Genomic DNA, 143,376 nt, shown 5'->3' on the forward strand with positions numbered 1-143,376 from the left:
GATGTACAGTTGGTGAATTCTGTAGCCGAATTCGCCTGAGTACAGTTTGCTCCCAGCTTTCTGTACCTACTGCTCTGGCTCAGGGCCTCATGCTTTCTGTTGCAGCATCCTCTTAATGGGTCCCCTTTCTCCTCCATCCTTCCTTCCTTCACAAGAGCTAAACCTCAAGTCTGAGCCTGATTCCTTTCCTTGCTGGACCCATCACCCTCTCTGGCCTCCGCACCTTTGCATGTGTGTTTTCTGTGCTTCCCCTCTCACCAGGGACTCGTGTTCCAGGCATAGGGAAAGCAAGTGCAAAGTCAGGCAGCAAAACACAGGGTGTGGAGTCTGTAGCCTCTGTCCTCCTTACCGGACTGTCCCTGGCCTTATCCTCAGCAAACTCAGCTTTGGTTGTCTTCTCCTGTCCTCCTTTGTGCCCTGTCAACCTAGGGTAAAGGTCTGTCATCATCTCCAATGACAGTGGGCAGCTGACTTGTCCATCTTCCCTATGGGCTTGGGGGTTCCTTGAGGACAGATCCAGTTTTGCTTCCCAGACTCCCCATCAGGGTCCAGGGCATAGAAGCTTAATGCCTTGAGGAAACAAATGACTCCATGTTCCAAGTTTCACACCAGCAACCTACCCCACCTGACACACATCCCCAACCTAGTGTATTCTTCCTCGACTCACATCCCTGCTCTCCTCATCTCTTATAAGAACTCCAAGGGGATGAGGTGATGAACCTCAAATAAGGTGGTAGAGTGAGCAAATTCCTCAATACGGGATAATGTGAAAACCATTTAGAGTTTGCATTTGGACTTAATTTGGTAGGCAATCTTTTGTCGAGCACTTGCTGATTCCAGGCACCAGGTTAAGCACAAGGGGGTTAAAAAATGACTGAGACCCCCATACCTCTCCAGGAGCATGTAGTCAGGGCAATGTTTGAATGGCAGATATCTGTTGTTCTGGGAACTCAAGGAGAGCCCCCCTGCCAGGCTCCCCTGTGGTTCTGCTTTAGGCTCAGCTGTTAGCTCCTTACTTGCTGCTGAGCTGCACTCTTTCTTTGTTGCCAAACGTATCTTGGGCACAGCTGGTCAGTCTCTAGTCTTCCTTTCATACCTATGCCTTGCCTGAAAATTAAGACCTGGTTGTGGCAAAGTCCATTCATTGATACCCTCTATGCGCAGCTGTCTGTACTAGGCATGCTGTCTGCGGGAGCTGTGCAGAGTGCTCTCCATACATGATCCAATTTAATCCTCATGACCACCCTGGGCTGAGCCATCAGCTGAGCAGATGATTGTGGGAGGCCAGGCTTCCTTCCATAGTGAGCAACAGCATGTCTGGGCAGGTGCCAGTGTAGCCCCAGTTCTGCTGCTGGCTGCTTCTGGGACACATGCTGGTTACTGTTCCTTTCCTTTCCAAAAGTGACTGCCAGAGCCACCTGTCTATGGGCACTGGATGCTAGCCAGGTAGCCTTGGCTGAGCTCCTGCCCCACTCACGCCTGAGCTCCTGTGCCCCCTAGGTTGCTGCCTGTGCTGGGGTGTGGGCTCCCAGGGCCTCATGAGAGGCTGCATGCACACTCACAGGTCAAGTGTGGCATGAGATGCAGCTAGCCCATGGCCCACTGGTGGGGAGGGGCACCCCAACACGCATGTGCTCTCTCCTGTTTGGTTTCTAACGTGTAGATCCCCAGGCTTTTTCCATCAACCCCAAGGGGGAGAGAAGGGAGGAGAGGTGGTTACAGGGAGGGCCACCTCAGAGGGGGGCAGTGAAGGAAGCTGGAGTAACTCAGGTGGGCACACCAACCCTCTCACCTCACTCCTTATTTTTCTGTGCCCCCCAGAAGATCTTTCTCTGTAGTTCTGAGGCCTGCCCTTCCGTCCTCTGAGCCAATCAGGACAGAGCCTTAGAGGAGGCACCTCTTTATAAGGGCACATTTGTGGGTCAGCGGATTCTTCATCCCTTGACCTGGGCATCCCAAAACACCAGAGGGTCTTAAGGGACCTGCATGTCGGGGGAGGAAGAGCAGGACCACAGCCTGGTCTAGCCGAGTTTTGGTCTCATGTCATATAGTGTGCCCAGTGCGTGAGTGTGTGCGCGCGCATGTGTGGACTTCTTTGTGTGTGTGTGTGTGTGTTTGCCCATGCACACAAGGAAGATACAGAGCCAGCCACCATGTACTGTTTGTTCATGGGAGCTGCTGCCCCCACCTCCAGTCTGACCACTTCCATTTATTTAAGAAAAATCTGACACAGTGGTGGGTAGAACCCGAGAGAAAAATAGCTGTGGGATGGGGTAGGGGCGACACTGGCTCCCTTCTGCGTTTGCCCACCCTAAAGTCCCTCACAGCATTCCCCGGTGCCCTCTACTCCCCTCCTGGGTTCCGTCTTGTGGGGGATAGGTGGCTGCCTGCCCTATGCTGCAGAGGGAAGGCGCGGTCAGCAGGGTGAGGGGTGGCTAAGGCGTAGTAGTGTTGACCTTGCTGTGGGGGAAGGGGAAGGCAAGGAGGTCCCCAGGCCTCTGGCTCTGGGGTGTGATTTGGCTAGAGATGGATCCAGGATTCTTTCCCCTTTAGGTCCCTGCCCAAAGCCTTGGGGCAGGGGTGGAAGTCCTGAGAACTCAGGAAGGTGCCTGGCTTGGCACCAGACCTCTCTGTAGAGTCAGCTCCCAGGTCCTGGGAGGCACGCGAATGCCAGCAGATGCTACAGCTGTTCCCCTAGCCCCCAGATATGTCATCCACAGCAAGATCCTTGGCAGGGCAGGCAGCCGCCACCTCCCCACCCTGCAGGACAGAAATCCCTGAATATTAGTTTGAGGAAAGTCTTTGTGCAGCCTGTGACACAAGACCCCCACAGAACCCCCAGCACAGGGGGACGACAGGGGGGACGGGAGGCGGGGCCAGGACACAGCGTGGGCCCACCTGACCCCAAGCTGGACCTCCTTGCCTCACTCTTGGGGCAGGGAGTTGCTTAAGATGGGAGGAGATTTGGAAAGGGTAGAACAGAGGCTGGGGTTGCTTTCCTCCTTGCGAGCCACTGGAGGAAGAGCCCTCCACCTGCAGGGGGCAGAAGAGGGTAAGGGTGTGAGGCGAGGGAAGGCCCAGACACCGAGGCGGCCCGACCCGCACCGAGCCAAGCTGCAGGGGCAGGGAGTACAAAATCAATTCAGCCGCCCAGAGTCCGTGTGAACCGGGGGTCCCGGCTGTGTCCTACCCCGAGCTGACCCCGATGAGGGAGTCCCTGCTACTCCGGTTGGCGCCTCTATGCAATCTCTTTGATTCTGCGCATGTAATTGTGCAGGTCCGGGGCTGCAGTGGGCCGCGTGGTGCCCGCCACATCGGGGCAGCCCCAACCCAGGTCCTCTTCCTCCTCCTCGTCCTCTTCGCCGGCGGGCACCGAGTCATAGGCCAGCTCCTCTGACGGCAGCGTGGTGAAGGTGGTGAACTTGACCCTCTTGCGCTTGGAGGTGGGCGAGCTGGCTGGGTCCTCGGCTTGGTCCCGGGCTGAGCCGCCCGAGGAGCCGTCGCCCCGGCCGTGCACCTGGCTCTGGACGCTGGTCTGAGAGCTGCCGCTGCTGTGGTGGTCGCCGTGGCAGCAGGCGGGCACGGTTTCCAGCGGGTTGCCTGCCGGCGGCGAGAGCTCCCCTTGCACTCGCAGCGGCTGCCCGTTGCCCAGGAACACCCAGTGGTGAGAGTGGTCCATGCTGGTCTGGCCCTCGGGCGGGATGCGCTTGTGCCGGTAGCGCAGCACGAAAACGATGCAGTTGATGAGGAAGACGAGGATGGCGAGGCAGAAGACGCCCAGCAGCGCGTACATGCCAATCTCTAGGTCGGTCAGACCCCGTGGCATCTGCAGGAAGCCGGTGGGCAGCGGCAGGAAGTCTTCTGTGGGTGGCACGACGGGGCTGGCGGTGCCCGGGCCTGGGGCCTCCGGTGCAGGTAGCGCAGAGCCTGGCGGGCCAGCTCCCCGGGCCTCGTCCTCGCCCCCGCCAGGCCCTGGTTGGCTGGGGCCCGGGTAGTCATAAGTGGGGTCCTCCTCGTCCCTCCCAAAGTGCACCCGCAGGCCCACAGGGGTCGTGGCCAGCACACTCTTGCGTCTGGTTTTCTGGCAGCTCTCAGCGATGGTTAGCTCTGCGCGGAGCAGCTCCCCTGCCCCCTCGGCCTCAGCCACTACCAGAGGGAAGGCCCGATCCTGGGTCACAGTGGCCACACGCTCATCCAGGCTGCTCACTAGCAGTCCGTAGTCTCGGGGACTGTAGAGGGAGAGTGGGGCTGTGGTGCCATCACTGTAGGAGAGCCAGAGGCTCAGTAGGGCTTCCTGGAGGAGGAGGAGAAGGAGGGGTCAGGAGTCAAAGAGCTTGTTTAGCTGGCTTCCTGCTAGATCCTGGGCTATGTAGGGGCGGGGACCACAGGTCTCTGGCTCCCTGCTGTATTCTCAGCACTGGAACTGTGCCTGGCCTGTGGCGGGCACTAAGAACTATTGCTCAAGTGAGAGTCCCCCTTACAGGGTGTGGGGAGGGTAAATCCCAGACCATGGCATCCAGGCCTCATACTGCTCTGAGGATGCCCTTGTCCACTTCACCCCTCTGCCCGGGATGAGCCGAAGGTAAGTTTTGCCTTGGGTCTAATTCAAGTCCCTTCTGCTGCTGGAATAGCTCCGTATCTCCATGCCTGACCTTGGGCTTACCCCCATCAGACAACAAGCTGTTGAGAATACACACCCACTCCCCACTTCTGCCTGTTGGCTAAAACCTTCTGAGAATTGCCCTCGCTCCAGATGAGGAAGCAGGGTTCAGAGAGAAGTGATTGGCTTGGGGTGATGGAGTGAGTTAGGGACAGAGGACCCCTGTGTCCTGATTCTGGGCTCAGCACTTGATGCTCACCGCCTCACTCCCCAGGACTCACACCTGTCACCTCCTCACTCCCCAGGACTCCCACCTGTCACCTTTCCACTTTTGTCCTGTGGCTATGCCTATGGTGTATACTTGGGGCTCCAGAGATAAGTGAGGGTACTTCCTGGGGGTGATGTGGAGGTGACAGCCCTCTGTGAATCCAGGAGGGAGACCCTCAGAGGGAACATCTCAGGTAGCAAGAGCAGCAAGCGAGAACTTGCTCTGACCTCCCACGTAGATGTTGTGGCCATGGGGTAGGCAGGTGTGCAGGGCATGGAGGGCAGAGATCCTCCGTTTCCTAAAGCCCTAATTTGGGGACTCTTGGTGCTAGGGCAAAGCAGAGCCCCCAGGTCCTCCTTCCATACCATCAAATCCCTGGCTGGTGGGCCAAGCAACCAGTTACCTGCTTGAGGAAGCTCAGGGTCTGCTGGGCAGCTGTGGTGGCTAGGATGGTGTGGCTGCTCCCAGGGCTGGGCCGCAGGGAGAGGGCCAGGCTGGCCACCACCTGGGCCTGAAGCTGTGTGATGCTGACCTTCTCCTCCGTCACTGTCAGCAGTGTCTCCCCGAGCACAGCCTCCGTCAGCGGAGACACCACCTGAGGCAGAGCGGGACCGGGATGGGAGAGAGCTAGGAAAGCGCAACCCCCCTGCCCAAGATCCCCAGCTAGGGGGAAATCCCAGCACTGCTGCAAGAGGGGCCTGAAGGGTGAGGCAGGCTGGAAGGCAGGACTTCGCAGCTCTGGCTCAGGTCTGCAACCAGGAACCAGTGTCCAGAGGTCTTGAGAGGGTTGGGGGCTCATAGGAGTCAGGCAAGAACACAAATGAGAGAGGTGGGCCAATTCTAAGGAAAACAACAACCCCCACACAGTGATAAGTAGCAATTGATGTGCAACCTCAATGTCAGGGAAACAAAAGGGAGTGGTGAGGACCATGGAAAATGAGGGAACTCATTCTCATGTGTAGGAGGCACCAATACTGGCTTCAGCTGATTGTTGCCAGATTCATTTTTTGTGAAACCAGAAATCTATATGTATTTTTTAAATGAGAAATCTCCCAATTGAAAACACGTTGGATCAATTGTTTTACGAAGAAGATATGTCTGCAGGCAGATTCTAGCCTACAGGTCACAATAGTTTCTTAGGTAGATGATTTCTATCCAGTAACCCAATTGTCAGGGTAGAAACAAGTCAGGAAAGGTCAAAGTTGAGTTCCTAGATCACTAAACGCACCTTCCTGGACTCTAGGCTGGCTGACTCTCACCTGCTCCCCCTCTGCTCTCAGGGAGGGGTCTGCTTGAGTCACCCACACTGAGGATTGATAAAGGTTGATAGAGCTTGGAGTGAGAACTTTTACCAGGATGAAGCTAAGAGAGCTTGACCTTGGAATTTCAGACAAGGGGCAGGCAGGGAAGAGTGTTCTGGGGGCCAGTTGGGCTTGGGAAAATCTGAGTTCTGCACCCACAGGTAAATAAGGCTCCCAACACTGCCCGTTTGTGCTGGGACAGAGCCCATACCTACCTTAAAGGGGGTGGTGCCTGGCTCCAGCCCTGCCAGTGTGCTGCTGTCCACCATGTGTGCCACTCGGGGGTCACCCACCCGCATGAAGTCACTGACTAGGTCAGTGACCTCCACCAGCCAGTCCGGGCCTAGCATGGTGACCACCTGGTCGGTGCCCTCGGATGATGTCGTGTGGAACTGGGTGAAGACCTGCAGGGTGGCATGCTGGTACTGCAGGGTGCAGCCCCGGCTTGCACTCTGCCGCCGCTCCTCCTCTTCCTCGTCCTCATCCTCACTTTCCCGGACTGACCTGGGGTGGGGACATGCCATGCTGAAGGCTTCTCACCTGGACTCTGACCTGCACAGTCCACACCCCTCACCCTTGTCCTGTTGGGTCCTCCCAGCTTCCCAGAAGCTCTGCAAAAGCAGGCCTCCTCTCTGGCTCATGCCTTTCATCTCTTAAGTTTGGAGCCAGGAGTCCTAGTCTTTTCTCTCCTAGAAAAGTACCTTCTTGACCCTACCTCCTATTCCTATATGCCTCCTCTTGGCTTAAGCCAAGCCTGAGAATAGCTCGTGTCAAATCCTAACAGCAACTGCTGCCTCTTCTTCAGTACTAAGTTTGTGCCTGGCACTGTTTTAAGCTCTAACCTGGAGCAAATGTGATCCTTTTTATAGAATGCCAGAAATCTTAGCTGAATTGTGTTCTGCGGTTATGAGGACACTAAGCAGAACCTGTAGGTGATGAACTCGGACATCTAACTGAGATTTCCAAGCAAGGTGTGGAAATTGTGGCCTGGTTTCCTTTTGCTGCTTTTAGTCAAATGTGAGAGGAGAGAGACACATTGATAAACTGTTAAGCAAAAGGGAACCTGGACTTGATGATTTGGGAAATTCTCAGCCTGTGCACATTGCAAAAAAAAAAAAAAATGCTAAAATTGAGAGGTTTACTGTCAGGAAGGTGTGCTTTGGTGATAAAGTCAAGTGTTTCTCTCTGTAGCTAGTGCTTTGTTGGTGTACTGGGGGATCAAGCAACTAGAATATTCATTTACACAGAGAGTTCTTTCACCTGGGTTAATTAATTTATTCCTCACAAAAATCGTATGAGGCAGGTGTTATTGTGCCCATTTTACAGATATGGAGATGGAGGCACAGAGCGGTTACATAAGTAGCCCAAGTTTACACAGCTAGTAAATAGCAGAGACAGGACTTAAATCAGGCTGTCTGGCTTCAGAGTCCACTGCTACTCAAAGCAGTATCGCTATCACCCAGGAGCTGGTGAGAAATGCAGAATTACAGGCTTTACCCCAGACCTGCCCAGTCAGAATCTGCATTTTACTCCGATCCCCAGGTGATTCATATACACATTAAAGTTTGAGAGGCACTGGTCTATGCCACATTGCTCTTCCAAATCTCTCTGAGTTGAACTCAGCCCAGTTCTAACTTGGCTGCCTGTTTCTCTCACCACCTGCTTCTCTCTCCAGCCCCGTCCACCTCCTGCTCTTAGCTGCCTGTCACTTTCCTCTTTTCTCTTCCCTGCTGGGCTTTTCTCTCCAGCAGCTCTGAGTGGGTGCTTGGAATGCGGTGAGTATACACATATATGCCCCACATATGGGCATCCAGGTGCCTGAGCTTACAAGCCCACAAGGGAGCCTGGGTATGAGTCACAGTGTGCCTGCACTCATGCACTCACTAGTGTGTCCTTGGTGTGCCCAGGCTGGGGCACATGCGTACAGGTGTGTCTGCTCCATTTTGTCTGCCTGACTGCAGGCAGTCTCTTAACCTGTCTCCCCAGCCAACTCCTTTCAGTTCATTCTTTAAGACTTAGCTCAAGAGTTGTCTCTTCCAGGAAGCCTGCCTTGACTTCTCCTGGAGGAAGAAGCAGTCCTCTCCTTGTGCCACTTGATTCCCTGCACACAGGGCTTCCCACGCATCACCATGTTCTGTGGCATGCACATGCCTTCCTCCCTTGCTGGACTGAGAGACTGGCAGGGTCAGGCACTGGCCACACTCATCCCATCTCTCAAACACTTGTCAGTGCCTAGCTCACAGTAGCTGGTCAATGAAAGTTTGTTCACTGCACAACCAACCGATAGACTACGTATACCAAGGGCCTTATACCCATATGCAGGTCAGACTGTTGGCCGAGGTTGTATCCACCCATGAGTATCCCAAGTATCTGCCATAGGAGAGGGGCTGTACCTCCGATCGGGGAGGATGGGTACCCTCCAGCCCTTCACTTGGCTGAGGCGGGCATCTGAGAGCTCAATGTGCAAGGGCAGCTTGGGGACCCAGACTGTCATTTCCAGGGGGGCATTGAGAACGTCGTAGCGGAAGGTGACCCTGGCGTTCATGGACCCTCGAGACTCTTTTCCACTCACAAACACATAGTCGCAGCTGCTGGATACCTGGGGGAAGGGAGGAACAGTTGGCACGTCTTGCCGTACAGGTCTTCCTGTGAGGCAATGCAGGGAACTTCAGTCTGACAAGCAGGGCTGGAGGGAAAGTCCTAGGAGGCTGAAGGAGAGGGGGCCAGTGGAAGGAGGCATTGATTCCTCTGGGAGTCCCGGCTGCCATCACTGCTTTTGCTCTTTCTCGAGATCACCTCTTGGTGCCCACTGGGGAAGGCTTTTGTTCCTTAGTAAGGAGCCAACATGCAAATGCTTTTCAGCGGCTGTTCCCGATCTGTCAGAGCCACACTTTGGAGGAGGCTCCAGGGTGAGGGCCTCTCAGGGCTGGCTCCCCTCCCCCAGCAGGACTGGCGGGGCTCTGGAGCCAGGGGTCTGGCAGGTAGAGTCATCTATGGTGCAGAAAAGGACATGGGCACTTAACTGGGCAGGGAGGACATTGAGGTGGAGGGGATGGAGATGAGGGGCAGGCCCATGTCCTCCACAGCCTCTCTGGCATGGCTGCCCCAGGAGAATGGGCAGGTAGTTAATTTCCGGTGAGGGGGAATTAACCAGGTGTGGAGATGAGGGAATGGGAGAGGAAAACTCAGGACCGGAGAACCCCAAGCATAGATGGGTGGATGGCTACCACCAACGGATGTGGCTGTGGTAAATGCCTGCCCACCTGGATACCGACTTGCATTCCTAGAGGTTCCCTGGATGGAAACCACAGGCCTGCTGAGTACATCTTGGTGGATACCTGTGCCCACTCACAGAGGTGTCACTGCCAGTACTTTAGGGCAAACGCAGATGGCTCTGTGTGTTAAATATGCCCACGCACACACCTGGCAGCCCAGAACGGATGCTGTGTGTACATGCATCTAGGTGCTCATGCTGGCGCACGTCCATGGGTACATGGTCTTGAGTTTGGGAACAGGTCTATCATTCAGCTGGTGGGTGGATGATGCCCTGAAGGCTCTGGAAGGACCCAGGGGCATTGGGACTATGGATTATCCATGGAGATGAGCCCCTGCGGCATCCCAAACTCTGTCACCTCCCATCATCATCTCAGAGGGGTGGGTGGAGGGATGGGACAGCAGCCCTGCCAGAAATGCTCATTTCCCACATCGGAAGGCAAAGAATTCCAACTGCAGACCTGTAAATTCCACTTACAATGTGGCAGACTCCATAAGACCTGAGTATATTTCATCGAGATTTGTAACCAATTTCATTTAACATCTTCTCTAATTCCCCTTGGTTCTGCTCTGGAGCTGGGGTGGGGGAGTCTGGGTGGCAGAGAAGGTGCTGGGTGAGGGCCCTTGGGAGCAGACCTGTTTCTTCCCATCCCAGTCTGCCAGCAGTGGACAGCCCCACAGGCTTCTGGTGAGGCTTCTCTGAAGGGGGTGATGCAGTGGAGTAGGGGGCACCAGACCATCTGCTCTGGCTCCCTTGGAAGGCATCCTTCCTGGATCATGGATAGAAGAGGTAAGCCCCATGCTCCCTAGACTTGGAGGGACCCAAAGGCAAAGCATAGAGAGAGAGAGCAGGAGGGAGCCCAAGCGACCAGGAGGAGGGCATCTACATTCCAATGGTCCTGCTCTCCTTCAAGCTGAATTATTTACAGGAGCAAGAACGAATTCAGTTGTCTAATCATCTGATTTTGATGCCTGCTGGAGGGTGGCATAGTGAGCGGCTGGCCCACCCCACAGGTACCAGGGCTGGACATCTGCTCACACCACTGCCCACTCTACTGCCTCCTCTTCCCAACTCACTTCTGACCACCGTTCAAAGCCAGGGGAAGAAGCGAATCTGGAGCCCTCTTGGGGAGGTGGCAAACTGGGTCATTGAGTCAGATGAGTGTCGTGTGGGCTGGGCTGTGGAGGACCTGGAGCCAGAGCAGGTCCCTGGGGAGGAGCTCAGGGGTGGAGTGGGAGCTCACGGCTGAGTGGAGCCTTTAGGAGCTGGAGGAGCTGGAGTGTGTGTGCCGGGAGTGGAGCCCTCAGTACACAACCTTCACGCTTGGCCCTACTCACATAATTCTTGAGGCTTCTTCCTGAGCTGCATTGCCTTCATGCGATCACTGGCACTCTGGGTTCAGAGCAGGTCTTTGAGGGGTTGTCTCCCTCACCTACCCCCTGTTGCCTTGCCAAGTGTCTGCCACACACCAAGGTTCAATAATGTCTCGCTAGATTGATTTCAAGTTGTTGACACTGCCTTCTCCCCTCTGGCCTGACAGTCTGTTTCGTATTCCTATAGGAAGCCCTCCAGGACTGGCCAAAGCAGTATCCAGGGGCAGGAAGACGGAGTACCATGGGTGTCAGTAGACTTGGGAATGAACCCTTTCAGAATGGTGTGGTGAAGCTTGGGATGAAGTCAGGCCAGTGCTGTAGCAGGAAAAGGGTGGGGCAGCTGCTGCAACAGAAGGGGTCCCAGCACAGGGAGGCATGAGTTCAGTCTTAGTGGATGAATAAGAGTCAGCCACCTGGACTCTGGTCTGAGGTTCTGCTCTCCTGAAGGCCTAGGGCTTCTTCCCCAGGGCCCCCACCTCCAGGATGCCCACCTTGATGATGTCTTCATTGTCTGACTCGCATTCCACCAGGGCAGAGACGTCTAGGACAAGGCCATTCACCTCAATGGCAATGACCTTGACAGGGATGGCCACTGTCCTGCCAGTCAGAATGGCCGTGTTGATGATCTCTGTGTCCTGCAGGGAGAAGAAGCGGGGAGGGGGGCTCTGCTTGTGGTCCTCTTCTGTCCTGGGGCACACTAGCCAAGGCCCCGGCTCCTGGACTCCCCCCCCCCCCACTCCTCAGATGCACATCCTTCCAGTGGGGACACTGGCACACGTGTGCAGAGATAGGCAGCCACCCCGCCTCGCGCTCCTTGACAGATGGTCTGCTCACTTGGGCTTTTGCAGGAACCTCAGGATCCACCTCACTGTGCTGCCAGGAACCAATCCTTCCCCAGGCCCCTGCCATCTCCTCTTAAACAGCTTCCAGGCTCCTCAGGACTCACATAGTAACATCCAACACATGTCCCTGGCCATTCAAGCTGCCCTGGGCTGGCCCCAGACAATCATTCCAGCCCTACCACTCCATGACGCTCTTTCTAAATCTATAGTTCTTTTGAACAAACTACTCATATTCTCACTACTGTACCTTTGCCCAAGTAATGCCCTGCCTAGGACACACTGTGCATCTCTGGGAGCCCTCCCTCCCAGGTGACCTCCAAGACTCAACTGCATTGTTACCTCCTCCTGCAAACTTCCCATCAGTGGTCCCTCCATAGTGACATCTCCCACCTCTGCCCCCTGAGCATCTGCTGTCCTCATGGCCCCACAAATATAACACACATGCACACACCTTCTCACACAGGCATACCTGGGCATGGCAGGAAGTCTCGCATATACACACATGTCAATCTGTACATATACTCAGTGGTTCACATTCTTGTCACACAAATGTACATGCATGCATAGACCCAGGCATGTTCTGGGCCGGTCACCTGCCTGCTCACCATGGCCAGGGGCAGAATGGCTTGCACATCCCGCTGAATGACCGTCAGCTCAGTGACTGCCCGCTCCAGGTCAGGCAGGGCGCTGTGGCCACGGTAGTCAATGTGCCACATGATCCTCCGCTTGACCGACTGGCTGGTGAAGTTCTCCATTTCAAAGTCCAGCTGCAGGATCTCCAAGGGGCCCTGGCCCTCCCTGCCAGGGGAGGGGAGGGAAGGAGAGCAGAGGATGAAGGGCTGGGAGTGGCCCAGGAGCTCAGAAACTCTCAATGGGGACCCCATCCCTCCCCGGGAGCTACCTGATGGGGCCCTGTGAGCCTTCTCCAACCCATCTGAGGTGCTCCAGCTCCAGGATGCCACTGAGGGGCCTGGACCTCAGAGACCCCAATGGCCAAGCCCCAGCCCTCCCCAAGACCAGCCTCTTCCTTCAAAGATTCCCCACCCCTCTCAGATGGCTGCTCTGCAAAGAGGTGGGTAGATGCACCAACTCCGGCTCACCAGGGGGGCAGGGGTGTGCCCTGAGTCCAGGTCACATCCACGGTGGCTGTTGAGTGCTTTGCCCCAGTCAGCAGCTCCGAGGTCACATGCCACTGGCCACTGCGTGACTTGGTACCTAAAAGGGTCACACCCTTCTTGGCCTTTACCCTGGGACAAAGTGGGAGGAAGAAGAGGGAGAGGGTCAGGCTACAGCCCAAAGCTGCCCAACTGGCCACCATCACTAGACTGTACTGGGGGAAAGGAGAACAGATAAGCTAAGTTACCCTGAGTCCTGGATGTTTCAGATGAATGTTTCAGATGAATTTGGGGAATCTGGTATCACACAGCTGAAAACTCTGACCCTCGGTGAAAGCTGCAATCCCTTCTACCATGTCCCTGCCAAGTCTTTGCCTCATCTCTACTGGCATACCTTAGTGACAGGACTCACTACTTCTGCACACATCTCATTCCTTTTTCGGAAAGCCCATGAAAACTAGAAAGATCTTCCCTGGATGTAGTTGAGCTAAAACAGCCACAGGTTCTGCTGGGCAACAGAGAACAATTCCCCTCCATCTTTACTGTAGTAGTTCTTCAAAAAGCTGGCAAAGTGAGTAGGTGTTCTCTGAATCTTCTTTCCTTCAGTTCCTCCAATTGTTTGTTGCCATAGCTCTGAATCACCTCACAGCCGGTCACACTCCTCTGGACACTAAATGTGATACTAAATACGACACTTCAGCTGCACCCCAATGAACACCAGCTAAAGTGAGGTGATTGCCACCTCTCTAATTCTGCAAGCTCTACTCCTATTAATGCAGCCCAAGATCTCTGATGACTGATTTAACTTATGTTCACATTCAGGTATCAATCACTGAATCAGGCATGACTCTTTCCAACAATATTTAAACTTGAAGGTAGGACACTGAGGAGACAGGGAAATACTAGAAGTTGCAGGCTAACAGTGATGTTTCAGGTCCCATGCATAATGTCTGGGGGTGGGGAAGCATTTTGGTGGGTGTCCTCAGAGTTACACAACATAGGTCAAACCATAGATTCCTAGTGTGAAATATTATCATGTTTTGGGGGGATGTGATACAATCGAAGGCATTTTTGAGTTTGCAAACTGTGTCCTTTTCAAGGTGTAAAAGAGCTGGGAATCCTGAAAATTTTTCTCCCAACTCTAGGACTGGAGCAAATGCCCCTAAACACACACACACACACACACACACACACACACACACACGCTTCTGTTGGCTCCCAGCCAAGAGGCTGCTCTCTGGTGTCCATTTCTCTTTCTTGGCCTCAGTCTCCTTGTCTGTAAAATGTCTAAGGGCCCTTCTAGTCCCAGTTCTATTTTTCTGGACATCTATGATTGTGAAACTGATATTTCCTCTTTATCATGATGCCATTTCTATGAGATCCAGAAATAGGGGTAGGAATGTTTGTTGCCATTAGACAGATAAGAGCACTGTGGCTCCAATAAGCGAGGTATCTTCCTGAGGTTGCTCAAGTGCTAAATGACAGACTCAGGGTTAGGATGCTGGACAGGGATACAGCTGGGAGGTCCCCCCTCCCGCCCACCCACAAGGAGTCAGGTATGCATTTGATCTTGGAAGGGAAACCAGATCCCCACCCATCTTCCCTACTACCTGAGTGTAAAGTGCTCCACGCTGGGGCTGGAGGGCGAGGAGGAGTTGGGGGCCAGATAGAGGAGGATGCTGAGCACTTCCCCGGGCTTGAGGGGCCGGTCTGGCAAGCGGATCATCAGGTTGCTGTCCAGCCTGTGCTCCTGCAGGGTCCTCCTGGGGGGCGGGCGGAACAGGCTGATGCTTCCGATGCGCAGGAGGGGGTGCTGGGTAGGGCTCTCCGCTCGGGCCCCCACCCCGGGCCCGGGCCCACGGCGGGAGCCCCCGCAGCCCCCCGACGCATCAGGGGCGTGGAGCGTGTAGTAGAGCTCGGCCTGCTGGCTCTCCCCCGTCGCCTCCGGCTCCAGCCCGTCCGGGGACTTCCGGCGGGCCGTGGGCGGCGCAGCCGGGGCTGGGGGCCCGAACCAGGCCAGGGGCAGCTCGGCCCGCACAAGACAAGTGGCCAGGCCCCCGCTGAGGCGGCAGGAGCTCTTGACTTCCCGGGCATCCCGGAAGGCGTGCAGGCGGACACAGGGCAGCCGCTCGGTGACGCCGAAGTCGTCCCAGTCCCGGCCGGCCACGTAGAACAGCACCTGGGCCACGGGCTGCGAGGCAGGCACGCGCGAGCGGACAATGAAGGCCCGCACCTTCCAGTTCACTGTCAGGCGCTCGGGGATGTCCAGGGTGCTGGAAGGCTGCAGGAGCTCCCGCGCCACCACCTGGCTGGTGCTGAAGGGCCCCAGCGAGACGTTGAGGACCGGCAGCTCCTTGGTCTGGAACACCACGAAGGGCTCGGAGCGCTGCAGGGAGCTGTTGGCGACCGCGGGTGATGGGGGCCGCGCCTCCCGCAGGAAGAAGGCCAGCCGCGTGTGCGACAGGCGGTAGCTGACCGGCAGCACCGGGCTGGCCTGCGGCCCCGGCGGGCTGGGGCTGGCCGGGTGGGAGCGGCCAGAGGCTGGGGACAGACAGAGGAAAGAAGCCCAGGGTGGTCAGGAGAGGGCACGCTGGGACCCCCGGGTGCTCCCAGAGTCGTCTCGCCCACCCCACAGAGGGCTGCCCACTCTTCTAACTGGGCAAGTTCAGCCTGGCTGTCCATCCTCTGGTGGGCCCTTAGCCTGGCTCAGACCTGACTCCCCGAGCTCCAAGCCTGGCACCCCCTTTGCTCGTATGTGAATTACCCTCTCAGTCGCCGCTTCATTTATTTACCTGCGACATAGCGGTAAAGCTAATACCATCGCAAAACCTTGTGAACCTTCAGGAGGTTCTATCCCCAGCGTCCTCACTTGTAAAACAAGTATAAAAATTGTTTCTGCCTCAAAGTGCCATTGTGAGGACTTTCAAAGTCGTGCAAATAAAGGACTGAGTGGACTCAGGTGCTGAAAAGAGTCCCTGTGATCCCTGTGTAACCTGCACTGCGCTCCGTGTGGGACAGGCGTTAGTGTTTTTCATCCTCAGATCAATCCTTTGAGGTACGTATTATTATGATCTCCCTCCACGCAACCAGTTTTCTATCAGTAACTTCCTTTTTGAGTGCCAATTCTAACATCTTACAGATAAATGAACTAAGGTGCAAGACACTTAAATAATTCAACCAAGTTACCTGGGTAAAGGGGCCAGCAGCGGGACTCGAACCTGGGGTCCCCTGACTCTCAAACCCAAGCTCCTTAGTATTGCACCTGCTGTCTCAGCTGGTGTAGGGTCCCCAGGGATCCAGCTGTCTCCCTTCTCCCTTTGGCCACAGACTATATAAACAGGAAATTTTATTCTCAGTCTCGCATACCTAAACACGGGCCTCCTCCCTCCTCTTAACTCCCTCTCCCCACCTACCAAGGAGGCTGCCAACTTCTGGCAATTCCACCTTGGGCTGCCCCTTATCCTTCCTCCCTGCTCCCATTCTGGCCTTACTCCTGTCGCTATGACGACATACCACTGGCCAACAGGGTCTCCCCTCCTCCCTGGCATTCTCCTCCCCTACACAGCAGCCAGAGTGTTTTTTCTCCTGGACACAAATCAGACATTGTTGCCCCCCTCCCAGCTCAAAAGTTGTTGGACACTGTCAAGGAACAGGAAGGACCCAAGTAGAGGCTTGAGGTTTGAAATCTTATTTTGGATCTCCCCAAGAACCTCCCGAGTCACATTCCTCAACTGTAAAATCAGGACAATGATAACAGTAATGCTGGTCTCACAGGAGGCTGTGTTGTCATTTGTTTTGTTTCTGAGAATCAAATAAGGAAGCACTCTATAAATTGTGCAACACAATGCAAATGTGTATATATCAAAGAAGCTCTCCCATCTGCTTACAAAATAAAACCCAAACTCACTTTTGTACCTGAGCGTGACATTCAGGGCCCCCTACACAAAGCATCAGGATCCTTTTTCTCCTAGGACTCCTCCCCCCAGTCCCCTGCTGGTGGCTTAACTGGACAACTCACTGACCTTCACACTCACAGATGCTGCTTTATCTCCCCTCCTTTGCTCATGCTGCACCCTTCGCATTAGATTCTCTCCTTTCTTATTTGTGCACATCCAAATCTGAATCTTCCTCCAGGGTCCAGCTTCAATGCCACCTCCTCCGTGAAGCCCTCCAAGATGTACCCTCAACTCCTGGGAGTTTCCTCAGAGCTTTGTCCTTCTCTGAGGGGACCTCCCATCCTGCCTTGTGTAGGAATTGTTACCTACCTGGCCTTGCACCAAGAAAGCCTTCAACAAATCATGGCTGATCAACACTGAGTGATCTGCAGAGACCTACGTCCCAAAGAGGAGACTCCTAGTCAGTACTAGACATTACTTGCAGTTTATGCATATTTATCATTTTACCACTGTCAATTAAACCTTGGCAGTTTCACAAACTTTCACATCCAGTTCCTCGCAAAAGCAGTGAACTAAAAATTCCCTGCTCTTGGGGCTCTGGTCTCAATATCCTTTAAAACAAAATCTGCAGTAATCTTCCTCATTCAAAAAATAAGGCAACAGGCTTGGGGTATGACAAAGGCCGTTGGGGTCAGTTGTTTTAAGAGGCGTGGCATGTGCTCTCACCAGTTCTCCTGTGGCATGCTCGGGAGGACCTGAGCAGCCCTTAGGACCAAGTGGGGAAATGATTGGCAAGAAATGCTGGGAACTGATGGTGGGGTGGGGGTGTGCAGCAGAGTCCAAATGAGGACAGGAAGTTGTTTGCAGAGACGGTGAGAGCCTTTCTGCCTGGTGCCTGAGGTCTCATAATGTGTCCCTGCAGCCTGGGGAATACTGGCCCCGAAGCTGACTGTGGAAATGCAGGATCCACATTTGGACCCTGCTTTGGAAGCAGCAGCAAGCAGGCGAACCAACCAGCTTTGGGACTCAAGTGCAAGGCCTCTCTCTGCCCCAGACTCACTGTGCAAGTTGCTCTCCATTTTGAGCCTCAGTTTCCACCTCTAAAGTTGCGCTGGTGACATCAGTCCCTCCCCCTCGCAGGGACATTGAGAGTAGCTGAAAGACCAAGAACAGGACATCCTCTGGGACCTGCAGAGCCGCTCAGGGCAGGAGCACTGCTGCATGTATGCGGAGGTACAGGGCCTTTGAGTGCTGGGGTCAAGGTGGGGCCCCACGCTCCTCCCTCTAGGCTGGGAGAAGTGCAGCTGCGGTCAGTGAGCTCTCAGTGCTCACTATCCAGGCTGCAGAGGTACAAGGTGGTGGGGGGGACTAGCCCTGCCTTTGTTATCCATCCCCTGGAGACCCCAGAGCTGCTAAGTGGCACTTAGTCCCCTTTGCCCTCTCTTACTGTTCCAACTTCACGACTGACCATCTGGATTCCTTGGAGGCACAGCAGAGGCAGAGACCACCAGATGGGCACCGGACTCAGAGGGGCATGAAGGAAGGGATTGGGGAAGTGTGACTGCATCCACCACCTGAATCCCCTCACCCCACTGGGGGAGGGGCTGGTCTAGCAAAACCAAGATCCTGGATCATCCAAACCATCTGCTGTTCTTGGAATATGCTGAGAAAATATTTCTACCCCAGGGCCTTTGCATTGCCATTCCTCCTGCCTTGAATTTTCTCCCCTTGATATTCACATGTTTCTCTCCCCCTCTCTTTTTTTTCTCTCTCTCTCATCAATCTTTGTTTAGGGACATCTTCCTGATCATTTATCTAAAGTAGCGCTGTCTTTCCCCCATCCCTGCCGCTGATCTCTCTCTATCCATTTTCCTGTTTCATTTTCTTCATAGCACTTACCACCACTTAACTCTATATTATATGCATGTGTCTCTTTCTGCCAACTAGAAATTAAGTTCCATGGGGGCACAGACAGGGCTTTGCTTCCTGCTCTATTTTAGTGCTTACAACATGGCCTGGCACATAGCAGGCCCTCAATACATTTTTGTTGAAAGAATGAAATTCTCTGAATGAACAGCGCAGCACTGACTGGGATGCTGTGGAGGTAATGAGTTTCTTGTCAATGGGGCATCCAAGAGGAGACTGGGTGGCCACTGAGGGGAGGGCTCCTGGCACCAGGCCTGGGGGCTCTGGACCCTGTTAGCAACCTTGCAGATAAGAAAGCTGAGTTCCTGGAAGGGGAAGTAACCTGTATCAAGAAAACAGCTGGCATTCAGAAGAGGGAGCCAAAAAGCTGACATTAGGGCATTGCAATGTTTATATTTATGTCACTGTGGCCCACAGCAGCCTCTCCCATCACCACCATGAACCACTCCATCCTGCTGGGGCCTATAGTCTCCTCAGCGGTGGAGCAGGGTGGGTCTCTGAGACGCTAGCACTAATCTATGCTCTCCCACTCACCTATTCTGGAGCTTAAAGGATCCTGCTTGATCTCTCTGGACCTCAGTTTTCCCTGGCAGGTGGGGAAGGCCCTTGAAGCCTTCTGGTGTGGCTGGAGAGGGAGGAGGTAAGACTGGTGGAATGAATAGATACACGATCCGTCAAGTTTTCAGAGACACTAAGTGTGTGCTTGAGTGTACACATATATGTGTGCTAACCCGCACTCTGGCCTGCCTCTCGGCACAGAGCTCTGACCGCCAGACATCATGGAGAATGGCATGGGAGGAAAAGCTACTGGAAGGTTCCTTGAAGGAAGACAGATGTGGCGTGGGGAGAAGGGAGGCTGATTAACTTAGAGACTGAGGTCAGGCCAGGACTGGAGGTGGAAGAGGGGAGAGATCGGGGTGGAAGGCACTGCGTGGACCCACCTTGGACGCACAGCACTAAGGAGTGCCCATGCCCTCCAGACTGACCTGGGAGGACACACACACACACACACACACACACACACACACACACCCGCTGGCACCTGTCTGTTCCTCACCTCCACAGCAGGCTGCCCATAACAGTTCCGTGGGCCTGGTTCCGAACCCTGGCCCCACTGTGCCCCCAGGCTGCACTGCAGCTCTGTTTTGACCCCAGTTTGCCCTGCAGACCAGTTTGTCTGCTGCCTTCCTGTTGATGGCCTGGGCTCTGACTTGGTCTTCAGGCATTTGGGTCTGGCCCTGGGACCCTCTCCCTTGCTGCCATCTCCTGAGAAAAGGGGCTTCTCCATGTCTTCTCTGACTTATGGTGGGGTGTTACAGGCTGAACTGTGCCCTGCCCTTGAAATCTTAACCCTCAGTATCTCAAAATATGACAGTATTTGGAGACAGGATCCTTAAAGAGGCTACTAGGGTTTAAATTAAGCTGTGAGGGTGGGTCCTCATCCAATATGACCAGTGTCCTTATAAGAAGAGGTGAGGATGCAGACACACACAGAGCGATGTTGTGAAGACACAGGGAGAAGGTGGCCGTCTATGAGCCAGGAAGACAGCCCTCACCAGAAACCAATCCTGCTGACACCTTGACCCCAGACTTCCAGCCTCCAGAACTGTGAGAAAATAAATTTCTGTTAAGCCACCCAGGCTGTGGAACTTTGTCATGGCAGCCCTAGCAAACTGATACATGAGGATTGACTATTTCTGCCCCTCCTAGCCTCAGATTCCCCCAGTAAGATGTAGAGACACCATACGGCGGGGGGCGGCGGGGGGTGGGTGGGGAAGACAGGCTGGGATCATCCAGCTTTTGCACATGGGGATAACGATGATGCCTGAGGTATTCCGAGTTCTCTCCAGCATCCCCGACCTCTGCCAGACTATGCCTAGTGAGAGACCCTTTCCATGTGAGCTGGACCAGCCCTGTTCTTCTCATAACCCAAAGAGACAAATATATGAATAGTGATTTCACCATCCCGGCAGGAGGGTATCTGACCCAACAAGACCCAAGAGAAGACTTGCACATGGGAGGATGTGGGGGTTCCCTCATCCTTCCATGCCCAGCTCAAGCATCATCTCCTCCCTGAAGCCTTCTCTGATACCTCTCACAGCCACCATCCTAGGCAGACAGCCCCTCCTCCTCTCTGCTACTGCTCTGCTCTGGCCAGCTCTGACTCTGATAAATCAGGAGGAGCCTGGCCTTGGTATGAATGAAACGCACGTGATGTGGGAACTCTCATTAGTCACTTCTGTGATTGCTCCCCTAGGGCCATGAGACACTGGCTCCTGCGTCCCTGTGCCTGCACAGAGGTCTCTCAAGCCGTCTCCACCATTAGATGGCACATAGTTATTTTTCATACCTCTGCCTATCCAACTGAACTGGGATATGGGTGGACATTGGGGCTGGACCAGCTTTGCATAGTACAAGGTCAGCCGGCTGAAGGAGAGGTGATGACTTGGGCCCAGTGGGCCCTGAACACTGCCCTCCCTAACCACCAGGACAGGGCCTCTATGTATAATACTACTGAACAGTTGGTGTCTTGGACAAAGATGCCCAGCTCAAGTGGCCCACAGTGGGTGCTTAACAAATGTCAATTCCATACCTTTCTGAGGCTGGGGGTACCTGCTCAGGCTTGCCCTAGGTGTCTAGGAGCACAGCAGGGGCCCTCTGCCTCTCCCAGACAACCTTCTCCCCAGGTGCAGAGGCAAGCCACTACCTTACTGGGTGCATAAATGAATCTCTGTGAAAGCTAGGGCTAGGCAGCTTGGGGGTGGGGGCCCCCCGACCATCTCCCTGCTTCTAATCAAGATCAGATGCCTCCTACTTCTACCTCTAATTGTCTCCAAATTAAAACTAATCTCTTGCAAATCAGAAAAAAAATTGTCATTAGCTTTGGTGAGTTTGTGGTTCAGGGGCACAGCAGGTATGCCAGCAGGGCTGGAGGGTGCTGGGCTGTGCTGGGAGGGAGCTTGGCCTGCTCACCTGTGTGTGTGTGCACACGCACATGCATCCACACCAGATGTCAGTGTTTAGGGATCCGTTAGCACTTGCTCCTGGGTTTGCCTGAATATAGAAATCAACCAGAGCAAACAAAACAACAGCAGACAACGCCTAAGGAAGGGCCCAGGCTTATACAGTCAGAATTTCCAGGGGACAGGCCTGGTATCCATATGTTTATGAAGCATCCCAGGCATTGTTATCATGGCAGATGCTTGGATCACAGCGCTAAGTAGGAAGGGTTGGTGAAGACACTGAAGAGGCTGTGCTGCATAGCGTAACGTTGGCACTGTTGATAGTTAATGATGACAAGTACCCAGAGCTTAGAACAATGCCTGGCCCATATAGATGTGAAACACATCTTTTTATCAAATCTATGAATGAATGAATGAATGAATGAGAGGGGGCATGAGCCATGATTAGTGCCAGTGGTGAGAATTCCAGGTCCCATGTGGTCCATGATGAAGAGGCCAGAAATAGCCTCTGCCCAGTGACCCCACCCCAACCCAGACTTGGAGGACCACAGGAGTGGTATAACCTAAGGAAGTGGGAGGGACTGGCCCTGGGGAAACACCCCCAACCCAGGAGAGCTGCAGCGGAGGAATCTGAGGCCCAGGGTACAAAGAAGAGGGCTCTGAACTGGGAGGAAGGATGCCTGGGTTTCAGGCCTGCTCTTCCTTGGCTGATTGGCAAGTCTGACCTAGCAGGTCATTTCTGCTCTCCAGGGCCGTATTTCCCCATAGGCAAATGGGGAATTATTAGCCCGTGATACCAAATCGTTCCTGTGGAGCAGAGTGTCGCAGTAGCAAAAACCTAGGTCTTGAGAAAGCTGTTTCATTTTTAAAATAATCAGTGATACCCGGTGTTAGCAAGGGGCTAAAGAACTGGTGCATTCCTCTGTCCTCCTGGTGGAGGGTGAACTAGGCAAGCTTTCTAGAAACCAATTACAAGATAGGTTTTAAAGGTCTTAAAACTGTCCATGCTCTTTGACCCAAGAAATTCCACTTTGGGAATCTAATAAACAAAAATCTGCTCAAAGATTTACAAATGTTGGCTGGGCATGGTGGCTTACTCCTATAATTTCAGCACTTTGGGAGGCTCAGGAGGGAGTATGGCTTGAGACCAGGAGTTTGAGACCGGCTTGGACAACAAAGAGAGATCCCATCTCTCAAAAAAAAAAAAAAAAAAAAAATCACCGGGCATGGACCTGTGGTCCCAACTACTTGGGAGACTGAGGCAGGAGGATCACTTGAGCCTAGAAGTTCAAGGCTGCAGTGAGCTATGATCATGTCACTGCATTCCAGCCTGGCCAACAGAGTGAGACCCTATCTCTAAAACAAACAAATAGAAAACAAAAAAATTTACATAGATGTTCACTGTAATGTCAGGTTTACCAGTAAAAAATTAGTAACGACCTAAATGTCAAAAGCAGAGTTACATTAAATAAATGCAAATGCATGAAAATGGATATATGCAGCCATTGTAGATCAAGTTTTCAAGACAAATATTTACTTGAATGGGAAAATGTTCACAAAACAGTGCGAATTAACAAAGCAGGGCATTAAACTGACTATATAGCATAATACCAATTTTCTACACAAAGATGTAAACACTGGGAAGAAATGTATCAAAATGCTAATGGTGATTATCTATAGGGAGTGGGGATTATGGATGATTGCTATTTTTTACTTTATGTTTTTATGTATTTTCCAGTTGTCTGCAATGAACACACATTGCTTGTAAAATTAGGAAGGAAACAATAAATGCCATTAAAAATAAACGAAAGTGTTTGAAGTTGTTCCAAGAATTTCTTTTTTTTTTAAGAGGAAATTCTAAAAAAAAAAAAAAGAAGAAAGAACCTGTTTGGCTTTGGAGTCACATAAACTCTCACTCAAATCCCAGCTCTAACATAGCTGTGTGTCCTTGGGCAAGTTACTTAACCTCTCAGAGCCTTGATTTCCATACCTGTGAAATGAAGATCTTAGAACTTATTTCATAGAGTTGTGATTAAATAAGCAAATTGTTTGATGTAATTTCTGGTACAAAGTTGGTGCTCAGTGTTCATTCGTTCGTTCGTTCATTCATTCATTCATCCAACATTTATTGGTTATTTAGTTCTCAGAGGTGGGAAGTGCTGACCTGTTTTTCTCCTGCACTTGATGCACTGTCTGGCTTATGCAGGTCTTCTGCCGAGGTTGGTTAAGTCAAAATAAGACAAGTACAGAGATGACAGGTACATGGAGCAGTGTCCCAAAGGCCTCCAAAGAAGCACCGAGGCTGGAAGGAGTGCCAGCTGTTGAGGGGCCCTAGTATTTGGCCCAGAAAGCTTTGTCACTGATCTGCTGTGTAACCTTGGGCAGTTTCTTTCCTCTCTCCGGGCCTCAGCTTCTTTCTTTGGGAGAAGAGGATAGTCCCTGCTCTGCATGCCACATGGGTGACCTAGAAGTGGGTAGGGGTTATATCTGCAGGGAGTTCTGGACTAGGTAGCAGTCAGCTGGCTGAAGAAGAGGTGATGACTTGGGCCAGGTGGGCCCTGAACACTGCCCTCCCTAACCACCAGGACAGGGCCTCTATGTATAATACTATTGAACAGTTGGTGTCTTGGACAAAGATGCACAGCTCAAGGAGCAAGCAGAGGTTAAAACCCAGCCCCAGCTCTGCTCACCAAGCCCAGTGCCTCGCAAGGGGCTGCTTCTGTATCTTTCTAAGATACACAAAGATACCATCTAAGCTGGTCCCCACAGGCATGTCCCCACACCAGGCTGGAGGTGCAGGAAACCACATTGGGCCAGCGGGGTGAAGAGGGGCCCAGCCCAGAGACAGAGGAATGAGTGCCTTCCTGAGGCCTGAGGTCTGAGGGAGATGTCCACCCCATCCCCAGCCCTGTAGCACCTCCCTCCTCCAAAGCAGCTCAAACCATCCCCACCACAAAGTTGCAAACCCCATCTCTAGGATCAGCCTGGGTGCTCCTCTGGCACAGGCTAGTGGCTCTTTCGTCAACCTGGAGGCTCCACTTTTCTCTCCCCGCTGTACTCCCAACACTGAGTGCCTCTGGGTGACTGCATCCTGGGCTGGTCTGGGAGCAGCAGGAGCCCCAGAGCAAGGACATGCAGCCTGGGAATACGTAATCGCTGACTCCATGCTGTGGCCACTCCCCCAGTGGGTGGCTGGGAGGAAGAGCCACTGAAGTCACCAGCAGCCAGCATCCCCCAGATGGCTCTTGCCCACTCCCTGGCAGGTTGTAAATCCTGGAGAGGCAGCTTCCCAGTACTGTCATCCACCCCACCCCCATGCCTGACTGGAACCCAATGTTGGAATAAAAGTCAGCTGTGGGGAGGGGCCAGCAGGAGGGACGCCCCTCCTCCACTTTGCCCTAAATCCCCTCCCAGGAGACCTCCTGCCTGCTGACTCCCAGCAGCTCTGGTTTCCTGCCATCTGCCTGGGAACTCCCCATCTCTTAGCTGAAGGGATGTCAGGTTCCCTCCCCTACGCCTCACAGATGAGGAAGAAGGGTCACAAAGGTTTGGGTCGGGCTGGCTCTGTCATTTATTAGCTGTGCGATCATGGGCAAGTGGCTTCACATCTCCCACCTCAGTTTCCTAAATCGTACAATGGAGTGAGAATAGCCCCTTTTTCACTGACTTGCTTTGCTGACAAAATGCCTATGTTACGAGATTACCTGGGAAATATTTCAGCAGTGCCTGGCACACAGATGGCCCCCTTTAAATATTAGCTATTCTCTGAGCGTTATTATCATCATCATTAAATGGATCCCCACATGGCCTCCTGAGTCAGGAGGCAGAGATCCTCCAAGACCCAGCGACCGACTCCCCTCTATTCTGTGTGTGAACCCAGTGCCAATCCTCCTGTGCTCTGACTGGGGCTCCACTTGCCTGCTGCTAAGGGTGGAAATCCTGCTGTTTTTTTCAATCCCTGGCACCTAGCACAGAGCCTCGCACATGGTCTGTGCTGAACAGAGGACTGTCGAGTGAATGAATGAGTGAAGGAATGACTGGGATGGCCCTGGGAGGTGGTTGTGGTTGTGCCTGCTAACACACACACACACAAACACACAAACACACACACACACACACACACATGATCTGTGCCAGTCGTCCCCTTGCAGGCACCCCTGCTGTACCCCATCCTGGGACATCTATCTTAAACTGGCCATTCCTTTTGCTCCCTCAGCCTAAAACAGGACCAAGGCTGCTGCTCAGTGTAACTTCCTCATTTTTGAGAGGAAGGAAAGAAAGAAATCAGAGAGACCTAGGTAGAGAAATTGGGGAGGGGAGTACTAAACCACAGACTGGTGAGTGAAAGAATGAGTCAAGCTCAGCTAACTTGGGGGCTAGGTCTGCTTCCCAAAAGCCTGAAGGAGGACCAGGGTACCAGAAGGACAGGTGGCCATGAGACCCCAAGAAGCTGCCACCAGGACAGCCCCTGAACTGGCCTCCTAGTCTTGCTCCTGGGGAAACCTAGGCCCAGGGAGGGAAGACTTGCTCAAAACATACAGCAAGGTAGTAGGAGAGACTTACTGAAAACCAGGGCCCTTGTTTCCCAGTTCCCTGCTAGTCTCAGGGGTACCTTCCTCTGGCCCCTGGAGCCTTGTCACCTATGAGGAAGCAATCCCAAGAGGAGGCCAAGGAAAAGTTTCCTGGTTTTGGGAGATCAGCTGGGCCAGGGTCCCTCCCTTCCTCTCCAGCCTCTGCTCCCATGGGATCCTGTAAACTGCACATGGCGCTGAGGGGCAGGGCCTCGGGGCACATGATAGAGAAGGAGGGTGAGAAGGAGCAGCGCAGGAGAGGGTGATGTGGATCTCTGGGGACAGGGACTACAATATATACAACTCAGGCTGGTGTCCCTGGGCTGGAGGGGTCCCAAGGCAGGAGGGGCTTGGAGTTTGGAGGCCCAGTTGTTGCACAGAGAGTCCAGGCAGAGGAGGGATATCAGATGTAGGGACAGAAGCTCTGGCCCTTCCAAGTGCACAATGACCCCACGCCCTCTGTGGTACCTGCTCTGTGAGCCTGCCCTGCAGGTTGTGAGCCTGTGTCTGTTAGTCTGTCTGCATCTGTGATTTCAGGATCAGGACCAGAGACATCAACAGGCTTATGAAGACAAGAAAGGCCTTGTACTTCCATTCAAGTATCGCTTACCCCTGGGAACAGTTCCTTTACTCCTGAAACACTGGAGGGACTCCATCCTCATCCTTACCCCAGCAGCGACCTGCAGGGCAAACCCTTGGCCCTAGACCTCAGTCTGCTCAGCTGTAATGGGCTCTGATGTGAGGTCCCTTTTGTGATAGAAAGGGCTGGGTGGGGGTCTCAGGGATGTAGGAATAGGGGTCAGGAGGTTTATTTGTCACCAGGTCTGGAGTTGGCCAGTGGCTGTGCAGCTAGAGATAAAAGGACACTGCTGAAGAGCCTCTTGCTCTTAGTGGAAAAGATACTGCCCCATGCTCGATCCAGGCCACATGAAACAGAGGGCTGCCTGCTCCAGTCAGCACGCTGAGAGCCCTCACCTTCACCCCCAAGCACCCTAGCCTCCTGTGGGGCCCAATCTCTTGGATCTCAGGATGACCACGAGGGAATGGGGGAACGAGGAAATGAGGGCACACTGATGTGCTCATGGGAAGCGTCTTTTGGAGACAACAGCCTGCCTTTGCCAGCCTAGTCTTCAGCCAAAGAGTGGGTTGTGGTTGGGGGCGGGGGTGTCAGGGAAGGCAGCAGCAAGGAGACAACCTCCAGAGGATCAGGCCTCAGGGAGAGGGTCTGAAATACCCCCTACAGTCACGCCAGACTGGAGAACTGCCACCAACCCCCCAGGGCCTGGAGCGCAGGCCTGACCTGCTCTGCTGGGCTATCCATGGAGGGCTGGGGAAGCAGAGAGACCCCCAAAATAAGGCAAGGGTGCAGAAGCTGGAGAGAAGGGCTGAGAATGGAGAGAGGGAGAGAAAGCTAGGGTTCAAAGGAAAGAGACGGGGGAGGCAGAGAAAGAGGGGACACAGAGAGGAAGGAACTAGGAGGTAAGGCTGGAGAGAGAAAGTAGAGAAAAGCCTATCCTGGAGTAGGGGAAGGCGGTGGGGGTCTCGGGAACAGCTGGATGGAGTAGTGGTGAGGTAGGGCCAGGGCCAACCAAGGAGGCCCAGGAAGGAATCTGAACAAACCTGCACAGCCCTGGCCTGGGATCCCAGCCAGCTGAGCAGGAGCGGCGGGGGAGGGGAGTGCGGGGGAGGGGGCTGCTCTCCGAGTTACACTAAATGGCTAATGTGCATTATCCTAATTATAGCGGAGCAAGCTGAGCCTTCCCACTGGCGCAGCCGCCTGCATCTCCTAATAAACAATTAGCTGCAAACAACGGAAAAAGAATGCAAGAACGTGTGTGTGCGTGTGTGTGTATGTGTGTGTGGAGAGAAACAAATAATGTGTGAGTGCCACCATAGGCCTGCAGTGGGTAGAGAAGGGTTTCGAGCTGGGCCTTGGGAGGGGAGGCTCTGGGGTGAGCTGGGGAACCACATCACCCCTCCAGCCCAATCAGCCCTGGGCAAGGTAAGAGCTGCAACAAACAGCAGCCTTAGAGGTGTAAGGTGGGAGACATGGGGTCCCCCTAACATTTACAGGCTACCTCTGGAGCGCTAGGTACTGGCTGAGTGTCACCCCAACCTCACAATAACTCCAGGGAAACAGCATCTCTTTTTTCCCCCCAATGATGGAACCAAAGCTGAGAGGCTAAGAGCCTTGCCCAAAACACACAGCTGGGGATAGGCCCCACCGGCCCTCCTGATTTCCCTGGCCCTGGGCTCATTTCATGGGAGCAGTGAGCTTGGAAGTCGGGCACCAGGCGTGGAGATCCCCTGAGCTATGTTCCTAGACCTGAGCTGGAGGTGGGCTTGGTCATGAAGGTGGGACTTTCTCACTGCTCTGCTATGCACTTATGTGTGAATGATCTCTGATGTTTTGACAACATTCCTGAGACCTGGACCACCTTCTGATCCCTGTTTTAACTAAGGCCTAGAAAAGGGAAGATACTTGTTTGAGATCCCAGAGGTTTAGTGGCAGAGAGTGGGCTTTGGAACTAACACTCCTGCCCCTGGGTGGGGGCTCTGCCAGGGCTCCACAATTGGGTCCCGTAAGCCAAGGCGCCTGCTGGAAAAGCCAGGGCATTTCCAAATGGGGAGGAGAGTGAAGCAACAGCAGAGCACATTCCAAGCCCCTCTGGGCACCTGCCCCTTGAGGAGGAGCCTGCTTTCCTCAGCCCTGAATTGACCCCTTCCTTTCTGTGCTTAGTCTTTGAGTCTTAGCTTGGTTTCCCTGACTCAGTTACACACTCTTTACTTTCCTAGTGTCTTCAGTGGCCTCCAACTCAGGACCAGCTCACATGAAGCCTAGAGAATTGGGTGGCTGGGAAGGAAAGCCCCCCTCCTGACCTGGTCTCCAGGCAGCAGGTGTGTGTGCGTTGAGAGTGGGGCAGACTCTGGGGGCCTAGAGTACTGCCACCTGCCAGAGGTGACTTGGGCCTCAGTTCGCCACCTGTGGAATGAGTAGGCTGACCAACTTGTCCTGGTTTGCCTGAGACTATTACAGGTTTAATAATAGACTCTAGATCCCAGGCCAACTGGGACAGTTAGTCGCCCTCAGAACAAGGCTAACCTCCCTCCTCTGCCCCCATAGAGTGGTGAGAAGGCCCAGAAAGAGACCCGCAAAGTGTGCAGAGGTGACTGGGGACTGGGCCAGTTTCTTATGTTGGGGGTGGAGGATGGAAGCCCCTGGAATCATCACCTTGAATTCAAGACACTTGGTCTTTGAACCTCAGCTTCCCTATCTACAAAATGGGGCCAACAAAACCTACTAATACACAATTGTTGTGGAGTGAATATGGGAATCCAGGCAGAGTGCTTCTCCTGGACCCTGGCTCACATGTGACATCCCCACTCTCCAGCTGCCTGGTCTTCCCCACAGAGTCCTCCCTGATGGGCTCTTCCCTGTTCTAACCACACTCCAAGCCTACACCTTATTATACTTGGTTTATCTTGGCACCATATTGATTGATTGACAGTTGTCTGACTGCTGCTTCATCAGCACTTCTAACTCAGTGCTGGAAAGGAGCTTTCAAGACTCTGGTTCAAAACACTCAGTTTCCAGAAAAGACCAAGGTCCAGAGAGGAAAAAAACCCTGCCCAAGATCTCACAGCTCTCTCCTCTCCCATCCGCCACTCTGTCTCATTGTAGCTCATTTCTCATCTCTGAGGGCTGCTTATCTTCCTATTTCCCAATCCAACTTTTCCACAAGTGTTTCCTTTGTCCCACAGTACTTGGCATCATCTACTCCTGCCTGCTCTTGAATTCTCTTCTCCTACTCCCCAACCCACACCCCAGGTCTGGGCATTTCCAGCCATGCTCTTTCTGCCTCTGTGCCTTTGCACATGCTGTTCCCTCTGTCTGCTGTGTTGTTCCTCACACATTCCACCTGGTAGGTGTTGAGACAAGAATAAAAAATTCCAGGCAGCAGTTTCACATGACTAGAGGCTATGGGCTGATAAGACCCTGAAAAACAGGGTGTGAATCAAGTTGGCTAAGACCGACTGGACCCAATATGGCACTGGATTTGATCTAGGTTTCACCTAGGACCTCATTATCTGCTCATTAACACACTAAATCACATACCCACCAGTGCCATGACAGTTCTGAGAACTTCCATATTTGGTATAAAAATGAGTAGCACCGCAGTTCCAAGAAATCTCCACTTTTTCAGGAGTTTTCATGAATATTTCACCTCTCAGTTATAGAAATCCATAAAGGTAGCAGCCCCAGCCCACTTGTATGACTCTCTTTAGTATGCTCCCGCTCCCTGTTCTTGAGTGTGCACTTCTCCCTTTGCAATAAATCTTCGTGATTTCACTATTATTTGACTCATCCTTGAATTCATTCTCACAACAGTGTCAAGAGCCTGGACACCAGCTGGTTTCCACCGGCATCTGAGGACCTCCCTCAGCCCACCAGTATCAGTGTCACATGTCCTTTAACTTCTCCCAGCATCACCTCCTCTTTGAAGCCTTCCTTGACCACTCCACAAGGCTGGGTTAGGCAGGATTCTGGGCTGCTCACATCTATCATTCTGTATTTTTTTCTCTACATTGCAACTGTCAGTTTGCATGTTTTGCTTTCTCTTAGATGGAGGCCCTGCTGCGGGCAGAGACCAGGCCTTTCACCATGCAGCCTGACTACCTAATACAATACAGTGTAACTGACACTCAGTAAAGATATATAACAAATAAATATTTATTCAGCCCCTTCTCTGCACCAGACCCTGCTGGGAACTGCCAGGGAGACAGAGATAAAGACGATAGCTTCTGCCCTTAAGGAATTTGCTGGCTAACAGGGAGACCAGACAAGTACATAAATAACCATGCTAAAAGGTAGGAAGTGCTGCTAGGCTTCGGAGGAGCGCAGAGCTCCCTGAGCATTCTAAGAGCCAGATGCCTACATAAGAAACGCTTTCAACGGGAGGAGTCATTTGAGTAGTAAGATCTTGAAGAATGGGTAGAAACTCGAGAACTGATTGGGTGTGGTGGGACCTGGGTGGGGGACAGGGATGGAGGGAACAGAGTGGCAACTGGGGTCCAGGAATTAAAGGCAGGTTTGGATTGAGTGGCATGGAAGAGGGAAAGCACAGAGATGGGGCTGGACCGGCAGGTTAATTAACACCAAGAGAACAAAAGGCTTTGAATGCTAGGCTAAGGAGTCTGTGGATTTTATCCCAGGGGTTTTGAAACTGTACTCCTTAGAGCCCTGGGACTCTGCAGAGGAGTCCCAGGTCCCAGGGTCAGCTTTTGTTGTTATAATTTTTCACATAGACTGTCGGAAAAATAATAGATCCTATGCCTTTAAAAGTTTCCCCATTGGGAGCCTTTAGGGTTCTTGAGCAGGGGAATGAGACCATGAGGTGGTGCTTGTCTTTGTCTCCTCCACATCCACACATACTACACACACTTGGACAGCATGGCCAAGACAGGGGAGGCAGATAGAGCTGCCGTTCCATGGGGCTGGTGCACAGAGCGAGAGGCAAGTGCTGTAATTAAGTTCTCCAGCTCAAGTTATCTCAGCAATCTGTCAGGTCCTGGGGAGGAAAGACCTCCCCTGCCCTGGCTCTGCTCAGGGGCAGCCACCACTCCCCTCACTTGATGACCTCATAGCTGTGTTCCTCTTCCTCCCCACCCGTCCCCATCTCACTTCACTTCCATCCATCTCATCCTCTTTCTCACATTCCTCGCCCTTCCTGGGGCCTTACCCAAGCTCTGCAAGGAAGGTTCAGGAAAGGCAGGGCAGCCGGAGGTTTCTCTCTTCCAGGCCACATACAGAACTGAACACAGACATTCTTCAGAAACCCCTGAAACTCCATACTCAAAACATGCTTTCCTCACATCTGCTTAATGTGATTCACACCATTCTACAAGATTCTGAAATCCCACCTCCTCCAGGAAGACTGTCCTGACTGCTGTAGAGCCAGGCTGGTTAAAGGTTTTTCTCTCTCATGCCAAGGAGTCTGAGATGAGGAATGATTCAGGATCTGAGTCCAAACTCAGAGGAAGAAGACAGCCATGACTGATTAAGGCTGCCTGCTGCAAGTACTGGGTGGGAAACAGGGGCCTCCGTGTCATAGCTTTACTGTCCTTACCCTTCTGACTACAATAATCAGATGGGGTATTGGGATAGACATTTTTAAGGTTCCCTATGAGGCCACACAAGAGCAGATGATATTGACATCTTCTTCAATGCTAAGGCCACCTGCTCCCCTGTCTCTGCTAAAAAGATGCCTTACGTGGTTTGAACAGTCCACAGCTGGGTCTTGCTGCCAAACCCCTCCATCCTGATTTCTGAGAGGAAGAGACAAGAAGGCAAATAACAGAGTCATATTCCCAACAGTTCGTTGCCCACTCCAACATGGTGTAAGTGTACAGTCCCACTTGGAAGGACAAGGTTTTAATTTCACGAGTGCAGATGTGCTGAGTGCTAATTCCATCCTGGGTTGCATAATGAACAATAGTAACAATGGCCACAGCACCATTCGCTGAGTTCTTGCATGTGCTGAGTGGTTTATGTATTCTACCTTCCATTCCCCCATGAGAATATGCGTCCATCTTCTCAACTGTATACAGAAAGACACTGCAGCTTAGCTATGTGCATGATCATCGCTAATAGATGTTGGATCTGGAACTCAAACACAGGTGTGACTAGCACCAAGGCATCTGCAGAGCGTCCTGGGGAAGGGTGACATTGTGACGTAATAAGAAATACATATTTGGTTTTCACCCCTGTTCCTGACACAGAGCTCCTAAAACCCTTGGAATTTCTGAGTGATAGAGGTGAGAACAGCATCTTTTGTTATTCGTGATAAGCCCCTTTCAACCAAACCTGAGTTTATGCTAATGGGGTGACTCCAGGAGGCTGTAGCTGGTTTCCAGGGAAACCAGCTTGTGATTAGAAGGTTGAAACCTTCAGCCCCACTCCCTGACCTCCAAGGAGGGGACAGGGGCTGGAGACTGAGCCAATCAACAATGGCCAGTGATTGAATCAATCACGCCTACATAATGGAACCTTTATTGAAATCCTACCTAAACTACGGGGTTTGGAGGTCTCCCAGGTTGGTGAACAATATATCCATCTGCTGGTGAGGTGGTACACCCCAGCTTCAGGGGGACAGAAGCTCCTGCACTCCGGACCTTTTCAGACCTCACCCTATGTATCTCTTCATTTGATGGTTCATTGTATCCTTTATAATAAACTGGTAAATAGTGTTTTTTTTTTTTTTTTTTTTTTTTTAAAAAAGGTTTTCATGAGTTCTTTGAGCCATAGCAGTAAATTATTGAACTTGAGGAAGGGGTCCTGGGAATCCCCGACGTAGCTGAGTCAGACAGAAGTGTGGTACCTGGGCACTCAATACTTGCAACTGGCATCTGAAATGGGCGGCGGTCTTGTGGGACTGAGCCTTTAACCTGTGGAGTCTGTGCTAACTCCAGGCAGTTAATATCGAAAACTGAATTGTGGACACCCATTTCGTGCCCACAGAGAACTGGAGAATTGCTTGGTGTGAGGAATAAAATCCTGCACATTTGGTGTCTGAAATGTTGTGAAAAGAGGAGCGGGATTTTCCTTTGGGAAGAGATTTGTTTGTTGCTGCAGGAAGAATAGGGGTCCTCCCCAAGTCAACCCTGGTTCTCCCGTCCTTCTCTGCCCGAGCACATGTCACCTCGCACCATGTTGCCATGTCTGTCTCCCCTGTGGTCTCTGGGCCCCTTGAGGAGGTGCACAGTGGCCCTATCTCTGTATCCCCGGTCCACAGCTTTTACATAGTAAGTTATCCTTAAATATTGTTGGAGCTAAGATCAGTAAAGAAAAATTTGGGGAAGGCTGTCTTGGAACTAAAAATGGGTTAGTAATTTCTCAGGGTCAGAGCTGCCCGGTAACGGAAGGAGCTGCCTTGTAGCGTACTGAGCTCCCTGTCCCAGGAAGGATCCCAGCCACCTGAAGCTGATTGATTCCCATCAGGGATGCCGTACAGCAGCTGATTGGCCTGGATGATTTTCCAGCTGTGAGATTCTGGGAGGCTGCCATTCTTCAGAGCTGCTGCCTGCTGTGTGGAAGGCGGAGGAGGAAAGGAAGGAGGCCAGGAAAGGAGGAGAGAGAGAGCCAGTGAGTGGGGAGAGGAGGGCCTCTATACTGTTTTATGGGCAGAGGAAGTGCAACCAGGCAGGGCACACAGGGTCGGAGCTGGGAAAACTGAAACAGCCATGTCTCTCTGCTCATTAATGGAGGTTCTGGGTTCAGGACTGGCACAGCACTGCCCCAGCCCCAGGTGGCCCAGCTTCTCTAACTTGCCAGGGGACCTACATAAGAATCATGGTCTGAGAATGAGACTGGGCTCATGTCTCCCTAAGGACCCCTCGTCCAGGGACTGGGCTTCCCAGAAGTCCGTGAGGGCGAAGGAGAGGTAGAGCTGTGGGGCAGAACAAATCTGGAACTCGGAGCATGTGTGCTTCTCCTGGTTCTGCCCAGCTCTTGCTTTGTGGTTTGGACAAGTCTCTTCCCCTCCCTGGGCCTCAGTTTCTATGCTTGTGACTTCTCAGGCCCTTTCCAGTTCTGACTTCTGGACTACTCCCTTCCTGTGTGGTAGACTGAATATCAGTCTCAATCTTTTATTTTTATTTTTATTTATTTATTTTTTGAGATGGAGTTTCGCTCTTGTTGCCAAGGCTGGAGTGCAATGGTGTGATCTCAGCTCACTGCAACCTCTGCCTCCTAGGTTCAAGTGATTCTCCTGCCTCAGCCTCTCGAGTAGCTGGGATTACAGGCGCTCACCACCATGCCCAGCTAATTTTTTGTATTTTTAGTAGAGACGGAGTTTCACCATGTTGACCAGGCTGGTCTAGAACTCCTGACCTCAGGTGATCCACACGCCTCAGCCTCCCAAAATGCTAGGATTACAGGCGTGAGCCACTGCGCCCAACCCGGTCTCAATTCTTCACATTGCTCTGGAATAGTATGACATAGCCACACTCTTGCCATGGCCCTGTGGTGGGTGGAATCTACTTCTCCACCTCCTGAATTGAGACTCAGTCATGTGACTTGCTTTAGTGGGTGAGATTTTAGCAAATGGGATGCATGTAGAGGTTGGAAACGTGCTCGCACAACTGGGCCTTTTCGCCACGAGAAGAATACACCTCAAGTAGTGTCGGTTCTAAAGAGGAGGAGAGAAGCATGAACAGACCAAGACCAAATCAGCAGCTGGGAGTCCAGCCGGCCGAACCCAGCCTAAAGCAGCCAAACCCCAGACATCTGTTCGACTCACGAGAAATAAATGCTCACTGTTTCAGGCCATGGGATTTGGGAGTGGTTTGTTATGTGGCATTATTGTAGTGATAGCGAATAAATCTTCTTTCCTAGATGCTTGGAATCCTGGTGCTGATGGTGGAGGCTTTGAAGGAAAACCTCAGCCCTTCCCCTGTCTGCAGGCAAGGCTATCGCTTAGGAGAGCCACAGGGCTGTTCCCTGTCTGTGTTCAGCCCAAGCGGGACAGCAGGGTGGGGTCAGGATGCTGTGATGCTGCGGATACTTGGGGGAGGCTGGCTCAGTGGGGCCTGTTCTGGATAGCGAGGGAAGGTCTTCCACAGAAGCTAGCCTGGAAGGGGCCACCCCTCCTGGCTGACGCCACCCACAGAGATGGGTGCTGAGTACGCCTGACCCCTTTATTTCAAAAGGAAATACCTTTCCTGGGCCCAGCCTTGAAGCACCACATGGTTCCGAAGCTGGGCTGAGCCTCACTCATTACACGGTTCATGCTCTGAGGGCCCCAACAGCCCGTGCAACAGTTGGTGACAAGGGACCTGAATCCACTCACTTAGGACTTCATGGCCGATTATATAAGCAAATACAGGCAGCTCTTTCGGAAGTGGAGGACAGGCACATCCCTCTCAGTGCGGGCTACGAATCCACAGGCCCCATCCAGGATCACCCAGTTATTCTGGCCAGCTTCAGCAGGTGGGTTACAAAAAGCAAAGGTCTCCAGCTTAAGTGTTGGTCTCAGATAAACCCAGCTTTGAATCCCAGTCCTGCCTCTTTCCAGCTGTGTGACCTTGAGAAAGTTGCTTAACCTTGCTGAGCCTCAGCCGCCTGTCCTTTAAAGTGCTGACAACAGTAACATCCAGCTCATGGGGCTGCCGTGAGCAGGAAATGCAAGTGCCTGGCACAGAAGTGCTCAGAAATAAACGTTAGCTGTTGCTATTAATAATAAATCATTCTCATTAGACTTTGGACTTCATCTTCCTCAAAATACATTCCTTCCCTTTCTTCAGTCCCTCAAGGACTTACTGTGTGCCAGGAAGGGCACAGAGAGGTTAAAGTTGGTCTCTGAGTGGGAGAGACCCACAAGCGGCTAGTGGAGATGCTCCGGGTACAGAGCTGGAAGCCTGCAGCTCCTTAGCTGGGAAAGTGGCAGGAGTTAGCCAGGCAGAGCAAGGGGCTGGCAGAGGATGAGAGGCTCAGTGAGCTCAGGCACTGATGGGCCTCTGAGTCAGGGGAGGGGCAGAGGGTGTGCATATGTTTGGAGGGGAGGGATGAGCTGCAGGTGATGACACAGGAAAATAGGCAAAGTCAGGTCACAGGGGTCTTGGATGCTGCCATGAGGAGCTGGGAGGATCTCATCCTTCACACAGGCAATGGGAGATGGAAGCTATCAAATGTGGATGGATGCTGGTGACATGGTCAGATTTTCATTTTGGAAAGGGCTCTCTTGGCGGATGGTGCGCTGGGGAGACTAAGACTAGGGAGAGCACTCAGAATGCAGCTGTCATGGTCCAGGGGAGAGATGTGGAGGCCCCAACAGGCAGTAGCAGCAAAGAAGGACTGAACCTTTCCTAAGAAGCCATTCTGAAGAGCTCAGACTCTGCCTCCACTTCGTCCCAGCCCCACTGTTACCAGTGCTGTGTGACCTTGGACATGTTACTGCCCTCTCTGAGCCTGTGAAGTGAAGACAGTACAAATACTGTTGTGAGGATTAAACAAAGACCTTAGAACAATGCCCAGCACTCAGGAAGAGGTTTACTGTTGCTGTTACTCCAAAGCAGCACAGTCCAGGGGGTTCCAGGGCAGGAGGGAGAAGAAGGAGGGGTGCAGTTGTCTGGCTTTGGCTTCTGGGTGGAGGGAGGGTGGCTCCATTGAGTGAGGGAGGGGGATGAAAGAAGGGACCAGGCCTGGCAGTGGAGGGGGCTGACACCCACAGTGAGGAACTTGTGGAATAGCCACAGGAGGCGGTGGACGGGTGGTCAGCTGGAGCTCAGACAGTGAGTATGGCTGAGATGGCCAGGGATGGAGGCCCACAAGGGCATATCACTGAGGGTGGCAGGCACTGCAGAGGAGCCACCATGAGGCTGAGAAAGCAGGGCTCAGGGAAGGGAGGACAGGAACACCCAGGGGGAAGACCTGGCCAGAGGAGGACCCTGCCACAGGGAAGGAATAGCCTCTGAGGGTGCCCTCCAGGGTCCAGACCCAGGTCCACTCAGCATCGCTGCCTGACACCTCTGTGTCCTTTGTCTGCTGGATCCCTGTGCAGGAGCAGGCATGGCACATAGCCCCTCTTCCTGCAGTCCCTGCCATGGCATGGAGGTTTCTAAAGTATGACTAGGAAAACAGTGCTCAGCTGAGCCTGGGAGTCATACTCTAGTCTCTGTGGAGCACATCTGCACAGTGTGCTAGCTGGGGAAAGCCATCTGGCCTCAGTTTCCCCACAGTAATAACAAGAGGGAGTTGAGCCAGCCCCTCCCTCAGGTTCCTTCTAGGGGTCTGAGGGTCTGAGTCTGTTACCCTCCAGGATCCTGCCCTAGAGGCCCTAACATTGCAGTGGAGGACTCTGAGTTTACAAACATCTGATACAGACACTGGCTTAACCCCCCGGGAAGATGGCTAGGAGGTCAGAGTCTCCTCCATGCATCACTATCTCGCAACTTGACCCCTGCCCATCCCACTTTCTGCCAGCCTAGATGCAGCCACGAAGAGGAGTTAATGCAAGTGACTTAACACCAGGAGATGACCCCCTTCTTGTGTAAGACAGGCCTAGGCTGGGATGACACAGTTTCTGTGCCTCCCAGGGAGGCAATGCCACCTCCCAGCCCCACGTAGCTGGCTCTGGTGTTTGTCACCAGCACCTCCAGGAAGATCTGGGAGAGGCAACTGGCATCTCTCTTTACAATGACAGTCCACTTACTTTCATCCCACATGGATCTGCTTCCCCAGCTTCTGCCCTTGGCGCCAATGATCCTGGCCACAGATGGGTTAAGGAAGCCATCTCGTGGAGTTTGAAAGGGAAACTCAGCTGATTCTGTCCTTAGTGGACACTAATCCTGCTGTGTACAGCTCCTGGGTTCTCTTCCCCAGAAACCACAGGTCCTTCCCTTTTGACCCCACTGCCCTGGGCGAAGCCCTCCCTTGGCCAGATTGGCTCCATGGGGAATGAAATCTGAGCTGCAGTCTTCTGAAGGGGATGCTGAAGCTCTGGGTTTTCCTGTCCTTGCCAGTCTCCAGTGTGACAACATGTCCCACTTGCTTTCACCTGTCAAGAGTGGAGACAGAGAGGAAGCACTCCATCTCCTAGGCTAGAAGGGAGAAAAGGCTCCTCCTCCACCTTGGCCCGTGTCAGGCCAACTCTCCAAATGTGAGAGCTGCAGGGGCCTACTGCAGCCTTCCTCTTCAGCCCCTGTGATGCCAGAGATGGGTAAACTGAGGCCCAGAGAAGTGAAGGGGCCTCAGCATGGATGGAGCCTTGTGTCAGCCTCGTCTCTGACCTGTTCCCAATACCTCAATCTCTTTTGCGGGCTGGGTCAGCCCTGGGGGCAGTGGGACATGAGAGCCAGCCTCAAGGCAGCACAATTGCTCGTTTCAGACTCTGTCCTCTCCTAGACTGGGAGGCCACCCACAGGCAGCTGTCTCTCTCGGGAGAAACCATTTTTTGGTCCCTGCCTCCCCCATTTTGGGGTGCCAGATGGAGCCTAATGGGCTGAGGAACTGGTTTTTAAATGGTGTTCCTTGGAACCCCTCAGGGGGCCATGGTAGCAGGACTCCCAAGGTGCCAGACCATGAACCCAGTGCCTTGTGGAGACTGGAGAGGAGCACGGGACTGTGAGTCCAAATGCTGGGTTCCCCCATCTCCCACCGACTTGGAGTAGCACCCTCTCTAGAGAAGCCCTAATTGCTCATCTGTGGAGTGAGATTAACCTTGAGGCATCTGCAGGGATGACAGCTGTGGAGGCCCTTGGGTAGGACAATGAGGGGGTCACAAGGTTGAGGAAGGTACTTGGGCCTGGGGTTTTGAGGTGGGGAAGGGAGAGGCAGTCATGTAGCCAGGGGACTGCTTCTTCCCTCTTCTCTTCCTTCTGAAGCCCCAGAGGAGCTGGAGCCATTACAGAGAAGAGACTTCAAGTCAACAAAGACAAATTGGCTTAATTGACCCAAATTAGCAGCAGGGAGGGCCCTGATGGCCCAGCTGCTGGTGCATTTAATCACTGTCACCCTGTGTGGTCAGGGACAGCCCCCTCCCACAAGGCCATCAGGGTCATCTCCCTTTTGAATGGCCCCCTCTCTGGAGTCCTCCATCAGTAAGGAGTAGGGCTGGGACTCTGGGGACAAAGACAGCCTCCAGCCAGAGGCCGGAGTTGCCTGAAGAGCTGACAGCCAGGCTTCAGCAGAGACAACCCAGCCTGGGACAGGGCAGTCAGGGACTGGGGGATCTCCTCTAAGACCCTCACTCTGAGTTCAATGGCTGCCCCAGGGAGAGGGAGGGATTCACTGGGAAAGACTGACTGTAGTGCCTCTGGGAGGTGCTGTCTGCCTCCTGGGCTTTCCAGAGGCTCACAGAAGGGTAGGCTCTTCCCAGGCCTCCGGACTCGCTCTGCTTCTCTCTCTTCCAGCTTTTTACCTATTTCCTTACTAATGCTGGCATAGGGAGTGTTGGGGATGTGGCAAGAATCAAACTGAGATTTCCTGAAATCCTCTTGAAAATTGCACCCCCTAGGATCCCTGTTGGCTGTTGCTGCCCACATTTCACACTGTGAGAAGGTAGGAAGGCCGTTTGTCCAGCCCAATGGCCTCCTGGATTCTGTTTGCTCCCCAGTGGAGACCAGCCCTTCTTCTCTCCCACAGCAAACATGGAGAGAGAGCGTCTGCTGTGAGCTGGCGAGGGCCTAGGGGCTCCAGGCTGCCAGCGACCTCCTGGTTCCATGACCTCATGGCCTCTGTCTCACAGCTCCGCCTCTGCAGCTGCATCCATCACTTTCCTGCTTGGAGCCTTTGACCTGCTGGGGTTGCTCTCACACACTTCAGCAAGGCCATGTCAAGGCATCCTGCGGCTCTGGGTACTTCACAGCTCCATCCTGGACCCCCAGCTGTGCCAGGGCCGCACTCCAACTGCTGGCCCTCCTGCCCTAGACCCATCAGCTTTCTTTGGCTTCTCCTGGCTGCTTCTTTCCTCAGCAGTCACTCAGGCCCTCCTACCCCGACCTTGTTCTACTTTGCCATCTCCATAAATGCCCCACTGGGAATATCAATCCGGGTGCCCCATGGCAAACCTCAGGGCAGACTCCCAAGGGTGGATCCCCTGCTGGGTTCACTGAGAGCAGAACTCTCTCTCACCTACCCTGCCACACGCGCACACACACACACACTCATATACACTCAAACTTAACAAATGGGTTGCTTATCAAAAGTTCATTGGACCTGTAATCCCAGCACTTTGGGAGGCCGAGACGAGCGGATCACGAGGTCAGGAGATCGAGACCATCCTGGCTAACATGGTGAAACCCCGTCTCTACTAAAAATACAAAAAACTAGCCGGGTGAGGTGGCGGGCGCCTGTAGTCCCAGCTACTTGGGAGGCTGAGGCAGGAGAATGGCGGGAACCCGGGAGGCGGAGCTTGCAGTGAGCCGAGATTGCGCCACTGCACTCCAGTCTGGGCGACAGAGCGAGACTCCGCCTCAAAAAAAAAAAAAAAAGAAAAGAAAAGGTCATTGGAAATTAGCTATTAGAGCTCGGAAACACATTTCAATACTTCCCCACACAGGGACAATATTATCAGTAGTAGTAGCAGTTATCAGTAGCTACATTTCCGGGTTAGCCCACCAAACAGAGTTTACCCATAATTCCTTCAGTCAATATTTATTGAGCATCTACTATGTGTCTAATGAGACTAAAGAGTGGTTCTAAGAGCATTGTCTTGGATTCTGGGTCCTGGAACAGGGGAGTAAGTGAGCGAGAGGAAGAAAAGAAGACAGGAAGTGAATAGTTTCCCTTTCAAATCATTTTAAAATAAGACATGCCTCTCCTCCACACTTTTTCTATGTTCTTCTTCCTTCCTGGGGTCCTATCCTCTGGCCGCAAGGCCTCCAAGCTCCCCTCCCCACCAGGGCCCCCAGCATCAGGAGATCTCCTCTAGGCCTGTCACAATGCTGGGGGGCCTTATAAAATGCAGTTCCCTGGGCCTCTCCCAGCCATCCTAATTCAGAAGGTCTGGTGTGGGTGCTGAGAAGGTGATTCTGGCCCCCTCCCCACTCGCTCCACCACACTTGGGAAGCCTTGCTCTGACAGTGAGGCTCAGTCTTGATTTCCCACTAGAAGACCTGGGATCCCTGGCTATGCCCAGATTAGTGACTTCAGAATCTCTAGGGCTAGGACCCAGATACTGGCATAAAAAACATTAAAAATATAAAAAATAAAAATAAAAAATAAAATTCTTGAATGTGCAGCCGAGATTGAGAAGCACTACCTGAGTTCTAGTTTTCACAAAAGTGTTGTCTTTCCCTGCATCTGAATCCACCAAATTCATTACCAAATTCATACCTGCCCTGTCCTCCTACTCTCCTCTCCACCCACCGCTGGCAGAAGCAGTGGCATCAGCCATTCACTTTGCAAGTGTCATCAATGGAGGTTGGTATACTCTAGAAGCCCCAATACAAAGGCCACCATCAGATAAACCAGCCCTGAAGGTGAGGACTGGATGTGCCCCATGATGGTGCAACTGCGCTTACGGCTAGACGGTGGGGGTTGACCAGCATTAGCTGGCGCCCCATGGTGGAGTGCTCCTTATGCAGGTTTCTAGAATGCGTCCTAATCTGAGTCATTCTTCTTCCATGCTCTGATTCTCCAAACACCCTCTTGCTGTGGAGAACCCCCACCTCAGTTTCTTCTGAAGACACCCACACTGGACAGAACCAGGAACCTCACTCCCACCCATCTTGCAAGGTTTTGCCTAAGGTTTGCAGTGTTCCAGTTGGGGCCCTACCTCTCTGTTTCTCCTTGGGACTCCTGTCTATGCCTCGACCATGCTACTTATTTTCATGCGACTGGACTCAGGTCAGCTCCTACGAGCAAGTGTCTGTGAGCTCTGGAAGTGTAAATAAAGGTTAGCTGAATGAATATCTGAGGCTGGGGGCCAGGGTCTGCAGCAGCCAGGGGCTGGACTGGATCGCCCGGCATCTCTTCTGGCAGGACAATCAAGAGTGCTGTAGTTCAACACCTCCCCATCCAAGGGAAACCAAAACTGCTAGGCCAGGGCCAGGTCCCAGCCTGGGTCTCAAAGGCTCCTGCTGAGAGCAGGCTCACATCTCCAAGTTGGTGGAAGGTGGAAGGTAATTTCAACATTTGTAACAATTATTCACTTAATTGGGTTCCAATTACATCAGAGAGGAAGCAGAGGGCTGTGTCTATGTTTGTTCTCCTCCTTCCACCTTCTGCACATGGAAGGGAGTGCAGGGAGGATGACAAAGGGGCTTTATCTCATCTGGAACAATCCTGCCTTCTGTTAGGGGCGGGCAGGGCTGTCCTGGGGAGGTTCCGCCTCTGCCTGCTAAGCTTTCCTGGGGCCTGCATTTCTAATGAGGGGCTGGACTCATTCCAGTCCTAGAGGGTGCTGGATACCCAGCAAGAGCCAATCCTTCTCCTGGGCTACACGCCCGCTAGAAAGCAGAGTGGGGCCCCAGGGAATCAGGGGGCAGACAGGTGATGGGACTCTCTGACGGGACTGTCTCCCTCACTGTGCCATGTCTCCCTCACTGTCCCATCACCAGATGGGCTCAATAACACCACCCAGAGCCCTCTCACCATGGCACAGTGGAAGTGGCCTTAGGAAGGGATCAAGTTCACCAACGACTTGCCAGCGGGGCTCTCTGGGGGTGTCTCAAGGCCTTCCATGGGGTGACAGGGGAAGGTGGGACAGATGAGACCTTAGGGAGGTACCTCCACTCTCCCTTCAACCAGTAGTTCTGCTTTTACAGGTATCATATATGCATTATATATAATTCATGTATTATATGTAATGTATATTATATATTATAATGCATTATCTATCACATAGATACTTTACTGGCTAGAAACGTTTTAGAAAATCACTGATTTAGTCCAATTCTGTCACGTCTCAGACAGGGAAACTGAGACCCAGTGGGAGGGAAGGGACTTGCTCAAGGCCACACCATCACTTTAGGGGCTGAGCTGCTAGGACTGAGGTCTCTGGGCAGGATCTGAGCCCCCAGTGGCCAGGAGATGGCAGAGCTGCATGGGCAGGAAGTGTGGAGGAGAGCGTGAGTGGAGATTATGGATGGAAAGGTGGGCCAGGCCAGAGGCTCATGGGAGGCACCTGGCCTGGAGGGCCAGGCCAGAACTGGTAGGGACCTCCTACCTCTGGGCTCTGCTCCCTGGCCCACACTGAAAAAAGGCTGGGTTCACCTCCACAGGGGCGGCTACCACAGTGCCTGCCTCGGGCTGGATGCCCTACCCCAAGAAGAACCATGCCTGGGGTATCTGGCCACAGGATCTCCTCAAAGGAACCATATCTGCAGAAGGACACATATCCAGTCAGTGTCAGGCACACAGTAGGTGTTCAGGAAACCTTGTAGAATGGAATGAATCAATGAATAGTTGACTGAATCAATGAAAAAGATCCTAGGATCTGTTTTCCTAGGAATCAGGACCTAGATTTCTAACCTGGGGTAAAAAAAAATGAGGCTCTATAAAGGAGCTAGATGCAGAAAGTTAGACTCAGAGGGGCTTCTGAGTGCCTCTGGAGCCCTGCCCCGAGGGAATCCCCTGTCTGACAGGGCAGGCACAGCCTCTCCTGGGGAAGCCCCTAGTCTGAGAAGGAGGTAGTTGGAGGAGTCCCCAGACTGATGAGGGAGGTGCAGGTCTCCCCTGGAAGAGTCCCCAGTCTGGTGGTGGTAGGGGAAGGGAAGGGGAGGATACTGCTGTCCTGAGGAGCTCCCTGTCTGATATGGTGGCTGCAGCTCTGATTTGGGCAGCCTCCTGCCTGAGGGAGGAGGCAGGGCTCAGGCTGAGGCATAGCTCCCCCTTCCTAGCTTTGGAGCAGAGGGGCTGAGTGTCTGGATGCTCAGTGGGAAGGAGCTGGGAGGTGCAGCCAGGCAGGAGGAGAGCCATCGACATTCCGGTCAGGCAGTCAGTCGCTGAGTTATTATTATTTCTTTCTTCCTTTTTTTTTTTTTTTTTGAGCTACTTAGAGCAATTTACAGAAATCATTTAGGGGCCATTTAGGGAGAAGAGAAAAGATGAAGACTTTTAAAGGCAAAGCCCAGGGATGGTTTTATGCTGATCGACTTTGCAGAGATGTGGAGGAGAATCTGGATTCTGAGAAGGAGCTGCAGAGTTCTGTCCCACACATCAGGGCTGGGAGACCCCTTGGGAATAGCCAGGGACCAAGAGAAAGGAAGCAAATTATGGACCAAGAGCTGAGACACGTGAGGAGAAAAGCAACTGCCAGGAATGAGTCAGCCATTCCATGCCTCAGTGTCCCTTTTTTGTGACTGGGGCACCTGCACGGGTAAATTTGATGACACTGGGACTAAGCTGAATGGGTGTGACACATCCTCTATGATACCAGGGGCTGGAGGAATGGTCTTGAGGCCTAGAGGATTCGGGCCCAGGGGGAGTAGAGGACTGTCTCCTGAGCTAGAGTCCTGCTCTGCTAATTCTGTCTCTGTGACCTGGTGGTCCCTTCCATACTCTAAGCCTCAGTTTCCTCATCCATATAATGGGAATCATGATTGCCAATTTCATGGATGAGGCTTACATGGTATAAGATGTTTAGCCATTTTTAAACTGCCAAGGGCTCCACATTCCTTGGTCATGGTGGGGAACAGTGGTGAACTTCAAGGAGCAAGAACCTGATCTTCAAATACCAATTCCCCTTGCCCACACCCCAGACAGGGGAAATCTCTCTTCTAAAGATGGCCTTCACTGGGCTGGAATCAAAGGCCTGCACCGGTTGCCTGGGCAATGCAGGTCGTGTGTGTGTGTGTGTGTGTGTGTGTTGTGTGTGTGTGTGTGTGACAGAGAGACATGAGAGGGAGGGAGGGGTTGGGATCCTAGGGAGGGGAATGGAGGGAAAAATAAGAAAACCAGTCTCATATTTAGCAAAGCCTTCCCCATAGTTCACATTTCATGCTGTTTGTGATGTGATTATTGGAGATGGAATCTGGTTACTCAATGTAAACACCAGGCCTGCTGGGGCGCCTCCCCAGATACAGTCCCTAGGGAAGCCAGAGGTGAGGGTACCCACAGCTGTGACCAACCAACTTCCTTCAGCAATTGTTGGCCTTGCTGCCCCTGTCAATACCCTCATGTGAAACCAAAGAAGACACAAGAAGGAGCCCACTGGCCTGGGAGTCAGGCACATGGGTCTTAACCCTGGCTTTGTAACTCTCCCCTCTCTGGACTTTGGTTTTCCCATCTTTAAAACAGAAATGGTTCCAGGTGAGAGGGGCCCGAATCTCCCTGCCAGCCCCCATCCCATGTTTCTTTGACTTTAAGGATCACACCTCATTGTGCAGCCCTCTGTGCCACAGTCCAGAGAGAAATTCAGAGTACACACAGGCTCTCAGTGTAGGTCCACACACACAGATCTAGCGCTAGCAGTATGCAGGGCACCCTATAAGGAGGTCTTCCCATTGGCTGGTACCAATAATGAGGATAATCAGAGTATCTCTCCTGTTTATTGAGCGTCCAGGCACATGCTGGTACTTTACATCCATCAGCTCACTGACTTCTCATGATCTAAGAGGTGGGCACTGTTCATTATAGACCACCTTACAGGTGAGAAGACTGAAGTTTGGGGAAGAAAAGTGACTCCCATCAGGTTGCTGTCAGAGCTGAGGTTCCCTAATTCCTAGGCTGTGCTCTGTTCAGCACACTGCAGTGACTGAACGGGAAAAGCCCTGGATGAAATGTTACGCCATGGTGCTGCTGGAGCTCAACTCACCAGTTCACATAGATTTTGGCAGTGGTTTCTACAGAATGCCAGGAAGCCACACCTGGCCCTCTCCAAAGTCCAGGTAGGCCAGTCCCTGCTCTTCCCGCACCCTAGCATCAATCACACTGCACTGAAATTATTTGCATCCTTGTCTCATATCAGCCAGCCACTGTATCTTCGTCTCTGCCTACCTGGTGTTTGCCACAGTGCTTGGTGTGCAGTAGGTGTTCAAAAACATGCTTACACCTGTAACCCCAGCATTTTGGGAAACTGAGGCAAGCAGACCACTTGAAGCCAGAAGCTCGAGACCAGCTCAGATAACATCATTAGAATTCCATCTCCAAAAATAAAACTCCAAGAAACCAATTAGCTGGGCATGGTGGCATGCATCTGTAGTCCCAGCTACTACGCGGGAGGCTGAGGCAGAAGGATCGCTTGAGCCCAAGAGTTCGAGGCTGCAGTGAGCTATAATCATGCCAGAGCAAGACCTTGTCTCTAAAATACAAAACAAACAAAGAAACAAACAAAAAAACGCGTGCTGAATGAAACAATAGCGAGTGTCTATTTAAGCACTTCCTACAAGCCAGGCGCTGCTCCAAGCACTTTACATGCATTAACTCATTTATTCATTACAGCAACTCTATGAGAAAGGCACTCTTATTATCCCATTTTATAAATGTGGAAATGGAGCCACAGAGAATTTAAGCAATATTTCCAAGACCACACAGCTGGGATATGGCAGATGAATGTGTTAATGAGTGAATGAAGGAATATATTTTCTCTCTGGTTACTGCCAGTCATGCCACCCAATCTGTCTTCCTAGTGACTCCTTGGTTCGAAAGAGTGAGCGGGTGGGAAGGAGCAGGCTCCCAGGTTCATTCATTCATCCCACAGATCATTATTGAGCATCTCCTCTGTGCCAGACCTCAGCAGTTGGGGATACAGCACTGAACAAAACAGAGATGGCCTCTGCTCTCAGGGGTTTATGGGACACATAACCATGTCATATGTCAGGTAAAGGGAAACAGAGCAGGGTCAGGGGACAGAGTGAAAGTGAACAGGGCTGCTTTAGATACAGGGTGACCAGGGAGGGACCCAGAAGAGGTAGGAGGTAAGAGTGGGGAATCGTCCTTGAGGCTCTGTGCCTGGCATGTCAGGGCCAGAAAAGAAGCCAGCGTGACCGGAGCTGAGCAGGTGAAGGGGAAGACTGGGTTAGAGAGGCAGTGTCGGGAAAAGGGACAGATCATGCTGGTGGTGTGAGCTGCTGTGAGGACTTTGGCTGTCACTCTCAGTGAGGTGATTCTGAGCAGAAGGGTGATGATTTGACTTGTAGTTTACAGGATCTCCTGGCAGAGGGGAAGGGAAGGTGGCCTTGGGAGGCAGCTGGGAGCTGCCTACCCCGGCCCTGGGAGCTGCTGCCTCTGAATGGATGGGAGTCATCATCGCCAGCACAAATCATGCCAGAGCTGAGGAAGGGCTGAGCAGGCACTGAGCTAGGCAGGGGATTTCCAAGGACAGCAGGAGGTAAGTGGGCTCAGTTCATCAGTCCCAGAGCACTGACTCCGGGGCCCTGAAAATACCTCCAATAGGAGAACTGGGTATGGATAAGCCCGTGGACAGCATACAGCCCTGTACTGTCCTGTTGGGTGGCCACTCACCACATGTGGCTGTGGAGTAACTGAAATGTGGCTAATTGGCATGAAGATGTGCTGCCGGCAAGGGCAGAATGCACAAGGGATTTTGAAGATGTAATACAAGAGACAAGAACAAAATATCTGATTCATAATCTTTTATACAGATTACATGTTTTTATTTTTGATTGTTTTAATATAATGTTTTTTTTTTTTTTTTTTTAAATGTAGAGATGGGGTTTTATTTTGTTGCTCAGGGTGATCTCAAACTCCTGGTCTCAAGGGACCCTCTGGCCTCAGCTTCCCAAAGTGCTAGGATTACAGACATAAGCCACCACACCTGGTCCTGATTACATGTTGAAATGACAATTGTTTGGCCATATTGGTTAAAACATACTATTAAAATTAATTCCACCTGCTTCTTTTAGCTTTTTCTCATGTGATAGCTAGACAAGATTAAGTGAGACACGTGGCTGGTGTTATATTTCTACTGGACAGTGCCGATGCTGCTCAGCAACCTCTATTTCAAAGACAAGAAAACAAAATTCCACTGAGAGGAAGGGTTTGTCACAGGGTATGCAGTTGGCTGAGAGAACAGCAGTGGAAAGAGCAACACCAGAGGTGGGAATGTGGGGAGGTGGGGGACCCTCTGGGTGGATCAGGTTTGTCTGAGGTGACGCCTAAGGGTTCCTTGATGCCAATGATACCATTATGAAATAATGATTATGGCAACCATTTACTATGCGAGCACTGACAGGGCATAACTGCAGTGGCCCCATCCTCAACAACCCTGCAAGATGGGTAGGTTTTTCTTCTTATTGTTTGCACATAAAGAAGCTGAAGCTAAAGAGTAATATGCCTGTGGTCACCTGGCCATCCTGCTAGGAGTGGACGAGGAGGCTTCTGCTCCAGGATCTTCAAGGTTCAAGCCTGTATCTCTCCCCACACACCTTCAGGCTGCAGATTAGGGAGGCCTGTATTCCTTGCCAGAAACTCCCTATAACCCTAGACCTGCTATCTGGCAATGGCAGTGCTGTCCTGGCAGTGTGTAGACAGACTTTATACCCACCTTAGGGGCCACTATGGGGAGGATGCAAATTTCAGGAAGCAGTGGCCTTGCCAGCTGGGTATAACTTTGATATTGTGATGGGGGCCGGCTGCTGGACCCAGGAATGCCTCCTCCACCCCGGCTGGGCTACAGAAGCACTGGGAACATGGGACGATGCCTGTGACTGCTTTCCTGGGAAGGAAAGTCGGGAGGGAGGAAGGGAGGGGCCAGCAGCTGGTCACTGCTGTTTTTAAGACAAGCAGCATGTTGCTAAGAGGCATCAAGTGTTAAAAAAAAAAAGATCCCAAACAAAACAAAAAAACCCCACCACCAGAACACAGCTCTCCAGGAAGTCTCTGGCACTGTCTTAAACATGCTTCCCAGCAGTAAGGTCTGGCTCTAGGCAAGAAAGGATGGAAAGACCCCAGTTTACCGAGCCCCTCCAGCAGGCACGTAGCGTTTGTTCTGGATACTTCCAAACACACCACGGGATCTCATTCATGTGGCAGCCCAGCCTGAGAGAGGGTATTACTCCCAGTTTGCAGATGGGGAAGGAGAGCCTCAGGGAGATGTCAGTCAGTGCTCCTGGGTCACTCAGCTACACCGCAGCAGGGCAGGCAGCCCACACCATTTCAACCTACATTTGTGTGACTTGAAGACCCACCACAATTCTCTGACATAACTGGTTCCTAAGGCCTTCCTGGGGCCCAAATGCTGAGAGTGATACCTGTGTGAATCCGCTCCTTCAGCTGCTGGCTGACCGTTGGGTGAGGAATGAGGAGGGAGGCTTCCTCTCCATTAAAAATAGTGAGGAAGCCTGGATGTGGTGGCTCATGCCTATACTCCCAACACTTTGGGAGGCCAAGGCCAGAGTATCACTTGAGGCTAGGAATTCGAGGCCAGACTGGGCAACGATGGCAAGACCCCAGGGAAAGAAAAAAATTAAAAATTAGCCAGGTATGATGGCATGTGCCTGTAGTCCCAACTGCTTGGGAATGTGGAGGTGGGAGGATTGCTTGAGCCCAGGAAGTTGAGTCTGCAGCCAGCTGTGATCATACTACTACACTCCAGCCTGGGTGACAGAGCAAGACCTTGTCTTCCAAAAATAATAATAATAATAATAGTGTGGGAGATCCCATCTCTCTCTAGGTTCTCTTACTTGGTCATATTCTTCAGAACTCCTGACTGGACCATAAAGATGCTCCTTGTAACCCAAGTAGTCAGAACCGGCTGTGAAGTCACAGGCATGTCCCTTCTGCTCTCCTGGCCTTGGCTGCTAAAATAATGAAGACACTTCCAAGTACTGAGCCTTCGTGCTGTGGGCTCCTCACCTTCAATCTGTCATCCAGTCTTACAGAGGTGGAAACCAAGGAGTAGACACCTAAGTCAGGCTGCTGGTAAGCGGCAGAGTCAGCACTCACACTCAGATGCATCACTCTGGTTCTAATGATGAGCTCTTTGCCATGTGGTGGCGCCTCGGATGACTTCTAGTGCTAATTTCCCATCCCAAGACCCCCACTCCCAGATCAGATGCTGCCAACACTTCCTTCAGCATTGCTCCAATCTGCCCATTGTTCCCTGACCAAGTAATTATTGAGAACCTTGCTTTGATGATGTCACTCCCTCACTCCATAACTCTCTACAGCTCCCCAGCACTCCATGGAACATTGGGCCAAAGTTCCGAGGGGTCTTTAAAGATCACCCAGGTAAACAGTTACCAATTACATACCATGAACTCATCACCATATCTTGCTATTTCTTCACAGGCAGCTTGGCTCTCTCCCACCAACACTCTGAGTGCTAGCTGGCCAGTGACCATTTTTGCCTTGTGTTTTTATCTTACCAACGGTATCAGACAAACAGTAGATGCCGACTGATTAGTCTTCAGAAGCAGAATTCTTGAACTTAATCAAGGGCTCCTAAAGTGGCACTTCTTCCATGAAGCCTCCCCGGGTCCCTCTAACAGTTATGAGATTTCTCCCTCTTCCTCTGCAATGCTCTGTATCCTTTGCAACATCTCTATGACTCTGCATTTTATTACAATCTGTGCAGATGTGGAAGTGAGGACAGCAGACAGGTTGGTTTCAGAGCTGAGTATAGGGAAAGGTTGAAAGTGGAGGAGGAAAGCTATGAGTGTCGGGACCAAGCTGAGAGAACAGAGTCCACAGCCAGCTCCGGGGGGGACAATTCCTGGTGTCCAGCACAGGGTGTGGCTCATAACGGGTGACCATTGAAATAACTAGATAGTGCAATAACTGCTCAGACACAGGTGCGTGGCCAGTGGTGGCTGGAGGTGGGGGCGAACTTCCCAGGCAGGAGGGCTAGCAATGCCCCAGGAGGGAGCCCAGTCGTCTGCACCATGCCAGTCCCCTTGCCTCTCGCCCCACAACCTCCCACAGCATTTCAGACCTCTCATGCACGGGGCTGACTGATGGCAGTTTTTCTCCTGCCGAATACAGCCACAGAAAATTGAGATCATTTCTCTGATGTGTTGGCAGCTGAGAAAATGGCCATTTTTCCTATTCCAATTCAATAGTTACTTGTTTTTGGACAAAGACCCCATAAGCCAGCCTCTCCCCAGGAGGGACAGGGCAGGGGACAATGTGGTCATCCTGGGGCAGGTCACCTCCTTGGCTAGGAGTCGTGGGCCACAGCGGTCATGAGGTGGCAGGGCTCCAGTGGTGGGTGGAGGGACCACCAATTAAGGCATTTGCAAACATAGACTGGCAACAGGCAGTGAGGTCAGAGCAACAGGTAACCCAGGGCCATTGCAGGGTGCTCAGGGACTCAGAAGAAGTTGACTTTGCAGTCCCTAAACACAAGGACCTCCACACCTGCCACTGTCACACTCCCCAAATCAGTGGTGTAAGATCAGACAGGCCAAACAAGTGCATGTAATCCCTGCCCCTGAACTGATTTTTTGTAAAGGTAGGTAATTAGGAAGAAAATCCAAACCTGCGAAATAAATTGAAGGTTGCTTAGGATCCCAAATGCCCTGGGCAGATAAGAACAGCCGGCATGTGGCCTCCATCATGACAGCTCCCTATTTCCTTCAGCCTGCCAGTCACTGTTCCTATAAGGGTGCCCCCAGCCCCATCATCCCCTCCCTCCTGGTCCATCCAGGTGCTCTACCCCACTGATCTCCTTGCTGTTCTTTGAATGGTCAAGCCCACTCCCCCTAGAGCTCTTATCCTGGCTGGTCCCTCCACCCCAAAGGCTCTCAGATATTCACTTAGTTTCTCTCTCACCTTAATGTCTTTGCTGAAGGACGTACTATCAAATGATCATTGGTATCAACGCTGGGCATCCCTCCCCTGACACACACACCCACCTCAGAATTTCCAGTTCTCCTTTCCCGTTCCCCTGTCTTTTAAAAAAAAATCGCACTTGCCTGTAATCCGAGCACTTTGGGAGGCCAAGGTGGGTGGATCACCAGAGGTCAGGAGCTCGAGACCAGCCTGGCCAACATGGTGAAACCCCGTCTCTACTAAAAATACAAAAATTAGCCAGGTGTGGTGGTGCATGTCTGCAGTCTCAGCTACTCGGGAGGCTGAGGCAGGTGAATCACTTGAACCCAGGAGGCAGTGGCTGTAGTGAGCCGAGATGGCGCCACTGTACTCCAGCCTGGGTGACAGAGCGAGATTCTGTCTCAGAAAAACAACAACAACAAAACAACAATAAAAAGCACTTGTTGCCTTTGAACATATATAATTCACTTATTCAATGTATTTATTATTTACTGTCTGCCTTCTCCACCCCCAATATACATAAGAATGTATATTGTGCATCCTTCCTCTGACAAACATACCCATCATGAGTGCAGGGATTTTTGTTGTGTGCACTGACTACAACCAAGTGCCTAGAACAGTGCTTGGCACATAGTAAGCACTAACTGAATACTTGTTGAGTGACAATGTCTCTATGTGCATGTATGTGCACAATGGTTTGTTCACTGGTTCATTTGACAAGTCATCGGCTGCCTATTTTATTTCAGACATCCCCTCCCAGACAGACTCTGGGAATAGGGAGGCAGGGAAAAGATCACACACGGTCCAGATCCATTTGAGCTTTCAGCCAGCAGGAAGCCGGGCAATGCAGACTTAAAACCACGGCAAATCTGTCATGAGTTGCAGTGGGTCCTTGTTCTTCTTAGATTGGGGATGGGCTTTCAGGAAGACGTGGTGGATATGCTCTGCCCTGAAAGCTGAGTAGGCAAGGGAGTGGAAGAGTGTTCTGGTCAGAGGGAACAGCATGTACAAAGACCGTGACATGCAAAAGAGCATGACTTATTCAAGGGACTGAAAGAAGCATAGAGGGCAAGGGGAGATAAAGGCTCAGAGGAAACTGGAGGGTCAGTGGGCCCTGACAGCACCAGGCAGGATTCACTCAGGTATATTGGCCCGCATGGCTGGCTGCCTGCATCTGTGCTGATTCTGTTGGCAGGAGACAGAGAGGTATGATAAGAAGACCTCTGAAGGCAGGGTCAGAAAACCTGACTTCAAGAGCCAGTGTGGCCAGGACTCTGTTGAGCCTCAGCTTCGCCTTGCCTAAAAAGGGGATCACAGTGCTGCGTTCAGATAGCAGCCACTGTGACAAAGTCATCATAGATCTGAACTGGAGAAGTGTTAGAATGTTCAAGGTTAGCAGTGTGTGGCCATGACTGAGTGGATGTGCACATGAGTGTGCATCTGCGCTCCTACCTCCCACCAACACCCTTCTTCCACTATGACAAGGTCGCTGCATCACCTGTACCAAGCCACTAAAAATACACTGGTGTCTGGAGCAGAGCCAGGCTCCCCCAAAACCCTGGGGGCTGAGGTGGGGAAGGAGAGACCAGGAAGGGCTGGGCAAAGTGGTCAGTCACTCACCATTAGACCCTCACCATGCAAGGAACAAACGCTACCCCTGAGGTCTTGAGCTGTGCCTCCCTCATCTTATTGGGGCCTGTTTGAAGATGGGAATGTGCCTCCCTTGTTATACTGGGTGCTCCCCAAGTGCAAGAACCATTTCCCCACTCCCCCACCCCCACACCACTTTTCTTCTTCAGAATAAGAGAGAGTTTGCCACTCAGTGTGACTGTGACTGATTCTGTTTAAGGTTGGCCAGCTCCAGGGCTGTATTCCTGGGGAGGGGTCTAGATGTAAGGGCGGGGTATCCTAGCTGCCTGTTCTTTCAAGGCCAGGGCCCCATGGGGTCTGATGTTCAGTTCTGGAAATTCTTGGATGGAGATACTGCTGAGAACCTGGACCATTTTAAGAGTCATCCTATCCATCCTGGTAACACTGGGTACCTCATTCTCTAACTCCTGTGGTCATGAAAAACAGGCCCAGGGAAACAGAAAATCTGAGAAACTCGACCAGCAAGCACACATCCTGCCCACTGCCATTAGTTTGAACTGAACAGAAAAAGCCATGTAAGAGAAGAGAATAACCAGCCGCTCACTCTCACAGGCCGAAAAAGTGTGGGTGAGAATGCAGCAGGAAGGATTAAAGTTTGATAAAAAGCAGAACTTTTTGAGGGCAAGTAATGTCCTAGATAATTTAGGCAAGAAGAGATTTCCTTCAATTATCTTTTCTACTTCCTTTTTTTTTTTTTGCATTGAATTATTCATCCTTGCACTCATTCATTCATGCAACAAGCATTGAATTATCTAGGTAACTGCTTCCATTTTCCACTTCATCTTGCTGGGTTGTCTGATAGCCAGCAGGGCCTGGGGTGGAAGTGTGTATGGCAGAGAGTGGGTGGGAAGTGGTGGTGGTGGAGAGCTGAAAGGGGTTTAGAAGTAAGGGTGAGGTATCCTAGCTGAGACAGCAGAAAGGAGATAATGGTGCCTGGACTCGGACTGTGGGTGCTGAGACCACTCTAATGGCTTGCTTGTCCCCACTTGTTGCAACAATGGCCTCACTTGTCTCAGTCCCCCCTTTCTTTGGAGGTTCCATTTGTCCCCCAGAGACCCCGTGCAGTAGCTAGATGAGTGTTGGCTCTCTGTGATACCCTGTCCAATCCTTGGGGACTGCTGGAGCCAGCTGAATTGGTGATAATAAGGCCTACTTTTCTTTTCATTTAAAAAGACAGAGAAGGAAAATTTTTAAAGAAATTTATGTTCCTGAAAACACACACACACACAACTGGTTCATTAATCTCTTATTAAAATTCTGTGTTGAGCACGGGCAAGGAAGAAGTAAGGAAGACCCTGGGGAGGAAATGGGGAGGAAGAATCATATCCACTTGTTAGCATCGGCTGCAGGAATCAGGGGAGAGAGGTGTGGGCTTGGGCAGAGAAAGATGAGGGAGTTAAGAAGGGGCTTCTCCATCACAGAATAAAAGAGTTGGAAGGGGGCTTGGAGGGCACTGCCCCCTCTCATTTGGGAAAGCAGGAAAACAAGACCCAGAGAAGTAGGTGAAATACGTGTGGCTACACAGCAAACTGATGACAAAGTCAGGATTTGAACCCAGATATCCTATATCCTGAGGACTGTGTGATTTCAAACCGCTTTGAATTTCAAGACTTTGGACCTTTGTCTCATTCCCCCCAGCTGGACTTTGAGCTACTGAAAGAGCTGGGGATCAGGTGTGGAACCCCTCACATTTCTTTCATAGCACTTGGTAAGGTTTATTAATGAATGCTACTAGTGATTGATTATCATGACTGCTTGCAACCAGAGGCTGGCTTGAGGCTAGAAGCCCATCATTGGAAGAAGCTGCCGAGAGAGAGGATAGTAGAGGTGGTGGAATCTGTTGAGAAGTCTGGGGCAGACAGCCAAGCCAGGAGCCCCATTTGGGCTCTGGTGCTTGTTCTGATCCCAGAACAAACTTGCAAAATGACCTTGGTCAGTCCCTTCTCTGTGTGTCCATGTCCTCATCCACATGAGGCTGAATTTGGCGGTTCCTCTTTCAGTGTTGTGGACATCATTATGTGTAGGGCAACAAGGTGAGACTCTGCCCCCAATGCACACTCCCCTACCCCAGGTAGGCGGGCCAGACCCCGGTGGTGGGAATTGGTGCCTCTCAGGGTTTCAGTTTCTGCAGCATCGCCAGCACTCACTACCAATCTCAGGTCCAGGGTCTATCAGTTCCAGACAGGCCCCTGGCAAGGGCCTAGGAGACACCCAAGTTTAGCTCTGGTATTCCACAGTGGCCTTATCCCCCACAGCGAAGCACCAGCCATTCTCAGAATGGATTCCAATAAAGCTCATTTTCTGCCACCAAGTTTATAACACATCCCCACCTACTGGTCTTAAACATTAACAAGGCTGTGTTGTGAATATGGCTGTGTGTGGCCAGAAGAAAGATGGGTGTGGGAGAGGGGAGACAAGCATCATCCCTCATGCCTGGCAGTAAGGGGGTCTCCCAAGGGCTGATGCTTACCCTGTCCTGCTGTGTTCCTCCTGTATCTCCAAAAGGACTCAGGGCTTGGGCAATCAGGGATGGGGTGGGGTGTGTGGACACAACCCACAGGAGAAACTCAAGGTTGCTGGGCTGGGGATCATGGAGGTGAGGACACGTTTTGAGATAATGTATTCAGAATGACCCTGGGCACTACATTTGTATCCTGTGAGACCATGTCATAGCATGTCACCTGAGACACTTGGATCTTGTATGTGCCCACTCAAGGTGCATGGCATGGGCCTGCTCCATCCTTTTACTCTCTTTGTGGTATCTCTGCCTGTCTCCTCCCCTGCCCCTCTTCTACCCTGTACCCCAGAGCTCCCTTTTCAACTGATGCTGGGAGGGTGCCTCAATGCAGAGTTGTTCTCCTGCCCCATCCATTTCTTCTGGGCACCTGCTATGTGTCAAACACTGGAGAGCCATGCAAACATGTGGAAGACATGGCTCCTGCCCTAAATGCAAGAACGTGGGGATCAGGAGGATTGCACAGGTAAGCATGCCCATGTATACCCCTCACACAGCAGCCTATGAGGAAGAAGTGCTAGAAAAGTCGCATGAAGTACCAAAGAAGTCATGGAAAAAGTTCATTTATTTCTATCGGGGCATGGGGACTGCTGGTGAGAAGCTAGGGGGTAATCTAGGGAGGCTCCCTGGAGGAGGTGACATTTGAACTCAGCTTTGAAGGTTAAGTAAGAATTTCTGGAGGCAGAGTAATCCAGATGGAGGGGCTGGTGGGTGCAAAAGCAGAAAGGCAGGAAAGTGAGAAAAAGCAATACCTCATGGGGCACATGGAGGATGGCGAGAGGCCAGCATCATGGAAGTGAAGATGTGGATTGGGACAAGATCATAAAGGGCTTTGGAGGCCAGGGCAATGAGTGTGCCCTTGATCCTAGAGGCTGTGGGGAGCCAGTAATGGTTCCTGAGTAGGGAGCTGACATAATCAACTCTCTAATAGATTTATCCACCACGCTGACCTTCAAACTCCTATTTGAACTAACAACGGGGCTGGGAGTCTCCTCAAAGATTAGATACAAGAAAGTGGTCTTCACAGATGTTCCCTGGAAGAAGCCTGGAGACTGGGAACAGTGTAGAGGTGCCCAGACACACCACTCTGCCTATCTCATGGGCTGAACTGGGCCCTGAAAAGGTAGTGGGGCTCCATTCACACATGGTCTCTGTCCAAGACTCCTGGCAGAAACTGGAAAGGGGAGAGACAGACCAGAGACCATACTGCCTGTGGAAATGGGGAATGTGAGGGAGGCAGCCCAAGGTCACCCTGCCCGGTGGCACCAGAGTCAGAGTGAAACCCAGGCTACTTGGCTCTCAGTCTGGCCGTGTGGTCAGAACCCTGTGACCTCAGTTGCCTGCCAGGCACAGAAAACTGCAACTGTCCCTCTATCCCCCAGTATTTTAGAAAAGCCCAGGAACCCCAACCAAGAGTCAGCTCAAAGGGAGACTAAGTCCCTGTACCCGATTCTTAACAGAGGGAAGGGGTGGCTAGGTGGGTGTCAGGCAGCCCTGGAGGAGGAGGGCGGCCCAGAGGAGAGGGGGTTTTATTGTGGGGGGATTTCTATCATACTGGCCTTACCCATCTGGGGGATCCCCGAAGTTTTAAGTATCTGCTGGCACCCTTCTCTGAGACAGGGGAGACTGAGACATGGGATGGAGAAGAGAGTTCAGGACTCAGGGAAGGAGCTTGGAAATGGAGCCACATAGTCAGGAGGAAAATGTCTGCCCAGTGGGGCGATTCTGACCCTACCTCCTCAAATACCTTCTTTCTGCTCGGCAGCCAAGCCCTCTGTCCTTATGTGTGCTGTCACTGTGTTAGGCACTGGCTGTGTGGAGAGACAGGGAATAAGCCCATGGCTCTGCCTCCACCAATCCAGGGCTACTGGGGCACAGAGAGGGCACTGGTGCCTAAGGGGAAAAGGAGGCCAAGGCCAAGAGCAAAGGAAGGCAGCCAGGACGCTAAGGCCCAGCTGGAACTGAGTCTTAGGAACAGGCAGGATTCTGGCAGGTGAGGAAGGGAAAGGGATCTTTAATTCCAGTCTCAGGGATCAGGAAGGTGGGCAGAGGGGCCCTAATGACAGAGTTTGAGCTGCCCATCAACAGCGTTTGCGGTGAGGCCGTGGTTGGGCTTTGGGTAGGGAATACCTCATGGGGCACGTGGAAGATGGTGAGAGGACAGCAAGATGAAAGAAGAGGGGAAGAAGCCACCTGGACTCAGGCCTGGGTTTCTGGGCTTCCTCCTACTGGGCAGGGAAACTCCCTGCCGGCCAGTGCTAGGTCACAAGTGCAGTCCATGAAGCTCTAGCGCGCAAACAGGCAGCCCACCTCCCTCTCCCCCAACCCCATTCTCAGTGTTGCACACAGAGCCTAGAGATTTCCGGTTCCCCGCTATGCTCCCACTTCCCCCTATCTCACCCTCGTCCCCCTGCTGGCACGCTGCTCTGCCCATTCCTCCCATAAAGAACTGAGGTTAGCTGTCTCTGGTGAACTGAACGCACAACAATCCCCCTGGAGTCACCTCAGCCGGGAATAACCAAGCCACCCACAGAGGGAGGTCCGCCTGCTCCCCTCCCCGCTCCTAGCCCCAGGACCCTAAGATTCCGAGAGCCCCTTCCTTTTCTTATTCTTTCAACCTTGAGAATGCGCTTCGATTGGGGTGAAAGAGGCCGCTGGTTAGAGATCTTGGGCACACTCCTGGCGAGCTTGGGCAGGCTCTTAGGGACTGGGCAGGCTCTTAGGGACTGGGCAGATCTGGGTAAGAGCTGAGCCCGGCACATCGAGGGCGCTCCACCAATGCAGACAGCCCACTGCCCCCTCCATCTAAGCGCCCTCCATCCTGCCTGAGGCTCAACCCTCAGCGTGGAGCACCGAAACACCCTCGCCCCCCAACCCCGCCACGCCTTGCTGGTTGAGAAAATGTATCCCACGTCTGCTGGTTTCACGTTGGGAGGGAGCAGAGGGCCCCGCTTCTCCATTCTCCTCTCAGAGCTGTCTCCCTCCCACCTCGGTCTGCGCCCCTCGCCTCCTGGAGCGTCTCCAGCTTGCGGAAGGCCCGCTGCAGCCTCCTTCCGTCTGGTCTGAGTTCCCACTCTTGGGGGCTGTTCAAAGACCCATTGCCCGCCACCCGTATGCCCGCTGTCCCACCGCCAAAGCGCGCCAACCCCTGTCCCTCCTTCTCCCACCCGCTTTACCGCGGAGCCCGGGGCGAGCCTGGGGAGCAGACGCAACAGATTGCAGAATGCGAGAGCGCGGAGCCCGCTCCCTTCGCGCGCCGCCCGCGGCCCTGGCCTGTGCCGGTGCCCAGACCCCCGCCCTCCGGGCTCGCCTAAGCCGGCCATTTAGATGCAGCTCACAGGACAGTGGGCGTGCGAGCCGCGGCGGCTGCCCGGCCCGGAGTCAGTCCACTTCCCTTCCCGAGGACCGCCGCAGGAAGCGAGACGCCGGGTGGCGCGGCCCCGCACCGGCCTGCGCGCCCGGGGCGGAGAAAGACGCGATACCGGCGGATCCCCACAGACCCCAGGCTGGCTGACCGCAGGGGGAGACTGGGGCGGGGGGCGGCCGGGACGCCATCGGGAGGATCTCTCGGATCCCTCTAGATTTCCGTGGGCGAACACGCCCCCAGACCCTCGGGTTCGAACCCTTCTTTATAACCCGGAGAGGACTGGAGCGACGCCCTCCCCCCACCCTTTTCTGGTGCCGGGCTCGGTCCCCTCAGCTGAGCTCGCCGGAGGACTCGGGGGCTGGCGGTAACTCGAGCTGCAGCCCGAGACGCCAAACCCGGAGTGGCGGCTGCGAGTCCAGGCGGTGTGGGTGCTCTTCTCCCCATTCTTCCCCGTACCCCCTCCAGTGGCGCCTGCCGCATCCTCACCCCGAGTCCGCGCCGCGACACTCACCGTGGGCGAGCAGCGCTGAGAGGCAGAGCAGGGCGGCGCCGCCGCGGCCCGACATCCCCGGGGCCATGGCGGAGGCGGGGGCGGGAGGGGTCCGAGAGGGCAACTGTCGACGACGACTTGGCTCCAGGCTGGGCTTGGTCACATCCAACTCAGGGCGGCCGTGGCGCCCGGCTGTCTCAGATGCAGCTCCGGGGCCAGAGAGTGCAATTCGGGGACACTTTGCGGGGAGGGGGCGTCCCAGGCCCTGGCGGCTACACCCTCGGAGCCGGTGGGGGCGCAGCTCCGGGCGGGAGGAGCCTCCACCTCCCCCAGCTGGTGCCCCCTGCAGGATCTGCGAGGCGCGGGGGGAGCCGCACGTGCAGTCCCGAGCCCGGTGGCCGCAGGCGTCCCGGGGGCTACCTAGAGCCCAGTGCTGAATCTCCCGGCCCCACGGCCCAGCTCGAATCAGAACTCACTCGAGGTTGCAGACTTCCAATGCAAGCCCCAGTTTCCTCGGTTTCAGTAGTAACCCCACATGGATAGAGCCGCTGTCTTCCTCCAAGCCCCTGCAGCAGCCCAGCATAAAAATCCCAGGTCAGGTGCAAATGAATGCTGTCTTTCTCAAAGAAAGAGAAAATCCAGGGAACTTTAATCCATCTGGAGAAGGAAAAGTTTCCGTGCGGTGCTGAGACTGGCGACGCGGGTCGCCACCACCCTAGGCGACGCCCAGACCGGATGCTCGAGGCGGGCGGCCAGATATTTGTCCCCTCTGCAAGCCTCCCTCCTCGGCTCCAGCGTGCTTTCACCAGTCTGGATCAGGGCCAGGGCTCCACACAGGCCAGGTCAGCGCCTCCTGCCCAGGCAGCCGCTCGGCGGTTGGGGCAAGGGTGGCGCGGCCGGAACGGGCTGCCCCATGTAGATGGGGCTTGGAGAAGCGAAGGAGCGAGAAAGCCGGCTAATGGCCCTGCCCCAGCCCTTCCTGCCCAGGGCGTCGACTCCAGCTTGATGACCATAAACGCTGTAAGATGCAGAGGGGCTCCGGCAGCTCGCGACAGCTTCGGGCCACCTCGCTCTCCGCTCAGGTCTCGCTGTCTCAGCAGAGGGGCGCGCTGCCCCGCCTCGCTCCTCGCCTTCCCTAGGGGAACCTGCACAAACCTTGAACTTTTCTGGGGTTCAGAGTCTCCGACGCCTCCTTCTCCCCGCCGCCCTCGCCCTGCCCCTGGACGCCCGCTCGCCTGTCGTCTCGGTGCTACCGGGCATCGGCTCCCGCTCTCTCCGAGTCAGTTTGGGCGAGCGGATCGCCGCGCCAGTCCGGGCTGCCGGCGGTGAGAGGCGGGCGCGGCGCCAGGGGCCAGGGCGGCCGGCACCAGCGCAGCCTGCGGCCAGGGAAGCGGCAGCTGGTGCCTACGGGGCGGCGAGGAGAGGAGGTGCCGGCTGGGGAGCCGGCTCCCCAAGGACGTGTGTGGGGGGAGAAAAAGAATCGAGGAGCAAAAAGGAAGAGGAGGTGGGGGGAGCCACAGTTGCACGAAGCAGCAACCGCCGCTGTCGCCGCCTCCTCGGCGCTCGCGCCGGCTGCTCCGCCGTAAATGACTCGAGAGAGACAAACACACTCGCGCTCGCCCGCCCTCCTCCTCCGTCCGGGATTCAGCGCCCACCCGGGCAGAAGCGGGCCCCGAGCTTGGCGCGCTCGCTCCCACCCCTCCCAGATTCCCCGTGGTCACGTGGCCCCGAAGCGCGCGGCCCACGGCTTGCGCGCCACGGAGACTCCCCCCACACCTAGCTCCCCCTCCTCTGTCCACGTGTCCATTCCGCATTCCCAGCCTGGGGGCGCGCGCGGCTACTTAATGAGACTCGGGCCAAGGGCCGACCTCGCGATTCCGCTCGCTCCTATTTTATGTTTGATTTTTCCTTCCCAACGCCGGCTAGCGCTGAGACCCGAATGGGGCCGGCCAGCTGCGGCAGCTGCGTTTCTCCAGGGTAGACGCCACCGCAGTCACTGATGTCCCTTTTCAAAGGATGCACGCTCCCCACCGGGCGCCGGAGGTGTTTTGCAGCCGCTCTGCCAGAGGCGCGGGTAGGGGGCACCCTACACCCATCCCCAGAGTCCGCTGGGCACAGGCTGGGAATCAGCTTCGCTGCTGTGCCCAGCTCCTCTCGGGCCGCGGGGGCTCTGGGACTCAGCTTCGTGCGTGATGGGTCCGGGGCGCAGCTGTGGGAGACCTATTTATTCCGCTGCTGGGGAAGGAAGACGGAGAAGAGGAGGGGACAGTGCTTTCCTACAGGTTGTTTAGCAGGCCTTTGAAGAGGCATGAGGTGGGGGTGGGGAACTGCCCCTCTTGCATACTCACCCAGGCACCTGCTGACTAGGGGGAGGGGTGGCTGGAGTGGCATTTGTTCCCCCATCAGGCCCTTTCCATTAGTGTGCAACCTAGATCAGACCCGACAAGTCAACCTTCACCCCTCATCTGATAACCAGGCATGGGATCCATGGCAGTGATTTTATAGCTTCATTGGGTATCAGCCCCAATCCCCAGAGGATGCATTTCAATTCCACCCTACTCTGGAGGGACAGGGTCTTCAACCCCATGGGCATATCCCTACTGGGGAGGATATGGATCTTGAGGGTCACCGTTTTATACCTCTGCACTCAACTGGAATGAGAGTGTGGGGCCAGATCAGAGCAAAGCCAGCTGGGGTGCTCAAACCCTACCCTCCATCTGCCTGACTCCATGCTAGCCCTCTTGACCCTGAGAGTTTCCTTTCATCCAGGACAGTGACATTTTGTTTTTGGAAAATGTGTTTGCATTTTTCCTGGAAGCCTTCCTCCTCCCTGGCTGCTGGCTGTTGCTGCCTCCCTTGGTACTGGGGCCTGTAGAGGGCTGCTCTGGCCCTTCCCCCACCCCCACATCTGTCTGGAGTTTGGGGGAGGTGCAGCCTGGCGAGAGCTGGCCAGCTCTTGGAGGCCCTGGGGATAGAAGGTGCTGGAGTCGTCAAAGAAGATGATTCTCATTAGGCCCCTAATGCCTGATGGCAATTAATGTCACCCAAGGGCTTATTCACCAACCCACTGAGAAGCAAGCTAGCAATCAGGCTCTGCGTGGGGGAGAAAGGGGAATGATCCACCTCCTGAGGCAGGGGAGGGCTTCAGGAAGAGGAGGAAGGAAGCCAGGAGGGCCCTCCATCCCTGCCCAGCACTCTATCAGAAGGGACATGGAGCCTGAGCATGGCCAGAGGGAAGAGATGAGGTACTTTACCGTGCCCAAGACACACTTCACTCTGTGTTGTGGATCAAATTTCCTTTCCCCTCAAATGTTCCCGTCTGAGGGGCAGCAATGCCACCCCTCTCCCAGCTGTCTGTGGAAACAGCACGGTGTTCTGGTCAGGGTGAGCAGGGACTCAGACATCGAATTCTTCTCTCTGCACCCCCATCTCACCCCACCCCATAGCTCTTACGTGATAGGAAAATAGACCTTCCTTTGAGATTGTTTCTCCTCCTTCCTCCCTCCCTTCCTCTCTGTCTCTGTCCCTCCCTTTCACAATAGTATGGTGCATATCTCCAACATCACAGGCATTGTAGGTACAACAGTGAGCAAGACAAAACTAACTCTTGTCCTCGTGGAACTTACTTTCTAGAAGGGAAGGCAGACACTAAGCTTCTAATTGCCTGCAATTGTGGTGTGATTTGGCATCATGCACTTTGCCCATCTTATGGAGAAGACTGAGGCCTGTGGTTGGAAAGGGTGAGGGAGCAGCCTGCTATCTTTAGAGAATACAATTTCAGCCCCAGGTTCTTCCTGTACCTCTGATATGGAGCTACCCTTCCTGGATTGAAGCCTTCTGCCAAGTCCATGGGCCTGATGATCATCTGACTCTCCAAATGCCAGATTTTCCTCCTCCTTGCCTCAGGGAAGTGAAGGGCAGCCGATAGCCCACCTGAGTAATAAAATATGACTCCAACCTCTAGTGGTCCATGGACCTGTCATTCTCAGCAGTGTAAATCCTACAGCTCAGAGGGAAGGCAGTTGGCACAAGGTAGACAGTCAGTTGTTTCAGCTATTCCAATCCTGCATGCCATGTACCCGGAAAGGGGTTCTATACATTCCCTCTGCCTTTCCTACTACCCCAGCAGACTGCCCTCAGCCTTACCTATGAGTCCTAGTTATGGATTCCCAACCAGCAATGCCACTGGAGCCTAGATAAGGGGAAGTCAGAGGAGCCACCCCAACTGGAGCACAGGCTGGAGAAAGGACCTGGCATGTGTGTACTCTTCCATCCCAGATGAGCACCTTATCAACTTAAAGTGGTAGTGTCTCTGCTGTTTCCATTCTATTTGGGTCTTCCTGGACAGAGGATTGGCAATGGTTGGAGGTTATCTCAGTCACCAGTTCCCAGGTGATGCCTGAAACAGCCCTGTCCTCCTGCCAAGGAACCAGGCAGCAAGCGGGGTTCTGTCCCAGGCCCCAGCGCCCTGCATGGAGGCTTATCAAGGACCCATATATAAACTGGCACCCACTTCCTCCCATGCCTGACCTGCCCTCATGATGGGCCAGGTGACATCTGTCCTTCAGCATGCCTCTGTTTTTCAGAATGCTTACCATCAGGAGACAATCAGACGAGCCAATGTGGAGCATCACGAAGACACGTTCCTGGGATCATCCTGGAATCCTACTCTGTCTCAGCTCAAGGGGGTTCTGAGATTTCCTAAGCTAGCCCTCTCATTTTACAGCTGCAAAAATGGAGGCCTGTTAATTCAGTCATTTTATGAAATCCTGTGAAATTTTTATTGAGCTCTAATTGTGTGTGAAGCATTATGGAATGCTTCTGTACTGGAATGCATAGGTTGAACAAGACAGATAAGGCCCAGATGGCAGAAGTTCAAGGGCTTTCACAACCTATATAGAGAACCTAGAAATATTAATGGCTAATCTTAATGAGTACATGCTTTTTACGTGCCAGTCACTGTGCCGGGCATTTTGCATGCACTATCTGAGTCCTCACTACAACCCTGTTAAGTAGATACTGTTATTATTACCATTTTCCAGATGAGAAAACTGAGGCTCAGTAAAGGTAAGTTTCTTGCCTAGGGTCATAGAGCTAGAAAGTAGCAGAGTCACAACTCAAAACCACATCTATGTGATTCCAAAGCTCAGGTACGTAACCCATGTAGCCATTTTCACTGTGATATGCGAGGTCCCAGGATTTCATATATGACAAAGCTATCATTTCTGGGTGGACATGTTTATGGGCAGTGGGGTACCAGGCATAAATAGGCCATTCAACACGGGGAGGGCAGTGTGTGAAGGAGGCCAGCACAGGGGCCCTGAGAGCACAGGCACCTCTGATGAGAAGGTAGTGTTCTTTCTGCAGTACTGTTCTGAGCAGCTCACCCTCTTGTTCCCCTTCCCCAGTACCCAGATTCACACCTATATGCTGTTGGACTTTCACCCCATTTAGTACACAGTTATGCATACACATGGCTATTGTAGCAATTGTCCAGACTTCACCATGCAGCTGGGCTGCTTTGCCTTTCCCTGTAGGCTGAGCTCCCAGCTCAGATTCCAGGACCAATAGTGATATGTGGGGCAGGAGAATGTCAGCAGTGAAGGGCAGCGTGGCACGATGGCCAGCACATGGCTTTGCCAAGCAGAGACCTGGGTTCCAGTCCTAGAAGGCAAGGCAACTGTATCAGTTTGCTCATGCTGCTGTAACAAAATACCACAGACTGAGTGGCTTAAACAACAGAAGTTTTTTTTTCCTCACCATTCTGGAGGCTGGAGTCCAAGATCAGAGTGCTGGCAGGGTTGGTTTCCTCTTAGGACTCTTTCCTTGGCTGAAGATGGACACCTTCTTGCTGTGTTTTCACATATGGTCATTTTTCTGTGTTCATGAATCATGGTTTATCTTCCTCTTCTTATAAGGACACTAGTCATATTGGATTCAGGCCCCATGAAAATGGTTTCATTTTAACTTACTCACCTCTTTTAAAGACCTTACCTCCAAAGATGGTTGCATTCTGAGTTACTTGGGGTTGGAACTTCAGCATATGAATTTTGGAGGTGGAAGATATATTTGAGAGTAAAAAGGGGTTCTGTTAACCCATTTATGCCTGAGGTTGCAATTTTTTGAAGTTTTGCAATTGGATTTTGGCAATGACCTGGAGCAGTAGGATATAAATAATTCCCACATGGTTAGCATTCCAGTAATGGAACACTGGGCATAAATGGGCTAAAATTACTTTGGAGCAGCAATCTTAAGTGGACCATTTAGGGCAAACTGAAACATATGGACACCCTAACATTCTGGCCCCATCACTCATTCTACAGCCTTCTTCTTTTAAACCACCACACCTCTCTGAGTCTCAGTTTCTTCATCTGTTGAATGGAGATAATCATACCAACTCCCCCAAGCAGGCACTTTAAAAATACTAGTAAATGTATACTGATTATACCTGACTGTACTGAGCACCACTGCATGCTCTGTATAGGTTAACCATTGCTATTATTGAAACCAAACTGCTCAACAAGGTTTACAGGCCTATGTGATTTGACTCCTAGCTGCTTTTCCAAACTCATTTCTTCCCCATTCCCCCCTTCTATTTTATTACACTGGAGCCACAAAGGCCACCCTGCAGTCATATATCAGGCACATTCCTGCCTCAGGGCCTTTGTACCTGTTTTTCCCTCCACCTGGAATGCTTTTCCCCTAACCCCTTGCTCCTTTACTTAATTCAGGTTTTTGCCCAACTGCCACTTCCTTGGAGATGGCTTCCGAGATATACGATGAGCTGATACAAAATAATCAACTATTGTTCTACCTCCATTGCTTTATTTTTTTATGCCACTTTAATTGGATTCATAGCAGTTGGTATTTTATTTTATAATATGCCTGTGTATCTGTCTCTTCCAACAGAATGTAAGCTTCCCAAGGGCCAAGATTCTATATGAACCATTCACCAATGTATCCCCAGTGCCCAGAATGGTGCCTGGTATATGTGCTCAACAAAATAAACTGACTAGATTATTTATCCATATTCACTGACTTCAGTAACTGGGTCTTTGATTTTACCCAGTCCCGATAAATGGGTCTTGGATCTGTGTTCCCATAAGGACTCTGCCTGGCACCTCATTTCCATGATCTTCCAGAGTCTGGGAGCCCACAGCCCACACCCCGATGCTTCTCTTGGCAGTCCCAACTCTTACTATGCCCTTTTACTTGCCGAGGGTGGAGTTCCTCCACCTGCCATGTCAGCCTCACCCTGACTGGTAGGGCTTGGGCTGGGACCTCAGAGCCCTGATTCTTCCCACCACTTCCCACCCCCACCAAGTCCTGCAGGACAGAGGCATCCGCATCTCCTACCATTCCCCAGCGTGACTCCTCTGCTCCAGCTGGGCCAAGCCGAACTCCCTGCCACCACCATCACGAGGAATGCTCCTCTTCATGCCAGCCTCATTCTTCCCTCCACACCTTTGTTCCTGCTGTACCCAGCTTCCTTTGTGCTCTTCTCCACCAATTAAAATCCTGCCCATCTTCACATTTCAGCTCAGGGGTCTTCTTTATGAAGTTCCCAGACACATTGCAAAATGGTTATATGGCCTCATGGAAAAAAGGAACAAACAGAGATTTTGGAATCAGGCAGAGTTCAAGTTCTGACCACATTTCCTTCTGTTTAGTCTCTCTCCGTACCTTGAGTGCCCAGTCATCACTACACAGTAAATCCCCCCTGCGAAGGGGTCATGTTCTCATTAAGATTATTGCTCAGAGTCCACCCCCTTGCTATTTTTATAATTAAGAAACCCAAGGCCCAGAGAGAGCTAGTGACAGGCCCAAGTCCACACATCCAGTTACTGGCACAGACAGGAATATAACCCCATGTAAGGATATGCGTGGCTCCCTGCCCCACAGTGTGCCCATTCCCAAACTTTCACTGCCTGGCTCAGCCCTGTCTTGGACTTGGAAACCCATCTTTTCTTTCCTGGAGAGAATGATGCTCCTTGGGTAATTATTTCAGGGATTTGTCCCTGATGCAGTGTGGATGCTAGACTGAACCAGACCTTGGACTCCAATTCTATCAGTTGCATTTATGTACTCATCCAGTCATTCAGCCTCACCTTGGACATTTCTTCTTCTCTGAAACCTTCCCTGACACTGCCCACACTCCCATCCCTATTCAGTTCACCTGTAAGGCCCTGCATCTCCCACATCTAAGCAGCTTTCAGATTGTGTTGATTTGCTTGTCTCCTCCCATAAAGGGGAGACCCAGGAAGGCAGGCACTATCTGTGCTGAACCTTGTCATGTGCCCCTTGCCTGATGTCTGTTGAGTATTCAGTTAATGGCTATAGACTAAGTGAATTATTAATCACCTACTGTGTGCTTGGAGCTATGCTAGATGAACGAGATGGCCTCTGCCCTCAAGGAGTTTGCCACTGTGTGGGAGAGGGAAGTGGGCAGACACATAAGATTATGATTCCCAGTGGCAGTGGGTACCCTGGAGGAAAGCACAGGGGCTGGAATGAGGGGCATCTACTTTAGCCTAGGACATGGGTGCTGTAGGATATGGGAAAGCTTCTCGAAGGAGGTGACTTTGAGCTGCACTGAGGGTAGGACAAGCTGGTTTGGGGAAGTGGGGAGAAGAAAGGGAGGGAAGGAGGCTGCTGCAAGAACAGAAAACAACATTTTATTTATTTATTTATTTATTTATTTATTTATTTTTTGAGACGGAGTCTTGCTCTGCCACCCAGGCTGGAGTGCAGTGGCCGGATCTCAGCTCACTGCAAGCTCCGCCTCCCGGGTTTACGCCATTCTCCTGCCTCAGCCTCCCCAGTAGCTGGGACTACAGGCGCCCGCCTCGTCGCCCGGCTAGTTTTTTGTATTTTTAAGTAGAGACAGGGTTTCACCGTATTAGCCAGGACAGTCTCGATCTCCTGACCTCGTGATCCGCCCGTCTCGGCCTCCCAAAGTGCTGGGATTACAGGCTTGAGCCACCGCGCCCGGCCAGAAAACAACATTTTAAAGCTTGCATCCAGGGAGGACACAGTGTGATCAGGAGAGAGTGAGTGTTTCTGCATGGCTGGGGCATTTGAGAGCTGGGGCGAAGCTAGGAAAGGGGCTGGAGAGGAAGCAGGCCCATTGCCTCTGTTCCCAAATATACCTGTCTGTGGTGACGTGCACGCTCGTGGTTACTATATTCAGTCGTACAACTTCACACATTTAGGGCCAAAGACACTGGGATGCTTACGAAGCATTTTATCAGTGTGTTTGTGCATAGTCCCTAACTCCGACACCACACATTTGTGCACAGTCCCTGACCCCGACCCCACATTCATGCCCAACATTAGTTGGGCAACTCAACTCTCTGCAAAATGGGTAACCTTCTGTATGGGCTGCTTACAGATCTTTTTACTCCCATTTCTCTAGAATCTCTACCTTTAGTTCCTCTTCAGGCAGCACAGTTCCTCCAACCCCCACCCCGTGGCCAGCCCTGACTCTAGCTGTCCCCTTTCTCTTCCTCCCTCTGGCCCACGTGGACAGTAAGCTAGGACCACCCCGGGCACCCAGCCAAGGGAGGATTTGGACTTTAGCCATGCAGGCTGGGCTCTGTTGTCCCCTCCCCCTCTTTTCCTCCCCACCCCCATACAGCTTCATTTAATTCCAGGGCAAAGCACTTGCTTGATGCAAGCCAGAGAAAGACAGCAGGAGCCAGAGACAGAAATACAGAGACGAAGAGAGCAAGCACACTTTCTTTGCCACAGCCCAGCAGCTAAATGGCAGCAAACTGATATGGTTACAAACTTGTTTGTTGGCCAACTTGGCTGCCAGGTACAACTGGGAGAGGAAGAGCCGGGGGCCCAGCTTCTCTCCATGGCCTCCTGATCAACTGCCCGTGACCTCCCAGAGTTGTTGAGCCAGCTCTGCCTGGCTCCTGGGGTTGGCAGTGCCCAGGATTCCTGAACTGGGCAGGAGGGCCAATTGGGCCTGCTGGGAGGGTGAGAGAAGAAGCCAGGCATGCTGAGGACTGCAGAGGAAGCCAGGTCTGCTTGAAGAGGGGAAGCCCTCACATCATAGACTTATAGGGCCAGATGGGCCATTAGAGGCCATCCTGGTAACCTGTTAGCGTTACGGGGGAACGTGAGGCCCACAGCAGTGGGTATCTTGCCTGATTTCACACAGGAGCTCATTTCAGAGTTGAGATTAAAACCCAGGTTCTCTTTCCAGATCCTTGAAGATGGGAATCCTGCTACAAGTTTCCACCCCACCTCCCAGATCTAATTCTCAGCTCCCTTACGTCTTCCTCTTGCTAAAAACCCATCTATGGCTCCACACTGCCCACAGGATTAATCCCAAATTCCCCAGATTTGCATTTAGGGTTTGACACATACCTTCCAGCCCACCCTCCCCAGTTTTAGCCGTTCTTCCCCAATCAGTCATGCCTTTCTCTGCTGCGGTGCCCTTTTGCTCTGCTGGAATGCCTGTTCCTCCTTCCCCATCTCTTCCTGGGGCCCTTCTGTAAAGTCTGTTTCATCCACCCCAGGTGGGATCAATCACTGTCTGCCTCATAGTTAAAGTCCATCTGATCTTCGTTTAGGCTTCCTCTCATTCACTTACAAAATCTGTAGGGACTAATGTGGTTTGGATGTTTGTCCCCTCATATCTCATGTTGAAATGTAATCCCCAGTGTTGGAGGTGGGGCCTGGTGGGAGGGGTCACAGGGGGCGGATTCCTCATGAATAGCTTGTTGCTGTCTTTGAGATCATAAGTGAGTTCTTGCCAGATCTGAGTTACATGAGATCTGATTGTTTAGGAGTGTGGCACCTCCCACTTCTCTCTCTCTCTCTTGCTCCTGCTCTCACCATGTGATGTCTGCCTCTCCCTTTTGCCTTCCTCCATGATTGGAAGCTTTCTGAGGCCCTCAACAGAAACAGATGCCAGTGCCATGCTTCCTGTGTAGCCCGCAGAGCCAGAAGCCAATTAAACCTCTTTTCTTTATAAATTACCCAGCCTCAGGTACTTCTTTATAGCAATGCAATAATTGATTAATAGAGGGACACAGATTACATTTTGTTCATCTTTAAATCTTCCATAACATTGAACACAGCTGCACACATGGAGTGAATGTTCCTAGACATTTACTGAACAAACGAACATATGGCAAAACAGGCAGTAGTTCAGACACCATGGCCCTGCACTGTCTCAGGTACTTTCTATCCAAAGCCTCTTTGAAGCTTCTCTAGCATCTGGGGTGGTATGTAAATATTATCTACATTTAGAGAGGAGGAAGCTGAGGCTCCCAGAGGGAAAGTCACTTGTTCAAGGTTATGTAGCTAGAAACTGGCAGAGCTGGGATTTGATCTCAAGTCTGTTTGTTTTTAAAGCCTGTGTTCAATTCACCAGCTCACAGCACATCTGATTATAAATGCCGTCTGAGGCTGACCTTCCTGGGACTTCTTGTGTCCGCATCAACGTTCATCAGCAGGGGATCCTCAAGGGGATTCTGGGGGTACCTGCAGAGTGCTTTCCTCACTTGGAAATCCCCCTTCCCTCCCCAGGCCAAGTGAAGTAACGTTCTAGGCTTGCAGAACAGAACACAAAAATTAACTCTGGTCTCACGGGGTCCCTGTCCTCGTTTCCATCTCACCACCTGTCTCTCAATACTCTCAGATGGTCACCAGGAGCTGTCATTGGGTGATTCTGAACCCAAGTCCCAGAGCCAGGCTGCCTGAGTTCAAATAGCAACTCGGCTGTCTACTGTGTGACATTGGACAACTTACTTAACCTGTCTGTGCCTATTCCTCATCTGTAAAATGGAGGTATTAATAGCACATACCTTGTAATGTTATAAAGCACTTTGGAGTAGTGATTGGTTCATGGTAAGTGCTCTGTGCATGTTCGCTATCATTGATATCCACATCATGTTCTTCCTCTGAGATGCAAGTCTCAAAGGGTTTGTTTTCTCTTCCTGAGAAGAGTCATCTCTGTTTCTTTCTGTGTGTTCTGGGTAGGCCTCTTAAATACTCTAGGCCTCCCTTATAAGACAAGGAAACAAAATTGGACAGAAAGAACAGCTCCAAGGAAAGCCAAATCAAAGTGACTTTTGTGGTGACAAATGCTTAATAATAACTTTACAAATCCAGTTGAATTACTATGAATAACAACTCTTTTATTTTTTTGGATGGATACCACGCCCGCCTCTCAGAGAGCACCCAGCTACAACCCTGAAATCCACCCAAAAGAATCATTACTGGGAAAACAAACTAAAAATAACCCCATAGGAAACAGTGCCAGCTCAGAAGCAGTTCTTTGGAGGTGGGGGCCTTCAAGGAACCTCTTCTGTTGCTTCTGGGATAATAGATTCTAATTTTTAAACCTGGAGTTGTCTTGGGGGTGAGTCCTGGTTCCTGCCCCTACAATCTAGGTCCCCATGTTGTCTTCAGTATGCTTCCTGGGCATCTGGCCTCTGTGCCACCTTCTGGTAGTCCAAAGAGGCGTGTGGCAGATTGGGGGCCCCACTCCTGGTCCCTGATGCTGATTTGGTTCTTACCATGTGGGACCTGGGTTGCTCCCTTTCCCTGTCCTTTGAGTTGGACTCACCCAGAGTACACTGTCTTCCACTGAGGGTCTCAGTGTGTTGGACGTTCTGTGTTTCACATACATGACCTCACTTCCTTCTCAAAGTGGTTCCCACTTTCTTGGTAAAGAGAGGCAGCTCAGAGAGGTGGAGTCACTGGTTCAAGGATACACAGGGAGGAAAACATAGAGTTAGAATTTGAACCCAGGTCAGGCCTGTTTGATGTCAAAGATTACAAATGTTCCTCTAGGAAGTCCTACATTGAGGGGCTCACCTTCCCCAGGCCCTCCATCAGGGGGAGTGCAGGGGGGATACCCACGATGCAGCAGAGGCCAAGGTTCTCCTTCAGATGGAGTATCACAAGGCAAGTGCTGTGTGTCTGCAGCCAGGGAGGGGCCATGTCTTCTCTGTGTCTCTCAGACTAGGCTCTCCCCAGGAAGGACTGTTTCCTCATCAGAAGGGAGGGTCCTTCTTTCCATCAGTCTGGAAGAAGCTCCACTGTTAAGGCATCTTTTCCCCTCTCAGTGTGTGGGCTGCTTCAGGGAAGGGTTGGATGTCCCCCATCAGGCAAGGGCACTCCCTGCGGGGAGCTGTCTCCCAGCTCTAACCAGGTTCCATCAGCCCTGTCCTTGGTCTTCCTTTTCCCACTGATCACCACCTGGGACTCCAGAGTTCCCAGCTGAATGCTGACAGCTGACTAATGGGAAGGGCAGCAGGATAAACATGGGGCTCCCCTTGGCGGGGACTCAGGCTGTTTCTTTCCTCCAGCAGAGATGAATGCTTGTCCCTGGGAAGGATGATGGCTTTTCTACCTGAGAGTGCTACTGCTGCAGTTCCCTTTGATTGAAATGTGTCCCTGTGGTGATGAGGCGGCTCTGAGGACTGGTGGCTGCTAGTTTCTGCTGCCTGGCCCATAGGCTCTGTCCATCTACAGAAGATAGATGACGTTATTCCAAGCTGAGATGATGCAACAAAGGTCAGAGTGAAGCGTTTAATTGGAATGTCAGGGGCTGGGGCCTGGCTCCGCTGAGAGTGATTGATTCCCAAGCGGTCCTTGTCAAAGATGCAGCCATGGCGGGGAGAGGCAGTGCAGGGGAGGCCAGGACAGTAGGAGGCTGCCAGCCCCTGTCCCCTTGTGCACCGAGGCCACTCAGTAGGCTTCTGCATCTGTCAGAGGCTATGCCTTCTGCAAAAGGGAGACCAAGGCACAACAGATGGGAGGCATTACTAGGATGAGGACATTGGAGCTCCGAACTTCAGCCTTCAGTTCTGTCTGACAGCTCTGTTTCTCTCCTGCTCTTAATCCCTTCTAATCCCCTGACTGGTCCTGATCCTTTCTCTGTGCTAAAGAGAGGGCTATGGGAAGAAGCACTAGTTGCCCCATGACACAGAGAACACTGCCCATCCTGCAGCTGCACTCCTCTGTCTCCAGCCTGCTGTGGACTGGAAGGGTGTCATCAGAGATTGGAAGCCACTGACCCTGCATCTATGCATGGTAGGAAACTGTTCTCATAGTCTCCAGAGCCTAAGGGATCACTCCCATGTTGGGGAAACTGAGTCTGAGAATTGGGTTTGCTGCCACCTTGTGAGCAACCCTCTTACATCCCGTAGTGGTCTTGCTGCAGAAGTCAACGAAGAACTGGGTGTGGGCAGCAGCAAGAGCTCTGGCTGTCCTGTATTAGAAAGCTGGCTGCAGGGCGGTGCCGAATGGAAGGAGGCCGAGGCAGGGAAACATGAAGTGTTCCAGGTATAAATAGCTGTGGTGACTGTGTGTGCTCTCCTTTCTTGGGTGTAGGAGTGAGTCCAGGGAAAGAACAGGCTGGGGAGGTGGCCAGGGGAGAGCAGCTGAGGCTGCAGAGAGGGAGGTGACACACATTGGCTCAGCATAGAGTGACACCTGCAAGGAAGGGGCTGAGGAGATGGGAAGACTGAGGGGTCTGGAGCTTGGATCAGGGAATTGGGGTAACTTGGAGGAGAAGGTGTTATTGGAGGCCTAGGTTGGTATAGGATGGGGAGAAGTTCTTCGGTATGAGGTGGAAGGAGTGCTGATGTATCCTAAAGCATGCTCACTGTTTTATATGTCATTCTCAGAAGGCTGGATCCAGGGCATTACATTTTCTTTTTGTGAACACGATCACTATAATCACTATTGTCTTCCTCATCTCAACTCTCATCACCACCATCACCATTGTCACCATTATTACCAGCATCACCACCACCATCACAAACATCACCATTATCACCACCGTCATCACCAACATTACCATCATCATAACTCTCATCACCATCATCACCACCATCATCACAGCTCTCACCCCCATCATCACAAACATCATCATTGTCACTATCATTGTAACTCTCATTACCAACATCACCATTATCACTGCCATCATCACTAACGTTATGATTACCCTCTCATAATAACTCTCATCACCCTTGTTACTGTCATCACCAACATCACCACCATCATCACAATTCTTGTCACTACCATCACCATCATCACCACCATCATCAGCCTTAACATCAACATCATCATAACTGTCACCACCATCATCACAACTCTCATCATCAGCATCATCATTCTCATTACCATTACCATCGTCATCATCCCCACTATCATTGCTATCACTACCACCACTATCATTATCATTATCAGTCATCAGTCATTGTCCTTGTCCTGCCCTCCATTCCTGCTTGATGCTCTACAATTTATTCCAAAATACTTTCATATCCTTTCTCTAATAAGAAATTAATCAGAGACCTTTGAAACAGGCAGGATTGCTCTAGTTATTTCCATTTCACAGAAGAGGAAACTGAGGCTCAGAGATGGTAAGTGACATGCTTTAGGTTAAGCAGCATGTTCACTTACTATTACTAGAACTGAGTTCTTATCTACTGGTTCAAGGCTCTTCCTACCGCACCTAGCTGCTATAGAATCTCCATTGCCTTCCTTATCCTGTTCCTCCTCTTTCTACTTGGCACAAGTACAAACTGGCATGGAAAACTCTAGTTTTGATAAAACAAGAGAGCCTTTAGTCACAGTAGTACAAAACTGGATGTATGCTCATGGGTAAGTCCCTTCCTACTGTTGGGCTCCAATTTCCTCATTTTCACAGGTACCGGTTTGGGCCTGATAAAGTCCAAAGGCTCTTTCTACTCTGCTAGTCTATAATGGTGCCACAGAAAAAGAGTCATATAAACAGAGAAAAAAATAGAAAAAGACAGTGCGACAGAGACATAGACACACGCAGACCAAGGCAGAGACCCAGAGAGACCTAGGAAGACGTAGACGAAAGACTCATTAAGATTCAGGAAGATACAGAGAGAAATAGAGACAGAAAGCAGCCAAGAGACAGGGTACATGTCAGAGAGGAGATTTAAGAGGCAAAAAGCCCAGAGAGGAAAAGAAAGTATTTGAGTAGGACCAAGGGACAACTGATCTGTGTGGTAGTCTCTGCTCGGGATCCCCACCCAGAGTTCTCCAGGGAGAACTGGCTAAAACATGGACAGACAGTGCAGCCTGGAAGTATTTCTGAAAGGTTTTGGCTGAATTTGCAACTTCTATGTGTGTATTGTATGTGCGTGCTTGTCTGCATGTTTGAATTGTGGGCTTCAGAACCCCCCCTTTTTTTTCAGGGACCAGAAAGGGTGTTAGGGCCCCCTATCATGGATTTCTACCTCCCTACCACCTAGTTTTCACAGTGGGAGGCTTGCTGATTTGGCTGTCTCTGTCCTTGCACGTTAGCCCGGAAAAACAGGATGTGGAGGAAGTGGGGTGACAGGTTTAGGCTGCATTCATAAAGGAGCTGTGGTGGGGGCTCCCAGTTGTTTGTAGGAAGTTAGAAATGGCTTCTTCCCTTCTGTGAGGTGGGGAGGCTTTCAGCCAGAGAGGGTGTGCAGCCCTGGATTAGAGATTGGGCTCAAGTTCAGCTTGGACTCTCATACAATGACTTTGAGCAAGACTCTTCCTCCTTGTCTCCATGAAGAAGTGGGAATGAGTGAGCTCTGCCTCCCATGAGTCTGGGAAATAAAATTTCTTTAGTGACTATCTCCCATTAGTGCACTTTGTGCCCCAGAGCCTCTGATTTACGGGCAGAAGTGCCAGGACTACCTCCTCCATGAATGTTCTGGCCCACACTGCCAAGCACTTAGAGCATCTTCCCATCATCAGTTTAATTCAAAAATCTAGCTTTATTACTCTCCTCTTTAGAATCCATCTATGGATTCTATTGCCCTCAGAATAAAGTCCAAGTGCTTCCTCTAAGGCCCTGTAGACCTGCTGCAGCACTAGACCTGGAAGTGGCTGAGCTAGTCAAACCCCTGTGTTTCCCTTATCAATCTCATCTGTGCAAATTCCATAGTGAAAGGGCAGCCATGGGCCTCCCTGGGTTTCAGCTGGCTGGACCTGGGGTAGACTTAACTCAAGACCAGGCAACCCAAGGGTCCAGAATGACTAGAGTTTATTGAAGAGTACAGAAAAATGAGGAAGAGTCAGGACGTTAAGAGGTCATGGCCAGAACAAGTTAAGAGGAGGCATAAGCCAAAAGAAAGCAGAAGCTGCAAGGTAAAAGGAAAGGACCTCCCATTTTTGGCAGGTTTTGTTGAACCTGGACTTGGCTAAGGGAGTCCCCAGGGATCCTAGAGATCCCTTACTCCTTAGTGAGACACACACACTTGTCCTGTCAATGTCCCCCATTAGTAGAGGGAATCTAGTCTCAGGACATAGTGAAGTGACACTGAAATACTTGTCCCCTGCTTACTTTTGCACTTAGTTACCCCCACTCACTCCTTTCCTCCAATTCTGCACCTGATGCTTAAGCCACAGATGGCTGTGCTCTCCGAATGTGCTGTGATGTTGAGCGGCTCTGCACTTGCTGTTCCCTTTGCCTGGAATGCCACCTGCCACCTGTTCCCAGGATGCTCACCTTTCAAGTTGGCTTCTCTGGGAGGTTTTTCTAAGTACTTCCAGCCTCAACTGCCAAGTCGATTACTCCCTCTTTTACCCCCGTATGTCCCTGCAATTGCTTCACAGTGCTTGGTCCATGTCTGTCTTTCCCTTTAGACTGAGAACTTGCCAAGGACTGAGACCACGTCCTTCATTTTTGTATCCCCAGCTGCTGGCACGGGGTCTGCTAGAGAAAGGATATTAAAGTTGTGTTGAACAAATGGATGTCTTTAAATGTTCATGCAATTACATGGGGAATGTGGGAGGAAGACCAGGTTGGGGTGGGCTGGGAGAGAAGATGGGTTAGGTTGGCACAGGCTGAACTTAGTGTGTCTGTGGACTTGGACATGGAAATACCCAAGAAGCAAGGAGAATATGAGCTGGGAGCTTGAGAGAGAAGTTTGGGCCAGAGAGCAATTTGGGAGTTGCACACTTATAGGTGGCAGTTGGAGATATGGGGGTGTAAACATGTGCTTGGGAGAAAGAATAAAGAGAGAAGATAAGGAGGCTGAGGAAGTATGGGCTTGAGGAAAGCAGACGCCCACCCCTTCTTCTCCACCCACCTGAGCTGGGGATGCCCACCTATCATTCTGGGCCCAGAGGCAGCCATAGCTTGGGGGAGAGGCAGATTCTCAGGATGAGGGTACCTGTGCTACCTTGGAACATCTCTTCTTCATCAAGTCCCTAGGTTTGGGGGGATAATTGTTTTCCTCATTAATGAGCATGCATATAAACCACTGAAGTTTTCCTTGGCTCACTCCTTTGCCAGGTAGCCATCATTCCCCTCTCTCCTTCCATGGGTAAGGGATGTGCCAGCGTCACTGCAAGGCATGACAGGACTGCAGACACCTGATGACAGTAGGAGGTCAACAGGGTGGGATAGACTGAGAGGTGGGCAAGGCCAGGCTCAGAGGCTGGGGCCAGGGTGGAGGATAGGTGTCTTAATCCTTGGATAAGAATAACCATCATTTATAAAGCATCCAGTATATGCCAGGCATGGTGTCTAGCACAATATAGGTGCTATCTCCTTGACATCTTTTTTGGTAGGGAGCTTACTCTGTTTTGCAGATGAGGAAACTGAGGCTCAAAAGAGGATATAACCATCCATGGTTACACAGAATTGTTGCAAAACCAGCTTCCAAATTCAGATCTCTAGGACTCCATAGTCCATGTCTTCCCTGGAACATCACCCTGGGAGGGAAGTTTTCTCGGGACGAGGTGTGCTTGCCACAGCAGGCAGATCCTCCCCAGCAGTTCTGGCTGCAGAGCATAGCACTCCCCTTATGTAGGGCCATAGCTGCTGCTTCTTTCCTCCTTGTGGCCATCATTAGTACTGCTATACAGCTATTTCCAGCTGTCCCCACCTCTCCCCATCTACATGGTAGGATTGCTCTGCCTGGTCCCCTTGAGTGGAGTTTTGTGTTACTTCTGACTCCTCACTTTGTGAGCAGAATTGGCATGTGTCACTTGCAGGCCAAGCACTTAGTTGCCAAAGTAAGACCCTCCAGAGCAATCTTCTCCTTCTGGTAGAGTGACTGGCAAATGCAAGATGTTAGCCACACCATCAGTCTGGGGACCAGTTACGACCCTGAGCAGAACCTCCTGCTGAATGGTGATGGAAATTTAATGACAACGAGATGACTTTGGGGTTGTTACTGCAGTGTAACATAGCTTATCCTGAACTGAGATGTAACTTTCCTCATTGCTAGAAGAAGTCATGTAAACCAGTTTGCTCCTAAGGCTCTACCCTTGCTGGCCCAAGGACCATCTCTCTCTGAGCACTTTCTTCAAACAACTCTGGCATTTGTGAATGTTCCCAAGAAAACCAGACAGAGATCCAGATGCTTCTCTGAGCACAGAAACTGAAGGCCAAGCTTTCTGTGGGGTTCCTAGATCCATGGTACTGCTGTCAATGTCTGTAGATAGTTTCATAGTTTGCAAAGACCATTTATGCTTGCAAAGATGCCCGGTCCTAGACACAACCCCTCTGAGGGAGACATAGTTGTTACCATTTCACAGACAAGTAGAAGGGAAGTCAGAGGAGTTAAGGCTCCTTGACCAGAGCGGCATGGTTCTTTGAATCACTCACTATGCAACTTGGGGCAAGGGACTTAACATTTATGTTCCTCAGTTTCCTCAACTGTAAAATGGAGATAATCACAGTGCCAATCTCATATGAGTGTTATGTGTATGAAATGTGATAATGTACATTAAAAACAATGTTTGGCTCTTGTAAGTGCTAAATAAGTATCTGCTGTTATATATCATTGCTGTCACCATCATCACCATCATCATCATCAACACAATCGCCACCATCATAGCTATCATTATCATCATGATCATCATCACCATGACTACCACCATCACCACCACCATCATCATTACCATCATCAGTATCGTCATTATCAACATAATCATCACCATCACCATCATCACCATCATCATCACTACCATCATTGTCATCACCATCATCACGATTATTGTCATCATCACCACCGTTATCCCCACCACCGCCATCTTTATTATCATTCTTATGGTTCTGGACATATTGCTTCAACTCTCTGGGCCTCAATTTCCTTGTCTGTGAAATGGGAACAGTAAATATTTGCAAGCCATATAATAATGATAGAGTTAATGAGTGCATATCACGTGCTTGACACCATTCTGAGTTCATTATTCATTATCTCATTTAATTCTCATGAGAGCTTCCAAGATCAAATTATAAATAGCAGAACTGGGATTCTAATCCAGGCCATCTGACTCCAGAGTAAGTCTTTTAATTACTACCATATAAACTTTATACTTACAATCTCAAGCCTCCTAAGTGGTGATAATTGGCATATGCAAGGTAGCGTGTAATGCTGCAAGATGTTTCTGGGGCCTTTGATAAGTAAACTGACGTGTGAGCTATGTGAGTTTATGAGTGTTAAATGTCTGTGTGTGCGCACTTATGTATGAGTGTGACATGCTATTTAAAGTATATGCAGTCATGCGTTGCTTAGTGACGAAGATACATTCTGAAACACACGACGTTAGGTGACTTCATTGTTGCGCACACATCGTGGAGTGTACTTACAGAAAGCTCGATGGTATAGCCTACTAGACACCTAGGCTATACAGTATGACGTCTTGTTCTTAGGCTACAAACCTGTACAGCATATTACCATGCTGCATACAGTAGGCAATTTAAACACAATGGTATTTGTGTATCTAAACATATTCAAATGTAGATAAAGGGTACAGTAAAAATACAGTATGAAAGATAGAGAATGGCATACCTGTATGGAATACTTACCATGAATGGCGTGTGGAGGACTGGAAGCTGATCTGGGTAAGTCAATCAGTGAATGGTGAATGGACGTAAAGGCCTAGGATGGTGCTGTACACTACTGTAGACTTTATAAACACTGTACATTTAGGCTACATTAAATTTATTAAAACTATTTTTTCTTCAGTAATAAACTAACCTTAGCTTACTGTAACTTCTTTAGTTTGTAAACTCTTTTTATTTTTTTTAACTTTCAGACTCTTGTAATAGCAACTTAAAACACAAATGTTGTACAGCTGTACAAAATATCTTCTTTCTTTATATCCTTAATCTATAAGACATTTTCTATTTAAAACTTTTAAATTCTTTTTTGCTTTGTAAATTTTTTGTTAAAAATGAAGACACAAACACAAACATTAGCCTGGGCCTACACAGGGTCAGGATCATCAATACCACTGTCTTCCACCTCCACATCTTGTTGCACTGAAAGGTCTTCAAGAGCAGTAACGTGCATAGAGCGCTGTCATCTCCTGTGATAATGATGCTTTCTTCTGGAATCCCTCCTGAAGGACCTGCCTAAGGCTGTTCCTGAGGTAGCGTCACTCTTTTCAGAATCATGTACATGGTGGTTTGCTTGGTTGTTTTCTTTTATCATCATAGATTTGCTTGTAAGCAGATAATGCACCATGAACATTCCTCTCTATTAATGCAAACCTTTTAGTGTTGGGGTCTACATTTTCAAACCTTTTAAGGAGCTTGTCGCGGTCTGCAAAAGCTTCTGCTAAGCTCCTCACTGTGAATTTTCTTAAGTGTTCTTTTTCTTCTCCTGCAGTTTCCCTTTTTCTTGCCTCTTCTTCAGCTATACAATCCTGTTCCAGTTCCAACCACTCCTCCTTAGTCAATTCTTCATGAACCACCTCTAAGAGCTCCTCAATGTCATCCTCATCCACACCCAGGTTGAAGTTGTTTGCCATCTCAACCACAGCCTTGTTGTTTTTTAATCTTATCCTTGGAAAATCCTTTGAAGCTTGGATAAACCTCTCGAGTGTCTTCTTCCAGATGCCATTCATACACTCATTGATGGCATCACTTAAGCCCAAGCAAGGTTCACGATGCAAAGATGTAATTTTTCCAGAATTGCATCAGTGTCTTCTAAGTGCCTTCCTTAGTTGTAGCAATAACCTGAAAAAGGATCTTCCCTGAGCAGTAGGTCTTACAAGCTGCTACAATTCCTTTCTCCATTGGTTGGATCAAAGAGGTGGTGTTTGGAGACAGAAAGACCACATTGATATTGAAATGAAGATCACCAATAGAAGAGGGATATGTAGGAGCATTATCAACAATGAGCAAAATCTTGAAAGGTATGTTATTCTCCAAACAGCATTTCTCCATTTTGCTGGCATAGCAACTCAAGGGGGCATTTTGGAAGAGGAGTTGGGTCACCCATGACTTACTATTGTTCCTGAAGTACACTGGTCGTGTGTGCTTATTGATATGTTTGAAGCTCTGGGATTCTCACTGTCCCAGATCACAAAGAGTTTCAATTTGTGGCCTGCAACATTGCCCCTAAGCAAGACTGTCATCTTGTCCTTAAAAGTGTTGAAATCTGGCATTGACTTGACCTTCTTATGCCTTTCAAGCATCCGTTTCCAGAATAGGCAGCTTTCATCCATATTGAAGATTTGCTCTGGCAAGTAATTTTCCTCCATGATCAGCTTGCTAGAGTTTTCAAAAATTCTTCAGCTGCCGTCACATCAGCACTTGCAAACTCATCACTCACTTTCACAGAATGTAATAAATAATGATTCTTGCATCATTTAATCCACCCAGGGCTAACAGTAAATTCAACATCATAGTTGGGTTCAGCATCTTCTTTCAACATCACAAAATTTTTGCTTTGGTCGTGATCATTATGGTGCTGGGAGGGATAAGCTTCTGTATCTAGTCTTCAAATCAATTCATTAGAAATTTCTGTCTATCTGATATGGACCCCTTTAGAACTTTTGCTAGTATCATTATCTTCAATGAAGCAAATCCTTTAACAGCTTCGGTCACTTTGATCTTGTTCTTCAAGATCGTAGCTATGGTGGAATGGCACCTGCCTGACTGGTGAACAATACTCGTCACTGATTCTCCACCTTCATAGTCCTTAATCACTTTCAATTTGTTTTGGGACAATCACTTGATGTGGCCTCTTACTGGCAACATTAGCAGTAGATTTTGTTCACTTTGGGGTTATAATGAACAAAACATTGTGAGATTAAATCAAGCACAAGAGAAAACAGTGCAATCAAGAAGTGCAGTAAACACAAGATATATAAGGCTGCTGCTGGAGTAACATGACATACTGTTTTACAGTAAGTTTTTTTTTAATAAGTAGAGGAGTACACTCAAACGATAAGAAGTATGATACAGTAAATAGGTAAACCATCAACATAGTCCTTTATTATCATTATCAAATATTATGTACTATACATAATTGTATATGCTAGACTTTTATACAATTGGTAGTGCAGTAGGTTTGTTTACAGCAGCATCACTACAAACATGTGAGTAGTGCACTGTGCTACAACATTACATCACTAGGTGATAGGAAATTTTCAGCTCCATTATAATTTTATACACCCTCAAATATGCAGGCTGTTGTTGACTGAAACATCATTACGTGGACGATGATTGTATTTGATTCCTGTTCGAGATCTGGCAGGCTTTCTGTGTATGTACTGGCTCACCTGTAATATTGTTTAATCTGTGATTATTGGTCTCTGTGTGTTTCAGTGTAAGTCATACACACATTTGTGGGTGTGATGCCATGTGAACCAAATGTGTGAGTTACCATGTGAGATGTATAGGTCACTGTGGATGTATTTGTAATGATATGTGAGCTATGTGGTCTGGTTCGGTATGTGATACAGTGTGGCTGGTGTGTGTGTGTGTGTGTGTGTGTGTGTGAGAGAGAGAGAGAGAGAGAGAGAGAGAAAGAGAGAGAGAGAGAGAGAGAGAGAGAGTTGGCATGTAGGGTACTATCCGCACTGTCTGGCTATGAGTCTGTGGTGTGTATCTGGGTGCTGTGAGTATGTGTTCACTTGTGCATCTCTGTAGGAATGAGTAAGATGTACATGTGTGTGTGCGTGCATGTATGTATGTTTGTGTGTCTAGTCATGTCCCTGTACACAGGGTATTGCTGTGTGAAAGCGTGCGTGTCAGTAGGCAGAGTGCCCTGTGTCTCTAAGAGCCAGAAGGCCGGTGCAGTGTGGGTTGAGGGAGCTGTGAGTTAGAGGGTTTAAACAGGCTTCTTGGCTGGCCTGGGTCCAGCTCTCCCCTCCCAGCCTCTGCAAACACTGCCTAGCAGATGCACTGAGTTTTTATACACGTGGAAACAGCCCTTTAAATATTTACCCACCAGCCTGGTGGAATGGCCTGCTTCTCTTCCCTGCCCTCCCTCCACAGACACTCAGCTCTCCTGCTGCTCCCTGGGGCTTAGCTTGGCAGACCTCCACTGCCCCTGGGACTCACTCTGCTTTCCTAGGAGTCAGTGAGGAGGGAAACCCCAGAAAGGCTGAAGCCAACACAGCTCTAACTCTGGGTTGCATTCCTTAGCATGGCCTTCATAGCTGCCTTCACACCCACTCAACTCCCTTACACAGTCACGGCATTCACATTTCATTTACTTCACTTTTACACTCAGATACACCCAAGCCCAGCCTCACCACTTGACACTCACTCCCACCTCCTTTCACAGGTCCAGCCCTTCACACCTTTCCAGGTGTGAAGACTTGCCAGTCTCAGGAGCTTCTTCCCCTACTCCCCTGACCCACACAAGATGCTGTGAGCTGCCCTCCTTCCTTGAGGGCCAGGAGGTCCCAGCCATGAAACTCTGTCCATGGTTCTGAACCATCATACCTGGCAGACACTTTCCCCTTTAATCTTGGGACGTTGGTGGTAACTCTTATCCAAAAGTTTCCAGGAATTCTGAACTGAGTGAAGAGCCAGTGGTAGGTGAAATAAGATCATGTACATGTGTGTGTGTGTGCTCAGACTATCTCTGAGGGATAAAAGACAGACAAAAAGATAAAGAGAGACAAAAAGGAACAGAGAGAGACAGACACAGAGCCATAGAGAGAGATAGAGGAGAGAGACAGAGACAGTGAGACAGGCAGGCAGGGAGACAGATAGGAGAAGCCACTGGAATGTCAAAAGTGCTGACAAACAATCCTATTCACAAAGAAGGCATCTTATTTTCCTCTGGGAAGTTGGAGGAGTACATGACCCCTGATTTTATATGCTAGAACAACAGCTCAGGTGGTGCAACTCCCTGCCAGGGTTTAGACTCATTTAAAAGAAGAGTCTAGTAGTTTAATCTTGTGCCTGGATTTAAGATCCAGGGTGGGGCTCCAGTGCCCACCATAGTCCAGGGCTGACATCCTGGCAGGGCACTGTCTTTTGTCTTCTGGTACCATCCAGGCCTGCTAATCCCTTACCTCCCCCACCTGCCCAGGCTGAACAAAATTTTTAAGGTCAGAGATCATCTGGAGGAAACAGCTGGAAAAAGGTGGACTCTGCTTGCTGCCCAACCATGCTTGATATCAAGGTATGGGAGACAGGAGGGTGGGGACATTGTCCTCTTGGCTCAGCTTTCCTCCCCTTTCAACCCTGCTGGTTTCTCCCACCCACATAGGTGGTTCCATGGATTACTTTCCTCTTGTGTCATTTCTCAGGCATCATTTATCTGCTGGGGATTCTGCTAGGCACAGAAGTCACAACAGCCACCTCAGGAGTTTCATAGTCACCTTGGGAGATGGCTGTAATTTACATTTTACAGATAAGCCACCTGAGGAACAGTGAAGTTAAGTAACTTGCCCAGGGTCCCACACCTACTAAGTTGCTGAGCCAGATGCAAATGCAGATAGTCTGGCATCCTCTCTGAAAGGGACTCCTCCAGGGCTGATGTGCAGCATCATCCACTGGCAGCTCTCAAGGGTGGCACTGGGTGGTTGTGGAGGCAGCACAGGCTTCAAAGTCAGAAACCCTGGAAGTGGTGGCCCTTGGGATTTCCACATTTCCTGGGAGGATCCAGTTGGGGCCTTCTTTGCTTGGCAGTCCCTCTTTATGTCCAGGGCAGGGGTACCCAAGGATGTCAGGGGAGGCAGGTGGCAGCAAGAGCCCAGCCCAGGCAGGCTGGTGGGTTCAGCCAACCATGAAATGCCATGGCCTCTGGCTGCAGGTGCCCCTGCCCACAGTGGCAGAGCCTGCCTGGCAGGGCGGGAGCCCAGCTAATGGCCATGTTTATAGCTCAAAGCATTATTAGCTCTTAGGAGTGCTCAGTCCTCGCTTGTTGTTGACAGCTGAGCTTATTGATTGAGTGACTTGATGTTTTTGTTTATTAAGTGCCCAGAGTGTCAGCAGATTTGGACCAGCATTGGCTAGGTTGGGGAGGGAGTGCATGAATAGGGGGAGGCTGATGGACACATCCCAGCCTTGCTCATTTGTTCAGGCACATGTGTTGGGGTGATGGGGGTGTGTGTGTGTGTGTGCTTCTTGACGTCATGTTTCTGAATGCAATTTTAGAAGAACGAACCTTGGTTTCTGCACCCAGCAATCATGGAGCAGCTTTTGGGGGCAGCTGGGATTTGAGTTTGGGAGGCCTGGCTTTGAATTTTGGCCTTATCTTTTCAAGCTGTGAGCTTGGGAAAATCCCTTACTGTCTCTGAACCTTGGCTTCCTTATCTGAAAAATGGAGATTAAAATAATACCAGCTCTGCCTACCTTTGAGACTGAGAGTTAATGAAGTACAGCAGTTTGCAAACTGTAAAGTGCTACACACACGTCAGTGGGTAGAACTATTGTGAGCTGAACTGTGATGCTGTAATTACATTTATGTTTAGGAGACAGGTTGGTGGAGCAGAAAATGAACAAGAAGGCAGACCCTGGAGGACAGTTGGGAACTCAGGTTCTGAGGTGCCTGAACCTGCTGCTGATGCTCACATTTTAGGTGGTCCCTGAGACAGACCAGGTGAGGAGGTTTAGATTCTGGACCTGGCTCTGGCGTCAAGGTGCTGTGTAACCTCAGGAAAGTCGATTATCCTTTCTGAGATTTCCCTTTTATTTGTCAAAAAAAAAAAAAAAAAAAAAAAAAGGCTTAGATTCAATGGTCTCTAAGGCTTTTTTCAGCTCAGACTTTTCATGAATACAGGAATCACTGAATCTTCTCCATCTGTATGCACAGACATTGGTGTGATTCACATTTAAATGTACTGGACTCGAGTCTCCATGTTCAAAATACCCTGTGTTTAAGTTTCACTGTGCATATCCACAGGGGTACACATGCCCCTGAGCTAGTGTGTATTTGCCTGGCTCCCCCCAATCCTGAACACATATGTGCCCATCCATTTGTTTCTTGTTAAGGCAGAGGGGCTGGGAAACCAGCTGCCTCCCTGGAATCCAGCAGCTAATGGGGGAAGCCCATTTTAATCACTGACAACAATACGGGTCCATTAAAAGAACAAATTAACTGCAAACCCAAAGATTACTTCTGTTCTGCTTGTGGCTGTTGAATGCTGAGCTCCATTTGCTAAATGGGCCCCCACCCCCAGCCTTTGCTTCCCCAGGCATGGCTGCTGACAGGACAAGCTGGCCTGGTCTTTCCTACTCCTCTTTCTCCTCCCATGGAAGTCTTTTGTACCTCCTGTCAAAGCCCTATTCAAAGCTACCTCCTCTGTCAAAGCCTCCCTCATCCTTCCTTCATCCCTGGTTGGAGTAGTCCCAGAACGCCTTCCTCCTGGCTCTGACATCCTAAGCTTGGTGGAAGGGAAGCCGGCCTTCCATGACTCCTACTTCAGCTTGGTATATTTCCCCACTTTTGACTCTGCTGTCCATTAGGGGAGCATCTTTTTGTTGATCGCTTGGTTGTTCGTTCATTCATTAATTCACTCATACGTTTAACCAATATATTTTGAAGACTCACTGTATGCCAGATTGTGTGCCAGGCTCAGTCCCTGTCCTAGAAGAAGGGGAGTCTCATGCTGTGCAGAGTGGGAGGGAAGCAGAGAACAGAGTACTGGGTCCTGCTGGGGAAGGTCGTCAAAGCCTTGCAGAAGAGGTGGCATCTGAGCAGCAACTTGAAGCATCCATGGAGTTTTCCAGCTGCAAAGGGGCACAGGGGCCTCTGTTCAGAGAGATCAGCATGAACATTTAGAAATAGGTCCTGGTGAAAGGCCTTGCATAGCGTGGGTGCCCAGTTAATGTTATGGGAAAAAGAAATGTTTAAAAAGTGTCCACTGTGGGTCAGGCAATGGCAGGTGCTGGAATAGCAGCCTCAGTTTCCTCATCTGTGAAATGGGAATGACAATGTTACCCACTTCCCAGGGAGAGAAGGTAATGGATATGATGTGCTCAGCACAGTGCCTGGAACCTGGTAGTATCAGGAGGGAGCTTGGAGCTCTGCTTTCTCTTTTCTGTCCTTTCCAGAGCAGGAGGGAAATCAATCTCCTTGGGGCAGGAAGGCCATCCTGGGCAGGCAGAGGACCAGACTGCTGTGCTTCCCTAGGCCTCCGACGGGATGCCAAAGGGAGTGCCATGCCCCACAGGCTCAGCTTCTAAAGGCCAAGTGGAAACAGGTCTAGTAGCAAATTACCTGCATAATGGAGAGAAAGGAGAAAAAAATCCATTTTCGGTTTTGGTGTTTGGATGTAGGACTTAACCTACCCTACTAAATCCAGAAGCATGTTTTTCTGTGTGGTCTCATATGGGGTGGACGGAGAGAGGAGAATGAGGAATTCATACCACTCCATGGCTACCATCTGCCTCCAGAACAAATCCCATGTCCTTTTGAGGGGCAGTTAAGACCCTTTCTAAATAGCCTGTCATCTCATCTTTAGTCACTACCCCTAACATCTTCCACTGAGGATATAGTGTGAGTGAGACCTGGGGCAGTGCAAGGGATGGGAGGCCCTGGCAGGTAGGACCACCTGCTGATGTGAGCCAGCCCCCAGCTTCCACTCCAGCTGCTCCAGACTGTGGGTCTTTTCTGGCAACAAACAGCTGCTGTTTCAGACCCCTGTGCCTTTGGTTGTGCTGTTTCCCCTGCCTGGAATGCTTGTTCTACTACCTCATTGCAGAAAATGCTCACTCATTCCTTAAAGCTCAGTGAAATATTATCTGTCAGGAGAAATTTCCACCAAGTCTCCTTGGGGAAGAGGACTCCCTGCCCTCTCTGGGTTCTTGTGCATTCCCTCAATTGTGAGATACCATCGATTGTGAGATGCACCATTGATTTAATAATAGCTTTTGGGGGAAAAGAAACCCTGCTCTAAATGTATGTATCTCCATCTCAGAAATGAGCAAGTGTTTTTGAAAAGCGCATTTTGGAGTCAGCAAGAAGCAGTCAGTGCTTCTCTCATGGCACAAAGGCCACAAATATTGACTCAGGCATTCACTCATCCAATCAATCAGTCTATCAATCAATCAATCAATCTTTATTGACCTCTGTTGCAGGCACTGAAGGGGAACAGTTAACGAAATCAAATCTCTAACCTCATGCAGCTTATATTGCATTGGGAGAAACAGATAGTAAACAAATAAAAATATAATTGAATCTAAATAATCTAAAAGAAAGGTCATAGTAAGTGCTTTGAAGAAATACATCAGGTTAGGAGGATGAAATGAGACTGGGGTAGTTCTTTTAGCGAGGGTGATCGGGGAAGCATCTCTGAGGAGGGGACATTTGTGCAGGCTTGAATGAAGTGAAGGAGTGAACCATGTAGGTATTTGGGGAGGAACATTCCAGGCAGAGGGTATGGCATGTGCATAGGCTTTGCTGTGGGACTGTTCTTGGCATGTTTGAAGAATTCGTCTCTGGAGTGGCACAAGTGAGGGGTAGTGCTATGACATGAGGTCAGTGTGGTGGACACAGCCCTGAGACAAGGGCAGCTGTACGATTTTTATCCTAAGTGCAATGGGAGGGTTTTGAGCAGAAGTGTGCCATGAGCTGCTTACAGATTGGACTCATATGCCCCCAGGCCTGTCAGACTGTAAGTTCCCTGAGGGCAGGGACCCCAGCACTTATCACCATGCCTGGCATACAGTAAAGTTGTGTTGAGTGAATGTTGGATAGCTTGGGATGATAGTCCCAGGTGGGAATTCAAGGTTGAGGATATAGTGTGAGTGAGACCTGGGGCAGTGCAAGGGATGGGAGGCCCTGGCAGGTAGGACCACCTGCTGATGCGAGCCAGCCCCCAGCTTCTATATGGATTCACTTAGATTCCAGAGGCTGTGGACCAGGACCAGGGGATGGTTCCCACTGGCAGGCCCTGTCTTAGTCATTTCCGCATTCACCATGGTGCTTCCAGGCACGTCTAGAATGGAACAGGCATAGGCCAAATATTTGTTAAAGGAGTTGATGTGAAAATAAGCCATCATTCTATCTGTGGTGCTTCACATTTCATCTTTTATGTATGTGTTCTTATTCAATCCATACCTTGAGCCCATTTGATTCCCTTTTTACAAATGAGACTGAGGCTCAGAGAGGGTCAGGAAGTTGCCCAGCATAAGCAAGCAGAAAAGGCAGGGCTCAAACCAGATGTCCCGATGCCTTGTTTTCTTTCCTTTCTCCTCCATGGTTAGACTTTAAAGGATGGTGCAGCCTTTGAGCTCTGCACTTTAGTGCAGTAACAGAGATGGTGTTTTCTGACCCCTCAGTGGGGACACAGGCTTGACAAGCTCAAATGTGGTAAAGAGAACAGGCAGATGGTGTGTCTGGACTGGGTGCTGCCCTGGGGAATCTGGATTATGCCATCACTGTAATGCCTTGGGTCCCAGTCAGGTGACCTGGGCTCTGTTCCCAGCTCTGCCCCTAGCTTGTTGAGTGACATTGGGTGAGTCTCTACCCTCCCTAGGCCTCAGTTTCCAAAACTGTCAAATGAGGGGGTTGAGCTAGATGTTTCTCTAAGGCCCATTACAGCTGGGACACTACAGGATTCAAAAGCGTGCCCTGCAGGGGAGGCACTCGGGCAAGCCTGCAGTAGGCTGGACCGAAGGCAGACCTAGGGGAGTGTGTCTGTCCTCCCTTGCAGGTGGCAAGTGGCTGCCTCTTCCCAGAGAGGCCTTTGCAGGGGACCTAGTGTCTTTGCCAGCGTGCTCCATCTCAGTTCTCAGCGGCACTGCCATCGCCCACTCACCTGAGATACTGGGAGACACCAGACGCCCCCACTGCCTCACTCCCACACTCAGTCACTGCGGCCTTTTGCTCCCTCCCCATCCCTTGAGCTCGACCCTCCTTGGTGGCTGTGTCAACGTCCCTCACTGGTTCCAGCCCTCGCTTTTCTCAGTGGATCACCGCAGCCACCTCCTGATGGCTCTGCCTGGCCCCAGGCACCCTCGTCTCTAATCCATTCTCCACACTGCAGCCAGAGTGATTTTTCCAAACTACAATTCTGGTCATGTCATCCTCTTGCTTAAAACACTTCTGTAAGTTCCCTTTTGCCTTCAGGATAAAGTCCAAATTCTTTAGCATGGCTCACACAGCTGTCCACGGCTGGCCCCTGCCAACTATCCACCTCCCTCCCTCCTTCCTCCTCGGCTTCCAGCTCTCATTCTGTTCCCAGCGCCACTGAACTCTCTGCAGTTCTTGGGCAATGCCACATCCTCTCTTGCTCCCCTGCTCTGCACATGCTGCTCCTTTGGTCTAGAACACTGTTCTCTGGTCAGTATCACTTGCCACACCCAGGTCTAGGCTCCTGCCAGTCTGGTTAACAATTGCCCTTCAGAACTCAGCTTTAAGCAAACTCCTCCTGGAACCCTTTACCCTTCCCACCCTTCACTGCTGGCCTGGCCAGGCCCCATTGGGTTGGAGTCATCTCTGTCATTCGTCCCTTGGCACTGAGTTTCTAGATGGCAGGAATCTTGTTCATCTCTGTATCTGCAGGCACTATAGTTGCTCAAGGAATATTTGGGAGGGAAAAATATCCCAAATGAATTAATAAATGGATGGGAAAGCATTCGTTCACATTCACTCATTTTTTTCATGTGTTTATTCAACATATGTTTGCTGATTACCTACTAGATGCCAGGAGCTGGAGGCAGCACAGAACTGAACATAACAAGAAGATCCTTGCCCTTATGGAGCTTGTGTGCCCACAGGCAAAGGAGTGAATATTGTCTCTCTCCTTTGCAACTCTGAGGTTTTGGAACTTACATATTTTCTCTGCTTGAACCATTGAGAAATCCTTTTGAGTGAAGATAGCAAGACCTGTGCTAGGGTTGGGGCTGGAGCTGGGGCCAGGCAGGGACCTACTAACCTGCTTGGGGCCACCTCCCTGGCCCTCTTGAGGGTGTCACCTCCTCAGAGGACTGCTCCCCTTCTCCTGGTCCTACTCTTCCTCTTCCTCCTCTCCCCTCCTCTCCCTCAGCTATTCTATTTCCAAGCAGGCAGCTTAACTTAGGCCTCCTGGTTGGGCCTTCAATTTGAATTTATTGCTGGCTGTGATTGTATGTTAAACAAACTCTAGGTGATTATTAAAAACATGATTATTGCGGTTTATTGTCCCTCAGTGGGTTTTCTGGTTCGGAGAGCTGGCTAAGCCTCTCTGATACAGTGCGAGGGGTGAAGACCTCCAGAGTGGATCCCCATACCTCCCCAGCCTCGTGATATCTCTGGGGAAGGAGGGGCCGAGGGGACTTCTAAGAGAACAGAGAACCAGTGGAGGTGTAGTGATGTGGCAGGAGCACTAACTGGGCACCCAGGAGACCTACTATCAATTTGACTCACAACTCTCCTCCTCCTCCTTCTTTTTAGAGACAGGGTCTTGCTCTTTTGCCCAGGCTGGAGTGCAGTGATATGATCATGACTCACTGGGGCCTCAGATTCCTAGGCTCAAGCAATCATCCCACCTCAACCTCCAGAGCAGTTGGGACTACAGGTGTGTGCCACTATGCCTAGCTAATTTTTAAATTATTTTTACTTTTTATAAAGATGGGGTCTGGCTCTGTTGCTCAGACTGGTCTCAAACCTCTGTCCTCAAGTGATCCTTCTGCCTCCATCTTCCAAAGTGCCGAGGTTGTAGGTGTGACCCACACCATGCCTGCCCTTGACTTAAAATTTCTTTGGGCTTCAATTTCCACATCTGCAAGCTGGACAGTTGGATCAGATAACCCAGTACCCTGAGGACTGAGACCCAAGCACCTGTCGGGAGCTGGAGGGTCTTCACTTTGCTCCGCAGAAACACTCCAGCCAGCGGCACCTATTAGCCAGACACAAACCAGAACATCCCATCTGGGCATCCAAGGAAGACCCACTCACTTTCTTTTTTTTTCTTTCTTTCTTTTTTTTTTTTTTGAGACAGAGTCTCCCTCTGTCGCCCAGGCTGGAGTGTGGTGGTGCGATCTCGGCTCACTGCAAGCTCTGCCTCCTGGGTTTACGCTGTTCTCCTGCCTCAGCCTCCCGAGTAGCTGGGAATACAGGTGCCCGCCACCACGCCCGGCTAATTTTTTTGTATTTTTAGCAGAGACAGGGTTTCAACGTATTAGCCAGGATGGTCTCAATCTCCTGACCTCGTGATCCATCTGCTTCAGTCTCCCAAAGTGCTGGGATTACAGGCTTGAGTCACCATGCCCGGCCCTACTCACTTTCTTAACCTGGTCATGCTGACTTGGAGAATGTCTTTCTGTGGTCAGGTAAGCTGACATCTGGTTGGGGTGACCAAGGACACATCCAGACAAAGGCATTGGCAAGGTGAAACTGATGCAGAAGCAAGCAGGCTCCTGGCCTAGGAGCTAGAACCCTTAGGCTCCAGCCCCCGCTTTGCTTCTGACTGGCTAAATGGCCTTGGGCAAGTCACTTCTCCAAGCAGGGCCTTCGTTTCCTTTTCTCTGAAAGAAGGAGTGGACTGTTCAATGATTTGCAAACTTTAAAAAGTTAACAGCATCTTTTCTTTTTTCCCCCAAAACAGAATCTTCTGTAGCAGCTAAAGAGACAAGGTGGATGAGGAAAGGAGCTGCTAGAAGCCCAGAGCAGAGTGCTTGGCCCAGCAATTTCCCTTCTTCCCCTTGCATCTGTCCCGGCCGGAAACACTGGGCTCTCCCAGGAGATCTCTAATACCTTCCTTTAAAGTCAGTTGTGATGCCATCCAATTCCCTTTCCATATGTTAAAGCCCTCACTTTAGAGAGAGTGAGGCCTGCCCATTGCCTCATCGATCCTCCCGACCTCCTTGAAAAGGACCGGCAGGCTCTGACTCCCACTTTGCAGAAGGTAAGGCCCAGGCTGATGAAGAGTTGTCTCCAGAGGTGGGATCAAGCTTCCCCAGGCAGACTGCTGCCCTGGTCTCTGGCCTCTCTCCACGGGGTGGTGCGGAATTCGGCAGATAGGCCTGTGTCATGCCCTCAGTGCAGCTCCAGAGGTCTGCACTGCCTGCCGACCTCTTGTTCCACCTTGACTTGGCTCCTCAGGCAAACACTTGGGTCAATCCCAAGCCTGATGAATTTTTGATGAACTCTGAGTAAAGGCACTTTTAAAAATTCAGAAAGCTAGGGGAGGTGCTGGGTACCAGGGAGGTGTTGCCACTGCTCCCCTCCCGCCCTTCTCCTCACGAAGCCTGAGCCCTGGAGCATGTGGGTAAGGAGAAGGGCGGGACACATCTGAGCCACCCAGATCAAGTGATCCTGCAAAACAAGGCCACCACCCGGGAGAAGGCTTCACTGTAGCCTTTCTGATTGGAGCAGAGGCAAATTCCAGAAACAAAGGATGTTAGGTATGGAAAAACAGTTAGAAATATCATCAATGTCTAACTTCCTTGTACTATATTGAAGTGAGAAACTGAGTGTCATAGAGGGGAGGTGACACACCCAAAGTCAAACTTAAAGGGGCCAAGAAAGGACAAGACCTCAGTCTCTCTTTCTCCCATCCAGTGCTGAGTTAACAACAGGCCACTTCTGGACCCAAGTGTTTGAGATAGGCTTCCTGACCCAAAGTTAGAGCTTTGCATTCCAGTGCCCCTACTCTCCAATGCCCCAGTAGAGCCATTTCCGGGATGTTCAGAACCCAGGGACAGACTGGTCATCCCTCCGTAAAGCCCGGAAGGACACAGACTTGGGGAAGTGGGGAGGCAAGTGGCAGCTCCCTATCCCGGATGCTAGTTTTCACTGATGCTAATCAACAGTAACCCCTCAATTCTCATCCCTCCGGTCCTTAGAGCTTAGAGGAACTGAGTCTCCTCTTCCCTCTGTTTATACCCCAGACCCTTCAGGTTACCTTTCTGCGGCCTAATTTCCTCCTTCCATCAGCCCTCAGTGGATCTTCCAGCCTGGTTTGACCTAGTTAAATCCATGTCCAGACTGGGTTGGAGTCCTCTCAGCTGGTGGCTGGATGGAGAGGGATTGGTGTGCAGTCAGTGATCTGGATTCCAACTGGGGTTCTCCCAACACTGGCTGTGTGACGGTGGCCAAGTTAATGAACCTCTCTGAGCTTCTTAAATGGGAGATGCAGAGAATAAAACGAGACAAAACAAGTGAAGACCTAGGAAGGAGACACAGAGTGGGTGCTGTACACATGTTGGATATGTTGCTTTCACCTTTTAAAATTCAGTCTCCAAGTTCTAAGAAAGGGCATTTCCCACATCTTACTTCACCATCCTCTTTTGACTCCCCACCGTGGTTGATCTCCTTAGAAATCCTTGTAACATGAAGACGGAGGGGGCTGGCATACCGCACAACTTAAAGGGGCACCATTTGTCTTATGGAATAGCACATGTGAATGGCACATCCTGGAGTCAGGGGGCTCCATGTGATGCCCCTGGCAGGGAAGTGGCATGGAAACCCTGGGTCTTTAGCATCTGATAACTTTCTTAGGTTTGTTTTCCCTGTGGAATTTCCATTCCCTTCTCTTGTCAATGATACCTGTTATCTTGTCTGGTTCTTTATGTATTTTGAACTTTACTCTGAGAACTGAGATTTCAACCTGATTCCCATAATTTAGACTTCAGCTTTTGGAACAACTTCTCTCTTCACCAGTGTGTCCTGCTTTGATTTCCAAGCACGTAAGATTGTAGAGACACATTTTTTAGTCTATTTCAATTGCACATTCATAAGACTTGTACATATAAAAGAGGCCCATAAACTGAGAGATGCTAGGTAATGGCCTTAAAAACAATATGTTTTATATGAGAATCTGAAGAGTGGTCCCTAAATTGGGCGTCTGGGTTTGTGCCCTCCAAGTGTTCAAACCCAAGGTGAGATTCTGCATGTGCTTCAAGATGTGTCTAGAGGTCCATAGTGCAGGAAATACAGAGCCCAGTTTTATGTTCATCTTTATCTTTATATTTTGAACCCTGGCATTTCTACTTCCCGACTGTGTGACCTTAGACACACTTCACCACTTCTCTGAGGCTCAACTTTCTCATTAGCAAAATGAGGCTAATAATTACCCACTGACCTTACAGGGCTGGGAGACAGATACCTGAGATAATTTTTGTAAAACGGCTGCCATTCCATCCACCCCAAGATGTTGCTTCTTGCCCCCTCCTCATATCACAGAAGAGAAAGTGGAAGCTCAGATTGTTCAGGCAGCTGGGATTCACATCCAGACCTGCCTGACTCTGAAGTTCACGCTTCACTTTCTAACCTAGCTTTATTGAAATAATTTTTAAAATTGTAGTGAAGTATACACAGCATAAAATTTACTATTTTAACCATTTTTAAGGACATAGTCCTGTGGCATGAAGTATATTCACATTGTTGTGCAACCATCACCACCATCCATCTCTAGAACTTTTTTTATCTTCCCAAATTGAAACTCTGTCCCCATTAAACAGTAGCTCCCCATTCCTCCCTCCCCCAGCCCTGGTAATCACCATTTTACTTTCTGTTGCTATGAAGTTGACTATTCTGGGTACCTCAATTTGTGGAGTCATGCAATCTTTGTCCTTTTGCGACTGGCTTATTTCACTTAACTAATGTCATCAAAGTTCATCCGTGTTGCAGTATGTGTCAGAAATTCCTGTATTTTTAAAGGCTGAATAATTTTCTGTGTATGGATATACCACATTTTATTTACATAAGGATATGTTTTAATGCACAAAATGAGCCCAGTACACAGTAGCTATGAATCATGATATTATCATTATCAGTACTTATTATCATTCAGCTACTTGACTATTACAACATTTGCTATAAAATTCAATTCTTCTAACAATACTAATAGTAGTAGTGACAATAATAGGTGCTTACCAAATAGAGATGTCCGTCCTTTTTCCATCTGAGGATTTCCTTTGTCCAGTAGGCTCAAACTCTGGCACGCCTCCTCAGAGCCACACAGGGAGTTTGCTAACCACACAGATGCCCTAAACCATCCTGATGTTTTTATTGTCAACATTCTCCCTGAAGTCTGTTGTGCACCAAAGTTCTGAGCACCGCTGTCCTGGTCTTTGAATCTTTCCATGGCCTGCCGTCCCTGACAGTGTCTGGAAAGATGCCACAAGAGCAAGGTTGGGAGGATGTGTGGGCAGAGGAGTGGAAGCCTGGAGGCTCCTGCGCAGCTTCTCTGAGACCACAGCTCTGGCTTTGTGACTGTTCCTATTCTGACCTCTCCTGTGTTGGAAAAGTGGTCCAGCCCTTTCTGGGGGAAATGCCTGATACAAGAAATTACCTATTCAGACCTGTGATTGGAACTCTGGCAGACAGCTGTATCCCTCTGACCTCCACCCTCCTGGTGGGTTAGGACAGAATTTTTGACTCAAGGCTGGCATAATTAGGAGATTTGGTGAGCAGGTTGGTTGGGGCGCTTTGTTTGTAACTCACTTTGGAAAGGCTTCTGGCATCATCTTTCACACAGAGAGCAGAGAGTGTGTTCCCTGGAACCCTCATGTCCATCTTTCCCAATTAAAGTGCACCATTAGCTTCATCTTTAGACACCCTCCCCTAATTCCTCCACTCAAAGTTCAGGCAGGAAGTCGATGCTGGCTGCAGCAGGGGAAGCACCAACATCTTCAGCATCTCCTTGGCCAAACTCAGTGGAAAACTGTGGGTCCCAGAGGAGGGTGGAGTGAGTGATTCCAAGGGGGCAAATGGAAAGTATCACTGCTTTCCCAGCTGCTTAAAAGTCCTTGCCTTCCTCTGTTTCTCCCTTGTCAAACTGGCAACCTCCTACTTATCCTTGAGGACTTACCCAAAGTCACCTCCTCTGGGAAAGCTTCCCTGATGTTCCTGCCCTAGGAAGCTTACTGCTGTATCAACTGCATAATTAGAGACCATTGTTCATTTACCCCATTACCCTGGGTCTTTTTTTTTTTTTTTTTTTTTTTTAGTGGAGGGTGGGGAGGCTCGAAATGGGAATCTCAGGTAGATTTATCCATAGTACAAAGGCACGGCTAAAAAGTACACCACAGTCTTTTTACTAAAGGATTATATTTTCACACTAAGAATCATGTCTGGTCAAGAATTCCATCATTTTGTGTGAGGCCCAGTCACAGATTTAGGCTGTGGTTTGTTGTATTGGTCTAGAGATCAACCAGGGATTTGAATGTGACTAAAATAAAGCAGGCCATATGTGACGACATTCAGAATTCAGCATAGCATCTTTCTCATGCCTTCTATTTCCTTCCCGCCATCTTGTTTTCCTTGTAGCCTTAAGGACAGATATCCCAGATAATGTTCTGGTGATGAACAACTATAGTTTTGCTGAAAGAAAATTATTGTGTCACTTTAAAGTTAATAGTTTTGAAAAGGGGAAAAAAAGAGCCAGTTAAAGTCCAATTGCTTATTCAAAATGGTTCTCCCAAATCTTGTCATGGTTCTGCAAATCCTGCTTTAAATTCTATCCGGTGACTTTGTTACTGCCCAAGGACATGACATTTATAGAAACCAATAAACATAGACAAAAATGTCAAATTATTGATGCCTATCGAGGTAGCTTAAAATGCCCCTAAACACCTGGGATTATCTAGTAAGTAATCCCTCAGTTCAGGGTCCATATCCTTCATATATAATAGACAGTCGTTTCTCCAGGTCCCCCAAATGTCCATTTTGACCACTCAAGGGTTGTATAGAGAACCTACTATGTGTCAGACCCTGTGCTTGCCTGCATGGCGCCCCCTGGAGTTACAAATCGGAATAGCACCAATTTATGTCAGGTCCATGCAGTGTGAAGGGGCACTTGGAGTTACAATTGATCTCTACCTGTGGATTTTCTTTTTTAAATTTAATTTTGGAATACTTTGAGATTTACAGGAAAGTTGCAAATATGGTGCAGAGAGTTTCCGCATACTGGTCCCCTGGTTTTAAGGGCTCTTCCTTAGAACAGCCTAGAGAAGAAATTATCTCTCTGGTGTCAGCCTCAAGATTGCTTGTGCATCTCCAGAGCTATCTTCATGCTTTATTTTTAGGAGCACTGTACATTTGACAACTCCAAGGCTTTCTCCTTTTGCATCAACTGCTAGGAAGCTCAGCGTCAAGTTTGTGGCTTAATTCTAGCAAAAGAGTAGAAACTCTTGGCAGATATTTTGAGTATTAACTTTACCCTTGATTTCATCTTGTTCTTCCTGCATCATTTCCCTTTCCTCGTTTACTTAATTTTTGCTTTGTTATCTGTATTGAGCTTTGCTGGCCTCTTGAAATGATTTTTGGAGCACGGTTGGGGTACATATAACTGGATAAACAAATAGATAATTTCCTCTATGTTCCCAAGGTACCTGATGCGTGTTTTCACCCTAGCAAGTATCGCATTTTGTAATTGTTCATGTGTTTGACTCCTCCACTGGCCTGGGACTGCCACCTGGTTTCCCTGAAGCTGGACTCCTTGGCATGACTGAACACTCAGGATGGGTCACTGTCTGAATCACATTTTTCAGACCCTGAACCTATCATCACCATCCCATTTCTTCCCTATATGGACACACCCCCACACAGGCTCACAACCAGCCTTAGTGTCTTTCCTACCCTGGCAGATATCCTATATGTGCCATGTCTTGAGGCATGGCCAGACAGGACCAGTCAATACCCAAAGGGAAAGAGAAGCATTAACCAATGTGCACCCACAGTCAGAAGATGATGGCCTGAGAAGGTGGAAAGGAAAGTAGGGGTGTGTGTTATTTCCCCCTCCTGCTCAGACCTGAAGGTGGCACCTCTCCTGGCCTTGCTCTTGATCCATTTCACGTCCCCTCCCCTCTCCCTCCTCCCTTGGCCATCCTAGTGATGAGGTGAAGAGGCCATGTACGGCCAACAGAATCCCAGGATCATAAGGTTGTCAGCTCCAGAATGTTCATGTCTCACCTGGTAACTCAATTTGGACCATCCTCTTCACTGACCTTCCCCCTCATGATCTCCTTCTTTGTATAAAAGGGGCAACTGAGGCCCAGAAAGGGAGAGTGATTTCTTCAAAGTCACACAACAAATTTGAGGCAGGCTTGTTCTCTTTGCACCTGAAAGCAAGGGCTCTGTGCTCTGTGAGCAACAGGCACAAACTGAGCCAGTGTGGAATGAGATACACTCTGAAAGTTTCCTTTGAAGGAGGAAAAATAATGACACAGGGGCAGTTTGGGGTGGGTGAAGGGCAAAGTGGGCCAGGGAATGGCTCGAGTGACTTTGTATGGGAGGTGAGAGGGAGCTAACGGATCGGCAAAAGTAGAAATGGCAAATTCTAATGTCCTCAAGGATCCTGTTGAAGGGGTGACAATGTGGGGGACATAGTGGGAGCAGGAGAAGGCAGGTCATTGTCTAAATTGTGTGCCGGCTGCTCTCCTGACGCTGGGGAAGGAGGAGGCAAAGTTGCCAAATCTTCCAGGTTTTTTCCAAGACAAGCTGTAAAATCTGATGTTTATGTGAAATCCAGATTTTCACATGTTAACAACTAATTCAAAAATTTAAAAGCTCTGTGTGAATACAACACATAGACCTTATTTGGATCTTCATTCAAACAAACCTCCTGTAAAAAGACATATTTGAGACAATTAGGAAAATTTAAATAGACGCTAATAAGGAATTATTCTTCATTTTGTTAGGGTGATAATGGTTTTGTGGTTACGGTTTTAAAAAGTCTTTATCTGCTAGAGAGACATACTGATGTATTTATGGGTGAGAAAATATAATGTATGGATTTGCTTTAAAATATTTCAGAAACGAAAAGATGTATATTGGGGATAGATGAGATGAGATTGACAAAATGGTGATAGGGAAGCTGGATGGTGTGTATATGCAGGTTAATTACGCTCGTCTCTGCTTTTGAATATGTTTTTAAAAATCATCACAAGAATAAACTCTCAGGGTAGAACAAAACCTGTCAGTGGGCTGGATGTGGCCTTAGATCACAGTTTTTTCAATCTGTAGTCTAGGCCTTTCTCTCACACATAAGCCACAGAACACCAGCGGGTTAAAAAAACCCTAGAGATCAGGCTGGGCGCGGTGGCTCACGCCTGTAATCCCAGCACTTTAGGAGGCCAAGGCGGGCGGATCACGAGGTCAGGAGATCGAGACCATCCTGGCTAACACGGTGAAACACCATCTCTACTAAAACAACAAAAAATTAGCTGGGCGTGGTGGCAGGCGCCTGTAGTCCCAGCTACTTGGAGGCTCAGGCAGGAGAATGGCGTGAACTCGGGAGGTGGAGCTTACAGTGAGCAAAGATCCTTCCACCGCACTCCAGCCTGGGCAACAGAGCGAGATTCCATCTCAGAACAAAACAAAAACGAAAACAAAACCCTAGAGATCATATGGGTGAGGGGTTGGCAAACTACAGCCTGGGGGCCAAAGCTGGCCTGCCACCTGTTTTTGTCAATAAAGTTTTATTGGAACACAGCCACATCCATGTTTTAACATATTTGTCTCTGACTGTCTCTGTGCTACAATAGCAGATTTGAGTAAGTGTGATGCAGACTGTATATCTTACAAAGCCTAAAATATTTGCTATCTTACACTTTACAGAAGAAGTCCCCTGACCCCGAGCCAGGTCAACAACCATCTCTCTTTAGCATTGAAGTTCTTGTGCCACATCTTCCAAGCCCAGGGATAAGTTGGGGCTGGAGGGAAGGTGGGCCCTGCTGATGGAGGGGGGCAGGATAACTGGAGAAACAGGACTCTGATGTGGAATGAGCATAGTTATATAGAATGGGAACCTTGAGTACTTGCAATGAACCCTGCTGACATTCCAGGGAGTGCCAAGGACCACTCCGAGTAAGAGGCAGTGTGAGGGCAGGCAGAGAGCTTGGGCTTTAGAGCCAGGAAGGTCTTACACCCAATCCTGACCTAGTCTATGCCTTAGTTTCTCCTTCTGAAAAATGGGAATAAGAAATGATAAACAGCTCTTGTGTGGTGGGCTAGAGGGGCTGATATAAAAGCAGGTCATAAGCAGGAGGGGTTTAATAAATAGTAGATATTATTGCTATTATAGCCCTGTTATGCAGTCATTGAGTTTTTGGATTATAAAGACCCACTGTTACTAAACTTTACTGTTAACTGTAGAAATATCCTCTTAATAAAAGGAAATAAGTGCTGATTATAGAGAATTCACACAACTTTTGTTAAGGGCAAACAAGATGTTTTTTGATCTTTTAAGGTAAAACAAAGAAGAAAATTGTATCATTTGTGCATGTAAAAAGGATAAGCCTCTACCTGAGTGAGAAACTAGAGGTTAATATCAAATGCCAACTGTAAATAAGGTTTCACATGCACGCATATTATGAAACTATGTTCTCCATATAATCTGGTTTTGATGGTGGTAGGCAGACTCTGGAAAATATTATGTATATCTAGATAGGGAGGTCATGGTTGACATCGTCGTTCCAGACTTTAGACATGTAAGCATCGGTAACATTGAGAAGTAATACCTGCTGCCTAGGGTTATTCTGGAGATAAATGAGATAACCTATGTAAAGTACCTCATATGGTGCTTGGCATATGCTAGGTGTTCAACAAATCTTAATTCTACCAATCCATCTATCCTCCCATCACCCACTGTTAGTCTGTCTGCTGTTTTCCATATGCCCAAATGCCCTGCGTTTTGCCTACATGCTTAATAGTTCAATAGTTTTGCTGTCTATGCATTCTGTACGCATCTGGGATTTTTTAGGCAATTTAAAAATTATTTTTAAAAATTACATTTGTTTATTTATTTAGAGATGGAGTCTCCTTGTGTCGCCCAGGCTGGAGTGCAGTGGTGTATTCTCGGTTCACTGCAATCTCCACCTCCCAGGTTCAAGCGATTCCCTGCCTCAGCTTCCCCAGTAGCTGGGACTACAGGCATGTGCCACCACGCCCAGCTGATTTTTGTATTTTTAGTAGAGACAGAGTTTCATCATGTTGACCAGGCTGGTCTTGAACTCCTGACCTCAGGTGATCCACCCTCCTCGGCCTCCCGAAGTGCTGGGATTACAGGCATGAGCCACCTGGCTCGGCCTTATTTTCTATTTAAAAATTTTTTTTCAGACAAGATCTTGTTCTGTCACCTAGGCTAGAGTGACAGATCGTGTAGTGGCATGATGATAGCTCATTGCAGCCTTGAACTCTTGAGCTCAAATGATTCTCCTGCCTCAGTCTCCTGAGTTGCTAGGACTACAGGCATGTGCCACTGCACATGGCTAATTAAAAAATTTTTTTATAAAGACGGGGCCTTGCTATATTGCCCAGGCTAATCTCAAACTCCTGGGCTCAAGTGATCCTTCTGCCTCAGCTTCCAAGTAGTTGGGACTACACGTGCATGCCATTGTACCTGTTTCATTTTTTTATTTTAGTTTTTGCAGAGATGGAGTCTTGCTATGTTAAAGCGTGCTTTTTCAACTGTATAATATGTATACAGATTCTTATTCAGTGGGCCTGAGAAACAATCTCCCAGGTGAGACTGAACCTCAGTCACACTTTAAATATCAAGAGTCTAAAGCAGGGCTTCTCAGTCTCAGCACTATTGATGTTTTGAGCTGGATAATTCTTTGCTATGGAGCTCTCCTGTGATTTTAGAGTGTTTAACAGCATCCTTGGCCTCTACCCACTGGTTGTGACAACCTCCCAGGTTGTGACAACCAAAAAGCATCTCTACACATTGCCAAATGTCCATTGAGGGCCAAAATTATCTCCAGTTGAGAACAATTAATGTAGAGAATAACTTATCCACAGGCAAGGACAGAGACCACATAATTATTTTCAAGTAGTGCCATCAATTACCATATGCAATCAAGCATTTAGTAACAACATTTGATATTCTCATGATGATAGTGATGATGATGATGATGAAGATTATGGAGATGGTGATGCGAGTGACGATAATTTTAACCCCCGCTGATTTCTACGCCCAGAGCCTGGTTTTAACTTTTGCATCTCCTTAGCGAAAGGTCCTGCTTACCTTCATTTTGCATCCACTTTCACAGTAATCCTACCAGGACATCTTATTGAATGTGAATCATCACTTAGAGTTCACATGTTGCTGTCACTGCTATAAACTACAGGTGTTATCACCATTGCTTTGCAGATAAGATAACTAAAGCTCTAAGAGTCAAGTGAAGCATCCAGGGCCATGAGACAACTTGGGAGCCAGATCTGAGTAATAGTTTAGATGTCATCGCTGCCCCTGGGAGGAGGTAGATCTAGTCATTCTACCCTGGAGCATAAGGAACTGCTATCCCTCCCTTCCCTCCTCTTCCCTTTGGTCAAGGGTACACAGAGCCACTGGACCAGTAATGGCTGGCATTTATGGGGCACAGCTTAAAACATTTCATGAGTATTATTCTATTATTCCCCCATGACAATACCTTGATGGTAATATTACAGAGGAGGAAACTGAGGCACAGAGAAAGTTAAATAACTTGACTGAGATCACAGAGCTAGTGAGAGAGTTAGGATTCAAACCCAGACAATCTGGCTCCAGACCTCACATGCTCTATTGCCCGTTGAAGCTTGGAAATAAAGTTGGCTACCTGCTAGGCTGTCATTTTGTTAGCATGGAGCCAGAAGATATGGTCACCAGCTGCCAGAACACCCAGGAAAGACTCCTCCACTGGAGTGTGGCTGCTGCTGCACCCAGGCAATGCCTAACCCTGCTGGAACATCTCCTGCCATCCCTGCATGATGGGAGACAGTCCTTCTGTGCAAGTCTTCAAAGCTTATTCAGGTGCTGTGACAGAATGACAGGTGCACAAGCTTGTTAGCCTTGTAATGAATATCCCAGCCTCCTCTGGTGGGAGCCAGCCTGCCTAAGGATGATGGGGAATGGAGAGAGGCAGAGGAACCTCCTTCAAAAGGCTTCAGTCATTGTCAGAAAGTTTAAGAGAACACACCTGTGCCAGCAGCTAGCGTGCAGATGCCAGGTGGCTGCTGGGTTGTCACTAAGGAGAGGGAATGAGAAAAAAGAATATGGGATTTGGATTCAGAGTTTGAATCTCAGCTCAGCCACTTTCTAGCTTTGTGACTTTTGGCAACTTACTTGACCTCCTTGAGCCTCAGGTTCTTTATCTGTAGAATGGGGTGCTAACACCTATCTTGGAACTCGGTTGGGAGGATCTGCCAGGCACTACCCATGGGATTTCCTGGGATATCCTGGGCATTCAGTAGGTAAAAGGTGTGGTTATAAGGAGGCCTAAATGCCAATGAGCCAGGTACCAGGAGACTCTGCAGTGCTTGTTGGAAAGATGGAAAAGCCACACATAGGAGCACTGTTGTGTTTGTCTATTCAAGATTCCCTGTCTTGAGGGAAATGACTCCCCATCTTTGGGGAATTTCCTGTCTCCCATTCCATGCAGTATTGGTGGAACTGCATTATGGCCCCATTTCAAACTCAGGTGGGCATATGGCCCAAGCTCGACCTGGAATTTTATATCAGACACTTGGACACAAAACTCTTTCCTTGTTGCTTGAGATTACTAAGCTGGATTTATTTACGCCTAGAAATATCTAGGGCACAACACCTACCCCAACCCTTCTGTCTGACCTACACAACCCCATGGAGAAGCCTGTCTCCAGCAGGAAAAGGCCACAGACATTTATACAAGAAAGAGGGCACTTAAGTGGTGATCTCATTTCAGATGCATCCCCCTCCCCCCACCCAAACTTCTCTATTAAATGAGCCAAGTGAGTCCTATTTTAGCTTCAGCTTTCTCAAGTTGGGTTTTTATAACTTTCAACCACAAGAAACCCACTTACTACAAAGGAGGTATTCTAAGAGACTTGGGGCAAACTATAGAGGGCATCCTGCTAAAGATGTTGGGGTCGAAAGTCAGGAAAGGCTGTCTTAGAGTGAATTTCCCCTGCCATGGTTCTCTTGCTTGTATTGATTTCCTGCATCTTTCATGTCCTTTTATCTTAGAGTATTTTACAGACTCCCATTGTGCTTGAGGGAGCCTTAGATAGTCAGGGCTGGAATTCTATACCTAGAATTTTGTTCTAGCTTTGCTCGGTGGGCCTTATCTACAGACACTGGGTGCTGGGCAGGATGTACATGATCTGAGTTGTAACCCTAATGCCAAGAAGACAACATATTCCTGATTTGGATGTAAGTTCCCAAGTGCCTCTGGGACAGTGCAGTTGTGCAAGATGCCGGGAGAATGAGCAATAGTGATGAAGTGAAATTAAGCCAAGAGTTGGTCCTCCCAACTATGTTTCAGGGATGAGCAAGTGAGGTCCTGTTGGGGTATCCTGGCATGCCCCCCTTGATGCGAGTGGTTAATTTGATTAAATAAACTTTCTCTATGCAACTGTGATATAAATCGGGAAAAGGAACTCTGCCCTGGATTTAGAATTAGGTGAGCCGGTAGCTTTAGGTTATGTGTTGAGAAGAGTTAAAAGTGTTAAGAACACTGACATATTATAATCAGAAAGCAAGGGAAAGAGGAAACTATTATTTCTTTGACTACATGTCAGACACTGTACTAGGTACTTTATAAACATCATCTCAGTGAAACCTCCTAAGAACAACCCTGTGCCTCATGCACTGCTGGTGGGAATGTAAAATGGCTAAGATGCTTCTGAAAACGCCTGGCAGTTCCTTAGCTGGTTAGACATAGAGTTACCATATGACCCAGCAATTCAACTCCCAGGTTCGTGCCCAAGAGAAATGAAGACACATGTCCACAAAAAGACTTGTGTACTAATGTTCATACAATGTTATTCGTGATAACCAAAAGGTGGAAAAAGCACAAATGTCCATTGACTGATGAGTGGATGAATAAAATGTGGTACTGTCTATCTACGAAACGGCAAAAAAAAAGAAATAAAGTACCTCTACATGCCACAACATGAGTGAACCTTGAAAACCTTATTCTAAGTGAAAGAAGCCAGTCACAAAAAAGACCACATATTATATGGTATCCTTCATAGGAAAGTCCAGAGAAGGCGAATCTGTAGAGATAGGAAGTAGATTAGTAGTTGACAGGGGTTGGGGTTAGGAAGGGGATGGGGACACTGGGAATTGATGGCTAAAGGGAAGTGAGACTTTTTAGGGGGATAATGAAAATATTTAAAATCATTGATGGTGATGAAGGCACAACTCTGTGAATATGTTAAAAGCCGCTGATTCATACACATTAAGTGGGTGAATTGTATGGTTTGCGGATTATATCTCAATAAAGCTGCTAAAATTGAAAGTGTTTTTCAAAAGTCTTCAATAATGATTTGACCTTTAAACTATAAGCATGTATAACACAGAAGAAAACAAAAATTAGATTGGAAATCAAACACTAATTCTGAAAAAAACAACACAAAAAACAAGAGGAATAGTTCTATAATGTATTACTGTTTCCATTTCACAGAGAAGAAGCCAAGATTCAGAGAGGGGTAAATAACTTACTCAAGGTCAAGTTACTAATAAACAGAGGAGCCAGAATTGGAACTTGGGTTAATTTGAGTCTTAATGTTTAACCATTTCTAGGGGTTGGCATAAGAAGGATCAGATGTTCCTCTGGAAATTCATCCTCTTTGGGGGATTGTGCCTGGGCTATGGACAAATGAGGCTCATCTCATCCAGCCAGCCAAGCCAATCCAGTTAGCCCTAGTGATCTGTGGAGTGGCGGGCACCCTCTCACCCATCCATGCACTGTAAGAAATGCCACGAGTCTGGATGCAAGACTCCACGCTTCCAAGTTTGTGTAGGAAGGAGGGGCTGGCAGGAAAGCAGCGGACAAGAATCTCAGCTCCACGTTTTCTCAGAAATTCCCATTCTAATTTCTGCTGCTGGCCTTAGGGGGATGCTGGCCCTTCGGTGTCACTCTGGGCCCACCATAGACACATGACTCTTCTCTTTATACCCCATAACAGGGCCAAGTAGAGGCCAGATGATCTTTAGTAAAGGCTGTGGCGAGTCTTGACTCTAAAGGGGGGAAAGCAAGGGTGGAGAACAAGTCACTTTGTGGTTTTATCATCTGTACAAGGAGGATAAGAATGCCCAGACTGTAAGAGCATGAAGATTTAATACTCAGGCAAAGTGCTGGTGTGGGGATGAGCACCCAATGTCTTTATGTCCTTATGCCTATGCAAGATACTTGGGATAAGAGATAGCGGCCAGGGCATTTCCACATTTGAATCCCTAAGCTTGTCCTCTTCATGTGTCTAAACTCATTTTGGAGGAGTAGCTCCTGTGAATTATTTCCTAGAAATAGCATGGTACCATCTTGCCTGGGGTTGAATGCGATTCCTCGGGAGTTGGCTCCTGCCACTAAGTACTTGCCAGCTGCTGCCTTTAAGGGTGGCACTCTGAATGGCTGCATCGTCCCCACCTTGAGACCGTGAGGTCCTGTGGGTGGGATGGGGGTTTGATCGCCAGTCCTTCCCTATCGGTCAACACGGTGCCTGCCTTGCAGTGGGCGCTGAAGATACAGATTCAAGGAAAGGAAGTAGAATGTCAAAGCTGAAAGAAACCTCAGAGGACATCCAATCCAGTAATTCTCAATTTACTTTTAACCTCAAAACCCTCTCGTCAAAGGAAAACTTTATGCAGAGGCCCAGTCTCTATACAGATACAAGCTGAGTTATTCTGACAGTGGTTGGTGGGACCAGGCCTCTCTCAGCTTTGACCTCCCCCTTTCCATTCACTTTGGTAGATTCCTTACAACTGCAGGGAGCAGAGGTTGAACCTCACTGATCACATCTCAAATGTTCATTTTGCAGATGGGAAAACTAAGACTCAGAAAGGAGAGTGAGTTGTGACTTGCTTAGAGTCTTGGAGGATGCAATGCTGGGTTTGCAACAGGGACCCTAGCTCTGGGGCTAGTCCCCCTTGCCACATGAATCTCTAAGCACCCTAGGCCTTGAGTGTGGGTTGAGAGCCCCAGGCATTTCTAAATGCTCTTTTCTTTTCAGTAGTGCTGACTGCCCTGGACACACAAAAAACAGCATCACTATCAGGATCATGTTAATCTTTAACTGGAGGGAGCACAGGGGCAGAGGAGAAAGGCAGAGGTTTGGGAACCTGCCAGAATAAGTCAGACTTCATTAGCATCATAATAAACGGATGCAACATCCACCTCCTCAAAGGAGCAATTCTTTCAAGGTGGAAGGGATCTATTCCTCTTCCACTCTCTTTCTTCCTTCCTCCTTCCTTTCCTTCCTTTCTACCCTTCTCCTTTTATTCAGCTGTTTGCCAATGCAAGATGCAATGGGCCTTCCGTTATTTAGTTGTTTTTATGATTTGAAAAGCAATCTACATACCAGTCCCTGGACACATAGAAATTCCACTGATAAAACACACAGTCCCTGCCTTTCTGGAGAACCTGATCTAGAGCTGGAGAGAGACAACAAAGCAGTTGATTATGCTGCACTCTGCTATGCGTTCCAAAGTAAGGCAGCCGGCATGGTTAACTGTCCATTATCCTTATGGCGATCACATTTTCCCAGCCCTACATCAGGACACCTGACCCGGCAAGCACTCATGTACCTAGGGAGACAACAGAATGGAATATGGGAAACTGTGATGGCCAGCAAAAGTCTGGGCTATTTGGGGGCCTTAATTATATAGCATTGATCTCAATTTATCTGACATCGGATTTATGCGTGTGTATAGATGGAGTGAGGAATAAAAGAACGATAGTGGATGTATTTCAGAGGACATGCTCAGGTATCTTTGATGCCTTGACCTTTTCATCAGATACCACTCAGAATCTGTATTTTTATTTTCTTCTTTAATAAAATGTTGGGAAATTTTAACCCTGTTGCAGAGCAAATAGAATCAGATTTCAGTCTTTGCAATACCCACAGCTGATTCCATGCATTTTCAACAGTTGTTTTGTGTTGCTGACCACTACCCTGGCCCCCTCTCTGGGGAGTAGGGCTCTGTATGGGTGTCTAGCTTCCTCACTGGCAGGACAGAAAGTTCCTTGAGAGCAGGAATGCAGTCTTATTTATCTTTATTTTTCTATCCCCTCCAGTGCCCTGCACAGCCCTTAGAATGAGGTAGGGCTTAAGTAGAGCTGGTTGAATTGAATTATTGAGTAGACAGGCTTGCAATGGGAAATAAACAAACAAAAGAACCAACGCCTTATAATTCAATGCTGCTCAATCTGTCACTTGCAAACTAAATCCCCAGCTCCCTTGGATGGCTGGAGAAGGGGTCTCCCAGATATGGAGAGAGGGATGTGTCTGGCACTGCACTGTGCACACAGGATCACACCCATCCCTCCTGCACCTCTGGGATCAAGGTGCTCTTACTAACAGGTTAGGGAGCTCCAGTCTCCCAGTGAGGACCTGGAGAGCTGGGACTGGGCCCGTGGCCTGCCTGTCCTGGGTGTGCCCTTTTCCTCCCAGACAGTGCTGTCTGGGTCAATGTTGCTATGACTTCTCCCCTCCCCTTGGCCCCTCAGATTCCTGGAAACAGCCTGCAACCCCCTGACCTCTTGATCAGTGGCTATGGAAACAATATCTACTCTGACCTCTGTAGTGGCTTTGCTCTCCTTATTGGTCCCAAGTTTCTAAAAAATGTCAGTGTAAAGATCTGACCCAGAGTACTGTAGCCATCAAGGGCTGTCTCACTGGATTTTGGTTATAGGAAGGAATTTTGTTTCTTTGGCCTTCTTTCTGTGTGCGGTGTCTGGCACATAATAGCTTGTTGAAAGAGGAAAGAAGTAGGGCTGGATTGAATGACTGAAATTGTCCTGGCTTGTGTCATTCCTTAGCCCTCCATTCCTTGGACAGTGGAGGCCCAGCCTGTGAAAGCAAAGCAACCAGGAAGGAAGGAAGGAAGGAAGGAAGGAAGGAAGGGGAGAAGAAGGGAGGGAGGGAGGGAAGAAGAAGAAGAGAGGAAGAGAAAAGACCAGTATCTCCCCCTTTTCCCCTCCCACCAGCTGTGTACATTTCCCAAGAACAAATGTTTACCCTGTGGGCTAGCCCCTAGCACTCCGAGTGTATAGGCCATGGCCCAGCAGTATTAGCATCTTCTGGGAGACTATTAGAAATACAGAGCCCCAGGCTGTACCCATACCTACTGAATCAGAATTCTCATGTATCAAGATTTTCAGATTTGTGTGCACATTAATGGTTGACAAGTGCTGGGCTAGATAACATGCAGTTAGAACCTTGTCTATTCCTCTAAGAGAGTAGTCAGGTTTCCTGAACATTATAAGGAAGGCATTGGGGAGGATTTTAATACCAGGATCTCAGGAATGGAGAGAGGAAACATCTTGAGAGGAGACTAATGATTATTACCATCATAATTGCTAAAGTTTATTGAGCATTTACTATGTGATAGGCACTTGACATTCATTATCTCATTTAATCCGCACAACAACTTTATCAAGGAAATATCATCATTATACCCATTTCAGAGATGAGAAAACTCAGCCTGGGGTGATAGAGCAATTTGCCAGGATCATACAGGGAGATCTGAGTTATGCATCTAACTCTGGTTTCTCCTTGTTCTATGATGTTGGCTAAACAACTTTGATCTCCAGGCCAGGCTGACCACGCTTTCACCTTCAAACCAGAGAGAACAATGCCCAGAGCCTTCTCAAAAGCAGACAAGGAGAGGAATAGCAAGTACACAAGTTTGCAAGGTCCTTAAGAGCTGAGATGTCCTTTTTCCAAAGCAATAGACTCATTTAACTGATAAACACGGAAGCAATGTCAAGATGGCAATAAATTGCCTAGCTATCAGGCAAGGCCTTTGTGTAACATTCAAAAGAAACTAATTAAAGAAATTTTTCTTTAAAGTATATTTGACCCAGACATTTCTACATCAGCCCAGGATGCCAATCCAGTTTGAAAATTTGGTGTGAAGTTTGCATTATTAACGCACACTGGAAAAATGATACTGTATATTTGCCTTAGAACATTTTGGGAATGGAGGAGGATTAAATGTATCTCTTGAGGATTTGATCAGGGAAGGAAATGAAGGGTGGGGTAATGCCAGAGAAGGCCAGAGAAGGTGTGCATCCTTGTAAAACATATATCATAAAGCTTGGGTCTTTATCGGAACTCCAGCATTCAGATGACTGAGACAAATTTTAAAGAGAATTTTTTCACATCTAATACATAAAACATGATCTCCACCATCTCTCTCTTTAAACAGCTTTGTTAAATAGTCAGTGGAACGACATCTCCCTTGCTGCCATTAATCCATTAGGGAATTGTATTTACATAGGGGATTTTACATGACGATCTCAAACCACTTGGAAAACATGAACCTTCTCAGCCTCTCGGTACCCTTGGGGGAGCTGTATACACACTCCTGGTTTATTTCTCCTACCCTGGTGTGGTGACAGTGGCTCCCAGAAAAGTGGACTTGGCAGAACCAGTGCCCCAACTAGTGCTTTCCAGGAGACCTCTCACAGGGCTGCCCCCGACTCCCACTTGCTGGGTTGCTTGGACCCATGGAGATAGGCATGGGAATGGGGCCGGTGCAGCTCCTGCCATCCTCATCCTCTTCACTCAAATGTACACTGAACAGGCATGGAAACTCCAACAAGGAAAGAAACTGGCATCTAAACAATGACGGCAACAATAAGAGTAGCTCATGTATATTGCTTAATATGTGACAGGCAGCATATTAAATGCCTGATGTGGGGTTGCCCAGTAAATCCTGGCGAGCCTGTGAGGTGCTTCTAGTGTTATCTTAACAGCATCGATGAAGACATTGAGGCCTAGAGAGCTGAAATGATGGGCTCAAGTCCCACTTTTAGGAAGACAGTCTCAAGCCCTCATTTGTCTGTCTTAGTTCACACTCATCTACACTATCATGATAGACCAAAGGGCATTATATGTTCAGAGGGAGTTTCAGGAAGGGAGAAAATGAAACTTGAAGCGCTTTGCCATATATGTATTCAATGTGTGCATTCAGCAAATGCCTCCAGCCTTGGCTCCCTTCCATTCCATCCTGAGAGGCTGAGATAATTTTCTTCTTTTCACTTAAAATAGTCTCCATCTAGATATGTGAAGCAGCTAGCACGGTGGCTCACACGCAATAGATGATCAATGACGTGACTTCCCTTTTCCATTTGTAGTCCATGCACACATGCTGACACTCCCTAATTCCATGAATCGATATATTTCTTAAAATCATGCTCGGAGGAGGATTCTGAGAACACAAATGGGGCGGGACTATGGCAGTGATCACTTTAAATGTGGTTTGCCACGTCAGCAGAAACCATTGAAAGCAGAGGTAAGGTTTCAAGGAAGGAGAGAGGCCTATGAGGCAGGTGGAAATGGACAGAGTGGTGGATGGGCAGCAGAGTCGAGAAAGGTGGGGACTGATTTGATATTCTGCTGTGTGAAAGCAGGCAGGGCTGGGCTGATGCTGAGGAAGAAAACTACCAATGGCTTCAGAGCCATCCTGTGTAGCCGTGCAGGTTGCGCACTGCAGAACTTTAGGGGGTGCTGTTCTTACCATCCTGGGAAGGGAGGCCCTCAGTGGACCCTGCACATTCAGCATGGGCCTAGGGAAGGACCTTGCCTGCACCATTTACTGAGTACTCAAAAGAGTGGAAGTATGTGTGGCGGGGAAAGGGTTTTTAAGTTGGGCCTTCGAGTTAGGATTTCGACAGATGGAAAGCAGGGAGGGGCAAAGCCCAGGTGGCTGACTCCTATTTGTCCTTTAAGGCTGAACTCACACCTCCCCTGTGCGGGGACCGTTCTGTTGCAGCAGCTGCCCCACCCTTTTCCTCCTACCGTACCAGATCTACCTCACCCTAAGCTTCACCGCCCCTTCCTGAAAGGGTTCATTCCCAAGTTCGTGGAGTCTCATGGTCCCCCTCCCAGCCCCCCGAAACCCACCATTCCACCTCCACTACCCTGTGAGCTCCTGGAAAGCAGGGACTATGTTTTCCACTCCAATGGGCAGGGATTAGCAGTGGTGTTAGCACACAGTAGGTCCTGGCACGTAGTAGGAGTTGAATGAACCAAGTAACCAATGTATGAGTATGGGAAGCTGGTGTGGGGGCCAGTCATGCGAGCAGGGTGGCCAGTGTACAGCCAAGAGATGCCAGGTTCCCCAGAAGGGGCAGCAGACCAGAATGAGAATAGGCAGAGCTCAGGGACCACTCAGCCGTGGGCAGCAGGGAGCGTGGAGAGGAACCCACGGAATGTCAGCCACCCCACGTGGAGCTTGGGGCTGTGCTCAGGAATCTGACACACAGCTCAGAGCCAGGCGACAACCTCCAGCCCTGTGTCCCTGAGCCTTGTTTGAAGGCTGTTGATTTTTAACAGTTGATTTGTCTTCCTGAGGGTCAGAATTCAGGATGTGCCTCTCTCTAGTAGAAAAGAGAAGCCACTGGGAGACAAGTATCTTTAATCAGATCAAAAAATTAACACGTGAAGCAAAGTCAATGCTACCGGGCATTCCGGGGCAAGGAGAGGCCAGAGACCCAATGATGTCTAGTGACTGACTGAGGGACAAAACAGGCAGTCTTCTGGGGCCAAGGCAGGGGAATGCCCTGCTCTCCAGCCCCTGCTTGGAGGGGCCTTCTGAGATGCATGGGTTTGTTATTAGGGCCTCAGAGGCACCAACACCTGCTCTCCTCCCCACAGTGAGAATTGGACCCTTCTGTTGTCACCACTTGCTGAGTACCTAAATCCCATCCACCCTAGATGTGGGCGGGAATGTAAATAGATGCTCTGAGAGGCAGTGTAGACAGTTAGAAAAGCAGTAGACACACCTTTGTTCAAATCCTGGCTTCCACTTCCTGGTTGGGTGACCAGAGGCAAGTCACTTAACCTCTCTGACTGCCTGTCAAAAAGAGCTAATAAGTCCTTTTCATACAGCTGTTGTGTGGATTCAGTGGGACACCTTCTGTAAGTTTAGTGTCTGGCACATAGTAGGTTCTCGATAAATTACAGCTGTTATAAATGATTAATAACTTCATGTCTGCTCTCAGCCTCGCTCAGGCTCTGTTGCCTGCTGCCTTCAATGTCCCTGACCCCCATACTGGCTGCTCCCACCCCCAGCCCCACTCCTCCTTCCAGGCCTAGCCAGAGGGCTGCCCACTCCATGAGCTCTTACTGTGAGAAGGGCCCTCCCCTTATGGCCAGAATGTTCCAATTTCTCTCTTCCAGCCTCAGCCACCTACCCCAGACTCCAGAATAACACAGTGAGACCTGAGCTCTCAAGTTGGGCACTCTCTTTGATGTCTCTGTGCCTCAGTTTCTTCATCTATAAACCTGGTAGAGTGGCACAAAGGCCTTGGATCTGTGCTCCTTGCTGGCAGGAGGCAGGGAGTCACATGCTCTTGGAATAGGGGGTACCCACGTGTCCTGAACACCACCAAGTACCCCCTTTCTTTGAGACTCATGTAGGCTAAGGGACTGGGTGGGGGTCATGGGGTAAGCAAGAGACAGAGTCAGGCTGTGGGGCTGGGGGGGCTGCCTCCTCAACTTCCAAGGTGCTCAGAGGGGCAGGAATCAGTGTTAGATATGGAACACTCCAACTATCTCCTTGTCTTACTTCCTCCCCTCAGCTTCCTGCTCCTTCTGCATAGTTGGCTGCTTTCTCCCCTCCTATCTCCATAAAAACCTTCCGGATGCTCTCCATCCTCTTCTGCCGGCATTATCGCTCTGGCTGTTATCTCTCTCCCTGGAAGGCTGGATGCTTTGCGTTGAGTCCTGCTTCCCGTGCAGTACAGCAGACTCCTTATAATGAGCATAATCTTCACATTAATCCAGAGCTCCTTTCCGAGGGACCCAGGGTGCCCAGTGGGCTTTACTGAAGCCCTCCTCACTGGAATCCACTGGGGAGGAGTATTTTCCCATTTCACAAATGGGGAAGCTGAGGCTGAGACACCTGGTGCCCGGATCTCTCCCTAGACCTCCCCTTGCCCAGGAACCAAATATCAGCCACCCTCCCCTGGGGTTGCCTCAGCCTCACCAGCCGCATCCCCTCTCCATGGCTTTAACCCCCCAGCCCACAGATGCCTAATTCCTCCCTCCCACCTCACTTCCTGGCTGACTGCCTCTCCCAGCCTCTGCCCTGCCTTGAGGCAGAGTTTTAATCAGCTCCCCTTCCTGTTTTTCCAGCCCCCACATGCCTTCAGATCTTTCTTTAGGTGCCTTCCCATCTACCCGACTTGACTCTAGTGATCCTGGAATCAAGGGCTCCCACCCGTTGTCCAAGGAGCTTCTCAGTACATTAGACCAGGGTTCTTAACTGCAGGGTGGGGGATGGTGAAAGTCTATGAACTTCGGAAACTGTAGGTCAGCATGTCAGTGCACGGATACACGGAAATATTTCAAAGGGAGGGTCCACAGCGCTAACAGAGTCTTGAAGTGGTCTATTGTTGCAAAAAGGTTAGGAGCCATTGCACCAGCCTGTGAATGATGGGACTCACTGAGGAGCTGGTTGCTTGTGCACAGTGCACACAGAGGGCAGCTTTATGCTTTATCTTGTCTGGGGCCTGTGGCCTCTGTGTAGGGCGTCTCTGCCTGGCTATTCTGCCTTGGAGACTCTCGCTCTGCTCTAATATGCTTCCCTCCCCAGCTCCAAACACCTTCCTTCTGCATTCCCTCAGGGACTGGATACTGGCACACAGATTGGCTTCTCCCTTGTGGGGTCAACTTTTCCTCTATCAAGATGCCCTGGCATTGAGTCATCTTTGGGTCCTGGTCTCTCTACTGAGACCAGTGCTACTCAAAGTGTGATCTATGGATTGGCATGTTGGGTTGTGCTGCTTTAGACTTTATCCAGGCAGTTCATTTTGTTTCTCTTGACTATGCTGTTTCCCTCCTTGCCTGCCTGTCAAAATCCTGTGCATCCTTGGACAGGCCCAGCTGTCCCAGGCTCAGCTCCAATGCCACCTCCTTTGGGGAGTCCTAATGGATGAAAGCTGTCCTTCTGATGGGCCTAGAGCTGGCTTCTTTCCTCACTGACAGCACTTGCCAGCCTTACTGTGTACCCAGCAGCACTCCACACATAGAAGGGGCTCAAGAAATGCCTGGTGTGCCCTCGGTTGCCCCTGTTGAGGAAGAATTCACTCATATATTCAACTGTGCGTTTGTTCAACACATTTGTGCCAGACATTGTGTTGGGGACTAAACAATGAAAGGGACAACAACGTGGTTGCCCTTACAGAGGTTCTGGTCAAGGGAGGCAGATGGACGCGAGGACAGGCAATGGCCTCGGAGTGAGTGATAACTACTGTGTTTGGGGTCAGAGGGTATCCTGAGCGCATATGAGAAGGGCTCTCATTGCCTGAGGAAGGTGGGATCTCCAGTGGGACTTGGTGGTTTAGTTAGCCAGGGCCATTGAGGAGAAAGGAGTGTTCTGGGAAACAGGGAGAGCCCACCTCAAGTGTGGAGCCTGCTGTGATCCAGAATTCAACGCATTTTATCTGCAGAAGCAAAGGCCATGAGAGGAGAAGAGAGGAGAGGAGAGAGGAGCCCAGACGGCAGGCAGGGTGGGGACATGGAGGGCCCGGCAGGTTTGAATAGCTTGGACTTAACAATAAGGTCAGGCAATGGGGAGCTGTGCTAGTTACTCTGCCTGTGTCACAAATTACCCCAACACAGAGTGGTGTAAAACAACCATTCATTATGCTCCCAGAGTCTGTGGGTCAGGAGTTGGGTCAGGGCACAGTGGGGAGGACTTTTCTCTACCCTATGATATCTGGGGTCTCAGATGGACCCAAGGACCCAGGGGCTGGAATGTGTCTGGATGTTGATGCTGGTTTCCTGCTGGGGGCCTCAGTTCCTCTCCACATGGGCTGGAGTCCAGGTCTTGGCCATTCAACCTGGCCTGGGATCTGTGTCTGACATTTCCCTACTGTGTGTCATATTTGTCTTAACCTCCTCTCTTCCTGAAAACGCTAGAAGTAACCTCCTCTGGGAAGTCCCCCAGCTATCTCTCTGGTGAGGGGGGCCACTTGCAACCTCTGCCTGAAGTCATTTGTCTCCTCGCCTGTCTCCCCCACTAGTCTGAGACCTCCTTGAGGATATCTTCCTTATGCCTGATTCCCCATCGCCTGGCATATAAAAGATGCTAGATAAACGTTTGCTGCATTGTCAACTAAACATGAGAAGGTTGGCCTAGGAGGGTTGGCATGGCATTGGCTCTTTGGCTTATCTTTGTTGAATCTGCCCTTTTAAAGCTGCATTTTACCTGCCTCCTTTCTAAGCTCATTTAGGTCAAATATTTATAACTATTACGGGGCCTCCTTCCCTACCTAGGGCTTCCACTCCTGCCCTCTTCAAATTACTCTCTACAAAGCAGCTCCAGGAAGGTGCATCAGATTTCAATCAGAGCATGTCCCTGGCTCAAAACCCTCCAATGTATTTCCATTGTAAGTGAAATCCACAGCCCTTTCGCAGCCTACGGTCTACAAGGCCCTGCATTATGTGCCTCTGCCTTCCTCACTAACCCCATGTCCTAGACACCCACCTCCCACATTCCAGTGACATTGGCTTCCATTCTGTCTGAACAAGCTAAGCTCCTTTCTACTTCAGGACTTAGTATTGCTGTTCCCTCTGCCAGGAACACACTTCCTTCATCTCCTTGCTTGGCTATTCTTTATCACTGAGACCACAGCTCGAATGCCACTTATTCAGATTTTCCCTGAACTCCTAGCTTATGTAGTATCCTCACCCCAGCCACCCTCTCTTCCAACACTCCTCCAATTTTCTGCATAGCTATTATCAGAAATAATCTGGTTTCTCTACATGTTTGCCTTGGCACTGCTGGTCTCCTTCACTGGAATGCAAGCTTGTTCAGGAAAGGATCTTGCTATTCATTACTAGATATAGCATTCAGAACAAGATCCTGACCCATAAATATTTGTGGAATGAGTAAATGCATGCATGGAGACCCATTGTACAGATGGAAACATCTAGGCACAAGAAGCTTGCTGGCTGAGGAGTCTGTGGCTCTAGGCCTCCAGCCCCACCTCTTCCTTGCTGGGGCTCCCATCCTTCTTCTTCCACTCATCCCTCCCTCCTGTGTGATGCCAGAGTACTCCTTCCTCTCCTCAGCAGCCTGGGTTGGGAAGGGTCGGCTGAGCTGGTGAACACAACTGCAGAAGCATCGCAGGAAATGAGAGAGATCCTGGTCTTGGGGGAGCATTAAACTCCTGGCTTCAGGGGAAGGTGAGAAACAGGCAATTGTCTCCGCCTGCTTGGAGCAGGAGGAAGGCTCTTCTCCTGGTGTTACTGATGGATCAGATGCAGAACTGCAGATTATGCTTCCTGCACGGGCTTCTGTGCCCACCTCATGCAGAGCATCCGGGCCCCAGGAGGAAAGATGCTCGCCAAGGAGTGGTTGGCCTGCTCGCTTGCTCGCTCCCACCCCAGGATTTATGGTGCTGCCCTTGAGCGGGAGTCTCTGATGGAGATATACCGGCCTGCTTATCTGCCAGGAGTGGGCCCTCCCAATGAATGTGAGCGGTGACTGCAGCAGCTACCACGCAGGAGGCGGGAGATCTATGGCCCTCTCTCCTGCCCCTCTACTCTCCTGCCCATCTGGCCCACAACCACTTAGCCTGGAAAGAAAGGCCCTGACCCTCTTGGTCCCTGTGTAGTAATAACGCTTGGCAGCTGAAGGACGGCACTACCCAGCTCTCTCCTGCCGAGCTCCTGGGAGGACAGCTGGCTGCCATTCAGAGGTGTAAGTGGCTGCCTATTACCAAGCATCGTCTGCCCTTGTGGTGCTGTCCACTCCCAACAGCAAATCCTATGATGGGCCAAATGTGAAACCCCAGAACTTGTGCCTAGATTTTCCCATCTGTGCAATGGGTCTGCATGCATTTATTCATTCAACAAATAGACACGTGTCAGGTCTTGTTCTGAGTGTGGTATCTGGCAATGAACAGACAAGGTCCTGCCCTGAGCAAGCAGGTGGGGCTGGGGTGGGGGGACTCACGTGTACTGATGCCCTCTTCCAAGTGGCAGACATGCACCACATGCTGCCTGCTCACCTCTCTCAGTCCCCTCGGCAGCTTTGAGAAGTGAGCACTGTTGGCTCTTGTTTACAGACACAGAAACTGAGGCTTGGGAGGGGAAGGAGGGGGCTCTGCTTGAGTGCCATGAGCATGTGTCGCTAGTTAATTTTTCTATCAACCCTAAAAGGTAGGGTCTACACATTGTTACTGCCTCTTAGAGACTAGGAGCTTGAGCCTCCATGTGGGGACAGAAAGGATGGGGAAGAAAGGATGGGAGCAGCTATTTGTAGAGCCTTTTGTACCAGACACCTTCAAGTTCTTTCTGTGTGTCTTATCGTCATCACAGTGAGTCTAGAAGGTAGGTAGGTTCTTATATTCTCATTTGATTAATGAAAAACTAGGGCTCAGAGGGGTTTGGTAACAGCGGGGGCAGGGGAGAGTTATCCTCTTTCTGCATCTCACAACCAGCCCAGCTGGGATGCTTCTTCAGGACCACACTGTTCAACATCTGCTGGCAGGAGGGGAGTGGTGGCCTTCATTTTTAAAGACCAGGAACGCTGCATCCCTTTCCCCACCTATCATGGTTGTCTCCTGCTGGCACTTCCTCCTGTCAAGACTCTGTACCTCCAGCCTTCCTCAGGCCAGGGGGACGAGGAGGTGTTGTCTTCTGGCCTAAGATGGCAAGAATGTCTCGGCGGCCTACCTGTGATTTCTCTCTGCTCAGTCGGAGTCTGTCACAATGTCTCCTCCCCTCCTACCAGACTGTACCAGACCTGGGAGACTTACAGAAAGGCACTTTGATCACAGGAGCCCAGGGGAGCTGGAGCAAGTGGGAAAGTAAGAGAGTGAGAATATGCGGGTGAGAGTTTTCTATCTAAAGCTGGATCAGAGATTCCTGTTCCCCACGGTTGTGCGGGGACACATCCCTGTCAGGCAGCAGTGACCAACACAGATATAGACAACAGGGGCAATGTGTAAGCCCGTCATTAGGAGAGGTCATTAGGCCACTGGGGAGGTCTTCTATGGTTTGGCTGTCACTGCTCTGCCATAGTCATCACTTTTTGGGGGGAGAACCAAACCTCCTCGTCACCTCATCGGCTCACTGGAACCAGAACATCAGAGCCAGAAGAGCCCCTAGAGATCATCTCGTTCACCCCTCTGGTAATGGATGGGGAAACCAAGGCCAGGGGTGAGTTATTTGCCCAAGTTGCATGGTTTCCCAGTGGCAGAGCTGAGATTAGGATTTGGAGCCCTAGTAGAACTGGGCAGGATTCTTTCCATGACAGGAGAGGAAGTCTGGGGTAGTAGTTAAGTACCCAAGCTTTGGGACCAGACAGATCTAGGCTCACATGCAGGCCCAGCCCCTGGCTTGCTGCGGTGTGACCTGGCAGGTCTCAACCTCTCTCTTTCCTCACGGGATGCACGTGGATCAGGACCATTGTGAGACCTAAATGAGAGGTGTACCTAGGAAGAATATTTACTGTTATCATCACTGTCATTGCTGTTGGGGCTTCATGCTCCAGGCACAGCAGATGAGGAAGCACTGCATGAGTGCAGGGGGAGGTGGGACAGAGTGTGCATGGGGTAGGTAGCCTCCTCCCAGAGAGTTTGGCTCCGTTTCAGGGGCCTGGACTTCTTGGGGGTGCTAAACTCCCAGGAGGGTCAGATACCTGACATAGAGGCTCTTATTTATTCCTCCCAACAACTCTATGAATTGAGTGGAACTATACCTATTTTACAGATGAAATTTTAAAAACCAAGGTCCAGAAAGTTTCAGTGACTTGCTGCATTTCTAAATTGGTGAGAGGTAGGGCAGGATCGCAACCCTGGGGCTCTTTAGTTTTTTTCTGTTCCACCAGTGGCACCTGAGACCAGCCTCGCGGTGCTTGCAGGGCATGAGGTGGGTGACTGATTCAGCTTAGAACCTTCGGAGACGCTGAACCCCACTCTGTCCTGATCTGGATGGGGTCCCCATCTCTGGGCTGTCTCCTGGGCTAAGCTGTGTCCAGCTTCACCCAACAGAGGGCGCTAGGGCCCTGGTTCTCTGGCCAAATCCTGGCCCACTAGGTTCTGCCTGGTTTCCATGGAGACAGGTGGGGTTGAGTCGCCCCAAGTTGGTGCTGAGGGGAGAAAGCGCTCTCTTTTCTTCCTCTGCTTCAGCCTGTGCTGTTGAGATTCTTGACTTAGGTCAGCTCGGGGGTTTTGGCTTAGGAATAACACAAAACAAAACAGGATGGCTTTTCATAGTAAATTACTTTAATTTTTATGGTGCTATGTGCCCTGTTTCCTAACAAAGTGCCTCTATATTTAATAGTTTACAAGTAGAATTTTTCTCTTCTGGTGTTTTGGTTCTCCATGCCCCCACGCTCTCATTTTATCCCTACATGCCTCCTCCTTCCAGCCTCCATTCGAATGTTTACAGCCCCAGAGAAGAAGCTCAGAAACCACAAAGTCCACGTCAAATGTTACAGTGAGGAGCCTGGGACTGCAGAGGGGCGGTGCGTGGGTCCAGGTCACACAGGGGTTGGTGGCTGACTCTCAGAGGCAGGATTTGATTCCAGGATCCATCTGGGATCCAGAGGCCGCATGGCTGCTGGCAGGATATGCAAATGGATAGCAGGCTCAGCCCAAGTTTGGGGGTGCCTAGTCTCTAAGAGTGAGCAGAGGCCCAAGGGCCCATTCTCAGAGCTGACCATCAGGTCTGTGACGTCCCCAACTCACCTTCCCTAGTGCAAAGGCAGAATCGGGGAGCCCACCCTTCTACCCCACTCCACCTTTATTCAGATTGTCCTTCTGGGATCCCGTGTCCTGCCACCTTTGTTCTCAAAGCTCACATTTATTGGGAGGGAGGTCCCCTTGAGGTTACCTTTGAGATTCTTGGTAACCTTATCTGCATTAAAAGGCTGTATTCAGATGGTCCTTCTGTGATCCCCTGTCCTGTCCCCTTTGTTCTTAAAGCTCACATTTATTGGGAGGGAGGTCCCCTTGAGGTCACCTTTGAGGTTCTTGGTAACCTTATCTGTATTAAAAGGCTGGGGTTGTAGCATTGGATCCCCTAGTAAGGTACTAGCACACTTAAAAACTGCTAGGCTGGGTGGAAGGGAGGAGAGGCCTCCAGCAGCTTCAGAGCCCCCAGGGATATCCCGGGCCCTGTATTCACCTGGCTGCACCACTCCATTTCTGCAACCCCAGGGAGCTAGTGCTACTTGCGAGTCATTAGATGAGATATTTGAAACACACATTCCTCCAGGTGTGCCGGCACCAGCAGCATCACCTGGGAGTTGGTTAGAAATGCAGACACTTGGGTGCCCTACCCCAGACCTACTGAATCAACGTCCGCAGGACAACGAGATCCCTGGGCGATGGCTTGCATGTTGGAGTTTGAGAAGGGCTATTCGGAACTGCACCTTGAATCTTCATCCATCCCCATTTAACAGATACAGACACTGAAGCCCAGGGTGGTTAAATGGGCAACCCCAGGTCACAGTGTTAATAAGTCATAGGGCTGAGGTTCAGACTCCACCCTTTCTGATGCCAGAGGACTTTGGAGGATGGGAGGATTTCAACAGTACAGGATGGGGGGAGAAGCACCTTTGGGAAAAAGGGACAGCTTGAGCATGGAGACATGAGACAGTGAGGATGAGGGAAAATGTTGTGATGGGGGTGAGTTTAGGAAGTGGATTTGTGGCCGGGCGCGGTGGCTCAAGCCTGTAATCCCAGCACTTTGGGAGGCCGAGGCGGGCGGATCATGAGGTCAGGAGATCGAGACCCTCCTGGCTAACACGGTGAAACCCCATCTCTACTAAAAATACAAAAAACTAGCCGGGCGCGGTGGCGGGCGCCTGTAGTCCCAGCTACTCGGAGGCTGAGGCGGGAGAATGGCTGGAACCCAGGAGGCGGAGCTTGCAGTGAGCCGAGATGGCGCCACTGCACTCCAGCCTGGGCAACACAGTGAGACTCCGTCTCAAAAAAAAAAAAAAAAGGAAGTGGATTTGTTACCTGGAAGGGGACCTTGGCTCTCCTCTGATAGGTAATGGAGAGCTATTATCTGGGAACAAGAGAGTTCATTAAGCCTATAGGTCCTGCCTTGCAGGAGAAGCTGGGGCTGAGATACGTCCCACATTTTCTTAAGGGCTACAACTCCACTCTGGCCTCATATCTGAATTATCTAACTCTGTGAGAGTGAAGCAGAGGAGCAGGTGGGCAGGCCTCTGGGGGCTTGGACTGCAAGGAGCCAGGTGGGGACCATGGGAGGAGCCCTGGATGGGCAGGTGGGTTCATGAGCCCTGAGTCATCTCTTCTCCAGTGGAAACACCTGCAGTGCCCTTATCTGGATCTTGAGGACTTGGTTACCAGTTCCTGTGCCACACTGAGCCACCTCTGTGGATGTGCTCCCATGTGTCACTACTCTGCCCAAAGCATGGGGCTCAGGATGGACCCCCACCATAGATCCTGCCTGATTAGAGCAGGAGACCAGGCCATCTGTCTTCTCCCTGGGTCTGGGCACTCTACATCTAGTAATGCAACCCAACTCTAGCATTTTTAGCAATGGGTTCATTGTAGGGAGTATTAGCATTAAGTACAGTGGAAGGAGCCGTGGGCTCAAAAGAAGGAGACTCAGGTTCTACCTATTTACTCCATTCTTGTCCCATGAGTCAGCTCAGACATAGGACCGCTTTTCCCATTCCTCACTCTCTTTCAATCACCTCAACGCCACCCTGCACCTCAATCAGCATCTTCACAGCTGATGGCACTTCCTAAATCAAATTCTTTCAGAGCCAGGAGCTCATGTCCTCTTCAGAGAAACCCGGTGGTGAGATAGGTAGGATTTATTATCCCCATTTTACAGATGGGAAGATGGCAGCCAATAAAGGTTAAGGAAGTGACTTGCCCTAAAACCACACAGCAAACAAGGCACAGGGCCAGAAACTGGAGCTCTTGACTTTGAATCTACAGCTTTAACATCTTGAGGATTTTTAATAGTTTGTCTAAGGATACTTCCTAGAATGTGAAACCCTGGGCTCAGGACTTGAGTCTGTGTGCCTGACGCTGAGTCCTGGGACTGGCACCTGGCAGGTATTCAGGAGTTGTGAAGCTGCTTGTGTCTTATCTCTCCTGCCCCAGGCCTAGCACAGTGTCTGAGCGAGGAGGCACTGATGAGGGTGTATTCAGTGGATGCCCAAGTGCTGACCAGAGCAGTTTCATGCCTGTCCCAGTCACCTCTGACACCTCACGTGCCCCTACTTATTCCCTGTCTTTGGGAAGCCTCTTTTCTACTCTCTTTCGTTTCCCTGTTTCTAGAATCCCACTATTTTCTTGCTGTGCTGAATACCCCTCCTTCCAGACCTGCCTTTTCCCCAAGATTCCTCCTTCTGACCCAGAGGCCTAAGGCAGACATGGGTGGGTACCCAAAGTGATGGTGGGTCTCATGGGATGGGGCCACTCTGAGCTGCTCTCAGGCCCTACTTCTATTTGTGGCCAGTCTGTTTCTCAATGTGGGGACAGCCTGGAATGGAAGAAGTCCTGGTTTGCAGCTTCTGCTCCTCACACGCTGGGTGACCTTGCACAGTAGTCAAGACACGCATTCTGGAATAAGCCTTTCCAGGCTTGAATTCTGATTTTGCTTCCTGTTAGCTGCATGATCTGGGACAAGTTACTTCACTTCTCTGAGCCTCAGTTTCCTCATCTTTTAAACAAGGGAATAATAGTACCTGCTCCATAGGATTTTAGAGGCTTAAAGAAGTTAATACCCCAAAGTACTTAGAAATAGCTTAACATACATTGAGTATTACTATCCTTTGGGCCTCAGTTTCCCCACCTGTACAATGAAGGGGTTATGCCTGCTGCTCTCTAAGGTTCCTCTGCCTCTGACATGCCAGAATTTAAGCTCTGGGCAGTCATGAGCTCTGCTTAGTTCTCTCCTTTTGTGGAATTCTCAATGCAAGATTAATAAATAAATTAATGAAGAAAGAGTGCCTTTCATTTGTGCAGTGTTGACTAGTTTTCAAAGTGCTTTCTCATCCATTAATTATCTCAATCGAGTCTCTTGCAGGCCTGCGATGTAAGCTGCCCAGGGATTATTACTGTCGTTTCAGATGAAGAACAAGAGCTTCCAAGAGGCAAAGTGACTTGCCCAAGGTCACACAGTTATTTGATGTCAGATGAGGAGAGGTGGAAAAGAGAATCTGAAAGAGAAAGGAAGGCTGGAAAAGGTGGGGGTGAGCCTGGGCAGTCTGGGTAACAGAAAGTGGAATTTGGCTGTATTTGCCAAAGCCAGCCTCAGAGTTTTGGGGTGTTTCTTCCTGCTTTAGGGTTTCTTGACTATCTGACTTCTTGGGAGTTTTCTTCCTTCTACTATGACTGGGTCAGTGGCTGGGGCTCAGTCTAGCCTTTGGATAGAAATTAGCAACATATTGGCAGCATTTGTAGAGGTATGGTGCTCAGAGCAATGGAGGTAATAATCTGCTCTGTGCACCAGGGTTCAGTCCTAGGCACTGCACTTTGAGATGGACTTTGACACACTAGAGGTGGGTGATGGAGAGTCTGAACTTTTAGCCCTCTGGGACAAAGTTGAAGGAACTGGACATGGAGAAGAAAAGGCTGGAGAGTTTCTGCACTGTTTTGACATATTAAAAATAATCTAGACTTCCTCCAGAGGTCTCAGCTGGCAGAAACAGAATTGATGGATGGAAGGTACCAATGGAAAATTTTATTGCAACAGAGGAAGAACTAGTTAATTTCTGCTGTGAAAATCCTTGATCCCCATTGTCTCCCACTCCAGGCACACTGAGACTTATGTCCCCTTGACTCTCTGTTTTTCTCATTCCTCTCCATTCCCCAGTGATGCCCTTTCCTGGCTGCAGGAGTTGGATGGACCCATACACTTGTCACACTTCCCAAGAACTGAGAGCTCCCTGCAGGCTGGGCCATGCGTTAAGTGACCCTGCCTGGGGTGCAGGCTGACAATTCAGGTCCCTACTAGTTTTGAATAATAGTCATGCAAAATTCTGTGCAGGTAAGGCCCCTGGGAAACCAGCAGGGCTTGTTTTTGGAGACAGCACCAGAGTGGTGCAGAATTAAAACACTCTCCAGGCTTGACCAGCTGCTTGTTGGAGACCTGGGTCACGGAGGACTTGGTTAATTCAGGTATAGCAGTAGGAGAGGGGCCAGGGAGGGTGTGTGTGGAGGGTGGTGCTAGTATTCCGAAAGGGGATAAGGAATGAGATCTCCAGGTCTGGGCGAATGAGGAGACATGTCTGCCCTGGTACCATCTCTCTAGGTCCAGGGCTCAAATTGGAGCCTGCTGTCCTCTCAGCCACAGCGCTAATCCCCAGATGAAATAAAAACAAGGTGATTATTATGGGTGTTTGGGGATTCAGAGCATCCCCTTGGAGACCACATCAACTGGTGGCAGGAATGGATCTTTAAGAGAGTAAGAATGAGAGAGGCTTAAAAAAAAAAAAACCCAGCTTGTCAGCAGTAATCAGCTCCTGCTTGGCTCTCTCTCTACTGGGGTCCAGGCTGCCTTGCAGGGAGATAATTTCCCTCTAAGAGGCTTTATGATGCTACAGTTCTGAACACAGGTGCCCGCTGCCTTCACTTGGTGCTCTGTGGCACCTCTACCCACTTTGTCCACTTCTGCGGGGACAGGTGACCTCCAGAAAGCCACTGTCTCTCTCTCTGGTGCAGTGTTGCTCTCTGTCTCCTTCATTTTCTCACACCTTCCCACCCTGCCATTGCTTTGGGGCTTCCTTCTTCTCTTTCTGTATGCTCAGCTTCATGGCAGTGAGGACCACACAGAGGCAGGAGGCAAAAAGTTGGGAGATGAGGGGGTGCAGCTAGATGTTTGGAACTTGGTGTCTCCCCACAAACACTTCCAACCTCACCTGGGTCTGGCTTAGATTAAACAAATAAAAATACAGGACAGACATTTAATTTGAATTTCAAATAAACACGAATATATTTTCGTATAAGTATATCCCATGCAAGACTTGGGATACACTTACACTAAAATTTGTTGTTGTTTATCCAAAATTCAGATTAACTGGGTGTTCTGCACTCTGTCTGGCAAGTTAGTCTTGACTGCTCCTTCCTCCTGCCTCTGGAAGGGTCCTTGGGTGTCTCCCTGTCTGGGAGGGCACAGTCTCAAACAGGGGGACTGTCCCCAACCATTTATACACAAAAACTGTGGCCTTCCCCTCCTGGCAGTGGATCCATGCTAACCAATGGCCTTCAGGAAGCTTCAGGGTAGCCCCCAGGAATCAGTGACTGTTGTCATCACTAAGAAAGATATGAGTGTAAAACACAGAGGCATTCTACTTAGAGACAGTGGAAGTGAGGCTCAGAGAGGCAGACTGACTGCCTAAGGTCTCTCAGTGCTCTGCTGGCAAAGCAGGCCTGGGCTGAGGCCTCCTGACTCCTTGTACAGTGCTCTTCCCACCCCATGCACTTTTTGCAGCAGCCAGCTTATTTGCTGCATTTTAGCTGGGAAAGGGTGTGGATTGGTCCAGTGGTCAAGGCTGAGGAGTGGGAGGGAAGCTCCACTTGGGACAGACCCAGGCTCACATTTTTGCCCTCACAGCTTCCCTCCCTCTTCCTGCTCATAAGTCTGCTCCCTGCCCTAATCCCCACATAGTTAAGGAACATACTCTCTAGAGTGCACCCCGGTGGAACCTTTGGCTGCTGCTAAATTCATTTCAAGCTGAGAGTGCACAGGTTTGGAGGCTGCAGGTGGAAGCTCATGCAATGATGCTGGGGAAGCTCAGTTCAACTCCTGCTGCTCTGAACAATGCCCTGGGATTGATGAGCTCAGAGACGGTATGGTGCTCAGAGTAAAGAAGTGATAACTCACTTTGTGGGACACTGGTATCCAGTCCTAGGCACCACACTTGGAGATGGACTTCAACAAATGGAGGTAGGTGCTGAAGAGTCTGAACTTTGAGCCATCTGGAGCAAAGCTGAAGGAACTTGACTTGAGGAAGAAAAGGCTGGGAAGTTTCTGGACTGTTTTGACATATTAGAAAGAACCTGGACTGGCTCCAGAGGCCCCAGGGGGCAGAAACAGGACTGATGGGTGGAAGGTACCAGGGGCAAAGCCCTCATTTGCTCAAAAGCAGGGAGAAGAATTAGCATTCTAGTCTTAGTTTTCTGTGTGACGTTGTGCAAGTCGCTTGCCCTCTCTGAGTCTCAGAGCCTACTAGACTGTGTCTAAGGCTCCTTCCAATGTAGAGTCAAGGTCAGTCTAACTTGTGGTCGGTGAGTTGACTCCACAAGAACAATTTAGGTCACAGATCATGCCTCCTGCTTTGTACTTCTCCTAGCCCTCTGTCTGGCTTAATAAAGACATGCTAATTGGGGGATAAAGAAGAGGGAGATGAATTTATTCAAAGCACAGTTCAAAAGCTCCCTCCTGCCCGAAGCCCTTTAGGGTGCTCCCAGGGAGCTGAGTCCTTCTTTCCTGTTTGGCTACACAGTGAACTCAAACCTTGATCTGACCTGTTTCCCTCAAGCTTGTTCCATGTGGGTGGGGCAGTCGAGACTTTATTAACTACCTTCACAGATGAGCCCAGCCTTCCCCACTGCTGTGGCCTCAGTGTACCCACCAGACTGAGCATCACTCCTCCCCAACCATGCTTGATCTTTGCCTCATGATTATCCCTCTTGTCTGTAATTCCTTTTCCCTTGTTTCTAACTTCTATCTGCTTATCCTTTAAGGTTCAGCTCAAATGTCTCTGTAAAGCCTTCTAACTTCCCACTGCCACCACCAAGCCCTATCATCTGATTTAGTTACTTCCTTTTTGATGTCCCTAGGGAGAGATCCTGTCTATATTATAGATAGCACTTGCTGTACTGTATGGCAGGGTTTCTATCTGCTCATCTTCTCTCCCACTCAGCCATGAGCTCCTCAAGGGCAGGGAGGATGCTGTATCCATCTCCCCACCCTCCATTCCCAATCCACACATGGGATGCTCAAGGCTCCTTCTCACGCTCCGCGTCCATTTTAATGTCCTCACCTCAGTGAGCCCTTCCTGCCCACCCATTTCAAGAAGATTCTCTCTGTTATTCTCTCTTACAACACCCTGTTTATTTGCTTCAAGGAAAATCATGATCTGTAATTTGTATAAAAATGGATTGTCGACACGTTTGTTTTCCGTGTCTTCCTCTAGAATACAAGGCCCAGTAACTTTATCTGTCTTGTTCACTACTGTATCCCCAGCACCTACAATACAGCCTGGCACATGACATGCACACAGGAAAGATTTATTGAGTGAATGAATGAATGACTGCAAGTACCGAGAGGACTTCCATTACTCTGCCAGGTCCGTGTCTGTCCCTCCTCCTTCTAGTGGCAACGCTATGATTATTCTTTGGGGAACTGCCCTTTTCCTCTCAGTCTATGTTGGTAAATGGGTCTGACCTCTTCCACAGTCACAGAGCCAGGCCTGCAACCTAGACCTGGCCCCTCAGAATGCTCCTTCTCCCTGACTGAGAATGGGCACCGGGCCACGCTGCTCCAGGGAGACTCAGTCCTGGAACACTTACTGCCAATGTGGTAGGATGTAAGCCTGTTGTTGCCGGTAGGGAAGTCTGTCTGGGAATGATGCCCACACAGAGGGAAGCTGATTAAGAGATGAAAAGAGAGATTCTTGACAACATCGTTGGAGTACCTGGATCCAGATGTGCCTGAAGCTACCCCCAGACTTTCCAGCTACAGAAGCCAGTAAATTATCTTTTCTGCTTAAACTGATTTAAATTGTAATTTATTATTGCAACTGGAATAGACTTCATTAATACAGATTGGAAAAGTGTCTTAAATCCTCTTTTTATTCTCATCTAGCATCTAACAGGGCCTGACATACTGTAGTTATTCAATAAATATTTTGAAGGAATAACTTACTATAAGCACGGCAAAAGATTAACAGTGTCTAATGCACTTTAAATTTTTTTTCTTTTTCTCTGCAAACAAGTGTTCAGTATATATTATGCGTGCAACGAGTGTTGATTGATCCCAGTTGGCTGAGATTATTTCTTCTCTTCTTCCTTCTTCTCTATTAACTCCCTGTTAAGGAGGCCACTGCCTCTCATCCCACCCCCTTTATGGCTCCTGAATTCTCATTCTTTCATTCTTCTTTCAGTTAATAATTGCAATGAGATGTAATTTATCATCCAGAATAGGTCCATGTCCTAAGTCTCAAAATAACATGGGGAAAAAGTGAATACTAATATATAAAATCATAGGTGTTGTGTATGCAAGGGGAATGGATTTCAGCCCACTGTGTTGCTTATACAAATTGCTGGGTTTCACATGACTCTCCAGAGGCGGAAGGGAGCCGAGTGCCTAGAAAAGGTCCCCTGTTATTGCCTCACTTATTATCATTACCTTGGGAAATAGGATATAATATCTTGAAGCAGCAACAATGGGAGAAGTCTGTAGTCCCCCTTGGGTTCTCCTAGTGTGGACACTGACTAGCCATTGAAAAGAAACTTTTTACCATAAAAAATGTTGAACTCATATAAAACAGAGACAATAATGTAATGATCCACTGTGTATTCATCAATCAGCCTCAGTAAATTCATGGCCAATCTTATTTCATCTCTATACCCACCCACTCTCTCCTTTCCACCTCCAGTTACTTTCAAGCTTATCATTTTATATGGAAATATTTTAATATGTGTTTCTAGGGGATAAAAAGTCTTTTAAAAACCATAACCATTCTACCACAATCACCCTGTGGTAGGTCACTGTAGTAATGACCTTTGATGAGCCATGGCTGTTAGTGTTGGTGAAGTCCCCTCCTATAATAACTCTAAACTGGACAATGAGTCTCTCTTTGGTCAATGGGACAAGAACAAATACAGCACAAGGCAGAGGCTCAGAAAGCACCTGCCCATTGGAGCCTTTCCTATTTTGCTGCTTTCTATGAATGCTTCTGCCACTGTATGAAGACGTGAAGAAGCCCAGGCTAGCCTCCTTGAGAATGAGAGACCACAAGACCACAAAGAGGTAGAGAGAGAGAGAGAGAGAACAGCCGTTTCTGTTGAGTCTCCATACATATGAGTGATCCCAGTCACACCATATGGGACAGATATGAGCCATCCTAGGTGACAGTGACCGTGTTTGTCGACTGGCAGAATCATGGGTAGACAAAATAGTTGCATATTTAAGCCACTGTATTTTGGGATAGTTTGTTATTCAGCAATAGCTAATTGATGCATACACCCACCAAAAAATCACAGTAATTCCTTAATTTCATCAAATGCCTAATCAGTGTTGACTTTGCCTTCATTGTCTCATAGACTTTTTTTCTTTTGTACTTGCTATTATCAGGATCCAATAAGATCTATCTGTTTTGATTGACATGTCTCTTAACTTTCCTTTAATCTACAGTTTTCACTTACAATTCCAATCTTTTTTCTTTCTCTCTGGGTCCTTTTTCCTGTAGATTTTCCCATAATCTGATTTTACTGAATGCTATGGTGGATTCCTGTATTCCTAAATTTCCTGCAGGTAGGGAGCTAGATATATCTGGAAGCTTGATCAGATTAAGGCTTGATTTATTTTTGCCAAGGTCACTACACAGGTGGTCTTGTGTTCTTCTATGGAGAGGTATCAATGTCTAGTTGTCTTTCCTAGATCTACTAATCCATTAGTTGCTACAAAATGATACAGCAGTTATTCATTCTTCATTTATCATTTATTTGTTATTATTTATTTATCATTTATTAGTACTGTGATACTTCTATATAAATTTCTTCTTGTAATGTATTTGGTTACCCAGTGGTATCATTTGTATAGGAAAGGCAGGATAAATGTTTGATTTTTTCCCTGTATTTGTCACTTTTCAAAATAATGAGTATCCTAATAAACTCATTAATTTAAACATTTTGATGTATTTTAATACAGGGTAATTATTGTTCTTATTGATGCTTAAATTATACCATCTTTGACCAATGGGAGCCTAATTATTTTGGCTCCCTTGACATTTTGACAGAAATCCAATAATCTTTGATAATGTTTGGTAGTTTCCTTGTTTCTAGTTTATTTTGTACTTTTTATTCTCCTAGTTTTAGAATTAGCCTTTTTCCCAAGGATACTCAGTTTCTTTTGACACAGTTATGCATGATGTTTCATAGGTTAACTATGATAGAAAAAGCCTTGATAGGCTTTTTTGGTAGAAAGGAAAGGCCAAATATTTTCCAGGAATATTGGAGGTCAAGTTGCTTGGCACAGATAGGTGGTTTTCTCTGAAATTAATTTGGAAAATTCCATCAGGTGAGAGCATATCATTGTTGTGTTTGTAAAAAGCAATGGCCAATAGAGATAATAGTTTATGGAGAACCACTGTTTTCTATAATGAAGAAGACATCTTATCTTTGTAAACAAAGGAGCAAAGGAAAGTGTGATTTCAGAACTGCTTGATTCTATGTACTGGAGATTCAGATGTGGGAAGGCACTCAGAAGTGTGACTTTTGGTCTCAGTCCTGTTTGGGGCCCTTAGCCCTAAGTCAGAGAATGTACACAATCTACCTGGGGAGGCTGAGTTACCCACTGAAGAAAAGAGGTGCTTGGGAGTTCCACTGCTCCCAAGACAGAATCCTGAGTCTCCTACTAATACCTAAGCAGTTCACTTTTCTCATACCCTCTTTTCTTTTATGAGGAATGGAGATAACTACTTCAGAATGCGTTTTGAGGATGAAAGGAGATGACCACATGAGACAGCAACAACTTGTGCTCAGCTTGGGCTCTTTCCTTTCCTTTCCTTTCCTTTCCTTTCCTTTCTTTCTTTCTTTCTTTCTTTCTTTCTTTCTTTCTTTCTTTCTTTCTTTCTGTCTGTCTGTCTGTCTTTCTTTCTGTCTTTCTTTCGTTCACTCGTTCGTTCTTCCTTTCTTTCTTTCTCTCTCTTTCTTTCTTCTTCCTTCCTTCCCTCCCTCCCTCCTTCTTTCCTTCCTTCCTTCCTTGCTTTCTTGCTTTCTCTCTCTCTCTCTCTCTCTCTCTCTCTCTCTTTCTTTCTTCTTTCTTTTTTGACAGAGTCTCGCTCTGTCACCCAGGCTGGAGTGCAGTGGTATAATCACAGCTCACTGCAACCTCAACCTCCTGGGCTCAAGCAATCCTTCCACCTCAGCCTCCTGAGTAGCTGGGACTACAGGTGCCTGGCTATGTTTTTTTTCTTTTGTAGAGATAGGGTCTCACTATGTTGCCCAGGCTGGTCTCAAACTCCTGAGCTCAGGCAATCTACCCGCCTCAGCTTCCCAAAGTGCTGGGACTATAGGCATGAGCCACCACTCCCTGCCAGGCTATTTTCTTTTGTGTTTCCCATCGTTGCTTAGGAGCTCTACTGCACCCAGGCTTTTTCCATCTGCATCTCCCCCCAAACTAAAGTACTGTGTGTATCAGAAAGCCCTGTCACTTCTCTCAGGGTACTGAGGTGGGAGGGAGGAGGCAGTGTGAAACCTCAACCCAGAGTCTGTGAGTTTCCAAAGTGGGTCCCCAGGTTCACATAGCCACTTGTGGGTTTCAGCAGGGTCTGGGTTTGTTCCTGCTGGCAACACAAGATGGTAAAGACTCCTGACCTCCTACCCTAGATGATGATGATGAATTCGATGATGCCAGCAATAATAATTATAGATAACATTGACTGAGCACTTTGTATGTGCTAGGCTCTGTTCTAAGTATTATATATGTGTTTCTATTTGTTCAAGCCACCATCATCTCTCTTCTGGATCACGCAATAACTTCCTAACTGAGCTCCCTGACTTTGCCCTTGCTGCCCTACTGTCTATTCTTCACAAACTGCCCAGAGAGATTCTTTAGAACACAAGTCAGATCATGTCTGTCAATTATTTCTTACCTTACTCTGAATAACAGACAATGCACAGAAAATGGACTTCTCCAGGCCCCTCATCATCCAATCTCTCACTATTTCTCTGGTCTCATTTCTATCCTATAAAACAGAGCATTTCCCTCTTTAGCCACACTGGCCTCTTGGCTATTCCTCAGCTCTGTCAAGCATGCTCCTGCCTCAGAGTCTGCACAGGCTGTTCCCTCTGTGTGGACTTCTCCCCTTCCCATCCCATTCTCTCACTTCCTTCAGGTCTCTGCTCACATCTCACTTCCTTGGTGAGCCTTCCCCGATTATTCTACATAAACTGGCATACCCCATTTTGTCAATTTATACTCTCTTTTCTTCATCGTATTTCTTCCACCATCCATATTATATATTTGCTGCTTTGCTATTTTCTGTCTTTGCTTCCTACAATGTTAACTCCATGAACACAGGAATGTTTATCTGTATATGAAGCACACAAGACAATGACAGGTGCATAATAGATAATCAATAAATACATGTTGAGTCAATGAATGGCTATTAACTCACATAATAATCTCAATAGGTATGATTATTTTTCCAGTTTTTCAGAGGAAGAAACCCAGGCAAAACTACAACTTACCTTAACCAACAATTTGCCTAAGATTACATAGCAAGAAAGTGAGAACATGGGATTGGCAGACCAAACTGGAAAATGGGTACCAATGCTGAGAATCCATGTGCCACACCTACCTCTTTCCTTTCCTTTTCTCTGCTATGGTGTTTTATAGGGGAATCCTTCCTCAGCAGGATCCACATGCACTGGAATTCTGCCCTGACCCCATGTTTGCCTCTTTGCTCTAGAATTTAGGCTGGACAAAGCAGAAGGAAATCCAAGGTCCCATTGACCTCCATGACGAACAGCAGCTCCATGCATGCCACTTTCTTACTGCTCAGAGCCTGCTCAGGCTATTCCAGCAGAAGGATTCTCCATCTCTGCAGACTCACCTGCTCTGCACACTGTATGGCAGATGAAAGAAGATGAAGGAGAGAGGAGGCAGCCTCGATAGCTTATCTGTTCCTTCTGAAAAATGTCCTATCTACATTCCAGAGACCTGGGATGCACAGAAATGTAGGGGAGAGGGGTCTAAAGCAGAACAGTTGACCAGGGCCATTTGATGCTGCCATTTTAACATGTAAAAATGGCCACATTAACTTTTTTTGGCTTTGTGTTTTCATTTTTTTAGAATTTATTTTTAGATTTGCATCCAGAAAAATTTACTCTTTGTAGTGTATAGTTCTGTGGGTTTTTACAAATGCCACAGTGTCATGAATCCACCACCACAATCATGATACAGAATACTGTCATCACTCTTCCAAATTCTCTTGTAGTCTGCCTCTTTCCCTAAGCATCTCCCTGATCGTCACTGATACTGTACTTACCCCTATAGTGTTCCTTTTTCCAGAAAGTCATATAAGTGGAAACATATGGTGTAAAGCCTTTTGGGTCAGGCTTCTTTCACTTATTAAACTGCATTTGAGGTTTATCTATGATATGGCTGCAGGTATCAGTAGTTTGTTCCTTCTTATTGCTAAGTAGTTTTCCATTATATGGAGATACTAGAGTTTGGGGATACTATAGTTTGTTTATCCAGTTCCTTATGGAAGAGCACTCGCAGTGTTTCAGATTTTGGCAGTGATGAACAAAGCTTCTATAAACATTCATGTGCAGGGTTTTTTTTTTTTTTTGTGAACATACATTTTCATTTTTCTTGGGCAGATACCTAAAAGCAGGATGACTGGGTCATGTGATAAGTGTATGCTTAACTTTATAATAAATTGACAAATTGTTTTCTAGAGTGGCTGCACATTTTGATTTCCTGCCAGTAATGTATAAGAGTCCCATCTTCACCAGCATCTCATTCGTATTGTCAGCTAAAATAAATTTTTTAGCCATTCTAGCAGGTAAATTGTGGCCTATGACTAAGGATGTGGGCATTTTTTTATGTACTTATTTGCCATCCTTATATCTCCTTCAATGAAGTGCCCAAATGCCCCTATATCAAAATTGTTGCCTTTTTTATTTATGTTAAATTGTCATGTATCCCAAGAACTTTGCTCCCTTGCCTGAGAGGCCTACAAAAGAGCACTGTTGCTCCATCAGGAAACTTTGCCAAGTATTGAGAAGGTTGGTGGGTGGTGGGTGTTATCTAGAACTGAGAACCACAGTGGAGCTATACTCTATTTTTAGTAGCTGAGAAAATTATTTGAGACTATCTGGTCCAGTCTGGTTCTTAGTAATAAGAAAACTGAAATCTAGAGAGAAGTTTTTGCCCAAGATACCACAATTAGAAAGTTGGTGAATTGGCTCAAGAACTTAGATGAACTGACTTTATTTCTAAAGGTTCCAGGCTCTCTCTGCTGTAGACCTTAGTGCTGTAGAAGATGCTGAAGACATATACGTGGTCCCAAGTCCTGGAAAGTTTTTGAGAGACATGAAAGTAATGCAGGAAAATTTGAGGATGAGAAGATACACGTGGACATGTATTTCTGCACTGCTGAAAATACTGGAGGAAATGGAGTGAAGTGATGGAGTTAGTTAAGCAAAGCTTCCCAAAGGAAGGAAACTCTGGGGTCCGATCAGGAGGGAAAGCGTTAAGTCCACGTGTTGGTCTCTATGGCCACGTGTGAGACTTCCATCTCACAAGAGGCTGTGTAGACCAAGAGTGCTCACCAATATATACAATAAGGCCATTTTCCTTATCTGGCAATATGCACAAGCAACTATAAGGCTCAAAGTGAGTTTTTCTTGGTATATTTTGTGGTGAGTTTTCAGCTCTAACTTAACTTCGAATCTTCTTCATTGCCCTTATCTCCTGGGCCTCAGGTGGGGAGCTTCTAGGTGACCCCATCCTTAGCCCAAATTGCAGCTGCCAGAGTTTAAATCCAGTGAGCAGCAAGCTTCTCAGATTTGCTCCTAGTTGAAATCAATATTTGCTGAGAAGATTGCATCTTAATTTCAGCAGCCAGTTCTTGGGGCGAGAATTGCTCTAAAACAAACCTCCAAACCTGCAGACTTAATGTGTCCTAGTTCAGTTGTTTAGTAAATCTCTCTGTACAGAGAAAAATCCATTAGCTGTCAGGGGCAGGGATGGGGGTGGGGAATGGGAAAAGAAAGCAAAAGCCAGAAAGAGGCCTCAGCAGCGGAGATGGGACTTACACAGCCCAGGGCACCCACGTGAGTCCTCAGCTACATCCCTAGGCCCAGGCTAGGACTTCCCCAGCTTGCTGCAAGTCAGGAGGCACAGCCAGTGTGTCACTGACAGAATGAATGGGAAGTGGAATGAGACCCCCTCCCCCAGCGCCTGCCTGGGGAAGTGTTTTCTAATTGCCAACTGTCCCGTTCTAAATCTACAGGAAGGCGATCGATTTTCTTTTCAGCAGGACTGGGGGAAAGCAATCATTTACCCCAGAACATGGGCTTTAATGAATCCGTGAAACATATGAGGTCACCCTGATTACATCTTCCCCTGACAGCCTGGGATGGCTTTGCATCTCTCAGAGGACCTCCTGAATTAGGAGGTTTTCAGAATCTAGCTCCCTCCTCTGCTTCCTTCAATCTGCTGAGTCAGGTTGTGTTTTGGGACTTTTCTACTTGGAAGGCAGGATGCTCGGGTCCAGGCTCAGCCTTGGATACATTATAGTGAGGCAGCTAAAGCCAGCATTGAGAGCTGTGGCCTCTGGAGTCACAGTGACCTGAGTCAGAGTCCAGCTTTGCTACTGTCTATCTGTGCTTCTCTAGGTGGCAGATTTAACCTCTCTGAGCCCGTTTCCTCAGACCTCTATAGGGCAGAGTTGTTGTCAGGATTGAAGGTTATATATTTAAAGCATCAGGTACATAGTCAGTGGAGAAGACAAAGTAACACTAATTGCCACTCTAGCATTTGTTTATCCTCTCTATATAATGGACAGAATATTATTTGTTTCACAATGAAGAAAGAACAGAGAAGGGGAAGGATGAACCTCCTATGACCTGGAAACTAGCAAGAAATTGTAGTATGGGAGGTCCTTCCTTTGTCAAATGCTAAAGATAAAAAATGAACTCAACAGATAGGAACAAGATCTGCAGGAAATGGTGGGGAAATCATGCCCTTTCGCCCCAGAATGGTGCATTAGAATCCTGGACTATTGGCTCCACACTAAGACTTTCCATGTTTAGCCTATCTCTTAATTTTAGAGCAGAGGGCAACCAACATTTAGAGGGGGACAGAAACTTGCCTGGAGTCACTAGCCGGCTGGTAATAGTACCATCTCAAATCCAGGCCTACAGACTTGAGGTCGCCAGCCTTTTCTCCCTTGGTAGATTCCCACCTTTGCAAACTGAGGTGATGCTGATGAAAGGGGAGGAGGGAGCAGAGAGGAAGAGGTATTTTTACCTTGAATTATTTTTATTAAATGTCACAACGGCTTCGAAGCACTTGGGATCCGAGTAGACAAATCAATGAAAATAATTACAGTGAACATCTTGCCTTCCCACTTCCCTCCTCTTTCCACCCCCGCAGCTCCCTTGAACTCACAGAGAAGCTGGCTAACTTAGCCTTGCACTCTAGTCCTGGGGGAGCAAGGGCAACAGCCCCCTCTGACCTCTGCCTTCTCTTCATTTTGTTTGTAGGAAGCTTGACCCTACTCAAGTCTCAAATATTGGAGAGAGAAGCAGCTACAGCAGCAGCAGCAGCAGCAGCAATAGCAGGAAAAATGAACCAGAGGCCAGAGAGACACAAGCAACTCCTACAGTGATGTACAAACTGGGAAGAAGGCTTTTATTCTTAGAACCCATTTATGGCTTAGAAATACACTTTCTAACATGCCTTATATTTCTAGTTAGGTGACAAGATTAATCAAAGGTACATGAATGAAGTCTTCAGGAATTACCCATCCATCCCATCCATCCATCCATCCATCCATCCTTCCATCCATCCATCCTTCCATCCATCCATCCTTTCAACCATTCAATGATCATTTACTGAGGATCTACAGGAAATGGCATTGTGGTGGCAGGGGTCTGATAGCCCTGATTCAAGTTCTTACACTGCCATTTAAGAGTTAGCTGTGTATACCGAATATCTTCCATCTGCCCTCCAGATCCATTCCCTACTACCTGTGCCAGTGAGACTGACCTGTATTGACTGAATTGGTGGGCTCCCTTTGTCCCCTGGCTTATGATTGGATTCATGTCATAGAGGCCACCAACAGGAGATGGGAGGGAGGGGGAAAAGTGAGGTTGGAATATTTAATTCTCCATACCCCCCTCAACACATGGTGTCATTCAGCTAAAGGCCATGACTGTTGACAGCTGGCCCTCTCTACACAGTCCCTTCCATCCTTGGGTTCTAGGAATCAGCTAAAGACACCTGTAGTTACCTGCCCTCAGGTACTTCCACATCTCCGTTTTTTTCTTATGCTCTACGTTTTCACAAATAAACCTTTTATTAGACTCTCCTCAGATTATTTCCATTTTGGTCTGTCTTTGGCTTCCTGATATACACTGTGTGATCCTGAGTATGTTATTTTACCTTTTTGAGTCTTGATTTCTGAGTCTTGATTTCTCTATGGGTAAAATGGGCAAATAAAATACGCTTTGTTGGATTGTTGGGAGGCTCAGGGCAGATAGGTGCTGTGCCCAAGTTTGCTCAGCTAATTAAGGGGAAGATCTGGCAGGTGAAGTGAGAGAATCTAAGCTGTAGTCCATCCTTCTCACTATACAGTTCGATATGGGGTCCTGGGTGGCCCTAAGCATTTTGGGATCAGTGGCAACAGAGGCTCACATTAGTGAACTCAATGCCCTCTCAAACCTCTCAAGACCCTCCTGGCCAGGCTGGCATTGGTATCTTGGGTTCTGCATTAAGGTGGTTGGGGCTTGAGGTGCTGTGATGGGGAGAGAGCATCCTTCTTCCTGCTGCTGCAGGAGAGTCTGTTAGAGAGGCTGGGCTGTCAACTCCATTCAGTAGTGACATTTGAGGAAAGGATGCCCTGGTGTTGGCTGACGTTGTCAAGGGAGTACTTGTCAAATTTCCCTCTTGGCTGAGCAGACGAGGACGTAAAGGGTGGGGGGAGCTGGTATTTGTTGCGTGATCTCTGAGTACAAGACACTTTACAAATGAATTCTCTCATTTAATCTCTCAACAATATATGAGGTGGGAAATTTCATCCCCATAGTTCAGGAAGAAAACTGAGGCAAAGAAAGCTTAGACAGCTTCTGCAAAGTCCATAGCCAGTAAGGCTTTGGATAGGCAAGACATAACTTTGGATAGTAAGGCTTTGGATAGGCAAGACGTAACCCTGTTTCCTTTGCAGAAACTTCACTCTTCCTATGATACAAGGATAATCAACAAGAAAGTCTATTTTATTTGCTCAGCAATTTATAGTTCTTCCTACAACTTCTGGGATTTGGGCCCATCAATTTTACTTTCCCTGTCTCTCACATTTTCAACCTTACTGTCTTCCTTGGCTCCTTCACCTCAGCATAAGAGTGTACTTAAGTCTCTTGCATCCTTGAGATATGTGCTTGCTCAACCCTGCTGCTTCTCCCAGTCACCACTTTTTCTCTTCCTTGCCCTACTGTACTCCCTTATCTCCCAGACTGTCCTCACCTATTGAAGCCAGGCTTCTGTCCCCATCAAGCCCTGTCCAACCTATGACTTCCTGGTTGTCAACTTCAGTGGGAATTATGTAGTTCTCATCTTCTTCAGTTTCATTCATTCATTTATTTGACAAATATTGTTGAGTTACTACTATATGTCAAGCATCATTCTAGGTCCTAGAGATAAAGCAATGAACAAAACAGGAGCAAGTCCCTGCTGTCATAGCACCTACATCCTAGTGGACCAGGTTGACAGACCACACATCATCACAGAAACAATGAGGCAGTGGCAGCCCGTGCTATGGAGAAAACAGAGCAGGATGAGGGAGATAGTGGTGGAAGAAGCATGATGTTTAGGTGGTCATGGCAAGTCTCTCTGAAAAGATGAAATTTGAACTGAGAACTGAAACAAAACAAGGGAGGAGGGTAGCCGTGTGGATGCTTTGGGGGTGGGGTTCCAGGTGCTGGAGCAGCAAGTGCAAAGGTAGCAGCACGTATGGTGAGTTCAAGAAGCAGCAGGGAAGCCAGTGTTTCTGGAGGAAAGTGAGTCAGGGGACGGTTGTATGAGATAGGGTCAGAGTTAACAGGGACGTGGCCATGTAGCCTTTCAAGCTGGGGTGAGAACTTCGTCTGTGACTTTGAGTGAGAAGAGAAGAAATCAAAGGACTGGAGCAGAGAAATGAGTGGTCTGACTTACATTTAAAAGCATCCTTCTGACTGCTGCGTAGAGAATAAACTAAAGGGGGCAGGGGTGTGACCAGGTCCCTCTGCAACATGAGACATTTGGGGCTATTTCCTCCTTCTAGAAGCTCTATGCCTCTCATCTGTTACCTGCCTCCCTGACCAATTCTTAGTCTTAGGTGAGTACTCTGCCCTTCCCTTTTCCTATCAATGGATGTTGTCAGTCGCACAGCTCTGTCCTTGGTCCTGACGTCCCTCAATTACTCTAGTAACAACTTATACCCTCCCTGGCTTCAACTGCCTGAACCTATAGGACTCTGCAATCCGTATTCCCAGCCCAGGCATTGCTTCTGCACTCTAGATGTGTTTATTCATCTGTTTTCTTGACTCTTCCACATGGGTTCCTTATCTCAAGCGCCCATTTCCCACAATCTATTCGTACCTGAATATTCTCTTTTATCCCCCAATTCTGCTCCTTTCCCTGTATTCTCCCTGCATTTCCCAGTCACACATGCTGGACTCCTGGTCTGTATCTTCTATATCCCACTGCTTCTCCTCTTCCTAAGACCTAGTATATCCTAGGCTAACTCCTCCCTCTCCACTTCTACCACTACTTCATTTCAAGCATGTATCATTACTTATGTAGATCAATGAAGCCACCTCCTAGTCTGCAATCTCCCCTCGTGAACTCAACTTTGCTCCACTCCCCTTCTCCGGGCTTGATCTATGAAACACATCTTGTTATGAGAGTTTCCTGTCTAAATTCCCCAACAGCCTCCAATTTGCTTTCAGATATTAGCTCACATTTAGAGCTTCATCCCTCAAATCCTCTTCCAAGCACTTCAGGATCCAGCAGTTCCCAACTTCTCATTGTTCCCCAGGTTCCTCAGCGTTCCTGTGCCTCTGTAGTTTGT

General features: G+C 49.5%; 1 protein-coding gene and 1 pseudogene across 1 annotated transcript; one reads left to right on the top strand and one right to left on the bottom strand.

Annotated features, from left to right (window-relative positions):
- Positions 1 to 2,156: 2,156 nt before the first annotated feature.
- Positions 2,157 to 61,923, bottom strand: TMEM132E (transmembrane protein 132E). The gene is made up of 9 exons (XM_033184203.1): positions 60,346 to 61,923; positions 14,384 to 15,314; positions 12,759 to 12,905; positions 12,264 to 12,456; positions 11,308 to 11,451; positions 8,563 to 8,768; positions 6,385 to 6,673; positions 5,272 to 5,463; positions 2,157 to 4,294 (listed from the first exon to the last, which is right to left on the bottom strand). The coding sequence occupies exons 1-9, from the start codon at positions 60,410 to 60,412 to the stop codon at positions 3,239 to 3,241; spliced, it is 3,225 nt and encodes a 1,074-aa protein (XP_033040094.1). The 5' UTR covers positions 60,413 to 61,923; the 3' UTR covers positions 2,157 to 3,238.
- A 295-nt stretch (positions 61,924 to 62,218) lies between these two features.
- On the top strand, positions 62,219 to 63,957 carry LOC117066509 (annotated as a pseudogene).
- The last annotated feature ends 79,419 nt before the right edge of the window (positions 63,958 to 143,376 follow it).

Source organism: Trachypithecus francoisi, unplaced genomic scaffold, assembly GCF_009764315.1.
Source record: "Trachypithecus francoisi isolate TF-2019V2 unplaced genomic scaffold, Tfra_2.0 Lachesis_group20, whole genome shotgun sequence".
Taxonomy (NCBI): Eukaryota; Metazoa; Chordata; class Mammalia; order Primates; family Cercopithecidae; genus Trachypithecus; species Trachypithecus francoisi.

Bases quoted from the DNA above. Each gene is read 5' to 3' on its own strand.
- TMEM132E (XM_033184203.1), bottom strand. From the start codon at position 60,412: ATGGCCCCGGGGATGTCGGGCCGCGGCGGCGCCGCCCTGCTCTGCCTC. The intron at 12,906-14,383 runs GTAGTAGGGAAG...ACTTTGTCCCAG, and splicing joins GTGGAGCACTTTACACTCAG to GGTAAAGGCCAAGAAGGGTG. The intron at 6,674-8,562 runs GTACAGCCCCTC...TCCCCACCCCAG, and splicing joins CCCATCCTCCCCGATCGGAG to GTCAGTCCGGGAAAGTGAGG.